A 133757-nucleotide genomic window follows, 5' to 3' on the forward strand; every position below is an offset into this window, starting at 1 on the left:
GGAAATACTTGAGATCTGTTATTGAAAGGTCCTCAGCCCCAGGATAGCTCATGATGAACACTGCCAGTGTTGTCTCCTTTTGCTACCCTTCCTAACAGGCTGCAGCTCCCCCCACCCCCGTCCCCTGCCAGGCACCTGCTAGATTAAAGCATTTCACTTGTCCAGTCCTCTCTGTCGAAGGCTTCCCCCCATCTATCCCTGATGCCTTTGCATCTCAGCTCTAAATGGAGCCTTTAACACTCTACAATCTGAATAGCTTTATTTCTGATTTTTTATTTAAAATTCTTTCCATCCAATATATTTTGATTATGTCGTCCCTTCCCCAGATTCTCACAACCTCTTTACCCAGCCAGCTTCATGCTTTTCTCTCTCTCTCTCTCTTTCTCTCTCTCTCTCTCTCTCTCTCTCTCTCTCTCTCTCTCTCTCTCTCTCTCTCTCTCTCTCTCTCTCTCCCTCCCTCCCTCCCTCCCTCCCTCCCTCCCTCCCTCCCTCTCTCTCTCTCTCTCTCTCTCTCTCTCTCTCTCTCTCTCTCTCTCTCTCTCTCTCTCCAGGCAATTTTATTTCTGCTTCTTCTGTATCTGTTCTTCTAAAACACCTCTCACTTAGTAACCAAAACCTGGTGATTGCCTTTTTTTCTTTATGAGATAGAGTTTCACTCTGTAAATGAGACTGGCACTGAACTCATGGTGATCCTCCTCCTGTCCTTTAGCCTAAAATATACCTAAGTCTATGTACATCTAACATAAATACTACCAGTTTTCCAAGATCAAATTAAATGTCACCATCTCAAAGAGACACCCTCTGGACTTTCGATTAAAATGAAAACCACCCCTGCTTTTGAAATACAACCCACGATATCAGCTTGACTTATGGGGGTGTATTTTCATCTGGGAGATTCTTACTGTCTGTTTCTTCCTAAGACATGAAGCTCCATTACAGCTGCAAAGACTAGAGGAGAGGATGTCTGCCACCACAGTATAGAAGGTACTCAGTAAGTGCTCCTGAATAAGTGAAGACTGTGACTGTATAAAATGTTTCTTCTTAAGTTTACGAGCAACAAAGAGTTGAGTGTTTAAAGTGTAAATAATTCACATTGAATTCTAATTCCTAAATGTACTGCTAACGTGATTATGGTATTCAGACTGGGAACAGGGGTTAGAGCATGTGGTTTCAGAAGATGCCAACAAACCTAGGATAGCAAAAACTCTTCTCAAGGATAAAAGAACCTCTGGTGGAATCACCATGCCGGACCTAAAGCTCTACTACAGAGCAATTGTGATAAAAACTGCATGGTACTGGTATAGTGACAGACAAATAGACCAATGGAATAGAATTGAAGACCCAGAAATGAACCCACACACCTACGGTCACTTGATCTTCGACAAGGGAGCTAAAAACATCCAGTGGAAGAAAGACAGCATTTTCAACAAATGGTGCTGGCACAACTGGTTGTTAACATGTAGAAGAATGCGAATCGATCCATTCCTATCTCCTTGTACTAAGGTCAAGTCTAAGTGGATCAAGGAACTTCACATAAAACCAGAGACACTGAAACTTATAGAGGAGAAAGTGGGGAAAAGCCTTGAAGATATGGGCACAGGGGAAAAATTCCTGAATAGAACAGTAATGGCTTGTGCTGTAAGATCGAGAATTGACAAGTGGGACCTCATGAAACTACAAAGCTTCTGCAAGGCTAAAGACACCATCAATAAGACAAAAAAACCACCAACAGATTGGGAAAGGATCTTCACCTATCCTAAATCAGATAAGGGACTAATATCCAATATATATAAAGAACTCAAGAAGGTGGACTCCAGAAAGTCAAATAACCCCATTAAAAAATGGGGCTCAGAACTGAACAAAGAATTCTCGCCTGAGGAATACCGAATGGCAGAGAAACACCTGAAAAAATGTTCAACATCCTTAATCATCAGGGAAATGCAAATCAAAACAACCCTGAGATTCCACCTCACACCAGTCAGAATGGCTAAGATCAAAAATTCAGGTGACAGCAGATGCTGGCGAGGATGTGGAGAAAGAGGAACACTCCTCCATTGTTGGTGGGATTGCAAGCTTGTACAACCACTCTGGAAATCAGTCTGGCGGTTCCTCAGAAAATTGGACATAGTACTACCGGAGGATCCAGCAATACCTCTCCTGGGCATATATCCAGAAGATGTCCCAACCGGTAAAAAGGACACATGTTCCACTATGTTCATAGCAGCCCTATTTATAATAGCCAGAAGCTGGAAAGAACCAAGATGTCCCTCAACAGAGGAATGGATACAGAAATTATGGTACATTTACACAATGGAGTACTACTCAGCTATTAAAAAGAATGAATTTATGAAATTCCTAGCCAAATGGATGGACCTGGAGGGCATCATCTTGAGTGAAGTAACACAATCACAAAAGAACTCACACAATATGTATTCACTGATAAGTGGATATTAGCCCAAAACTTAGGATACCCAAGATTTAAGATACAATTTGCTAAACGCATGAAACTCAAGAAGAATGAAGACCAAAGTGTGGACACTGTGCACCTTCTCAGAATTGGGAACAAAACACCCAGGGAAGGAGTTACAGAGACAAAGTTCGTAGCGGTGATGAAAGGATGGACCATTTAGAGACTGCCGTACCCAGGGATCCATCCCATAATCAACTTCTAAACGCTGACACCATTGCATACACTAGCAAGATTTTGCTGAAAGGACCCAAATATAGCTGTCTCTTGTGAGACGATGCTGGGGCCTAGCAAACACAGGAGTGGATGTTCACAGTCAGCTATTGGATGTATCACAGGGCTCCCAATGGAGAAGCTAGAGTAAGTACCCAAGGAGCTAAAGGGATCTGCAACCCTATTGTTGGAACAACATGATGTACTAACTAGAACCCCGGAGCTCTTGTCTCTAGCTGCATATGTATCGAAAGATGGCCTAGTCAGCCATCAATGGAAAGAGAGGCCCATTGGACTTGCAAACTTTATATGCCCCAATATAGGGGAATGCCAGGGCCAAAAAAATGGGAATGGGTGGGTAGGGGAGTGGGTGGGAGGGTATGGGGGACTTTTGGGATAGCACTGGAAATGTAATTGAGGAAAACATGTAATAAAAAATATTAAAAAAAAAAAAAAAAAAGAAGATGCCAACATGCATGAGATGACGATGTGTACGTAGAAACAGGGAGATGAAGGTAACATGATAATAGTTCGAAGGCTCTTTGGATAGTCCTAGCTTCCCACGAACCTTTTATCCCTTTTATTACCAGATTTCTGTGCTAGAGACAAACCTCCTTATTGAAATTTTTCCTGCTAAGAGCAGAATTTAAGTATTTTTATTCTACTCAATGTGTTTATGCCTCTTCTCCACACTTCTGTTCAAATCAAAAAGTATTATCCTTATCTCAGGATGCCACACTGATGGAACTTAGATTATTTTGTAATAAATCATGGACATACAAGTGATGCAGTAGACTTTTGCTAGACATGGAAAGTGACTGAGACCTCAGGAAGCCAATTTGCATGTTGTTTTAATGTTCCTAAGAAAGATACAATGGCTTAAAAATCAGCATAAATAAGAAATTTCAATTGATATATATATGTGTGTAAGTGTATGTGTATGTGTATGTGTATGTGTATGTGTATGTGTATGTGTATGTGTATGTGTATGTGTATGTGTATGTGTATGTGTATGTGTATGTGTATGTATATGTATATGTATATGTATATGTATATGTATATGTATATGTATATGTATATGTATATGTAATGGTGTTTGATTATCTACCAGAATGATTTAACAAACAGTTTAGAGTGGCAACAGGCAGCTGAATGATGGAAATGTGAATTCTTTATTCTCATCCTGTATCTCAAGCCGAGGTTCTCCAGACTTTTACACAATGGGTGCTCAGGGAACTTTAGATTTGCAGAGAACTTAATGGACACAAGACACCTGGCTGTTCATGAAGAGATTTCTTCTTTTTTTTTTAATTTTTTTCCTTTTTCCAATTTTTTTTAATTTTTAATACTTTTTATTACGTATTTTCCTCAATTACATTTCCAATGCTATCCCAAAAGTCTCCCATACCCTCCCCCCCCACACTTCCCTGCCCACCCATTCCCAATTTTTTGGCCCTGGCGTTCTGTATATGTTATATGCCTGTATATGTATATATATAACAGATATGTTATATCTGTTATATGCCCTGTACTGGGGCATATAAAGTTTGCAAGACCAATGGGCCTCTCTTTCCAGTGATGGCCGACTAGGCCATCTTTTGATACATATGCAGCTAGAGTCAAGAGCTCCAGGATACTGGTTAGTTCATAATGTTGTTCCACCTATGGGGTTGCAGATCCCTTTAACTCTGTGGGTACTTTCTCTAGCTCCTCCATTGGGGGCCCTGTGATACATCCAATAGCTGACTGTGAGCATCCACTTCTGTGTTTGCTAGGCCCCGGCATAGTCTCACTTGAGACAGCTATATCAGGGTCCTTTCAGCAAAATCTTGCTAGTGTATGCAATGGTGTCAGCATTTGGAAGCTGATTATGGGATGGATCCCTGGATATGGCAGTCTCTAGATGGTCCATCCTTTCATCACAGCTCCAAACTTTGTCTCTGTAACTCCTTCCATGGGTGTTTTGTTCCCAATTCTAAGAAGGGGCAAAGTGTCCACACTTTGGTCTTCATTCAGAGAACACGGCTAAAGAGTTTTTCCAATTTTTTATTAGGTATTTACTTCATTTACATTTCCAATGCTATCCCGAAAGTCCCCTATACCCTCCCTCTGCTCCCCTACCCACCAACTACCACTTCTTGGCCCTGGCATTCCCCTGTACTGGGGTATATAAAGTTTGCAAGACCAAGGGGCCTCTCTTCCCAATAATGGCCAACTAGGCCATCTTCTAATACATATGCAGCTAGAGACACAAGCTCTGGAGGTACTGGTTAGTTCATATTGTTGTTCCACCTACAGGGTTGCAGCTCCTTGGGTACTTTCTTTAGCTCCTCCATTGGGGGCCCTGTGTTCCATCCAATAGCTGACTGTGAGCATCCACTTCTGTATTTTCCAGGCACTGACATAGCCTCACAAGAGACAGCTATATCAGGGTCCTTCAGCAAAATCTTGCTGGTGTATGCAATAGTGTCTGTGTTTGGTGGCTGATTATGGGATGGATCCCTGGGTGCGGCAGTCTCTGGATGGTCCATCCTTTTGTCTCAACTCCAAACTTTGTCTCTGTAACTCCTTCCATGGGTATTTTGTTCCCTATTCTAAGGAGGAATGAAGTATCCACACGTTGGTTTTCCTTCTTCTTGATTTTCTTGTGTTTTGCAAATTGTATCTTGGGTATTCTAAGTTTCTGAACTAATATCCACTTATCAGTGAGTTCTTTTATGATTGGGTTACCTCACTCAGGATGATACCCTCCAGATCCATCCATTTGCCTAGGAATTTCATAAATCCATTGTTTTTAATAGCTGAGTAGTACCCCATTGTGTAAATGTGCCACAGAGGCACACTCCTCCATTGTTGGTGGGATTGCAAGCTTGTACAGCCACTCTGGAAATCAGTCTGGTGGTTCCTCAGAAAACTGGACATAGTACTACCAGAGAATCCAGCAATACCTCTCCTGGGAATATATCCAGAAGATGTTCCAACTGGTAGTAAGAACACATGCTCCACTATGTTCAGCCTTATTTGTTTTAGGCAGAAGCTGGAAAGAACCCAGATGTCCTTCAACAGAGGAATGGATACAGAAAATGAAGGGGTTTCTAATGCTTACTGAGTAATCACCTTAAGGCAGACAATCCAGAATACTTGCTGTGTCCTGGGAGCCCTAGCTTCTTTGAACAGTTTATCACTTAAAATCTACACTGCTTAGCAATGTTCACACCCATTTAAACAAGTGGACAGTTGATGGTGATGGGTCTCATTTGGTTCCAGGATTAAGTCCAGTTAGCCAGTGACGCCCAAACTGTTTTTCTTCTTGTTTGAGCATGAATCTAGTAAGAGAAAGAGAGGATGAGGTATAATTTGGCTAGATATCAGGATAAAAAGTTTCTTTTTCTTTTTTTTCCAGGGGAGAGCGAGAACGCAGTCCCGCACTACCACAAATTATGCAGTCGAGTTTCCCGCATTTGGGGAAATCACAGGGGTCAGCACATCTGGAGTGCAATGGATAAGCCTTGCCCTGGGGAAAACCACCTTCGTGATCATGGTAAAAGAGTTTCTTGAAACCCAGATGTCCCTCAACAGAGGAATGGATACAAAAAATGTGGTACATTTACACAATGGAGTACTACTCAGCTATTAAAAAGAATGAATTTATGAAATTCATAGGCAAATGGATGGACCTGGAGGGCATCATCCTGAGTGAGGTAACACAATCACAAAAGAACTCACATGATATGTACTCACTGATAAGTGGATATTAGCCCAGAAACTTAGAATACCCAAGATACAAGATACAATCTGCAAAACACATGAAACTCAAGAAGAACAAAGACCAAAATGTGGACACTTTGCCCCTTCTTAGAATTGGGAACAAAACACCCATGGAAGGAGTTACAGAGACAAAGTTTGGAGCTGTGATGAAAGGATGGACCATCTAGAGACTGCCATACCCGAGGATCTATCCAATAACCAGCCTCCAAATGCTGACATCCTTGCATACACTAGCAAGGTTTTGCTGAAAGGAACCAGATATAGCTGTCTCTTATGAGGCTATGCCGGGACCTAGCAAACACAGAAGTGAATGCTCACAGTCAGCTATTGGATGTATCACAGCGCCCCCAATGGAGGAGCTAGAGAAAGTACCCAAGGAGCTAAAGAGGTCAGCAACCCTATAGGTGGAACAACAATATGAACTAACCAGTACCCCCCAGAGCTCGTTTTTCTAGCTGCATATGTATCAGAAGATGGCCTAGTTGGCCATCATTGGAAAGAGAGGCCCATTGGTCTTGCAAACTTTATATGCCTCAGTACAGGGGAACGCCAGGGCCAAGAAGTGGGAGTCGGTGGGTAGGGGAGTGGGGGATCTGGGGGATTTTTGGGATAGCATTGGAAATGTAAATGAAGAAAATACCTAATTAAAAAAAATAATTTAAAAAAAAGAGTTTCTTGAAACGGTACAGAAATAGGAATCTGAGCTCAGAATTGTAGGAAATCAGGGTGGGCCCCAGAGATCATGCAGAGGTCATTGGACCTCCCAGGTAAAAATGGAAAAGATGCTGAGGTTGCTCAGTGAACCAATACAAACTAGATTTTTAAAGCACAAACCCAGAAAGACAAAGAGAGTAAGGAAGGACACTGTTGTAGACAATTAGCAATTTAATTTCCTCAAAGGTGAAGCTGAGGAAGCTCAGCTTAGCTGGGAGTGAGTAAGACACCATGTGGAAAACAGGGCTGTTGAACGAAAATCAACACAGGCAAAAGGAAGGACACCTGAGCCTTCCCCTCAAGCACCAAAGGTAAAGGTGGCCCCTGTTATACTGTCTTGGGGAAAAGAATGAAAAACTCCTTACTAGAGAAACGTGATCCAAATTCATGAGTTGAAACATTATCGGCTTAAAATATGATAATAAGCAGCAGCTAAAGGAGAAAAATAAGCATAAAGATACTGAGATATGAGGATTCCCAATCAGGTCACACACAGCAAGGGCACTACTGACAGTCTCCAACCAACCACACTTCATGCTTAATGAAAGAGTCACCAGTCATTGGTGAGATGCTTAAACCATGAAAATGGAAGACTAGATAAACAAACGTTTCTTTTAAACTGGGAAATGATAAGAAAATCAATTCATCATTTCAGGGCAGGAAGAAAAATATCAAGGAAACCCTTCCAAAAACACAAGAGACAGAGAGAGAGAGAGAGAGAGAGAGAGAGAGAGAGAGAGAGAGAGAGAGAGAGAGAGAGAGAGAGAGAGAGAGAGAGAGAGAGAGAGAACATACTGAGTGAGGTCATCCAGAATCCAAAGCCAGCAAAGTGGCCAGTCACCAGTTGCTAGGGGACCCACATGGAGACTGAGCTGCAAGTCTGCTACATAGTGCTGGTGGGTCTCGATCCCACCTGTGTATGCTCTTCAGTTGATGGCTCAGTCTCTGAGAGCTCCCAGGGGTCCAGGTTAGTTGACTCTGTTGGTCTTCTTGTGGCATTCCTTTCCCATTCAGGGCCTTCAATCCTTTGCCCAACCCTTCCATAAGAGTCCCCAACCTCCATCCAATGTTTGGCTGTGGGTATCTCCACCTGTTTCAGTCAGCTGCTGGCTAGAGCCTCTCAGAGGACAGTTATGCTAGGCTACTGTCTGTAAACATAAGAGAGTATCATTAATACTGTCAGAAACTGGTGCTTGCCTATGGGATATGTCTCAAATTGAGTGAGTTATTGTTTGGCCATTCCTTCTGATCTATCTTTGTCCCTGCATTTCTCTTAAATGGGACAAATGTTGAGTCAAAAGTTTTGTGGGTGAGTTGGTGTCCTTACCCTTCCACTGGGTGTCCTGCCTGGCTTCAGGAGGTAGCCTCTTCAGGTTCCATGTCCCCACTGTTAAGCATTTCTGCTAAGGTCATCCGTATTGACTCCTGGGAGCCTCCCCCATCCCAGGTCTTTGGATCTAGGGATCCCCCAAAAAAACCGTACTCCAGGAAGCTTCAGAATTCCATTCATTCTCCTGGCCCTCTGGCCCTTTCTCCTGTCTCTTCCAACACCTACTCCTGCCCCCCCCCATTCTCCTCCCTATTCCCTCTCCTACCCAGTTCCCTCCCTCCCTCCCTCCCTCCCTCTGCCTCCTATGACTATTTTATTCCCCATTCTAAGTGAGATTCAAGCATCATCTCTTGGGTCTTTCTTCTCATTTAATTTCTTTGGGTCTGTGTGGTATATCATGGGTATCCAATATTTTGTGACTAATACATTTCTCAGGGAGTACATACCATACATGTCCTTTTGGGTCTGAGTTACATTACTCAGGATGATATTCCCAAGTTCCATCCATTTGCCTGCAAAATTCATGATGTCCTTGTTTTTAATAGGTAAATAGAATTGTGTAAATAAACCACATTTTCTGTATCCATTCTTCTGTCGTGGGACATCTAGGTTGTTTCCAGCTTCTGGCTATTACAAATAAAGCTGCTATGAACATAGTGGAGCACACACATCTTTTGGGTATATGCCCAGGAGCAATATAGCTTGGTCTTCAGGTAAAACTATTTCCAATTTTCTGAGAAACCATCACAGTGATTTCCAGAGTGGTTTTACAAGTTTGCAATCCCACTAGCAATGGAGGAGTGTTCCCTGTTTTCCATACCCTCACCATCATGTGCTGTTCCTTGAGTTTTTTATCTTACCCATTCTGATGGGTGTAAGTAGAATTTCAGAGTTGTTTGGATTTGCATTTTCCTGATGACTATGGCTGATGAGCATTTCTTTAAGTGCTTCTCAGCTTCTCAGTTGTGAATTCTCTGTTTAGCTCTGTAAAAATGGGTTACTTGGTTTGTTGGAGTCTAACTTCTTGAGTTCTTTATATATTTTAAATATTAGCCCTTTGTCAGATGTAGGGTTAGTGAAGATCCTTTCCAAATATGTAGGCTGCCAATTTGTCCTATTCACAGTGTCCTTTGCCTTACAGAAGCTTTTCAGTTTCGTGGGGTCCCATTTATTAATTGTTGATCTTAGAGCCTGAGACACTGGTGTTCTGTTCAAGAAATTGTCTCCTGTGCAAATACATTTGAGGCTATTTCTCACTTTCTCTTCTATTAGATTTAGTGTATCTGGTTTTATGTCGAGGTCCTTGATCCATTTAGACTTGAGTTTTGTGCAGGGTGATAAATATGGATCTATTTCCATTCTTCTACATGCAAACATTCCGTTAGAGCAGCACCATTTGTTAAAGATGCTGTTTTTTTCCATTGTATGGTTTTGGCTTCTTTGTCAAAAACCAAGTGTCCATAGGTGAATGGGTTTATTTCTGGGTCTTCAATTCTATCCCATTGACCAACCTATCTGTTTCTGTACCAATTTCACACAATTTTTCTCACTTTTACTCTGTAGTACAGCTTGTGATCAAGGATTGTGATTCTTTCAGAAGTTTGTTTGTTTTTTGTTTTGGTTTGGTTTTTTGTTGTTGTTTTTGTGTGTGTGTGCAAGATTGTTTTTGCTATCCAGGGTTTTTTTGTTTTGTTTTGTTTTTCCACATGAAGTTGAGAATTGCTCTTTCAAGGTCTGTAAAAACTGTGTTAGTGCCAACCCCTAAAACATACTTCCTCCAATAAGGCCTCACTTCCTAATCCTTCTAATCCTTTCAAATAGTGCCACCCCCTGATGACTAAGCATTCAAAATATGAGTCTATGGGGGATTGGGAATTCTTATTCGAATTACCACACATGGGAAAGCAAGGAAGCGAGAGGACAAGGTTCTTGTTTCCTTGGAAGAATGGGGAAGAGTATAGAGCTTTAGATCAGAGAAGCCCTATAGTGAAGTGAATGTTCTGGACCATTCAGGTGTGAATTTGAAAGACCATAATGCAAAACAGAGCAAGACTGATGCTGGCTCTCAGTTTGCTTCATCGACTTCACTGAATCTGGGAGCCCAGCCTATAAGACAATATTCAAATTCACTGTGGGCTTTCTCTCTCTCTACAGCTAAACTCAGATGCACTCAGATACTCAGAGATATGTTTCTATTATGCTTCTAAGTACAGTCAAGTTACTAAGGGTGGGCTTTGAGGTTTCAAAACCTCATAGGCTTTTCCTTGTGCAGTGTGGCATGTTTGTTGGTCTCCTCCTTGTGCAGCTCACATTTGGACGGTCGTGTTGGTGAGATGTTATACTTGTAGCTTCTGACGTTAGCAAGAGACACACTCTCTGATCCTCTGGCTCTGAGAATCTTTCCACCCCCTTTTCCTGCAGTGCTCCCTGAGCCTCAGGTGTAGGAGTTTCAGTTTTTAACAGGCAGAAACTGAACACTGCAGTTACAACAAAATGAAAGAACAAATTATTATTTAGTCATGTGAAAGAATATTATAGAGCAGTGATCACAATTAGTTGTGGGTTAATCTCACACATATGATATTGAAAAAGACAAATCAGTAATAAAGAATACATATTATGATCTTCCTTTCTCGCTCTCTTCCTCTCTTTCCTCTCTGTCCCTTCTCTCCCCATTCCCTCCCCACTCTGTCTCTCTTTCTGTCTGTCTCTCTCTCTGTCTGTCTGTCTCTCTCTCTCTCTGCCTTTTTGTTTCTACTATCCCCTCAACTCCCCTCCTCATAAACTCTATTCTATACTAAAAATATACGTATTATATTATTATAAAACATACTAAATGCTTATGATTTTCAAAAACAACCAAAACTAATGTATGATAGTAAAAGACAGATAGTCTGCCAACAAGATGGCTTAGTAGGTTAATGCACCTGCCACCAAGCCTGATGACCTCAGTTTAATCCCAGAAACTACACAGTATAAGGCGAGACTCCTCAGGTTGACCTCTGACCTCCATTTGCATGGTATAGTGTACATGTACACACATGCATGTATATATACACAAAATAAATAAATAAAAGGTAAACTTTTGGAAGACAAAAAAATGTTTAGCCTTGGAGAGGTTAAAAAGGAGTGGAAAGGGGCCAAGGAGGGGTTTCTGAGAGGCCAGTGATGGGCTGTTGCCTAATACAGGTGCTGGATTCTGGGTTTTCAGTTTACAAAATCCTTCATGCTGTTTATTCATGGTGAATGCACTTCTTTTTATGTACATTGCATTGATTTTTTTAATGGGCTGGGGTTATAGTTAAGTGATAGAAAACTTACCTAGAATGTGATAAGCCCTAAGTTTGATCCCCAGAAATACCTTTTAAAATGTTAAATGAATACATTGGCCAATCTACAAATATGCGATCCTTGGTAGCTCAAAATTTGTATTTTCCTTTTTATTGTTTGTTTTGTTTTGTTTTGTTTGTTTTGTTTTGTTTTGTTTTTGGTTGGTTGGTTGGTTGGTTGGTTGGTTGGTTGGTTGGTTGGTTTTACCTAGAAGAATGTTGACAAAAGTGGTCAGAGGTTGAGGCAGTTCGAGTCTTCTCAGAAACAGATACCAGAGCAAAGATCAAGGTGTTCAAGAGACTTGTTGGGGAAACAGGTATGAAGAGCCATGGGAAAAGGAATAAATGGCAGGAAGACCATTCTAACTATGACAAAGATTTCCTATCTGTGAAAGAAGACAGGGAAGGACTGGATAAGAAGGACCATAGGGGCAGGGGAGCTATTTGAAAAGAAGAAACTAGAAGCAGGGAAAACCAGAGAGGGTAATGGGAGGTAAATATGGTCCACAAACATGATTCATTCTGTGAAATGTGATTATTCACCTTGTACCATGAATATTGCAAAGAAGACATTCTAAAGACCAGATAAATTTGAGAATATTTATTACAGACCAATCAGGAACCGCCTAACCAAAGCTGCATGGAGGAGCATGCCTGTGATGTAGCCAGAGGTGGGCTAGCTGGAGCTGTCAATCATCCCTGGACCAGCAGAAGGCTAGCAGGAGCACAGGGTCATCAATGGAAACAAGCACAAAAGTTGTTCTGTGCAACACTGTCTTACAAAATAATAAACATCTTCATTGTTGTATCAATAAAAAGACCAGGAAAACTGTACACACTGTTTATCCACAACACATAAAAGGAACCATAGGAGCTGCCTGTACCAACATGACCAGATGCTCAAGACATCACAATGAAAAGAAATACATATTACTATTCAACAAACTAAATGAATGGCTGCAGAGTTTTCTCTCCTCTATGACCACAAGAAGGTCTGGTTTAATTAAGAAAGGTACCATTCCCTCAGATGACAGATCAAAGACCTCTGGTTAAGCATTCTGTAATCACTTTTCCTTATATAGTTTTTTTTTTTATTGCTTGTATTTCAGGTGTGTGTGCCTAAGATCTTATGATTTTAGCTGCTATGAGTGAGCCTATGAATTTCCACTTTCCATAATTGTTTTTCAATTGCTACATTCTCTGCTACTGTTTGCCCTCAGACCCTGAAAATCTATTTCCTTAGACGTTTGTATCTTTCAGGGAGGAAAAATAATGGGGCATTGATGTCATTCCCTCCTACCAGCTTTGCCTTCTGTTTGTAGTTTCCACCAGTGAAATCTTCTTCCTGTTTGTCATCTCGTCTGTCCGTCTGTTTGTGTGCGTGGTATGTGTTTGTTAGTTGAGGTAGGGTATCACTATGCAGCCCTAGCTGGTCAGAAGCTCACCGTTTGCCTAAGGGACAAAATATTCATATTATTCTGGTGTCATAGAACCACAAGTTATTGCACCTTGGTTATGTATGCAGGTTTTCTGCTGGTCCCTGGAGTTTAAGTTTGCTTGATTGCTCACTTGTATTTTAGAGAATTTGGTCTGGTCGGTTCCCTTTAGCTGGTCCCAGGCACACTCATTTCTCCTGTCTCCTTCTATAACCTGCTTCACACATCTCCCAGGTGACTTCCTGATGTAAACATCCAAGAATGAGGCTTGTTTGAACTTGGAATGAATCATGACTACTAATAGCATGGGACCTGGCATCAGACCACCCAGACTCCTGCAGTGGTTTTTGCTGTTCACTGCATGGCTTCATTCATTGCATGAATTCACGCAAGCAGCTCTCACCTGGAAATAAGACCACCATCCCCCCCAAGGCTATTGTGGGAATTAGGTGAAAAACTGACAAGAAATGCTCAAAGCCTGATCAGTGAACTAGCCTGAGACGTGGTCTTTATTAAATATGTTACCGGAGGCGGGGCCCTGGTAGGAGAAGAAATTGGTGGGAGAGAAGAAATTGCTTTGCATTTATGTAAAGCAAAAAGTTTATGACGGGGCTCTGGGAACTGGTCCAGACACCTGCAAAGTGACCACATGCTAGTTGTTAGGTTTGTAGAGACCTGGACAGAGTTAAGAGAAACATGAGTCAGCAGAGGGAATCTCACACTGCCAAGTCAGAATGTCACCATGACCGAATCACAGCAGGAAACTGAATCCAGGGTGCCTGGAGTTCAGCAAATTCCAAGTCATTACAGAGCAGAGGACTGAGACTTTTAACATGATGTGTTTGTGCGTTTGTCACGAATGTGGTCAGCTGCTTATGGAGTCTGTAAACAGTCCTGTCACTTTCCAATTTCAGCTCTTACTTTTTTGTTTAAAGTTTTTTTTTTTAATCAAAACAATAAAAAAAAAGATCAGAAGATGATCTATGACAAGATGTTAGGCAACTATGAATGGCCCTCTGCCCCACACACTCACTTACTCATAGCTCTCAGATCGTCAGCCTTTCAAGTAGGAATTACAAATAATTTGTCCAACCAGTGAATTGCAAACAACCCACTTATCAAAACTGGTCAAATAAATCTGTCACTCAGTAAGGACTATAAGGCACTGTAAGGGTGGCAGACTGCCCAAAATAACAAGCCCCCAGCTCCCTTGACTGTCTCTTAGAAGAAGAAAAAAAGCAAATGATTCAACACTTGTTGGAGAGTCCAAGAAGCCAAAGATGGCTGCCTCCTCTGCCAAGGCAGCAACAGCAGCCAGGAGGCCAGCTGCAGGCTTCAAGGCTCAGCACTTGGTCACTGCACGTAGAGTCTGTTCATTCTCAGGGCCCACCTGTCAAACAGGCAGTGCAGGTGCTGCTCAGCAGGGGCCTTGCTTCTCTGGCTCTTCTAGTCTTCCTTAAAGCAGCAGTCCTCAGCCTTCCTAATGTTGTGACCCCCCCAGCCATAAAATTATTTTCATTGCTGCTTCATAACTGTAATCTTGCTACTGTTGTGAATTGTAACGTAAATATCCAGTATGTAGGACATCTGATATGTGACCTCTGTGAAAGGGTTGTTCGACGCCCCATAGGGCCGAGACCCACAGATTGAGAACCACCGCCTTAGAGGCAAAGGAAGGACCAGAAGAACACCCATACTGCCTAACTCACATTCATCACTGTTTCCATTTAACTTAGAAAATGACATCGGAAGAAGATTACCAATTAGCCTAGAATTAGCAAACACAGAAGCTAAAACAGACCCAGAATCCCCTAATCCTGCCCACTGATCAAGCGCCATTTACTGACGCACGTTTTTACAGGCCTCCTTTTTGCAGCTCCTTTGAGCACGCCTCATATTCCTCCTCCTGTGAAGTTCCATTAGCTGGTGTGTGTGTGTGTGTGTGTGTGTGTGTGTGTGTGTGTGTGTGTGTGTTTGCCATCCTCCCTCTCACAGTGGGCAGATGTGTCAACTGAAAGCAGAGGCTTAAGGATCACGCAGATCTAAATCTCCATTGTTGCATTTTTACACTTTTTAATTAACACATAGTTGCACACATTTATGGAATACAATGTGATAGTTCTGTATAGATAGATGCACAGTGAACAATGACCTCATAGAAGTAATTAGGTCTTGCATTGGGATTATTTGTCATATCTTCGTGATGGAAAACCAAAAAGAGTTAGTGAGCTCTGTTGGGTGGTGAGTATTCTCTCCTTTAGTTTTGAAATACGATCTAACTCTGTAGTCCAGGCTGCTCTGAAACTCCAGTTCACCAATCTTCCTGCCTCGGCTTCTCAAGATGGAGGATTCCAGGTATGAGTCACAGAGCCCACGAGCTTCTATTTCACTATAAAACACATGAACGATCATTGAGAACTCTAATTGCCCTACCATGTTCTAGAAGACAAGAACATTCCTCTTACCTAATGCCCATCAGCCAGACTCTCTCTATCCCCACCCTGTGTTTCTCCATCACCACCACTGACGCTACCAAAATGACTTTAGCTGCAAAATGACTTTAGGGTTTCTTTCTCCATCTTTATAAGAGGCATAATGAAAAGGTTACTCATGGCATCATTAAAGGAAAAGGTTGGCTAGATTGTCAGGACTGAATTAAAATGATGCCCCCGAGGTTTCTAGAGTTTACTGTGTGGTGGGCACTGTATACATCTACAGATCCAATAATGGTGACTGATCAAAGCCTTCACAGAGTCTCACACAACTGAGAGAGAAGCCACATCCAGCCATCCCATAAAGACAGTCGTAAAGGCAACTCACTGTCATGAAAGGCAAGGTGACCAAACAGGCGGCGTGTCACTGGGAATCCTATGATGGCACATAGCAGAGATGAGAAGTTGGTCCTCTGTATGGCTGTCTCTGGGGGAGGCTGTGTGCTGGAAAGCACCATAATCTACACCCATAGAAGAGTTTTTATTCTAGCACCTTCTAAGAAGGTGGATAGGAGTCTCCCAAAGTGGAGAGGCCGTACCTCCAAACAACATGAAGAAATGATCCCATGTTCTCAATTGAACACAAAAGAAGCTAGCTGTCCCCTAAGTGAACCAGTGAGAGCATTCTACCACTAACAGTATCTTACAAACCCTCTGCCTGGCACAGTGGAAGGGCTCTACAGCCCTCTGACAGTATGACAGCAGCCTACAGCCCAAAGTATGACCCAAAGTCAGGGTCCCACAGACAACTGTCTGATAGTAGCAGGGTCCAACAGTTACAGCATTGTATAGTCATGTCTGACACATTGAGAAGGTTCCACTGTCCTCTGTCTGAAAACTGACAGGGTCTTGCAGCATTCTGTAATGTAAATAGCGTCCTTTAACCCCCTATAAGACACAGTGCCATGGTCCTACAACCCCCTTTCTGGTTCAATGGGCATACGCTATAATCTTCTTGTCTGTTTCTAATCTTCCTGCTTTTGGAACCAGAAAATGTGACCATCTCTTTGATGGCCCTGGAGAATTCTCTGGCAGCCAACACTCAAGAGCACAGCTGTACTGCCAGCCCACAGGCATGGAGTGAAGAAAGGTCAGGCAGAGTGGTGGCCATGGCAATGTCTTGTGTTGGCATCACTCAAGTTCCTGGGAGTGTCCAGCAGAAGTGAGTGCCATGAGGCCAGATGCCGAATGAATGTTTTTTCCCAGTGATCCCTGTCAACTCCCTTTAACTGAGAGAGTGCTTGTTTCCTGTGGCCCAAGGCCAGCCAATGCTGGAGCAAAGAGAGGGTGTGGGGCGGTGAGATGGCAGCCTATGTGAGAAACCAAGTCCAAGGCTATTGTTTTGCATCAATACTATGACTATGTGTCGAGGGGCTGTGTTAAAAGGACACTGAAGCGTATAAGAGAAAGTAAATAGCCCTGAAAGCTGGTGTCTGCCCTGCCATCCCAGGACAGCTCGTCTGTCTTACCACTGACAGAGACTTTGCAAGGCTTCCCATCTGTGGAGTCTGTTTTGTTTACACATTCTGGGGCAGGTGCAGTCACTCCCATTTAACAAACAAGGGAGAAGCCGTCCCCTGAGGCAATGAACACTGAACACAAACCAGACCCAGCTCTTCTCACGTCATGTCGGTGACTCATGAGACCACCCTTGTCCTCGGAGCTAAGTGTCCAGCTGGATCTGCTCTGCAAACCTCCCTGGGCTTCAGTTTCAGACCCCACACTGGAGAGCTTGCATGACATCGTTCCTGTCTTCATAAGACAAAACTGGAAAACTGAAGGCCGTTGCATCCCTCAGACCCATCAGAGAACTGAGTTTACAGAGCCAGCCAGGAAAGATGAGGGCAAGATGCATCCAGAGGAGCCAAGGTCTATCCCTAAAGTAGAAGCCCTTGAAAGGAGAAAAAAAGGGTTTGGGGAAAGGGGTGCTGAGATGGGAATTTTGAGGAATTGCTGAAAACCAAATGTTGTTGTGGCTTGCATATAAAATGTGCCCTCAGGCTCATTTGTTTAAAAAATCCAGTTGTCCAGATGGCAGTGCTTCTAGGGAAGGTTCTAGAAACTTTAGAAGTGGAAGTTGTACTTCACTGGAGGTAAATCCTTGATTGCCCTTTTCTTCCCCCAACCCCCAAGCCTCTGATGACTCTATTCTCTCTTATTTTCTCAGCTATTTGTCATAGCAATGCAAAGCGTGCCTAATATAAGGGGTACTAGCATGGAACTAGGAAACTCCTAGGGTAGAAGTTGTGAGGGACATGTGTTTTCACAAGCTTTGCCTTCAGAAACTCACTGGGTAGCAAAGACGATGCCCCTGGCGGGTCAGGGGCAGGGTACTGAAAGCTGAGTATAGTCAGAGCTTTCCACAGCACGCCCGACCATTTCCATCCATCCACCCACCCATCCGTCCATCCATCCATCCAGGGAAAGGGGCAATTTTCAAAGCCTCATCCCAGCTAGAGGAAGAAAATTCCCTTCACTCCAGCTCCCTCCAGTTTCTATTTCAGGACTTCAAAACTAGCTTGCTGCAGCCAAAAAAGTAAAAGTACTTTAATATTAGCCTCATTGGATACATTCCAGATTTCTTTATTTATCTTTTAAGTTTTCATGCAAGTATACATTCCATATTGAGCATACCTTCCCGTGCTCCTCTACACTCCCCTTTGTCACCTCTCCCTGACCCATTAGTCCTCTTTGTTCCCCAGACAGCTTTGCATGTACTTTCATATATAGGAAATACATACATGATTTTATGTATTAATATAAAATCTAGAAAACACAAATAAGAGAAAATGTAAGGTTTTTGTTTTTTGACTGGCTTAATTCACTGTCTTAGCTAGGCTTTTATCGCTGTGAAGAGACACCATGACCACAGCAACTCCTATAAAGAAAAACACTTAATTGGGGCTGACTTATAGTTCAGAGGTTTAGGCCATTATCATCGTGGCCAGAAGCATGATGGCACACGGGCAGACATGGTACTGGTAAGGTAGCTGAGAGTTCTACATCTGGATCCACAGTAGAAGGAGTGAGCTTTTGAGACCTCAAAGCCAGCCCCTCTCCCCCCAGTAACCTATTTCCTCCAACAAAGCCACACCTACTCCAGCAAGGCTACACAGACTAATAGTGTCACCAAGACCTACAGGGGCCATTTTTATTCAAACCACCAAATTCACCTAATGAGATAATCTCCAGTTGCATCCATTTTCATGGAAACAACACACTTTATTTTTCTTTAGAGCTGAAGAAAACTAGCAATGTGTGTATGTAGCATGTTTTTATTATCTGTTCCACTGTTTTTAGACACCTATGTTGGTCCACAGCTTAGCTACTGTGACTAGTGCTGCAATGAAAACAAATGGGCAAGGCTTCCACACTCAGTGACTATTATGTTCAACACTTCTTAATGCTCCACTAGGTCCCATCATGCCTGCCATGCCTCCTGGAAACCACAGTCACTCAATCCACCCTTCTTCATACCCACAGTCGTCCGTAGCTATCCTGGATCCTGCTGATTTGGGTCAGAGGGGCCTTATGACTCAGAGGGCATCCATAGCCACAGGGATAGCCATGGTCTCAGCTGTGGGAAACACTGTGGGCAATGTTCTGACCTATATGTTCAGTCTGGAAGCTTAGAGCTTGCCCAATCTGCTACAGGACCTAGGAGGTCCTACCATACACCTCCTACAGATAGGGTCCACCTGTCCCTGTGTGAGGGCTTCGGCCAGACTCTGAAGCAGTGCAAATACAACCATGATCTGAGCTTCTGCACTAAAGAGCTCTGAGCCATGACCTTACACATACCACCAACCTCCCAATGACAGTTGGATCACAACGAGATTGTGCCTAGGCCAGAGTAAGGAGGTACTTTCTCACCACACAGGTTAGCATGAGGCATACATATAATTAAAGAGTTTATTTTGGACCACAAAAAATTAAGTTGCACAAATCTCTAATATGTTGACTGGCAGACATTTGAGTAAATACTCAGGGGTGATAATTATGAATCATGTAGATCTGTTGTTAAATTCAGAAAGACCTTAATACTGTTCCACAACCTGCTAGACTGAGGTAACAGCAACAAGAAAATAAAACACCCACACAACAAAAGCAATAACAGATAGTATAGCAAGAAACACCACAAACGTCCTAACTCCAGATCCCTAGATCCCATTGCAAAAACAGAAACGTGAACAACTAAGACAATACACCTCCTCTAGAAACAAGCAACCCTGCTTTACTATACCCTGAGAGAGTTGATTTCAGTGAAACACAAGAACTTTAAAACACCAATTCTGTATATGTACAAGGACCTTAAAGAAAACATAAGTAAACGTCCCGAGGAAGACTATAAAAAAAATACAAATCTTTGGATGAAATAAGGGAAACAACTTATGATCTGAAAATAAACTTTAACAAAGCAATAGAATCAATAAAGAAAAGTCAAAATGAAATGAAACTCAAATGAAGAACTGAGGATATTAAACACACTGAATGAAGTGGAAGGGAGAATTTCAGGTCTTGAAGATAAGGTAGAAGAAATAAACAACCAAGTCAAAGAAAATGCTAAATCTTAAAAAAAAAAAAAAAAGTAAAGCATCCAGGAAATCTGGAACACTTTGAAAAGACCACACCTATGAATAATAGATAAGGATATTATAAAATATAATGAAATAATAAGAAAAGAAGGAGAACAAAGCCAGGTCAAATGCATAATAAATATTTTTAACAAAACCATAGAAGAAAATTTCCCAAATCTAAAAATAGAGATGCCAATCAAGGTGCAAGAGGCACACAGAACACCAAATAGATAGGGCCATAAGAGAAACTTCTTGCAACACATGATAATCAATGCACTGAAAATACAGGACAAAGAAAGGATATTAAAAGCTACAAGGAAAAAAGACAAAGTCATACATAAAGCCATGCCCATTAGAATAACACCTGTCATTCAGTGGAAACTCTAAAAGCCAGAAGAACTTGATCTAATGTTCTACATACTCTGAGAGACCAAAGATGCTAACACAGACTATTATATCCAGCAAAACTATCAATAACAGTTGAAAGAGAAAGAAAAGATATTTCATTATAAAAACAAATTTAAGAAATTTCTGTTCACTAATTCTACAATAAGCACTGAAGGAAAACATTAGTCTTAAGAAAAGGCTAACTACACACAACAAGACACAAAGAATAAATAATCTCAGGAAGTAAACCAAAAGGGATTTTAAAGTAAAACTATAACCACAACAACAAAAAACAAAAATTCAGAAATGCTGCTCAATATTTCAATTCACCAATAAAAAGGCATAGGCTAAGAGATTAAAAAACAGGATCCATCTTTCTTCTGCCTCAAAGAAATATGCCACAACTATAAAGGACAGACATCATCCTAGAGCAAAAGAATGGAAAAGAGTATTCCAAGTAAACAGAACCAACAGCAAACAGAAGTTGTTTCTTAATATTTGACAAAATAGACTTTAAACCAAAACTAAAACTAGTCAGAAGAGATAATAAAGGACATTATATACACACTAAATTAAAAAAATTCAGCCAACAAGGATATTATAAGTTTAAACATTTATGCACCAAATGCAAGAGCACCCAATTTGATAAAAGAAATGCTACTACATCTCAAACTGCATACTGACTCTAACACAGCATTACTGAGTGACTTCAATACCCCAGTCTCATGGGGTATTGTGAGAGTATCAAGTCACCCAGACAAAAATAATAGAGAGACTCTGGAGTTAAATAAAATCATAAGTCAAATGGACATAACAGACATCTATAGAACACTCAATCCAAACACTAAAGAATGATACACTTTCTTCTCAGCAGCCTATGGAACTTTTCCAAAATTGACCACATATAAGGGCACTTATATGTGCTCAGATGTAAAGGCCCAAAGCAAGTCTTACATATATAGGAAAATTGAAATAACATTCTGCTTCTTATTTGACCACCATGGATTCAAGCTGAATATCAGCAACAATATGAGTAGCAGAAAGTACACAAGGTCATGGAAGCTGGACAACTCATTACTGAATAAAAACAGGTCAAAACAGAAATCAAAAAGGAAACTAAAATCATTTCAGAATTGAATGAAAATGAAAGTACAACATGCCAAAACATAACGGACACAATAAAGACAGTTGTGAAAATGAAGTTCATAGCATTAGGTGCCTACATCAAAAAACTGTTACAATACCATATCAGTAGCTTACTGACACATTTGAAATCTCTAGTAAAACAAGAAATAACAACAAAAAGGAGTACAAAGAGACAGGAAGAAATAATCAAGCTCAAAGCTAAAATCAATGAGATAGAAACAAACAACAATAACACAAGGAATCAATGAAATGAAGAGTTGGTTCTTTGAAAAAGTCAAGATTGACAAATCTTTGGCCAAACTAAAAGAAAAAGAGAAACATAACGTACAAAGCTGAAGAAATTCAGAGATTCATACGGACTTACTTTAAAATCTGTAGCCCACTAAATTGGAAAACCTAAAATAAATGGATGGATTTCTTTATAGATATGACCTATCAAAGTTAAATCAAAACGAAATAAACAAGTTAAACAAATGTACAATCCCTCATGAAGCAGAAGCAATAAGTAAAAGCCGTAACCAAGAAAAAAGCCTGGGGCCTAGTGGCTTCAGCACAGAAGTCTAACAGATTTTCAAAGAAAAACCAATGTCAATACTCCTCAGATTATTCCACAAAATGTAAACTGAAAGACCATTTCCATATTCTTTTTATGAAGTCACTATTACCCTGATGCCAAAACCACACAAGAACCCAACAAAAAGAGAAAATTATAGACTAATATCCTTTATGAACATAGATGAAATTTTTTTCAATAAAATAGTAGCAAACCAAATCCAAGAAAATATCAAAAAGATTATCCACCACAATCAAGTTGGCTTCATCTCAGAGATGCAGGGATGTTTCAACATACATAAATTGATATGTGTAACCTACCACATAAGAGATTGGAAAACAAAAACCACAAGATAATCTCATTAGATGTAGAAAAGGCCTTTGAAAAAAAGTCCAATAACCATTCATGATAAAAGTCATGGAAAGACTAGAGATATGAAGGACCCTTGTATACACATACCTCAACATAGTAACAGTGATTTACAGCTAGGTCGGGTCCATTATAAACAGAGAGAAACTCAAAGCATGGCTACTAAGATCCCAAAAAGACAATATTGTTCACTCTTTCCATACCTATGCAATTTAGTACTTGAAGTCTTAGCTAGAGGAATAAGACAACTAAAGGAGATCAAGGGGATACAAATAGGAAAGAAAAGGTCAAAATATCCTTATTTGCAGATAATGTGAATGTGTGTGTCTGTGTGGTGTGTGTGTGTGTGTGTGTGTGTGTGTGTGTACCCAAAGATTCTGCCAGAAAATTCCTACAACTGATAAATGATTTCAGCAAAGTAGCAGGATACAAAATTACACATAAAAATAAGTAGCCTTCCTATATACCAATCAGAGAAATGGTACCTTTTACAATAGCTATCAATATATATGTATACACAAATACTCTAACCAAGCAAGTAAAAGACTTATATAATAAAAAAAAAATTTAAAACACTGAAGAAATAAATTGAAGAAAACACCAGAAGATGGAAAGACCTTCCACACTCATGGGTCATGGATGTACTCCCCCATCAATATTTCAACACAAGAGAGGACACCCAGAGGCCTCTGTCCTTCGACACAAGTGCTGGTGAGGCAGAAGATACCCAGAGGTGCCCAGGCACCCAATAAACACGTATATGATGGAGAAATGGAAGAGGAAGTGAAGTGGAGCGGTTTGTACACTGTGAAGATAGATGGAACTGGAGGGTGTTGAGGAACACCCTGATGTGAGTCTGCTGTGCTGCCACTTGGAGCCATGGTGAGGTCCTAGCCATGCTGCCACTAAGGACCATGTCTAGGTCCCTGTAGCAGTGGGCATCTGTGTTGATGTCAGTGACCCATGTTACCACCAAAGGCCATGTAGCCATACCTGGTCTGGGCTGCCACCTGGGGCCAAGTTGATATCTGAGGGCTGTGAAGAGCTGGTCCTACCCCTCACTGGGGCAGCACAGGAGAGTTGGTCTCAGTGGCGTGAATTCTGGAGATCTGGTCCTGGCTCCAGCAGGCAAGAGAGCTGGCTCACCCCTCACCTGGCCAAGTGGGAGAACATGACCTAGCAGCAAGGGTGCATGAGAGCTGGCAGGCTAATCGACTCAACCCAAATTCCAAGCCCAGTCCCAGGGCCTTGGGCTGGCCCACCTTAACATCTACCTCATCTATAAACTGCTGGAGCTCTTGAAGAGACTGGTCCTACAGAACCAAAGCTGCAGGATTCTCCATGACACAGGACAACAGCAGAATATCCTGGAGGAGTCCCAGTGAGAATCCAGTATTGATAGTGTAACAGAAGCCAGAGTCCACGAAGCAGACCAGTGACCCATAGCAATGGACATTTGCAAGTAAAGATATGTGGACAAAAGGGTATACTGTGTGACATTGTGACACAATACAGCTTTCACAATGATACAGGAATTGTTTTATGTGTGTTTTGCTTTATTTGTTTTGTTTTTTCTTTTGGAGGAGGTTTCAAGGGTGGAGGGGGAGATACAAAGGGGTGGGGAGATGAGTGGAATTATAGTGCATGATGTGAAAGTTCAAAGAATCAATAAAAAGTTAAAATAAATAAATAAATAAATAAATAAATAAATAAATAAATAAATTCATCTTGTTTTCTGCCTATAAGGAATGTACGTTACCACCAAAGCAAGACACCAACTTTGGGTAAAAGGATAGAAAAGGATATGGCACAAGCAAATGTGAGTGAGAAACCAGACAGGGTAGCTGTTCTAGGATCTGACAAAACAGACTTCAAGCCAATGATAGAAGAGAGAAAGCAGGTCACTTCATAAACAGAACAACTCAACACATATGCATGCCAAACACAGATGAACCTAGCACATAAAATCTATAGTATGTACCCATACTATAGATGTAAAGTCACAGATTAATCCCAGAACAATGAGAGTGGGTGACTTCAATACCTGACTCTCAAGCACAGATAGATCATCCAGACAAGAGCTCAATAGAAAAACTTCAGAGTTACATCATAAATCAAACGAGTGTGAGAGTCATCTGCAGCACATCCTACCCAAACACTGAAGAATACACCTTCTTCTCAGAAGCCTGAGAACATTTCTTCAACATTAGTAAGCTATTAAAACACACAGCACGTCTCAACAAATATAGGAAAATTGAAATAACATCCTACGTTCTACTTGGGAACGGAAGGATAGTAATATATTAATAGCAATAGGAACTACAGGAAGTACACTACCTTTTGGAAGCTAAACAACACATATAGATATATGGAACACTATAGAGATATCTATGGAACACTATATAGATATATAGAAATGTGGAACAACACATAGATATATGGAACACTGAAGGAGAAGTTTTAAATACTAAAATTGGATGAAAATGAAGACATAACATATCACAATCTACAGGACACAATGGAGGCAGTCCTAACAGCAGGGTCTATAGCTCTAAGTGCCTACATCCAAAAAAAAAAAAAAAGTTGCTTTGTCCCTACTGGCCATCTGTGGTGGAGCCACCACCAAGATGCAGATTTTTGTGAAGGCCTTATGGGAAAGAACATCACCACGTTCAAGGTTGAACCTTCAGACACTATAGAAAATGTTAAGGCCATGATGCAGGATAAGGAGGGGATTCCTCCTGATCAGCAAAGGCTGATTGATCTTTGATGGTAATCAGATGGAATATGCCATATTTTCTCTTGACTACAACATTCAAAAGCAGTTCACCTTTCATCTTGTGTTGAGACTTTGTGGTGGTGCTAAGAAAAGAAAAAAGGGTAGGCATAATGTTTTGTACACAGTGTAAAAGCTATCCTTGTGTTATTCAAATGCTGATTTCTCTGCCCTCACACCATGCTTATGTCTAGAATCTCCTATCTAAGTTTGTGTAAGCAGTTCTTACCATTCATTCTCTGCCTTGACAATAAATGCTGATCACCCAGTGGCTGTGCAGAAGAGAGAATAGAGCAGGCCAACCAGGGGAGAATTTGGAGCCACAAGGAGAGAGAGGGAGAGGGAGATTCAGATCAGCCACAAGGAGGAGAGTCTGAAGACATTATGAGAAAAAAACATCTGAAGTTCAAAAATCCAGATCAGCAATAATATGCAAGTATCATGAGATGGAGCAGGGAGGTCACCAGATTAACATAGAAGTTATTATGGATCTTTTAACTGCCTAATAGTGAGGAGCAGCTAAAAATAAATCTTTGTTTCTCTGTATGGCTATTGGGGACGAGCAAAGGTAAAGAAATACAGCTGCCAGATTAATTCACTGTTTAAATTTATAGTAAAATAATTAATTTTACAAAGGAGTCTTACAGTACTCCCAAGAAGAATAAGCATAAGAGGAAGAAGGTTAAGTTGGCTGTAATGAAATACTATAAAGCAGATGACCATGTCAAAATCAGTTCCTTCCTGAAGCATGTCCTTCTCATGAAGATTGTGCCAGTGTTTCCATCGCTAGCCACTTTGACAGGCACTACTCTGGCATGTGTTATCAGACTTACTGCTTCAACAAACCAGAAGACAAGCAGTTGTATATGAGTTAATAAAAAGATAGAAAATGGGGGAAATGTGAGAGACCTTATTTAAATAAGTTGACGATATACCTTAAAGTCTTAGAAAAACAAGAACACACGAAATCCCAAAATAGCACACAAGAAAAAAAAAAGTCATGAAATTCTGGACAGAAATTAGTGAAATAAAAATGAAAAAAAAAAACTATGCAAAGAAGTAATGAAATAAAGGTTCTTCTTTGAAAAGATAAACATTGACAAACCCTTAGCCAAGTTAAGCAAAAGGAGAAGAGCCAGTGAATCTGATTGTAGATGAAAAGTGAGACATTACAACAGTTACTGATGAAACTGAGAAAATCAGGAGGACAGACCTGAGATAACCCCACTCCACTAAGCTGAAAATCTCAGGAGGGGTGAACTTCCAGACACATGTGGCATACGGAAATTCATTTAAACATCTATAGCCAGCAATGAGATTAAAGCAGCAATAAAAAGCCACCTACTGAAAAAAACAAAAAACCCACAGATGGCTTCACTGAAGAATTCTACTAGATCTTCCAAGATAACTCCTACCAAACCTACTCAGGTTACCTCATAAAACAGAAAAGGAGGGTTTACAAACTCTTTTTATAAAACCAGTAACTGTGATATTCAATAAATTTTCAATAAAATGCTCAAACACTGAATTCAAAATCATATCAAAATGATCACTTAGGGAACTGGAGAAATGGGTCCATGGTTAAGAGTGTTTGATGCTCTTGCACCTCTGGAGAAGAGCCTGAGCCCGCCTGTCAAATGAGGTTTGTGAGCTGTGAACGGCAGAGCCCATTCAGAGCTGCAGAAGCCCTTAGATCCCAGAAGACCATGAGGGAATCCCAGATGTAGGACTTTGAGCTTTGTCATTGTTGGACTTTAATTTTTCTTTAAGTGTTGCTGTGCCCTGATTCTTCCCTCTTGAAGTAAAAAAACATGTAAGTCTTTCAATTTGCAGGAGCCCACAATAATGTGACTTTGAAATCTTAGAAGGACTTCAGAATTTTAAAAAAGACTGGAGCTTTGAAAGAGAACTTGGATATTTTAAAGACACTAAACTGTTAAAGTGCTTGAATTTTTAAATACTGTGAAACTTTTAAACGTTGGGATCTTTTATGCTGTGGTACTAATATTGATATCTTGGGGATAAACAATTAAGTAAGGGTTATAGCTTAATAGGAATTTGTTGATGTGTCAAATCAACAAGGGGTCAGTTGGTCTAGTTGGAGTTAAAGGGAATTGTTTGTTTGTCTGTTTGTTTATCAACTCAACAGAAGCTAGAGTTATCTAAGAAGAGAAACCTCAGCTGAAAAATAAAATGCCTATAAGAAAGTCTGTAGGGAATTTTCTTTATGTGGGAGGGCCCAGCTCACTGTGGGTGGAGTTACACAAGAAAACCACAAAGAACAAATCAATAAGCAGCATTAGTCTGTGGCCTCTGCTTGGTTCCAGTTACTATGTTTCTGCCTTGAGTGTCTGCCCTAACTTCCCTCAGTTACAGAGTGTCACCTGAGAACTGTAAGATGAAATAGACCCTTTTCTCCCCAAGTTGCTTTTGGTCGTTGTATTAGTCAGGGCTCTCTACAGTCACAGAACTTATGGGTAGTCTCTATATAGTAAGGGAGTTTGTTGATGATTTACAGTCTGTAGTCCAACTCCCCAACAATGATCATATCAGCTGTGAATGGAAGTCCCAGGATCTAGCAGTTGCTCAATCCCACAAAGCAAGCAGGCAAAGAGGAAAGAGCCTTCCGTCTTCCAATGTCCTTATGTAGGTCTCCAGCAGAAGATGTGGCCCAGATTAAAGGTGTGTGCCACCATGCCTGGATCTGGGACTTACTTTGTCCCAGATGACCTGGAACTCAGAGATCCCCTTGCCTTAGTCTCCTGGAATTTATTGCCACTAGGCCTCAAGATCTCCATGCCAAGATCCAGGTCAGAAACTTGTATCTCCCAGCCTCAAGATTGGGATCATAGGTGAGCCTTCCAATTCTGGATTGTAGTTCATTCCAGATACAGTCAAGTTGACAACCAGGAATAGCCACTACAGTCATGATGTTTGATGACAATAGAAACTCTATGACAGTTACCTGTCATAGCTACTATGCTAAGACCCTATAACTGGAGATATAACACACTTTGGCTGCAGACATAGAGAAATCAATCCCAAACCAATCAGAAAACTTCCTTCTGTAGACCCTACTGGAGCCTGTTATTGTAATTTCACTAAACGTTCATGATGTCAAAATGCTTTCTAAATATTTTTTATTCTTCTCTCATTCAATGCAGCCTGACCACAGCTTCCTCTCCCTACACACCTACCAGTATCCCTCCACCTCTCATCTCCCCCAGATTCACTGCTCTTCCATTTCACTTCAGAAAAGAGCAGACATCCCAGGGATATCAACTTAACATAGCATAACACTATGCCATTAGACTAGGCTAAATCCCTCATATCAAGGCTGGACAAGACAACCCAGTAAGATGAAAATGATCCCAAGAGCCATCAAAGAAATCAGAAACATCCCCACTACCACTGCTAGGAGTCCCACTAAAATCCCAAGCTAACTAATCATAAAATATATTCAGAGGACCTGGCACAGACCCATGCAGGCTCCACAATTTCCTCTTCAATCTCTGTGACCTGCTATGTGCCATGCTTAGTTGATTCTGTGGGCCATGTTTTCTTGGTGTCCTCGACCCCTCTAGCTCATATAATCCTTCCTCCATGTCTTCTGTGGGATTCCAGAGCTCTGCTTAATATTTGGCTATAGTTCTCTGTATATGCTCCCATCAGTTGCTGGATGACACCTCTCTGATGACAACTGAGCTAGGCACCTATCTATGAGTACAGCAGATTATCATTAGGAATCATTTCATTGACTTTTCTTTTCCCAGTCATGTTTGGTTCTCTGCCCTAGGTCTCTGGGCCTTCTAGCTCTCAGATCCTGGCTATCCAGGCAAATGTCAGGCCTGGGCTCCCTCTTGTGGTGTGGGCCTCAAATTAGACAATCATTTGGTGGCCACTCCCACAAGTTCTGAGCCACCATTGCCCTAGCATATTGTGTAGTCAGGATAAGCTGTAGATGGAAGGCTTTGTGGCTGGATTGGTATCCCAGTCCCACCACTGAAAGCCTCGACTGGTACAGAAGATGGTCAGTTCAGACTCTGAATCCTCCATTAATCCTCTAGTCCTCACTAGAGTCAACCTCATAGATTCTTGGCTCAACTACAGTGGCAGCACCCTGCTGGACAGTAGGCCTTCTAAATATTTATGGTTATACCTATAGATCTGGTTGCTCTGAACTTTGGTCAGAAACCTTCTTTTCTTTTCTTTTCTTTACTTTTCCTTTGTTCTCTAAGATTTATTCATTTATTTTATATATATGAGTACACCATTGCTCTCTTCAGACACACCAGAAGAGGGCATCAGATCCCATTACAGATGGTTGTGAGCCACCATGTGGTCACTGGGAATTGAATCGAGGCCCTCCGGAAGAGCAGTCGGTGCTCTTAACCACTGAACCATCTCTCCAGCTTGAAAACCTTGTTTTTCAAAGTGGACAACAATGTTGACATGAATAATTGTTCAAAATATTGAGACTGAGTGTTCAACATTAAAGGCATCTTTATTGAATCCCACCACTACCATCCAGCCCCTCCCCCACCTGCAATACTTAAGGCACCATCCTGAAAGAAGAAATAGAAATAAGCTAACAGTCAGAGGAGGGGCTGGAGAGATGGCTCAGGGGTTAAGAGCACTGACAACTCTTCTGAAAGTCCTGAGTTCAATTCCCAGCAACCACATGGTGTCTCACAACCATCTGTAATGAGATCTGACGCCCTCTTCTGGAGTGTCTGAAGACAGCTACAGTGTACTGATATATAATAAATCTTGCGCGCGTCCGACTCGACCAGCAAGAACGACGCTGCAACAGGATCCTTCTGCACACGTTTATTGGGAGAGCTTGATTGTAGAGACGAAAAGACCCTGAGCCCAGCCCTGGTGCTGCTTTATATAGGCCTAGGAGAGGCGTGTCTCACACCCAGATTGTGTTGTGCTTGGTTGATGCTTACCACCTCATTTGCATTCCTACATCTGATTGGTTACTTTCTCTCATCTGATTGGTTAACTTCTCTCTCTTCTGATTGGTCAATTTCTCTCTCATCTGATTGGTCAATTTCTCTCTCATCTGATTGGTCAATTTTGGTTAATTCTCAAAACCTCATCTTGGCAAAAAACTTTCCTGCCTATGTATGCGTGGTGGCCAGCAGAAGCCTGTGCCACTCTGCAACGGCACATGTGGCTTCCCACATCTCCCCCTTTTTGTTTTAATAAAATGAGGCTGGACTAGGCCTGTGCAATTATGTCCATCTGCTGTGGCTCCTGTTTTAGGTCGTTCCTCCAATGTCACAGTCTTTCCAGTCGTAGGGTAACCCTATCACCACTGGGCCCCGTGTCTTAGGTTGGCCTGTGCATGAGGAAAGTTGCCCGTCTCTGGATACCCCAGTGCTGTGTGACAGTAACTGCTAAATGACCTAGGGCGAACTCTGCAAAAGAGGCCAGCCAAAAAATGAATTAGTGGGGAAATCATGATCACCCTGTCGTATGCATCAATGTGCAAGGGCTGATCAATGATTGTTGAGTCTCTCTCATGCACAAGAGCAGAGAACTCAGAGGCCAACTAATTCTTGAGCATAGATAACCAAACTTTAGGGGAGGCGCCGTTTTCAATAGCCAATAGTGCCTGAGTTATAATCACCTTGTCACGTTTTTGTTGGGTTCTAAATTTGCATACCAACCAGAGCATGAATGCCAGTCCACAGCATATGGCAGCACCAAACAAAATCACTCCCACCCATTCCTTAAAGTAAGAGAAAGCAGAGGAAAGCCAAGAGGTAAAGTCTTCAAAGGTCACAGGTTCCACTCTGGTTCCATTAAGGTTCAGGATCTGTATCTGCAGCCTCTTCTGCAGCCTGTCCAGCTCCTGCGACCAGTTCCCCTTCAGATAATTCGATAGGTCTGTACTTTTAATAAAAGAATTATTAATATACCTATTGGGAGTAATGCATACATGCGGAGTGGATGCCACACAACTCATTTGAATGACATCCATCATCTGTTCCATGTTATGCTGTAAAATATCCACTCTCTGATTCACTAACATTAATCCTGAGGCGATATGAGAATCCACCCTTTGCAGAGTGAGCAATGCCTCAGACGTTTTTTCTGCTATCTGACTTATGGTATCAGCACTATTAACTTGATTGGCCATAGCAATTCCTGCGGTAACCGCTGATGCTGCAGACACCACAATGGCAGTGACAATGGCAACTGTGATTCCAAAATCTCTCTTCTGTCTAACTAGACTCATTATTGGGAATTTCTCTGGATCTGCCTCAACAGGTACAGGGACCAAGATTGGTAGCTGTACCACTAAGGCTAAGAATTTGGTTCCATTCCAGCATTGCGTCAAAAAACAAGTGATATTTGTATAATCTAACCATTCTGTATCATTTTGAAATTCAGCCAATATAAAGAAAAATGGAGGACTAACACAAACTTCTACTGGAGAGGTAGTCATATTTCTGATAATTCTATTAGTTGTCACATTATCTAAATGAGCAGAGGTATTGGAAAGTGTGGCAGAAACATTCAGTATCTCATGAAATGTTCCAGTCAGCAGTGCAAAGGCTGACAGACTGGTACTAGCACCTGCCTCATTACTTAAAATACATTGGTAATATGGCCAAATATTTTCTTTTCCTGTAGCATCTTCTTTATCATTCATTACAGTAAAATCTAATGGAGGTGACTAAACAAAACCCTTTGCTATTTCTTTTCAAGGAGAAATTTTTGATTGACAAGGTGAAAAAACTATAGGAAATGTGAGGTCTGGATGACACCAGGGCACGCTGCGTTTAGCAGTAGCATTGCCAACAGGCCATCGTGATCTTTTGGGAATAGTCACCTTTCCCTTTATCATAATAGTGGTGATGTTTATAGGTGAAGTTATATTATTTCCAACATCACCTGAGCCTAATTGCGCTCCTTGGACGACTTGCGTTAAAGCATTAAGTAACACTCCAGAGCTCACTTTATTTTGGATAATGGGGTCTGCCCAATTAGAGATAATCTTTTTCCTTAAAAATATACAGGGTGTAAAAGGTCTATCCACATTATGCACAAAACATAGTGTATAATTTAAATGAAAACTCGTACTATTATACACCCGTGGCTCTTGAGGAGTTTGTCGTGCACAAGGCGCATCCAGAAAACATTCTGTTGCATAAAACAAAGGCAAGGTAGAAGAATTGGAATGTACCGGTAAAGGTACTGGCCATGATCTTACTATGGCCCACAAAGGTATACTTATCCTGATCTCAATCATCAGGAGCAGGAATAGCAGGATCATCTTGGGATTCATCTTGCTCTTTCACGGTCCTTGTCAGTCGCGTCGGGACCCAAAGTGGATTTTCTTCACCCTGTGGAAAAACACAAATAGCTCCCCGGGATCTGATTAAGATAGGATCCGGGCCATACCATTTATTATCAAGGACATTTTTCCATTTGACCATTTCATTGGGCGATTGAGGCCATTGTCCGTGCCTTTCGGCTGGTGATCTTCCAGCATCATCCAATTCTAAAAAATTAAGAGTGAATATTGTAAGGGATAGAGCCATCTTTGGCGTCATAGCCTCTATTCCCCCTTTCTGTTTTTGCAAATATTGTTTCAAAGTACGATGGGCTCTTTCAATGATGCCTTGGCCCTGTGGATTATAGGGCAGTCCAGTAATATGTTTCACTTGCATTTGTTTGCAAAATTGGTTAAAATTAGAAGTATACGCAGGACCATTATCTGTCTTTAGCACTAGGGGCTTACCCCATGCAGCCCAAGCCTCTAAGCAGTGAGATATGACATGAACTGCTTTTTCCCCTGACAAGGGAGAGGCATGTAGGACACCAGAACTGGTATCGATGGACACATGTACATATTGTAATTTCCCAAAAGCTGGGATATGCGTGACATCCATTTGCCAAACATCTAGGGGTCGCAATCCGCGAGGATTAACGCCCACGGAAGGTGCATTAATAAATTCTACACACCTAACACACTGTAGGACAATATCTCGAGCTTCTGTTCGTGTGAGCTTAAACTTTTGTCGCAATGTAGAAGCAGGGACATGATAAAGTTGATGAAAATTTTTTGCACTTTCTATAGAATTTTGTGATAGGAAAATCATATCTCTGGTGGCTGAATCAGCAATTGCATTCCCCTTAACCATAGGTCCAGGTAATGATGTATGTGCTCTAATATGTTGAATATAAAAGGGATGCTCACGCATCAAAATACAATTTTGTATTTTCATTAAAGTTTCAGTTACTGGACTAGACTGCTTAAAATTTCCAGCAGTCTCTAACATTAGTACAGCATTAACCACATAAACAGAATCAGAGATAATATTTATGGGCATAAGAAATCTTTTAAAGACTTCTAAAACCCCAAACATTCTACCAATTGAGGGGCTCCTGGTGTAAATTGCAACCTTACAGCCTTTTCATCAATCATATAACTTCCAATTCCTGTTTTGGATCCATCTGTATAAATATCAATGGCTCCCTTTATAGGAGTGTTAGCCGTTACCTTTGGAAATATCACTGGATGTAATAACAGAAAATGTAATAAAGGATGTTTAGGATAATGATTATCAATTAAACCAGAATAACTGCATCTAAGAATAGCCCATTCATCTATAGTCGCACACAATGTTTGCATTTGTGCAGCAGTATAGGGAACAATTATGCTATCTGGCATTTTTCCGAAGTGAGTAATTGAACTTTTTATGCCTTTATGGGCCATATTTGCCACCATGGTGGGATAATGCTCTATAGTCTTATTAGGGGATATATGTGGATGTATCCATACTAGAGGACCATCTTGCCATAATACAGCAGTTGGCAAATTTATGGTTCGTAATATGCATAGGCAAAAAGGTTTTTGCTCATTTATACGATTTAGCTGTGCTGTTTGGACTGCTTCTTCTACCTTCCTAAGAACATCAGAAGCCTCAGGTGTTAATTGTCTCAATGAGGTAATATGTGATTCTCCTTCTAGAATTTGAAATAGGCTTTAATTCCGAAGTAGGGATCCTTAAATAAGGTCAAATCCAATTTATATCTCCTAATAATTTTTGAAAATCATTTAATGTCTTTAGATGATCTTTTCTTATACTAATCTTTTGTGGGGTAACACACCGTAAAGTAATAGTGGCTCCTAAAAATTGACTAACATTAGACTGCTGTACCTTTTCGGGTGCAATAATCAAGCCATTATTTTTTAAAGTTTCATTAAGAAAGCCATAAGCTCGCTGTATACTTTCTTCTTCAGGTCCACAAATCACAATGTCGTCCATATAATGACAAATTTTTAAGGAGGGGAAACCATCTCTAACTGGTTGTAAAGCTTTTCCTACATATAATTGACATATGGTAGGGATATTTGCCATTCCTTGGGGTAACACTCGCCATTGATACCTTTTATCAGGCTCCATATGATTAACAGAAGGTAGAGTAAATGCAAATCTAGGTTTATCTTTCTCGTTTAATGGAATGGAAAAGAAACAATCCTTAATATCTACTACTATAATTTTCCAATCCTTAGGTAGAGCTGAGAGTAGGGGGAGTCCTCTTTGTACAGGACCCATAACTTGCATTTGTGCATTAATGGCTCTGAGGTCATGTAACAATCTCCATTTACCTGACTTTTTCTTTACAACAAAAATAGGGGTGTTCCAGGGTGATTGTGTGGGTTCTACATGTCCCAGGTCTAATTGTTCCTGTACTAATTCTTTAGCTGCTTTTAATTTCTCAGAGGATAAAGCTGCTTTTAACTTCTCAGAGGCACCCACAATGCATTCTCAGTACGCCACAGAATGGACAAAGGCTCCTCAGCGGCCCCTAGAAAAAACCCAGCCCTTTCTTATCTGCTTTTGCTGTGGCTTTAACTGGTGAAATTCTACCTTGTAAATTTTTTCCTAGACCTAGTCCAGGTATATATCCCATTCCTTTCATTATCTCCTTGCTTTTCTGAGAATAATCATTAGTCAGTATAAAGTTCATGGCTGACATCACATCTCTTCCCCATAAGTTTACAGGTAAAGGGAGTACATAAGGTTGAAAAAACCCTGTCCTTCCTTCTTTATCTTTCCATTGTAAGGATTTTGCACTTATAGTTTGGGTAGCCTCATATCCTAATCCTTGTAAGCTATGTGACAATTGATTAACAGGCCAAGAAGCAGGCCACCAATACTGGATATAATGCTTTTATCCGCTCCTGTATCCATTATGCCTTGAAAGGTTTTTCCTTCTATTTGTAAAGATGTGTACTTTATTTTCAAACCTACTCTTTCTACCCTTTGTACACTGCTTTTGCATATGACCTGTTTTTTTTTTATGTTGTTTAGAATAACTCCAACCTTGAGTTTCCAATTTTAAGCTAACTTTCTGTTACAAGTAAAAGGCTGCCTGCCCCTTTAAAAGCTCCATTTGCAATCGGCCCTCAGCAGGGCTTTTTCAGCTGTACTTGACTCCCAGCCACCGTGCAGCTAACTTGTCAATTTTTACTGTGCAGACTGAGACTGCTTTTTATTTTTTTTTCAACATGAAACACAGAACAACAATCATTCAATCATCCAAACATGAATTGACAAACATATAGACAATTTGGTGCACCAAAAACAGACAATAGACAGCTCAAAGGGACACAGATATCCTAACCAGAGCTAAGAATATCTCCATAGAAGTCAGAGAGAAAGCAGGACGTCTCCCGTTTTCCTTCTGTCCCTAGGAGGGCTCTGAAATAGCTTATTTTCATTTTTTCTCTTTCTTCTGGGAATTCTGCACAGTGGCTGCTTCTAATAGCTACTCCTCTTTCCCTGAGAGCTATCATTAAGCCTTTGATGAAGGCTGCCTCTTTAGTCAAAGTCCTCGAGAGGAGGGTAAATTGACTTAATTTTTGTTCTTCATTTTTTATATTATCCTTTATATCTTTATATTATCCTTTGTATCTTTATATTATCCTTTGTATCTTTATATTTTATATTATCCTTTGTATCTTTATTTTTAGCTTCCTTTCTTTTTCTCTTTTTTTTTTTTTTCTTAAGTTACTTATTTTTCTGCACGCATCTTCTTTTTCCTTTCTCTCTGTTTCTGATATGCCTTCCTGGTACTCCTACAAAATCGCTGCCCTTCCTTAACAGCTGGTCCCTCACAAACCCAGCAACAACTACCAGACCTACTGCGTAAGAAAGCATACCTCTCAGAGACTTACCTTAATTTCTTTATACTTACCGGTACCACCGTTCCTCAGCTGAAGAGTTCTGAATCCACGCAGTTGAATCCTTCTCAGCAGTCTGTTCTGCAGGAACACTTTATTAACACCACTCCCCAGCTGAAGAGTTCTGAATGCATGCCGGATCCTTCTCAGCAGCCTGTTTTACGGGAACCTTTATTAACTGCTCCTTCCCCGCGATGCAGTTCTGAATCCTCCCTGTAGCAGGGGGTCTTCACTCGTGCCTGAAGATGTTTCATCCCGGGTTTTCGGCACCACTTCTTGCGCGCGTCCGGACGCTGCAACAGGATCCTTCTGCACACGTTTATTGGGAGAGCTTGATTGTAGAGGCGAAAAGACCCTGAGCCCAGCCCTGGTGCTGCTTTATATAGGCCTAGGAGAGGCATGTCTCACACCCGGATTGTGTTGTGCTTGGTTGATGCTTACCACCTCATTTGCATTCCTACATCTGATTGGTTACTTTCTCTCTCATCTGATTGGTTAACTTCTCTCTCATCTGATTGGTTAACTTCTCTCTCTTCTGATTGGTCAATTTCTCTCTCATCTGATTGGTCAATTTCTCTCTCATCTGATTGGTCAATTTCTCTCTCATCTGATTGGTCAATTTTGGTTAATTCTCAAAACCTCATCTTGGCAAAAAACTTTCCTGCCTATGTATGTGTGGTGGCCAGCAGAAGCCTGTGCCACTCTGCAACGGCACATGTGGCTTCCCACAAATAAATAAATAAATCTTAATAAAAAAAAAACAGTCAGAGGAGATGAAGGAGTTCTGTGAAATGCTATCTCCTGGACAGGATATGGCTATCACACGCATGTGCACCCATGTGTAGAGGTAACCACACACAACAACTGCAATTACCTGTACATGGCCAGTCCAACAAATATTCCTGCAGAGATAGGAGAGGCCACCTCTGATCATTGGCCACACAAAGCTTCAAGAAATCCAGGAAATGTAGTTTAGGTGTGTGCTCAAGTGGAAGAGAAGAAATATTCAAGAAGTAACAATGAGAGCCACATACCCTGGTGAATTCCCACATCATTTAGTCTTCATTTGGACTCATGAATGTAGCTTTGGTTATGATTGTTTGTTTTGGTTTGGTTTGGTTTGGTTTGGCCTCCAGAACAGATTGAACAGTACCACCCCAAAATTCATCGTGCCCATTCAGCTCCATGAAGCCTTATTTGGAGACAGTATCATAACTGCTATGAGTGTTTAAGGCTCTCAAGGTGAGATCATCCTTGACATCTTCTCTCAGAAGATAAAGGCTAGGCAGGAATCACTAGAGGTTGAGGGGGAGAAGGTGGAGGAAGATGAAGAGAAGGGAAGGATTCTGGGACAAAGGCATGCCACATGGAGATAGGTGACTCAGAACTAGACCTGCCGCATGGAGATATAGGTGGACTAGAACTAGACCACTCTATTCTCAGGAGCATCAGAAGAGCCTGAGGCCGGAATAGGCAGAGCTGAATTCCCCCTTGAGCCCTCAGGAGGGTCACCACCTTGGCTACCCGGATCATGACAGGGTAAAAGTCTGGCATCTTAAAGTCTGACATCTGACAATTTTGTGTAATTCACTCTAACAGCTGGCATAATCCATATGGCTTCCCTCGTCATGATCTCCTGCCTGCCACCAAGGCCTGACCTTCTAACCTTCTAACATCTCCTCACACACTCAGCATGCAATCCATCATTGTCTTTGACATCCTGCACTTTGAAGGCCTCTGTTCTAGATGGTTGTGGTGGTCTGACTGAGAAATGTATCCCATGAGCTCAGCTATTTGAACACTAGGTTCCCAGTTGATGGCATGTTTGGAGAGGTGGGACAGCCTTGCTGGAGGAAATACATCACCAGAAGATGAGCTTTGAACATTCATAGCCTTATCCACATCCTAGTTCACTCTGCTTTGTGTCTGTGGTTGAAGCTGTGAGCTCTCAGTTCCCTGACCCTGCCGCCATGCCTGTTGCTTGCTGCCATGCCTCCCCATCGTGGTAGATTCTTAGCTCTCTGGCACCATAAGCTAAGATAAATTCCCTCCTCCTTACATTGTCTGGTCGTGGTGTCTTATCACAGCAATAGATAAGTAGCTAATACAGTAGTGTTCTCCAATTTGCTTCCTCGTCACATTCATTTCTACAAGCTCTAATGAGGCCAGAGCCAGTCTTGCTGAGCACACATCAGAAATCATTGTTGCCCATGAGAGAAGAGGACTGACCTCCCCATTGCAGCCTATAAACCTGGGCCAGGCTCCCCACCTCATACAGCCCTTACCACTCCAAGCTGCCAGGTTGCTTCTCAGCAGGACCAACCATCAGCTCTCTATGCCAGAGACACAGCCTCTCATTGCTTGGACCCTTACTCAGTTAATGTCTGCAGACCCATGTGGGATTCCTGCATGTACATGATCGTCATAGAACCCTGCATTGGACACAATAGCACTCCCCAGGTGCACTATGAGCCAAAAATTGTCCAAAGTGTAAACAGGCATTCATTTCTTTAATCATTATAACATTCTTCTAATGTAAACTCCATTCTATAGATGAGGAGACTACGGTGAGGGAGAAGCAGTTTGTTCAGGAGCTCCCAGCCTTCAACCTGCTGCGACAGGCAAGATTCAAGTCCAAACCAAGCAGCCTTTGTTCTCTCACCCCCACCCCCACCAAAGTATTTTGCTGCTGTTTGCAAAAATCCCTGATACTCAGAAGTAACTACAAATACATGGGGACTCCTTAACAACAAACTGTTCCATAAAGAATGGGTATTAGATCATTAGATCAAAACCAAAGACACCCAAAGACATCGCAGGCTTAAGCGACAGCCTGCAAATATTGGTTCACCAGTTAGACACTGCAACTGCTAAGAAAGTGGAAGCAAATGGAACTGGGCATGGTTATGTGGCTTCTCTGTGCTGTCTTGGAAACTGTTTTCTATACTAAAGCTATTCTAAAGTTATTAAAAAAAAAAAAAAGCTTATTTAAAGAAAAAAAATATCCTGTTCCCTGCCAAGTGCATCAGAACAGAATTGCCACAAAAGAGGGTTTCTTTTCTTCGGCTTCAGATTGGAAGTGCTGACTGACTTGCTTACCTGATGAGTTGGAGAAGGTAGATTAGGATGCGGGCTTTCTGTGTATTGCCTTCCTGGACATTTAAACTCTGTCCTAAGTGTGTGAGTTTCGTGTACATTTTGTTCTTGGAAATTTTTCATATGAAATTTGTGTTAATTATTTGAGAATTTTATACCACGTCTTTGAATCTTTGCCACTTCTCCCACTCCTCCACCTAACTCCTCCCAGATCCACCCCCACATCCCCACACCCCACAACTACTGACTTTTTTTTTAACAACTCAGTTTGTGCTGCCCATATGTTCATGGGTGTGGGGCCATCCACTGCAGTGTGGTCCACCTACTAGGAGCCGCACCCTAAAAGAAAACTGACTCTCCCTCCCCTAGAGGCCATCCACTGTCAGTGTCTCTCAGCTCAGGCTAGGGGCTCATGCTAGAATGCTGACTGATGGAAATATATTAAAGAAGCAAAGAAATGGAGGCATAGCACAGTGGTTTTAAAATATGTCAGGCTAGGGACATAGTTCAGTGGCAGAGTACTTGCCAGGTGCATACAGTGTGTAAAGTGGGTCCCATCCCCACTACTGCAAGATAAAAAATAAATAAAATCTATCTACAAACACTGGGATACTCTTCCCTTTTTTTGAGTTTTTTTTTATTGGGTATTTATTTCATTTACATTTCCAATACTATCCCAAAAGTCCCCCACACGCTCCCCCACCCACTCCCCTACCCACCCACTCCCCTACCCACCCACTCCCCTACCCACCCACTCCCCTACCCACCCACTCCCCTACCCACTCACTCCCCTACCCACCCACTCCCCTACCCACCCACTCCCCTACCCACCCACTCCCACTTCTTGGCCCTGGTGTTCCCCTGTACTGAGGCAAACAAAGTCTGCACGACCAATGGGCCTCTTTCCACTGATGGCCGACTAGGCCATCTTCTGATTCATATGCAGCTAGAGACACGAGGTCCGGGGGGAGGGGGGGTATTGGTTAGTTCATATTGTTGTTCCACCTATAGGATACCCTTCCCTTTGAAGAATTGGAGTCTTCTTCTTTCCTTGACATGGGCATCATCTCTAGAAGAGTTGAAGGTAACAGAATAACAGTCACCTCTGAAGCCACATTGGACACTATGTTTGGCTTTTTCTCTGTCCTCTCTCAGAGATAACCTGGTCTCAGTGAGATGATGCTGTGGACACTCCAGCTACCCTGCAGTGTGTCCATGGACTGGGGTCAATCTTGAGAGCAGTGCCTTCAGCCCAGTCAGCCCTTCAGATAGATGCAAGCAGCTCCAACTGATAGTCTGACTACAATCTCACAAGGCAAAGCCATCCCCAAATTCCAGGCTCACAGAAACTGAACAAAATGAAAGATTTCTAATCACTATGTTGGGGTAATTTGCATTATCTCAGTTAGCAATCCCTTAGGCCACCAGCAACCCTATTCACACCACACCCACTGCCCATGACCTTTCACCTCCATGCAGGACCTTTAAGTACCTGAACCATCCCATAAGTAGACTGGTTTCTTTCTGTTGGTATGAAAAGCTACCATAAAGTTCCTGATTTATTGAAGATAAAATTTTTATATTATGGTTCTGGAGATTAAAAAAAAATAGGTCTCACGGTACTAAAATCAAGGTGTCAATGGGACTATCTCCTTCAAGAGGCTCCAGAACAGACTCTACTTTCTTGACATCTCTGGATTCTGGAGGCTGCCCGTATTCCTTGGCTGTGACACCTTTCTACCTTTAAAGTCAGCAGTCGTCTGACTTCCTCCTCTGTTCACGTGAGTACAGCTTCATCTCTGATACAGACCCTTAAGTCTACTGCTTCCTTCATTCATTTTAAAGAAGTGGGACTCTCTGGCCTCAATTTATTTTCTTAAAATCAGCAGATTAACCACCTTAATTTATCTGCAACTTCAGTTACCCTCTGCATACGTTAATATTTTACAGACTACAGAGTTACCTACCACAGTCAGTCTGACAAATATTATGGACCCATTCTCAGAATTATGCTTTCAAATATATAAAATTTTATATACTATTACACACACATATGTATATATATGTATGTGTGTATGTATATATATACATATACATATATATATACTGTACATGCTATTGGAAATTAAAACTAATTCTCCTGGATGCCATTATTAAATTCCTCTTAAACATCTGTGATGTGGTAAAACATAATTTTCTGATAACAAATTATAAACAAGACTGTGATAATTAACCTTGATTGTCAGGTTGTTGAAATCCAGAGTCACCTGGAAGACAGGTCTCTGAGAGGCCTGTGGGGATTGTTTACATTAGGTTATTGAGGTGGGAAGACTCAGCCACTGTGGGTGGCTCCATCCCCTAGGCTGGGATCCTGCTGTGTAGAAGGAGAAGGTGAGCCAGCATTCATTACTCTCTGCTTCTTGACTGTGGATGTAACGTGGTCATTGCTGTCTTGACTTCCCACCAGGATGGATTTCTATCCAGAACTGTGACCCAAACAAACAAACAAACAAACAAACAAACAAACAAAAAGCCCTTTCTCCCTTTAGTTGATTTTATCATAGCAACAGGGAAAGTTACTATGATAAAGAGCTAAGAGCAAATCTATAGCTTCTTTAATTTCAAAATGTATGTGAATGCTAATGACATTCCAGAATTGCCTGTGATCATGTAATATAAAGAATTCCATCAATCCCAGGTGCCATGGCTGTTTGTAACCCTACATGCACAAGCCAAGACGAGACCAGCTTCCTGCCCCGTCTTCTCCCAGCAGATTCACTGAGCTGGGTTGAAGACGTGAGTGAACATCCTTGGGCGGGGGTCGAGGAGGAAGGATCAAGGCACTGTTTGACTCTTTAGCATTATATTTCATCAAGTTAAAATATAATTAAAATCTCCCTGTTCAACTCTAATCAGACTGTTGAGCACCGAGTGTGTACTGAAAACATCATGTGCCCAGCCTAGGCAGGAAAGCAACAACAGTAATGGAAAATCTGTGACTGTGTGGGAATGGAGCCAAAATTTCAGGAATTTACAGAGGAAAATCTTCCCTCAAAGTGAACATATTTGTGTTATGAATCTAATGAAATCAAACCAGGGGAGGGGACCGAATTAACAAACAGCAATAGTGACATCTAGTGGAGATCATTGGCAAAATCACACCATGGCCTTCCATGGTGCCACAGAGACAGAGCTCATGGCTATTAAACATTTGTTAAACACTAACGGAAGTTACTACCAAAGCAGGCCTGTGGACAGTGCCCCCGGGTTCCTCTGGCTCCATCCACACCATCAGTGGCTTCATCTCACACACCTCAGCCAAGACCCAGACACAAAGAAAACCATCCTAGCTATTTTTCCTTACTAAAACAGACTGGAGATTCTGTGCCAACCTAACAAGTCAAGCAGCATAAGATGACCTAACCTAGACTGGGGTGTTCGTCTAGGGAGGAAAAGAAGATCCAGTGCCCTGGAGTAGATGAAGATCCTGGAGAGCTGGGGTAGCTCTCCTAACTCCCCCATCACCCTTCTTCATTCTGTTCTCCCTCCAATGAATATGATCTGACTTACAGACAACACAGGGACTGCTAAAGGAAGAGGAAATGCAGACAGGGCTGGCAAAGACAGACTCCTGGGGTAAACACACTTCTGTGCCCATCTTGCAAATGGAAGGCACCCAGGATCTGTTCCTCTAAATCTTGTCCCTCAGAGAATGGTAAACCCAGGTGGCCAGCTCCCATTGCCATTTGAGGAGTTCCTGAGTCCCCGGATGCAATTTGAAAGCTAGAAGGGTGCCTTCCAGGTAGACACCTTGAACTCTATATAAATGGTCAGGAACCACCATGAGAAAGAGAGCCTCCTGTTGATATCTAATGTCAGTCTGCTGTTCCCTGGACTTCCTCTCCATACATCCTGGTTCTCAAGATTGACAGCAGTCACATGGGAGAAAGAATGGGTTGCCAGTAATCAACTGCACACATCAAAGTGACAGGGTTGTTTTGCTTTTTGGTTTTGTTGTTGTCATTGTCTGTTAGGTTTCATGGTTTTGTCTTGGTTTATCAGCTGTAAGTTAGAATTATCTGGGAAGAGGACTGTCGGTTGAGAAAGTGCCTCCATCAGATCTCATGGAGGCAAGCCTGTAAGATAAATTCTTGATTAACAATTGAAGTAGGAAAGCTCAGCCCACTGAGGGTGGTGCCGCCTCTAGGCTGGTGGTGCTGGGGTGTGTAAGAAAACAAGCTGAGCAAAACATGGAGAGAAAGCCAGTATGCAGCGTTCCCACGTGGTCTCTGCTTCAGTTTTCAGCTCATGCTTTCAGTTCCTGCCCTGACTTCCCTGGATGATGGACTACAAACTGTAAGATGCAAACACTCGTGAATGAAAATCCTGGCTATGAACAAAAAACTCTTGGAAGGAGTCTGTGTCTTCATTGACTAGTGGACCAACTAAAATTTCAGTACTGTGGACAGATTGGAGTTTTGTAGGTTCAGAGGTTAACTGCCTTGAGCTAGCCCCACTCTGTATCTGACCGAATACTGCATGATAATAAATGAAAACTCTGAGAAACTATTAACTTAGCAGCACACTAGCTTCTACCAATCTAAGAGCTAAGAATGTCATCAGATAGCATCTCAGACCTATAGAGTAGCTTCCCCCATCTCATTGTGCCCGCCTCTCTGCTGTACCCACCAATGTATTTTAAACCTGCCTTAATTTATTACTTTCTTTGTTCTGTAAAATTATAAAAAAAAAAAAAACCCTGTGAAACTGCTTCCATGTTAGAATGTGGAATTCGGGATCACCTAAGCCTGTGTCCCTGGGGCCATGATCACTCATAATGGCTTCAGCAAGAGGTAAGCTACCTCTTATTCTCAGTTGAGAGCTGTGATTTTTAGGTTGACAATTTCCTGAGTTGCTTTTGGTCATGGTGTTCATGACGCCAACAGAAACCCAACCCAGCAAAACAGAGATCATTCTTTCCAGAGGGTTAAATGCATCTGTCCAGGGGTAGCCCCTGCAGACAGAACAGGCCAAAGGCAGCGAGAATGGGGAGGGACACAGGGGAAGCCCAGAATCCAACCTCCAGATTTCTCAGGTGGAATCAAAAGTTCTCCCTGAGCCAGTCATAAATGGCCTCTTCCCTTGCAGTGGAAAGTCTTGATCCTTCTCTACATGATGACAGATGAGAAGAGCAACTGGTTCCTCAGTTCAGAGGCCCACCACCACCTGGTTAAGGCTCATCAACTTGACACAAATTAGAGTCATCAGAACAGAGGGACCCTCAAAAAAAGGACTGCCTCCATCAGATTACCCTGTGGGCATGTGGGGGGGGGCACTGATTTTCTTGGAAAGAGAATACCTAAAAGAGGATGCCTGAGAATGCAACTTCCCAAGTGCCTTGCTCAAACAGGACAGCCTATGGAAATGTCTGCCCAAGCCAGTTCAGTTGTGCAGGCACCGAAGGCACTGCAACTATGGCCAAAGTGGCCAGGCTCCACTGAGCTGACAGCAGAACTTGGTAATCATCCATGAGGTGCTGCTTTGCAAGTGTACAGAATGAAGGAGAAGGAGTTACAGGTCATCAATGCTTGCTCCAAAGTCCCAGCAGACCACAGTGAGGCCGATTCATGTGCATCCTGAGAAGACCATTTGTAAAGCTGTGATGGTAAAGCCTACATAGCAGTGGGGACACCAGGAGGTTAGCATTGCCAGGGACACCCAACTTTGGCCAAGGAAAGCTGCAGTCACTGAGTGGAGCTGGCTCGAGAGAGAGAGAGAGAGGCCATGTATACTGCAAGCATAGGGCATGGCTACTCAAGCCATTTGGAGTTTAGACAATGCCACCATTCGCCCTGGGTTCTGGACGTAGAGCTATATCATTTTATGTCTGGCTTTACCAGATTTGGGTCTTGCTTTGGTCCCATCTTTTGTTGCCATAACCCTCATTCCTCTATATTTGGAATGGGAAGATTCACATTGAATATTGAAAGTAAATGGTTTTGGATTTTGTAGGGGGTCATTGCTAAAAGTTTGCCTTGAATTCCAGAAGATACAACTTTCGACTTTTGACAGTGTTGGCCCTTTTGAGACTGTGACTTTCGAGGGCTTGGGAGATGGATCAGCTATTAGGATCATATGCAGCTCTTCTAGATGACTCAAATCCCATTCCCAAGCTTCCACATCCAAATTCAAGGAAATCTGAGATCCCTGGCATCTTCGGGCCAGACAGAGACACACAGAGACCCACACAGAGACACAATTAAACATAATAAAATTGAACCCCTTCTAAAAAGGCTGTTTGACTTTTGAAACTAGACTGGATATACCTTGTATTATGAGATGACCATGACCTGGGGTATTATATAATGGCTTATAGCATCATGTGTCTCAATAATCAGTCTCCAGCCAGAGGTACAGCTTTGGGGGTTGTAGAGCCATCAAGGCCCAGCTAGAAAAGTTAGGTCACTGTGGGAAAGACCTTAAAGGTTCTAGTCAAGTCCTGTCTCTTGCCCCAGCCCTCTTTGCTTCCTGTCCTGCATACATGTGAGGAATCCCATGCAAACTACTGCCACTATAAACTCCAGCACACCTTCACAGCAGTGGGGGACTATATCATCTCTAACCCTGAGCCAAAACAGACCTCTCCTCCCTTCAATCCCTTCTGTGGATATTTTGTCATAGTTACAAGAAACGTAACTGATACACTTTAGAAATGAGACACACTTATTTCTCTCTCATAGAGACCAGGAAGAAAATGATAGGATGCTGTATCTGGGGGAGAACCTGGGAAGGCAGAGGCCATGCAGCAGAAAAAGGGGTGCAATCGCCTGGTGGTGATTTCATTCCTGTGAGGTCAATAGCCCATGACTGTGGGAAGGTCATTAATCCATTCTTAAGAGCCCAGCCCCCATGACCCACACAGTTCCCAGAAAGCCTTGCCTCCCACCGTCACTGCAGTGGGAAATTCATGTTCTGGCACCAGAACTGGAGGGAAGGGGTATGTAGTTAAGCCATGAAACATGGCAGCCCGAAGCAGGAAGCCTGCCCAGTTATGTTTCAGCTGAGTCCTAAGCTTCTGACTAGAAAACACAGCATGCAGCTTGACAGAGACTCCCTCTGCTTTCTGTTGATGTCTTCTCAGTAGCAGACTGTCAAAAAGACAGGGCAACCGCTTGGGACTCACTAAGGAATTCTCCCAAAAGAAGGTCAAATCAGGTTGTCCCCTGAGAGGGGAGAACTCATTCCCTTGCAGAAGCTTTCCAGCTAAGTGTCCACATCTTCTACTACCATCCACATCTTACTAAATCGTAAATTACATGTTTACATTTTTTTTAACTCTGTGGGAATGTGCATGTGTGCACAAGTACATGCCGCAGTGTGCATGTGCGGGTCAGAGGACAACTTCCCTTGGAGAGTGTCTTCCTTTCACCACGTAGATTCCTGGAGTCAAACTCAGGTCTCAGGACTTGGCAGCAAGTGCCTTTATCTGCTAAGCCATCTTGCCAGCCCATAAAGTACATTTTAATGCAAATATTTGTCTAATAAAAACATTGATGCCTATGTTTAAGATACAGGACCAGAAGTTGTTTGAACCAGGAACAGTGGTAATGCCTGTAATCCCAGCGTTTTGGGAGACTCAGGCACAAGGGTTATGAGTTCTAGGCCAGCATAGGCTTAGAGATGTTTTCAAGAAGAAAGTGAGGCAGGGAGATTGAAGTTGTGACTGCTTAGTCCTGACAAGCTCTGAGGTATTCTGAATATTCTCTTCTAAGTGTTTTCTACAGTGTAGTATTTTCTTCAGTCTAATTGATAAATTTTATTAATTTTAAGCTATCATAGAAGGCATTGTAGCATCTTCAAACACATGTCTTTTCATTTTGATCTCATTTACCCTCTCACTCCATGCATTTCCCTACTTCTCTCCCTTCTCTGTTGTCTTCTTCCATCCTGTAAGGACCACCTACTTCTGTTTTCATCTCTTCCCCCCACCCCCCGCCCTTGAGATGTCTTCTTCCTCTCTCATGGCATCCTTTCTACTTTCTTTTTTAAATATATTCTCTACTTAACACATAATTATATCATTTCCCTCCTTTCCCCTTCTCCCTCCAACTCCTTCCATGTAACATCTACTCTCTCACTCCCAAATCCATGGCCTGTTTTCCTTTCCTTGTTATTGTTGCCTATATGTATAAATACATAAATATTTAAGTAAAACCTGCTTAGTCTATTCAGCAGCTTCTCTGTACATAATTTCAGGACTGACCAGCTGAAGTTGCATAACCAGTTAGGGGACTCATCCCTGGGATAACTAATTCTCCCCTTCTCAGCAGTCCTGGTTGCTTACAGTTCTTTGTCTTGGGGTGGATCCTGTGAGATTCCACCGCCACCCCATCCTTGTTAGCGTGTCTCATGGGGCTGTCCTTGCACAGGTTTTGTTTAAGCAGCCATATTGTTGGGATATCATTGGGATAGCTTCCCTGTCATTTCTAGGCAATACTATTTTAAAGTAGATTTCCTGGTGATTGAAGATCACTATTGCTGAAGACACCATATACTTCAGATACAGGACCAGGGGATTTGAGCTGAATCTGACCTGAAAGCTTCCTCCCTGAGAACTAGCTTGCATTGGTGCCAGAGGCTTCCAGGGAGGGAAACAAATAATGGTTCTACCCAGCTTGGACATCTATGAGGCAGCAATGATCAGCATGGCATCCCTAAAGAAGCTGTCGAGTCATGCATACATTAATGGTACCCAACTGTTGTCTAATGGACTGGGAATCTTCCTGCTGGGGATAGTGAGGTTGTGGCTCCTATAGAAGAACCTTCTGTTGCTACTTCCCTAAACCAGCACAATTCCTAACTCATTCTAAATACTACCCTTACACTCTTAAGTGTAGCTCTCTGCCCTCATCAAAGAAGTGTCTCTTTGCAGCCAATAGACATCATTACAGAAAACTACAACTGGTCAAAATGCAAGGAAGAGCTGATTTTGCAGGGCTCGGACCAAATGAATACATCTAAGGCCTCATAATTTACACATGTTTTTTACTAATGTTAGTATTTTTGGAGGATGTCTTGAAATTTACTTGATTTTTTTATTGCCTATTGTGGGGTCTTTAGTCTACATAGTTCTCATTTTCCGGTCTGATTTCTACCTCCAATAGCTAATGGACAATAGCTATAAGAATCTGTAAGAATATTACTAAAAGTCTTAATTTCTTCGTTAAATTTGTGTGTGTGCATATGGGTGTGTCTATGCATGTGTGTGCATGTGTGTTCATGCATGCATATGTATGTGCATGACACCTGTGTGTGTGTATATGTGCCACATCTGTGTATGTGTGTGTGTGTGCATTTATCTATGCCAGACTGTATTTATGTGTCCACAGAGGCCAGAAGAGGATGCCAAATGCCCTGAAGCTGGAGTTACAGGCAGCTGCAATATGGGTGCTGGGAACTGAAGTCTGGACCTCTGAAAGAGTAACAAGCATTTTTAGCCCCTGAGCAGTCTCCCAAGCCTTCTTTTTTTTAAACTAGTATTATTTCTTATTTTCTTTAAATATTCCAGTGAGCCAAAACTCAGGAAGATCGCATAAGTCTGAGCTATCCTCATACTTGGCAGATGTTATCAGGTGCCTACTTAGAGATAAGCCCTGAAGACAAATTGATAGGTTAAAAGATTGACTTGCTACCCTTCAGGAACATCCAACTCTCACGGACACCTCCCCCCATTAGCTAAAGGCATCTTCCCATGATAAACATGCTACTGGTTGTCCAGAAGAAAAGCCTTCTAGTCACACTGAAGAGAGAGGCCTCGGCATAAAGGGGATCAGGAGAGGGAGAAATTTATCTTCGGTTTGAATTTATCTTCCTAAGTATTGGTTGAACATCTGCTTTTAGATGTGCTTTACAAAGTCCATGAGGCCAGAGACCATATCTTATTTACCACTTATCTCCAATACCTAGAACAGTATCTGTATATAAAACAAATAGTTACTAAATGTTTGAACCTAATACTCCTGGCAGGTGATAGGTATAGGGAGCCTCAGAAGTCAACTCAAGCGCACCCCAAGAACAATTTCTCAGCACAAAGATTTATTTGCCCCAGAGAGACAGTGAGTCAGGAATAAGAGAAAAAGACAGGAGACAGAGGACAGGAAGAAGGGACAGGCAGAAGGGATATTTTGTCTTAGAGGACAAAGGACTGTCTCCGGATAGAAAGGAGACAGCCATGGCCCATAGGCAAATGGCAGTTTATAAAGGTAAAAGGGGAAATCCCATGTTAGGATTGGGGTGTTAAATTTTAATTGGTCCTGTTAATTATGTGAGCCAAAGGGGGATTTTGATTGCTGGATTTCAATATTTTGGTATCTGGACCTTGGTAATCAGTCTCAGGAGGAGGAATTGGCCAAGTAGGGAATAGACCTTGGTGACTAGCTTTAGGAATTTAATCTAATGGTTTTTAGCAAGGCAGTGGGAATCAGAGAGAATGGGGAGAAACATAGCCTGACAGAGCCGTGTTTAACATGCTTGGGCTGACTAGAGTCCTTCCAATAGGTGCTCGCTATAGGTGACTGGATGAACGAAAAACAGGTCACACATGAAAGGGTAAGTGTGGAGATAGGTTAATGGCGGGTGGTATACAGAAGTAGGTAGGACAATGGCTGGTGCTGTAGTGTGAATGGACTTGCTCTCCACAGACTCCTGTGTTTGAAGTCTTAGTCCCCAGCTGGCTGGCTGTTTTTGAAAATGATGGGGTTTGTGATATATGATGCTAGCTTGTGGAAGTAGGTCACAGGGGTGGACCTGGAAGATTACAGCTACCTCGGCTTCTGCTCTTCACTCTCTGCTCCCTAGTTGGCATCACAGGAAGAAGTCACCAAAGCAGCAAGTTCCCACCAGTGACTAGACTGCTCCTGTCTTTACCACCAAGGTGAACTGAAATTCTCCTGCAGCTATGAGTCATGAGCAGAAAGTCAGGGCTTCGAGTTGTACCTTCCTGATTATTGGCGCTACATCTGCTTTTACATATGCATTACAAAGTCATCAGGGCAAGGACCTGAAGCATTTTACACAGCAATACAAATAGTGCTCTCTGCTCGTGGCAAAGCAAATCAATAGGTGCTGATATCCTCAACCACACCAGCACTGAAACCAGAATTCAAATGTGTGTATGGGGTGTTTTGTTGAAGCCCTTAAAGCAGGGAGATGAGGAAAGATCACAAAAAGGAAATGTCCCAATGTGTTCATTATCAGGATGTTGCCAGAAGTACCAAAGGGCTCTAAGAAGTACCAAGTCTCTAAGAACTCTGGGAAACCTTGTAAAATCTCAGAGTTGTCTTGCCTGAAGACAAGAAATTTAAAGTATTTAATCTACCAACTCTGTCCTCCCTTGTCTTCAGACAGGTCTTAATGGTGTTAATTTCCTCTAGCATTTTGGCTTATGTTGCATTAAGCCAAGAAATCCAGCTAGAGGCCTTTTCAAAGAGCTACACACTGTGGTATTCTTCATCTATTTTTGTCATTGTGGTATAATAACTTAGAGAAATAATTTAACAAAGAAACAATCCACTGGTCTCAGAATTTGAGAGGTTTTGCTATGCAGTCAGTTGGTTCCATTGCTGTGGGCCTGTGGTAAGGCTAAAGATCATGGAGGAAGTGCATAGCAGAGGTAAGCTGCTCGTCTCATAGCAAGCAGAAAGGGAGACCAAGGAAGGCATGAACAAAAAGACACAGCGCTAGAACACATTCCCAGTGACCTACCTCCAAATGTTTCTACCACATCCAGACAATGTCATCAAATTATGAATCCATCAGTGGAATAATTCATTCATTAAGTCAGGTCCACCAGCTGGGACCAAAACAGATGAGAGTGAAGGGACACTCCATAGTCAAACCATAACATAGTGGTCATAAAGGTAATACAGTTTTCTTACTTTCTCATTGCTCTGATAAAATATTGTGATCAACTGGAACCTGAAAAAGAAAGGGTTTATTTCATCTTTCAATTCCTAGGTCACACTCTCTCACTGAAGGAAGTCATGGAAGGAACTGAAGGCAGAAATCCGGAGGTAGGAACGGACACAAGGACCATGGAAGAATGCAGCTTACTGGCTTGCTTCCCATGGCTTGCTCAATCTGCTTTCTTCTGCCATCCAGGATCACCTGCACAGAATCTGGGACCTCTGACATCAATCACTAATCAAGAAAATGCGACCCGTCAGCTACCCACGACCCCCGCCACAGGATTTTGAGACTGCTGGTGAGTGGAACACAGCTTCTGCTCCAGTCCAATCACGCGGGACCTGAGACTGCTTTGGTTGGGGAGGCAGAAATCCGGCCTGAGTAGGGCCACAAGCCTCTTCCGGTCAGAAAAGCGCCTGGGTAGCTAGGGCGCAGGGTCGGCTGACACTCGCCAGCTACCCACAACACCCACCACAGGATCTTAAGACTTCTGGTGAGTGGAACACAGCTTCTGCTCCAATCCAATTGCGCGCGGGACCTGAGACTGCATTAGTTAGGGAAGCAGAAAACCGGCCTGAGTAGGGCCACAGGCCTCTTCCAGCCGGACCAGCACCGGGGTAGCTAGAGCGCAGGGTCGGCTGACACCCGCCAGCTACCCACGACCCCCGCCACAGGATTTTGAGACTGCTGGTGAGTGGAACAAAGCTTCTGCTCCAATCTTTAAACAGTGACAACGACAACAACTAACCCCAGAGATTACCAGATGGCGAAAGGTAAACGTAATAATCTTACTAACAGAAACCAAGACCACTCACCATCATCAGAACCCAGCACTCCCACTTCGCCCAGTCCAGGGCACCCCAACACACCGGAAAAGCTAGACACGGATCTAAAAGCATATCTCATGATGATGGTAGAGGACTTCAAGAAGGACTTTAATAACACACTTAAAGAAATACAAAGGAACACTGCTAAACAGGTAGAAGACAGTAAGAGGAAGCACAAAAATCCCTTAAAGAATTGCAGGAGAACACTGCTAAAGAGGTACAAATCCTTAAAGAAAAACAGGATAACATAATCAAACAGGTAGAAGTCCTTAAAGAAAAACAGGAAAACACATCCAAACAGATGATGGAAATGAACAAAACCATACTAGACCTAAAAAGGGAAGTAGACACAAGAAAAAAAAACCAAAATGAGGCAACACTGGAGATAGAAACCCTAGGAAAGAAATCTGGAACCATAGATACAAGCATCAGCAACAGAATACAAGAGATGGAAGAGAGAATCTCAGGTGCAGAAGATTCCATAGAGAACATCGGCACAACAATCAAGGAAAATGTAAAATGCAAAAATATCCTAACTCAAAACATCCAAGAAATACAGGACACAATGAGAAGACCAAACCTACGGATAATAGGAGTGGATGAGAATGAAGATTTTCAACTCAAAGGACCAGCAAACATCTTCAACAAAATTATAGAAGAAAACTTCCCAAATCTAAAGAAAGAGATGCCCATGAACATACAAGAAGCCTACAGAACTCCAAATAGACTGGACCAGAAAAGAAATACCTCCCGACACATTATAATCAGAACAACAAATGCTCTAAATAAAGATAAAATACTAAAAGCAGTAAGAGAAAAAGGCCAAGTAACATATAAAGGCAAGCCTATCAGAATTACACCAGATTTTTCACCAGAGACTATGAAAGCCAGAAGATCCTGGACAGATGTTATACAGACACTAAAAGAACACAAATTCCAGCCCAGGCTACTATACCCAGCCAAACTCTCAATTAACATAGATGGAGAAACCAAAGTATTCCACGACAAAACCAAATTCACACGGTATCTCTCCATGAATCCAGCCCTTCAAAGGATAATAACAGAAAAAAAAACAATACAAGGACAGGAACCACGCCCTAGAAACAACAAGAAGGTAATCCCTCAACAAACCTAAAAGAAGACAGCCACAAGAACAGAATGCCAACTTTAACAACAAAAATAACAGGAAACAACAATTACTTTTCCTTAATATCTCTTAATATCAATGGACTCAACTCCCCGATAAAAAGACATAGACTAACAAACTGGCTACACAAACAAGACCCAACATTTTGCTGCTTACAGGAAACTCATCTCAGAGAAAAAGATAGACACTACCTCAGAATGAAAGGCTGGAAAACAATTTTCCAAGCAAATGGTAGGAAGAAACAAGCTGGAGTAGCCATTCTAATATCTGATAAGATTGACTTCCAACCCAAAGTCATTAAAAAAGACAGGGAGGGACACTTCATACTCATCAAAGGTAAAATCCTCCAAGAGGAACTATCAATCCTGAATATCTATGCTCCAAATACAAAGGCAGCCACATTCATTAAAGAAACTTTAGTAAATCTCAAAGCACACATTGCACCTCATACAATAATAGTGGGAGACTTCAACACACCACTTTCACCAATGGACAGATCATGGAAACAGAAACTAAACAGGGACACAGTGAAACTAACAGAAATTATGAATCAAATGAATCTGGCAGATATCTACAGAACATTCTATCCTAAAACAAAAGGATATATACCTTCTTTTCAGCACCTCATGGTACCTTCTCCAAAATTGACCACATAATTGGTCACAAAACAGGACTCAACAGATACAAAAATATTGAAATTGAAAGCATCCTAATTAACAAAATCAGAAATGAAAAAGGAGACATAACAACAGATCCTGAAGACATCCAAAACACCATCAGATCCTTCTACCAAAGGCTATACTCAACAAAACTGGAGAACCTGGATGAAATGGACAAGTTCCTAGACAGATACCAGGTACCAAAGTTGAATCAAGATCAGGTTAATGATCTAAACAGCCCTATATCCCCCAAAGAAATAGAAGCAGTCATTAATAGTCTCCCAACTAAAAAAAAAGCCCAGGACCAGATGGGTTTAGTGCAGAGTTCTATCAGACCTTCAAAGAAGATCTAATCCCAGTTCTTCACAAACTATTCCACAAAATAGAAACAGAAGGTACTCTACCCAACTCATTCTATGAAGCCACAATTACTCTGATACCTAAACCACAAAAAGACCCAACAAAGATAGAAAACTTCAGACCAATATCCCTTATGAATATTGATGCAAAAATCCTCAATAAAGTTCTTGCTAACCGAATCCAAGAACACATCAAAACAATCATCCATCCTGACCAAGTAGGTTTCATCCCAGGGATGCAGGGATGGTTCAATATACGGAAATCCATCAACGTAATCCAGTATATAAACAAACTCAAAGACAAAAACCACATGGTCATCTCGTTAGATGCGGAAAAAGCATTTGACAAGATCCAACACCCATTCATGATAAAAGTCTTGGAAAGATCAGGAATTCAAGGCCCATGCCTAAACATGATAAAAGCAATCTACAGCAAACCAGTAGCCAACATCAAAGTAAATGGTGAGAAGCTTGAAGCAATCCCTCTAAAATCAGGGACTAGACAAGGCTGTCCACTTTCTCCATACCTATTCAACATTGTACTTGAAGTCCTAGCCAGAGCAATTCGACAACAAAAGGAGATCAAAGGGATACAAATTGGAAAAGATGAAGTCAAAATATCACTTTTTGCAGATGATATGATAGTATATATAAGTGACCCTAAAAATTCCACCAGAGAACTCCTAAGCCTGATAAACAGCTTCGGTGAAGTAGCTGGATATAAAATTAACTCAAACAAATCAATGGCCTTTCTCTACACAAAGAATAAACAGGCTGAGAAAGAAATTAGGGAAACAACACCCTTCTCAATTGTCACAAATAATATAAAATATCTTGGCGTGACTCTAACTAAGGAAGTGAAATATCTGTATAATAAAAACTTCAAGTCTCTGAAGAAAGAAATTATAGAAGATCTCAGAAGATGGAAAGATCTCCCATGCTCATGGATTGGCAGGATCAACATTGTAAAAATGGTTATCTTGCCAAAAGCAATCTACAGATTCAATGCAATCCCCATCAAAATTCCAAATCAATTCTTCAACGAATTAGAAAGTGCAATCTGCAAATTCATCTGGAATAACAAAAAAACCTAGGATAGCAAAAACTCTTCTCAAGGATAAAAGAACCTCTGGTGGAATCACCATGCCGGACCTAAAGCTTTACTACAGAGCAATTGTGATAAAAACTTCATGGTACTTGTATAGTGACAGACAAATAGACCAATGGAATAGAATTGAAGACCCAGAAATGAACCCACACACCTACGGTCACTTGATCTTCGACAAGGGAGCTAAAAACATCCAGTGGAAGAAAGACAGCATTTTCAACAAATGGTGCTGGCACAACTGGTTGATAACATGTAGAAGAATGCGAATCGATCCATTCCTATCTCCTTGTACTAAGGTCAAGTCTAAGTGGATCAAGGAACTTCACATAAAACCAGAGACACTGAAACTTATAGAGGAGAAAGTGGGGAAAAGCCTTGAAGATATGGGCACAGGGGAAAAATTCTTGAATAAAACAGCAATGGCTTGTGCTGTAAGATCGAGAATTGACAAGTGGGACCTCATGAAACTGCAAAGCTTCTGCAAGGCTAAAGACACCATCAATAAGACAAAAAAACCACCAACAGATTGGGAAAGGATCTTCACCTATCCTAAATCAGATAAGGGACTAATATCCAATATATATAAAGAACTCAAGAAGGTGGACTCCAAAAAGTCAAATAACCCCATTAAAAAATGGGGCTCAGAACTGAACAAAGAATTCTCACCTGAGGAATACCGAATGGCAGAGAAGCACCTGAAAAAATGTTCAACATCCTTAATATTCAGGGAACTGCAAATCAAAACAAGCCTGAGATTCCACCTCACACCAGTCAGAATGGCTAAGATCAAAAATTCAGGTGACAGCAGATGCTGGCGAGGATGTGGAGAAAGAGGAACACTCCTCCATTGTTGGTGGGATTGCAAGCTTGTACAACCACTCTGGAAATCAGTCTGGCGGTTCCTCAGAAAATTGGACATAGTACTACCGGAAGATCCAGCAATACCTCTCCTGGGCATATATCCAGAAGATGTCCCAACCGGTAAAAAGGACACATGCTCCACTATGTTCATAGCAGCCCTATTTATAATAGCCAGAAGCTGGAAAGAACCCAGATGTCCCTCAACAGAGGAATGGATACAGAAATTATGGTACATTTACACAATGGAATACTACTCAGCTATTAAAAAGAATGAATTTATGAAATTCCTAGCCAAATGGATGGACCTGGAGGGCATCATCTTGAGTGAAGTAACACAATCACAAAAGAACTCACACAATATGTATTCACTGATAACACAATATGTATTCACGTGTCGTTCCCTGATTGGCTGCAGCCCAACGGCCGGAGTTGTCGTCACGGGAAAGGCAGAGCACATGGCGTGGAAAGCTACCCCGGCACATGCGCAGCTTGCTTGTTTACTACTTAGAACACGGGTGTCAGTGCCATCAGCGCCATCTTGTAATGGCGAATGTGAAGGCGGCTCCTTACAATGACAGGCTACATAATGTGGAGCTATGAGCTAGAATGAACCCTTTCTCCTTTAAGTTGCTTTTGTCAGAGTACTCTATCACAGCAACAGAAAAGAAATGAGACCCTTCCTACCCATATTTTGTTGAGTTGGCGATTCTTTCCCTCTACCCTTTAGTTCAAGACTTGATGTTCACCTGTTAGACCATATTGAATCTTTACCCTAAAATTACTATAGAGTTATTGTAAAAATTAAAGTAGGGGATGTATGTGAATGTTGAACATGAACCACTAAGTGTTCATAATGCTAAATTTCTTTAATTGAGGTTCAAACAGTAAATTTTTAGAATCAGAACAACACTCTGATTTATAGCCACCCCCCTTGGCATGGTTTGCTTTCCTTACTGAACATTTTTAGTCAGCTGAGAGGGACATAGAAGGCGCCTGTGACAACCCCTACCCTCACCTCTCCCAAAAAAGCAACAAAGGAAGCCATTGAAGAGAATTCTTTAAAATTGTGCTAAGGATGCTGAAGTCAGTTCTTTACAATGGTGGGCTGCGGGCAGAGGTGGGTGGGGAGGGACTCACTTTTCTTTAAGGGTCTGGCCACCGGGAGTTTGAACATGCTCCAGGGACTATGTGAACAACACAATTGGACTCAGGTTTTTTTTGTTTGTTTGTTCATTTGTTTAATCTTTTGGGGGGTGGGGAAAGGCCACAAGGGTAGGGGAGCAGACTTGGGAGGACTGAGAAGTAAGGGTAATGGGTATGTGAGAGTTCCAGATAATCAATAAGAATATTATGTTTTTCATAAGGAAGTCAATAAGTAAGTGCATAAAGAGATGAATGGGTGAAACAAGCTCCGAATATATGACAATGTTAGCATTTACTTTCATCGGTTTTGATTTCCCATCAGTGATACAAAGATAAGGTGGGAGTAGTGGCTATAAAACAGTGCTTTGTAGCAATAAGCAATAATATTTTTGGAGCTCTGACACCGTACTGGAGAGATCATGTGAACAATCTTTTGACTGAGAACTTTGGTAATGATACAAAAACCCTTTAGCATATAATCTTTGATATAATCTAGGTGTGTGGATTCATCATGTGGAAGTCCTTAAGCACATACACAAAAATTTAGCACAGAACTACATTGAAGGAAAATAAAAATTATCCAAAATAGTAGAGTCAATGAATTAAATAAATTTGGATATCCAACAATGCAAAGCTTGACAGTCACATTAAGCAACATGTTAGACAAGCAAGACTGATGTTCCATAATAAGAAAAAATATTTTTATTATTTACCCTTCTATCCTGTGGGTCTAGGGAGAAAGAGCATACTTTTCTGACCATGGATGAAAGTGAGAGGGGCTTTTGTGAGGCATATAGGCTTCATTATGTCATGCAAAGTGTACCAGAAGCAGCTGCTCTTTGAAAACAATCTGAGTTCTGTAATGTGCAGTCCAGTTCCACATAATCAAACATCAGCCTTGGAACAGTTAAAGGGTCTCCTTCCTGTTGTTGCTCAGGGTGTTGGTTCACAGAACTAAATCTTAACAGAGAGGGGTGGCAGATTAGACATGATGAAAGGCCTGAAAGGTAGAGAACATGGAAAGGACAATCTAAACAAAGGGAGAGGCCATGAAGTGCCCCTCAGTGATTTCCAGAAGCAACTCTGTCAGCAGCAGAGCCTTCCCAGCAACAAGTCTCAGACTGCCAGAAATCTGCACAGGTAGTGTAGCTTGTGGATGCGGACCGTGTGAGTGCTGGGAGATTTGTAACTTAAATAAGTGTAAGCTCAAATCATGAATTTACTCCTTAGTGACCAGGTAACCCCGGGTGAGCTGCTTATGTTTCTTAAGCTTGAATATCCTCATTTGCATAATGATGCTTTCTTGGAGTATGAGGGTTCATGACAGCTAGGCACTGTGCCTGAGGCATAAAACATTCTCCCCAAATGCTGGCTGTGCTAAAAGCTGCCCAGTGACCCAGAGCATCCTCAGCGGCCAAGCACCAGAAGCAGCTGTGCCATCAGCAATTTGTACCAAGGAACTGGGCCACCTGCCTCATCCAATGGGAGGAAGCACATTCTTCTCAGAACACTGATGCCAGAGAGGTACTCTTGGCATCTTTGGGAGCCACAGAAATGGGTTCAAAATGGTATCTGAAGAAAGAGCCTCCAAAAAAAAAAGAAAAGAAGAAAGAAAGAAAGAAAGAAAGAAAGAAAGAAAGAAAGAAAGAAAGAAAGAAAGAAAGAAAGAAAGAAAAGACCTTGACCTGTCTTACTTACAGGTCAAGGTCTGAATCCTCAGAGTCCTGTTCCTGCCACCATGCCTTCACTCTGCATTCATGGATGCTAGGCCTCTGGAAGCTTAAGGCCAAGTCAACTCTTTCTTCTGTAAATTGGTCATGTTTTTATCACAACCATAAAAAAAAAGTAGCTAAAACACCAATTTCTGCTGCTACAGGCAAGAAGTAATCAACGTGAACCAACATTCTAAATGCCACTTACCATGTTCCCTAATGTTACCGCCTCTCTCAGCTTGCAATATGCATCTCAAATATCACATATGCCACTACTCTAGCCACACTAACTAGAAAAAGGAAATCTGCCTAGATGCCTATTAATAAATAACAGATGATGAAAATATGTACCTGTTTGTAATAGAATATTATTCAGCTGTAAAAAAAAAAGTGAAATTCACAGAAAAAAATAGACATAACTGGAAAACATTACACTAAGTGTGAGGTAACCTGGCCCAGAAAAACCAGACCACGTGGTCTTTCTTACGCAGATCCTAGCTTTGAGTATTGAAATTTATGTGTCTAATTTGGAGTGTCAGGAAGTTAGAAAGGACTCACGGTGAAGTAGGGCTCCTAAGGAGGCTAGAGATAGCACAACACACATGATATAGAAAGGGGGGAGAAATACTGGGGGCTAAAGGGTTAAATGAAGACAAAGTGAAGAGAGAGAGAGAGAGAGAGAGTAGAGGGAATAGTGAGGGTAGAATGGTTTAAATCAGTTGTGTGGATGGAGGAGGAGAAAAGATAATGGTTAACCAAACGAAGAATATATATAAATCCAAAATCATATAAGCTAATTTAAAATATTTTAATGATTTTGGATTGAGGACCTTGTATGGATGAACAACGCTGCTCCTAGACACCATGTGTTATTTATTAAAAATCACTGTGGTGGATGTGGGACATCTCCCTATGTGTTACTGATCAGGGGGTTCCAGAGGTCCTCAAAATAATGCAGCTACTCCCATTCCTATGGGTTACCTACCAGAACTACAGAGACTGACCGTATTGCTAAGGACATCGTACACTTTGCTTCTCAGACATAGAAAAGCCAAGCTAGAAATCTCCTCCTGATGGCTAACTTTTATACTGTTGGAATGCACTATGCAGGTCACTGGTTGGGAAGAGTCCTCAACAGTCTTACCCATGATGGACTCCACATACCAGGCACAATGTGCCCACTGATACAAAAGAAGCTGGGAAGTTACAAGGGTACAAATCGCAGGTTGAATTTGAAGTTCACTCCCAGGAGGCAATCTATTTCTGGTGCTGTAAACATGATCAAAAAAACCACGGTTCTGGGATCACTGGCCTAGGAGGAACCTACCACTATTGCTTTGCTAACTGAACACACTGTTGAGCTACTTCCTAAATGTCTATGTTTTTATTCATCAATCAGTGCTACTCTCAGCCTTGGTCAACCAAACTCCCTTCTTCGGTGGGTAGCAGTTAATTGCAGGGATTCATAACTGACAAAGAGATAAGAGTAAGTAACGGTTGAGCATTGAGCCCTTGAAGAGAGAACCATATCAACCCCCAACCCAAGACTCAGGGAACATCATAGAAGAGGGTGTCAAAAGAATGGAAGAGCAGAGGGAGAAACACTATGAAATGCTGTCTTCTGCCACTGGCACAGCCACTTCAGTGATGAATTTATAATGCTCTGGTTCACTACACAAGCCCTGTACAGGCTCGAGAGCTGGTCAATGTTCCATCATGGATGGGAGAGGGGCACATGAAGTCATACTTCTAGCTGAGGGGCTACTGGAAGTTAATGATAGCTGGGAGCTGGAGGAATCATTTTTCGGAGGAGTATAGCAAACTGCCTATGATATAGTAAGTAACACCATACTCATACAAATATTTTATATTTATACCCATAAAAAATACACACAAACATATATAGATATAGACATAGACATAGATATAGATGTCCATTGCCATTGTCAACTCATATTGAGTCTTGTAGGTGTGTGTGTATATATATATATATATATATATATATATATATATATATATGGTTTGAGCAAGAGCATAATAGGAGTCATCACTTTCCAGTCTGAAATATTTGTCCCACCTCCCCTTATATGAAGCTCTGCCTACCACTAGCCTTATTTCTAAGTGCCACATTCTGTATCAGGTACAAATAACAGAATCCACCAGGGCTATTTGAACAGAAAAATAATTAAGCATTAAATGCAGCATCTTTGAGTACAGCAAGCAAGGGGTGGAACTAGGTATCCACCTTGTCATGCTTTAGGACTGACTGGAGGAAGACACCGTTGCATCTGACCTCGGCTTCAGTGTGCCCCCTGCTGGCACCAGTCATCACTGCAGGCACTGCACAACTACCACCAAGTTAGTCCCTGTGCCACCATCAGGAGGGCTGAAAACCCCAGCATATCCTACCTTCTCACCTTACTCTCTTTCAAATCAGAAGTCTTACCTGTTTGTGTGCAGCTGAATGACAAGGCGTTAAGTCAGCCTGGAGCATAGCTTCATGAGCAATTAGGTGATTTGAGTTCTAACTTCTAGACTGTGACAGAATCAAGGGAATTTCCACAAATACTAGATCAGATTTCTCAAAAATGGGAGGCAGCCCTGGAATTATCTGCCATTTACTACAGTCAACAAGATATTCTAAAGGGAGAAAAGCAGAAGGTATAAGGATCCTGTCATTTGCTTTAAGAAGTTTCTAGAGAACTAGGTAACTATTATCTCCAGGGAAGGAAAATTTATAGTCAAGGGTAGAGAGAAAACTTAATTATCACTGTATATTCTGACTAAGACAGATACAGTGCAAAAGGGAGTAAGAGGCGGTCCTGAGAGACAGGAAGAATGGCAGCCACGCTTCTGTGAGCGGCTGCAGCACAGCATTTGTGGAATGCCTTGTTATCCCCTTACCTTCATCCAGGGGTGCATCCAGGGATGCATGAGACATGCTCTTTCCACTACGGCAAGGGCAGCGTAGTGAGCATAAAAAGTGTTGGCCATTCCAATGGTGGAAAGGACTCCAGTGATTTAAAAAAAAAAAAAGTTTTTACAAAGAATGAAGTTTCTTTCTGTACAGCTGAACCCACTGCCTTTGTGTACATCCCCAGAACTCTGTGAAAATAAAATCTTATGTATATGCAGCATTTCTTACTTAGTTGCCAGACATTTTTGCATGTTTAAGCTAAAATCTTGATGTAGGAACTTGTACTGGGTAAGAGGCTATTCATCTTAACAAATAAAGCCATCATCCAGGAATGACAGGACATGGACACCACCGCTTTTTCTCCTCGAGCAGCTTTCTCCATCTATCCGTCACAATCAGTGTGCAGCTTAACTTCAGGGCGCAGCTAGGGAAGTGGAAGACATAGCAGGCTAATAAAAACTTTGCACAACTGAGATGGTGCTGGCCACACAAACCTGAGAACCTGAGTTTGATCCCCCACCCCTCAGAGAAAGAGAGAGAGAGAGAGAGCAAAACTTTCTTCAAAACCTATCAAGAGCTCATCTGGAGCTGGAGAGATGACTCGGTGGTTAAGAGCACTGTCTGCTCTTCCAGAGGTCCTGAGTTCAATTCCCAACAATCACATGGTGGCTCACAACCATCTGTAATGGGACCCAATGCCTTCTTCTGGTATGTCTGAAGACAGATACAGTGTATTCATATACACAAAATAAATAAACCTAAAAAAAAAAAAGAACCCTTAGAACAGATCTAAAAACCTATTGAACAGATATAGGAAACCTAAACTGCAATCAATTGTGAAACAGGAAGAAATGGGCAAATTTCCAAATACATATAAAATACTTGAATTTGTCAGTAGCAAGCAATGAAGTTGAAAGATTAATAAAAAAAAGAAATCAAGATCTTATCTGAAGCTTAAAGTTCTATCTCAAAAATCACCACCTCTTTTGAGTACCATTCATGGCTAGATGATACTCCAGAAGCCACAGGCTATTAAATGAAAATCTCAGTGCCAAGTGAGAGGTTCCCCTGTAAATGCTTCCGGGTGGATTGTTGATGATGGACTTCTGAGAATAGGAAGTCACCAAAGTGATACAATCTATTGTTGTTCTTGGCTACCCACCAGAGACTACATGGTAGAATCCCATTTCTGAAAACACCACACACTTTGGTTGCAAAACCAAGATGTCAAGTGGGAAGCAACCTAGAAACTCCTTTCTCTCTGGCTAGTCCTGGAAGGCGCAACACAGACTTTGGTGGGGAAGGACAGTCACCAACAGTCTTGTCTAGCTGTAGACTCTGCAAGGTACAGTAGCAGGAAGCCAGGCAAGATGCACACACTGGCACAGGAGTGGCATGAAAGTTAGGGGAGTAACCATCCACTTACTGATTAGATTTGAAGTCTGCTGCACAAGATGGAACTCATGTCTGATACAGTCAGCCTGATCCTAGCAAACCTCTGAAGGAGCACACCATGGCTATTTTGCTAAATAAGCTTGTTGTCAAGCTGCTTTCTAAATATTTCTGCTTATACCCATAAATGAGTGCTGTTCTCAGCCTTGGTCAAAGATGCTTCTGTTTGCAGAAACTCATATTGAGTAAAAATGATGTGAATCTGGGTTCTTTCCATCTTCTGGCTATTATAAATAAGGCTGCTATGAACATAGTGGAACATGTGTCCTTCTTACCGGTTGGGACATCTTCTGGCTATATGCCCAGGAGCGGTATTGCAGGATCCTCCAGTAGTACTATGTCCAATTTTCTGAGGAACCGCCAGACTGATTTCCAGAGTGGTTGTACCAGCTTGCAATCCCACCAACAATGGAGGAGTGTTCCTCTTTCTCCACATCCTTGCCAGCATCTGCTGTCACCTGAATTTTTGATCTTAGCAATTCTGACTGGTGTGAGGTAGAATCTCAGGGTTGTTTTGATTTGCATTTCCCTGATGATTAAGGATGCTGAACATTTTTTTCAGGTGCTTCTCAGGCATTCAATGTTCCTCAATTGAGAATTCTTTGTTTAGCTCTGTACCCCATTTTTAATAGGGTTATTTGATTTTCTGGAGTCCATCTTCTTGAGTTCTTTATATATATTGGATATTAGTCCCTTATCTGATTTAGGATTGATAAAAATCCTTTCCTAATCTGTTGGTGGCCTTTTTGTCTTATTGGCAGTGTCTTTTGCCTTACAGAAGCTTGCAATTTTATGAGGTCCCATTTGTAGATTCTCAGTCTTACAGCACAAGCCATTGGTGTTCTGTTCAGGAATTTTTCCCCTGTGCCCATATCTTCGAGGCTTTTCCCCACTTTCTCCTCTATAAGTTTCAGGAATGGATACAGAAAATGTGGTACATTTACACAGTGGAGTACTACTCAGCAATTAAAAACAATGAATTCATGAAATTCTTAGGCAAAAGGATAGATCTGGAGGATATCATCCTGAGTGAGGTAACCCAATCACAAAAGAACACACATGATATACACTTATTGATAAGAGGATATTAGCCCAGAAACTTAGAATATCCAAAATACAATTTGCAAAACACATGAAACTCAAGAAGAAGGAAGACCAAAGTGTGAACACTTTGCTCCTTCTTAGAATGGGGAACAAAATACCCATGGAAGGAGTTACAGAGACAAAGGTCAGAGCTGAGACAGAAGGAAGGACCATCCAGAGACTGCCCCACCCAGGGATCCATCCCATTTACAACCCCCAAACCCAGACACTATTGCATATGCCAGAAAGATTCTGCTGACAGGACCCTGATATAGCTGTCTCTGGTGAGGCTATGCCAGTGCCTGGCAAATACAGAAGTGGATGCTCACAGTCATATATTGGATGGAACACAGGGCCCCTAATGAAGGAGCTAGAGAAAGTACCCAAGGAGCTAATGGTGTCTGCAACCCTATAGGAGGAACAACAATATAAACTAACCAGTACCCCCTGAGCTCGTGTCTCTAGCTGCATATGTAGCAGAAGGTTGGCCTAATCGGCCATCACTGGGAGGAGAGGCCCTTGGTCTTGCGAAGATTATATGCCCCAATACAGGTGAATGCCAGGGCCAGGAATCGGGAGTGGGTGAGTTAGGGAGGAGGGTGGGGGATGGGTATAGGGGGCTTTAGAGATAGCATTTGAAATGTAAATCAAGAAAATGTCTAATAAAATTTTTTTAAATAAAAATAAACATGATGTGAATCATTTGATTGATGAGCCCTGGGAGGTACATCTATGTCCCGCCCTGCTCCAGGTATCAGGAAACAGCAGAAAGGGTATAAAAAAATGTAAGACTGGGTTGTGCAGAAAAATGCTATAAAACGCCATCTTCTGCATATGGCATAGCCATGCAGCTCATGAACTCACAGCAGCTGTGATTGTGTGCACACAAGCAACCCTGGTTAAACTCAGCATGTCACCAGGGAGAGGGAGGGAGAGGGAGAGAGAAAGAGGGAGGGAGGAGGAGGGGAGAGGAAAGAGGAGGAGGGAGAGAGAGAGAGAGAAAGAGAGAGAGAGAGAGAGAGAGAGAGAGAAGAGACAGAGAGAGAATAGATGAAAATAGTAGAGTAGCTTGCTAGGAAGAAGGGGGGGAGGTCTGATAGAAGTTGAGACGGTAATAGGAGAAGTAGCTATGACCAGAACACATTACACACATGGTGAAGTTGTTGAAGACCAGTAAGGAAATGATTCATCTCCTTTCTGAAGCCAATTCTCGAGCCACGCCTCCACTGTATACACCTGGCAGAATTAGACCTCTCTAGTTCCTACTCCTCCACACTACACGTAAAATTTGAAGATAAGTCACTGTGTGTTTTCCTTTTGTGTTACCTTGTCTAGGTCCACATCTAGCTAACACAGTGACTAAGGAAATAAATAGGCAGATTAAGTTCACCGCTGATTAATATGCATTAATTAAATAAATAAAAGACTCAGTATTGATTCTGTTGTGCTTTAAAGAGAAAAAGAGGGTAGGTGTGTATATGTGTGTAGGTGGGTGGGTGGGGGTTATAAAGGATGTGTGTGTGTGTACATGAGGATGGGTGTGTGGATGTGTGTACGTGGGCATAGGTATGTTTGTGTATATGTGGGTGTGTGTATGTGTACATGGGTGTGTGGAAGGGTGAGAAATGTTAAAGTCTAGAATACACTTTCTAATCCATCTTGTACTCATGATCTCTACCCATTTCAGAAAACTTAAAATAACCAAGTGATAAGTAAAATTTTATATCACAAGTCTAGGATACATATTATAGAAGAAAAATCACAAATATATTTAACCAAACAAGACAGACACAGAATAATACATCTATTATATTCCATTTAAATGAACTGCAATAACTGCAAAACCCTTCTGAGAATGGTGGCTGGTTTTTGTTTTTGTTTTGTTTTTGTAATCATGGTTGAAAACTCAAGGTTCAGATGCAACAAGCACTGCTTTAAGATTGGGGGCTGGAACATATTCCCTTGTTGCTGGGGACAGCAGCCTGCCAGCCACCCTATCATGAGGTGGGGGGAAAAAAACACGATTCTCTGGTAAACCTTGCTACCAACCATATTTGAAGAGTGTGTATTAAATTCATTTCTACTTCAAGATTCTGTCAACTTACAATGAGCTTTTGGAGATGTAATCCTATCTGAGTCGAGGAGCATCTGTATACATTTTTTTAAATAACAGCAAGGAGGACACCTAAACGTTGCTGAACTCTTTAGTGCAATCCAAAGGGATTCTTTAATACAATTTTCTTTAGTATAGGTTTATTGCAATTTTCAGTGGGATGGAAAGCCTGCACAGGTAGTAAAAGAGCCATTAATCTTCTAAGGTCACACTGCAGACCTTGAACCTGTACAGACTCAGTTCTGATTGTCCAGGAGCAGAGTTCTCAGAAAGCAGGTCAGTAAAGGAATGCCGGCTGCCCAAAGTCTAAGCATATTGACCTGGGAAAAGCAGAGTCAGGTGACAGCCCCATCCCTATGGCTAACTGTACTAAGAAACTTCCTCTGTTTTAGTTAGGGCTACTGTTGCTGTGATGAAACACCATTATCAAAAGCAAGTCGGGGAGGAAAGGGGTTATTTTGCTTAAACTTCCATATCTAAGTTCATAATCCGAGGAAGTCAGGTCAGGAACACTACACTACCTCCCAGCACCTCACCTGGCCACTACCCCAACACTCCATCCTATCACCCCACCCCCACTCTCGGGCAGAAACCTTAAGGAGTGAGGCTCATCCTGACTTCTTGTAGAACCCGGGACTTCTAGCCCAGGGGTGGTCCCACACACAACGGCCTGGGGTGTCCCACATCAATCATTACTTAAGGAAATGCTCTACAGGTTTGCCTACAGCCAGATCTTACAGAGGCAATCTCATTAACGTCGCTCCGATGACTCTAGCTTGCTGTCAAACTGACATAAAACTGGCCAGTATTTCCCCTAAATTCTTAATGATTTTATTAGTAAAATTTCTTCTGCGCATGCCGAGGAAGGAACTCAGGGACAGGTGCTCTGCCACGGAACCTAGCCCTCTGCCCTTAAAACCCTGCATTTGTTGATAAAGTTCAAGTGCTATCTATTTATTTAGGGATTGGGGCTAGAATGTAGGATGGTGTGTGTCCTGGAAGCTCTGTACCACCGAACTTTTAATTCAAATGTAAAATACTTGTAAGCCAAAGCAGTTCCTAAATGTTGTGATGTTCGAATAACAACAACAACAACAAAGATTTAACTATAAATTTCGGGATATTTTCGATTTAAGAAGTTAACGGCAGAGTCACCTCATTGGTACACATACTGAGTACCAATGATGCAGCATGATGCATAAAGTTTCCCAAGGAGCGGCTGCCACCCAGCCTTCTACTTACTTCCAGTTAAAGAACTATTGTTTTCTTAACCACTGTATCCCCAGGGCCCTGCCCCAGGCCTGGCACAGTAAGCATTCATCCTAATGTACGCTGTACAGGGGGAGGGGGGGAATTACCCAAAGTCTCCCACACTTCCTGGGCGGGCAGCTGTCTGGAGAATCTAACAGGAAAATAACAGATGACTGCCTGCGGTGAGCCACTCTAGGAGTGGTCCAGCCTTTGGCTTGGAGCTCAGTCTGATCAGAGGGGGCTTCCTCCTGCCAGGCCTCACCTTTTTTGGAGGACTGACATCACCCTTTTACTCAGAGGTGAATCGCCTCTGTGCATGCCACCTGTCTGGTCAGGCTTGCTCCAGAACTCTGCATAGATAGACAGTTGCAGACAGGCAGGGATTCTCCCTGGCCCCGGGTATCAGTGACGAATTTACCTAAGAGGCAGAGAAAACTGCTGGGCCTTGGGTCCTGGGCCAGTACCGGAGGGCTTCAGGGTACCCAGAACGTTGGCGGCGTCCAGGAAAAGCCATATAAAAGTGGAGGCGGGAGGGGGGGAGTGTGTTCCAGGCTGCTTGGCTCCCATCTGGAGCAGCCCTGCGGCTCCCTTCAACCCTTATTGTATCTGCAGCCTTCTCCTACTCGGAGCGAGAGCAAGACCTAGCAGGCTGGGCTGGACGTGCCTCCACCTGCCCTCTGCGCTAGCCTGCGCCGCCACGCTGTGGCCCCGAGACGCGGACCGCGCTTTGGGCGCTGGGCGGCGGACTCCAGAAGCTCTACTGGCTGTCGCGAGGTCCCCGCAACGTCACTCGACCCGCTGTACCCTGGTGCGGTCCCGCGAGACCCCTGCTCGCCCAAGGCGGCCTCTGGGGACGCAGCTGTCCACGTGCGGGCTGCAGACTGGACACCGCAGGCTCCATAGCAGGTGAGCTCTCCCGCTGCGGATTGGGATTAGCCAGGCTGGAACTCCCGCCGCGAAGACTTGGGACTCCTGCCCCCCTTCTTTTCTGCAGCTCTGTGCAGTTAAACGGTTGTTGAATTGAAATAATTTTGTCTGGAGGTGATCACCTCCGGCCCAGGAATCTGGCCGTGCACAGGAACGCTTTCGGTCGGCGCGGGCTGCTTTCATTAATGGGCAAAGGACAGGTGGCTGGGCACCTAGGACCCTGCGACACCCTGCCAAACCGAGCGTCCGTGTTATATTCCGGACTTTTTTTCTTTTTTCTTCCCCGCATTCTCTTTGAACCGGGACGGTGCGACCTTCACCAGGGAAGGTAAATCCAAGCTGCCTTGTTGCCTCCTATTTTGGTCTCCCTGGGTGAGCTTCCACCCAGCTGAAGTTTGCTCCACAAGTAACAACTTGTTGTTGAGGATGAGAACCTCAGGCCAAACTGAAGGCGCAGAGAGATAGGAAAGGAATGTGGGAAAACCAGATCGTCTTCATTTTAGAAGGAATTTTCGTTGTAAGGGATCTGTCCATTTTCTATACAAATGGGTTAATCACTCCAATCAGGAAAACTAAGGACCCTGTGTCCTTTGTTTTAAAATTGACCCTGAAGGCCCAGAAAATGAGCAAAACTAAATCATCTTTTTAAAAAAATAAAGTTAGCTTTTTATGTACAAAACATTATTTGAAACTCAGCCTCAAAAAAAAAAAAAAAGATAGATAGAAAGAAGGAAAGGAAATGAAAGGAAAGGAAAGAAGAGAAGAGAAGAGAAAAGAAAAGAAAAAAGAAAAGAAAAGAAAAGAAAAGAAAAGAAAAGAAAAGAAAAGAAAAGAAAAGAAAAGAAAAGAAAAGAAATAGCATTTTGGAGATTGCAAGGCTCTTCCGTGTCGAGTTGGCCCTGAAGAGGCTGTTTTTATTGTCTCTTCTCTGCTGATCTGTTTGTAGAAATGATAGGTGTTGTTAAAAAGCTAGAATTCATTCGCGTGTTAAGAGTTTTTTCTCTTCTGTTGTTGCAAAATCACCAAGGACGTTTCTCAGAGTGATGTAAGTTTAGAGTAAAGGCGATGGTTCCTGTTTGGGTCCCCCACGGAACTTGATATGATTTGCCGTGAGGTACCCTACCTTCCCTCAACCCCAGTTTTCTCGTTTTAAAATGGGTGTTGGTGAGAGTGAAGGAGCTAATGAGCCATGCAGAAATGCTGCAGGCTGATGAGGAGAGCAAGCATTCTGGCCAGTTCAATCAGTAACCGACCGAAATCGGTCGTTCGGTCCTCCGGAAGACCTGTGTTGACAGCCCCCCCCCCCCCCCCCGCATCCTTGTACTCGGGATACCTCTGGTTATAAAGCACTCCTGAGCTCTTGAATTCTATTCAAACACCTTAAATCTGTCCTAACCACTTTCAGATGTGCAGTAGTCGATCTTTGGATTTGTGGCAGTCAATGTATCTCATGCATTTTTTGAAATTCACTTAGGGCTTACAGATCTGAGAGGAACACGTGGTGGCATAACATTGGTGGTTTAATCATCCATTGTTATGAAGGCAGTGCCCCTCTTACACCATTACCACTCCAGCTTCAGATGGGTCTGCCCCAGCTTCAGATGGGTCTGCTAGATTGATGCAGACCCTGCATCTACTTTTTTGTCTGCCTGTTGTGACTGCAGAGTGTGAGCCACAGAAGCTGGCTGGGTCTCAGAGTACGAGACTGGGTGTCACGGTTAGGAGTGCTGTCTTGGGAATGTTAGTCCAGTTGGTCCCTCGAGATAGACCTTATGAAGCGTGGGCTTCTTCTCATAAACTCTCTTGCATAGGGACATGGAAAGGAGTCCTTACAGTCATTTAAGTGCCTCTATTTAAAATCCTTTTAAAAGCCCAACTTAGCAACATCATTTGAGCCCACATCAAGTTTTGTTGAAGTTCTATCTGCTTTGGATTCTGATTTTCCTAAAACCACCAGATCTTAACAGTCTGGGTTGTATTTGTTTTTGTTTGCTTGCTTTGCCTTTAGCACCTCCAGTTAGGAGAAAACTGGGTTTGAACTCCTAACCCTATCTTAAAATTTTGACCAGTCGCTCCTGTCTGGTTTTTGATGGTTTGTTTTTGTTTTTTGGATTTTTTTTATCTTTTGCCAACGATGTATACAAAACCTTTGTAGAGCTAAGAGTGATGGCACATACCTGCCGTGCCAGCCCTTGGGAGACTGAGGCAAGAGGATTGCAAGGTGGAGACAGTAGAGTGACCTTGTCTCCAAAAGAAATCTTATCGTGTGCTTTAAGAGTGACTTCCTTTGGATTGGAGCTATATAACTCAGTATTAAGATCATTTGACTAGAATGCACAAGGCCCTGGGTTAGACACCCTAACACTACAGAAATAAAAGAGCTTAAGTAAATCAAACACACAGACACAGTACTGATTGTCATATGCCTCTGTCATCATACACATTAAGATAAGATGATGACTGATATGCAGTTAGTTTGCTGAGTTTTTACTTTAGGGTTCTCATACGGAAGGTACCAATATTAGTAGGAGGAATATAGTAACACTGATCTACGAGAGATGCTAAAGAGAGGGTTTCAGTGGGAAATGGCTTTAGTGGGAAGCTCCTTATAATAAACAGAGTGTACTGAGGTATATTTGCATACTACAAAATGTGTTGAACTGCTACATTAAAATCTGTACATTTTATCACACACAAACTATATTTCAGTAAATATAGAAGTTACTTTAAGATCTCATGGAAGGTTGCCATGGTTTATTGTGTTTTGTCAAAATAGTTCAGAGAAATCAAAAAAAAAAAAAAAAAAAGAGTAGAAAGGAAAAACCAAAATTGATATGGGCAAGAAATGCATACCCCGGTAGAGAAAAGAAAATAACAGAACTTTAGATAGTTGCGGTTATTTTTTATAAGTCTTTTTATATATACAATTAGGATCCTAATTTAATATCTAGGTACCAGTAACCTTACAGAGTTCTTTGAACAAAAATCTAAAATAAAAATATAAAAAGGGCCGGGCATGGTGGCGCACACCTTTAATCCCAGCACTCAGGAGGCAGAGGCAGGCGGATTTCTGAGTTTGAGGCCAGCCTGGTCTACAAAGTGAGCTCCAGGACAGCCAGACAGCCAGGGCTATACAAAGAAACTCTGTCTCAAAAAAAAAACATATATATATATATATATATATATATATATATATATATATATATATATATATATATATGAAAAACAATGGATTTTCTTGGAGGGCCTGCTGGCACCTTCCACTATCCCCTGCCATTCTAATCTATGTTTGTCTTTTGTCCCTGAAGACACCTGCCGGGGCCACAATGTTGTCATCTGGTGACTTGACATCTGCATCCTGGGAGCTTGTGGTCCGAGTTGACCATGCAAATGGAGAGCAGCAGACAAAGATCACGCTGAGGGTGTCTGGGGACCTACACATCGGGGGAGTGATGCTCAAGCTCGTGGAACAGATGAGTATGTCATTCCTTCACCATGGTTTTCTGTGTTTGAACCCCTCTGTGTTACCTCCCCCTTCCATTACATTCCATGGCTGGCACTAGATTTCCTGACAGCCTGTTCCTCTTCCCCACCTCTAGTCTCTCCCAGGAAGAGAAAGAGGGAACCATGCAAGAGCTTTCAAACGAATCCAGCCACCTTTGTAAAAGCTCAAAATACAATAGTAAACTATATTAGAATGAGAGTGTGTGTGTGTGTGTGTGTGTGTGTGTGTGTGTGTGTGTGTGTGTGTGTGTGATATGTAATGCCATATTCCCATCAGACAGCACAGAGATCACAGGTGGCATGGCATTAACTACAGAGTCTATTCTTTGATAATTTCATGCTAAACTCAGCTTGCTGTTAGTGTGTCATTTCACACTTGTCCACCAACAAAAAGAAGTCTTCTTCCAGCCTTAGAGTTGGATGTTTTGTTTCTATTTCTTTGAGGCCTTGGATGCTGGCCTCTCATTTACCCTGAGACAAAGCTCTTTTCTAAGTGCATCTTGAATGGAAGGCAGTGTTCATATGGAAAAGTGCACTTTGTCCATACGGTGCAAGTTAGTGAGTGTCCATACGCACATGACCATCATCCAAATCGAGATGGAACATCACCTGCTCCCTGTCTCAGGCCCACACTGCTGCCCATTCCCCATCGCTGCTTCACGAAGGGCAACCACTGTCCTGGCCTCTCATTTTGCTGTTTTGTTTTTTTTTTTTGACTTTCATATAAATGGACTCATAAAGAATATATGCTTACATAACTGCTTCCTTTAATTTAATGTTTAAAAGAAATCCATATTGTTGTGTATGGTTTGGGTTCATTTAATTGTATTGCTAAATAATATTCGATTGTGTAAACCTGCCACAATTTATCCACTTACCCCTTGACGAACATTTGAGTTACTTCCATTTTTCACTTCATATTGGTAGTAGAATATAATATCTCTTGATAAACATGCTTTTGAGCATTGGATTAGTTCATTTCTTTGTTGCTATAACAAAAACACCTGAGGCTGGGTGACTGTAAAGAAAAGAGGGTTATTTTGGCACATGGTTCTGGCCAAAGGGCTAGGGACTACATCTGATGGCAGAAGACCGAAAGGCTCTCAAGACAGTATGAGGTATCCTATAGCAAGGGTGGATACGTGCATGAGTGCGTGTGTTCTCATGCATGTCTCTACCTGGATTCTCCTGCTTTGCTGTAAAGGCATCAGATTAAACCGGGAGGGGGGAGGGGGCTGCATTTTAGTGGTCATACCCTAATCCTACTACTTTCCAAAGGCTCCACCACCCAATACTTAAGTCAGAGGAAATCTCCACCTTCTTCCTCCCTAACAGTGTGGATCAACCCTCAACTCTTAAAGCCTTGGGGGACACTCAACCATATCCCATCCACAGCAGATATATTCTATGCCACAGAGAACAATTACTGACCCATTGCCTTCTGAAACAATCTGATGCTTCTACTAAGAGCATTGAGAGATGGGTTTTCTAATTCAAGAAGAGGCTGAGTTCCCTGAGAGAAAAATAACAAGTAAATTAAAATGTTGATGTTGCTAAAGGCCAGCCTGGTCTACAAAGTGAGCTCCAAGACACCCAGGGCTACACAGAGAAGCTCTGTCTCAAAACTCCCCTACCACCACCACAACCACCACCAAAAACCAGGGTTGATGTCTCCTAGCTTAGGAAAATGAAAGACTGAACTGACTCTGCTCTGACGAAAGGACACCTCACCTTTGATGCTAACGCAGAAGGAAAGTCTGTGTGTGGATGCCCACACTGAGGGGGAGAATGTGCAGCTCTGATGTCAGCGTGGGTGCTCTGCACACTGCAAATATAAAACTGATAGAAGGGATGGATGGACATGGCTGAGAAGAGTGAGCTGTCAGCTTTCCATGTTCTGTGTGACCTGTGAGGACCGTCACTGCTTCCTTGTGACCCAGTAGCACAAGAATTAATTTCTATAAAAGACTACCATTGATTAAGCAATCAAGATTGACATAGAGAGGGCTTGAGCATATATGTTTAGCATTCATTAGAACAAAAGTTTTGTTTTATTTTATTTTTCATGATACTTAGTGTAGAGTTCAGACACCATTTGTTCCCGGCTCCTCCTGGGAGGCTTTGGAAGGAAGCTAAGGACTGTAGAGCCTTGAACCATAACAAGAGATTGTAAGGTAAAGGTTAGTGCTTCACCCGCCTTGGATAGACTGGGGTGTCTGCAGCCCACGTGTTGGGTTTCCTCTCACAAACTGTGTTCTCCACTTTTGCAGACATAGCCCAAGACTGGTCAGACTATGCTCTGTGGTGGGAACAGAAGCGCTGCTGGCTTCTGAAAACGCATTGGACCCTGGACAAGTGTGGGGTCCAGGCTGACGCCAACCTTCTCTTCACCCCTCAGCATAAGATGCTTCGCCTTCGCCTGCCCAATGCCAAGACCGTGCGCCTGCGCGTCAGCTTTTCGGCTGTGGTGTTTAAGGCTGTCGCTGATATCTGCAAAGTGCTGAGTGAGTGCCCTGCAGGGCCCACTGTGCCCTTTAGACTCTTGGCAAAGGAAGACAGGAAAATTACTTGTGCTTTCTACCTGCCTTAAGCCTTTGCTGGAGAACCCTCCTTTACAAGGAAGTAAACTCCCATGCCCAGGCCGAGCACGGCCGCAGCCCTTCAAGTGGAATGAAAGGAAAGGAATGCTATTTGCATAAATCATTTCCACAAGCTTACAATTATTTGTTCAAATACATTTGTAAGTAGAAGTGGGCATGTTAACCATGCCACTCCAAACTCTTTCTCCAAATGCCACTCCGATATTTAAGACAAACAAAAGAATGGGAGTTTTATAATAAAAAAAAAATTTATTATGATTTACTGTGGTTTCTGTCTTTGGAGTGGTAGCACTGCGAACTTTAATTCCTTCATTAGTACTTGGCTCTTGTAAATAATGGCAAAAGTCATTTAAGAAGCTGAAACAGAAGAGCACTCTTTGGAAAGAGAGCTTCGTAAGTAGAGTGTTTGCCTTATCAATTCCCAGAAACCATGTTTTTAAAAACATGGGCGCAGTGGTACACACCTGGAAGCCCAGCAGTGAGAAGGAGGAGACAGGTGGATCCCTGGGACTTACTGGCCAGCTAGCCTGCCCTACCTGGCAAGGTCCAGGCTAGTGAAAGACCCCATCTCTATAAAAACAAGGTGGATGGCTCCTGAGAATAGCACCAAGGGTGTCTTCTAGCCTCACACATATGTGCACACAAGGGTAATATGCCTGAAAACACACAAACATCTGCATACGTGCTACACACACATACTCAAAAATACATTTATGAATAGAAGGTTAATCTTATTTGTGTTTGGTTTTTAAATATGATCTTATGCAACCTAGGCTTACCTCAATTTTGTAATCCTCCTGCCTCAGCCTAAAAAATACTAAGATTACTAGCATATGTCACCAGGTTTACCTGATGAATTGATGTCCCATGGTATAACATCACAGAGACAACACTACTATAACTATTTTTTCCTTTATGAAACACTATAGAAACAGGGACCCTTGTACTATGAGCGGTTCTTATTTCCTACATTTTTAAATGTGTGGGTGTGTTCTTTGGTACCAAGAATATTAAATATCACCCAGCAGGTGAACACAGGATGTTATATCTCACTGAGTATTCTCTCTCCCCAACTAAACTATAAGCTGCTTCATTCATTCATTCATTCATTCATTCAACAAGTACTCTTTGAGCCCTACTGTGCAGCAAGCAGGACGATGCCTGGCTGATACTGTGATGAAAATCACTGGCATCTCACCCTTTGAAAAAGGCAGAGACAGATAGTCAGCAGACTGGCAAGGAAGACTAGAGAGCATTAAAATGGGATGGGAGGTAGAGGAAATGAAGGGAGGTGCTCACAGGTTTAGGAATGTCCATGTTAGACATTAAGGGTTCTGATGGCCTGAAACAGGATTAGGAAGAAACACTAATTCCGCATATCAATATCCGGCACACACTGGCTGCCCGGTGGCTGTTTAGTGAACCATTCAATACATGGAATATTCCATTGGAGAACACAAGTTCCTAGAGTGTCCCTGGCATGTAGTAGGCAAATATGAAGCAAACGAACACATTGTTTTGGTGGTTGGTAGTATCCTAGTGAGGGTTCCAACATCAAGTAATAGATCAAATGAAGAGGCCTTTTCCACACCCTGAAGGTGACAGACACATCACAGTTGAGGGCAAGCAGTCAGCTGCTCTCCTCTCTACCTGTGGCTTTGAAGACACATTAAGAGAGAACCCTGCTCCGCATCTCTAATCACGGCTCTTACATCCATCACCACTAGCTCAGGTCGATTTAGCAGTACAGTGGTTTCCCCTGAGAAACAGAAAAGGCACAGATCTTCAGGGAAGTGTTGCTTTATTATGTTATGTTTAATGCTTACACTATAATATTTAAGTTATCAGACCTGTATAAAATAGTCCCAAGTATGCTTGTAGCCTGATGGTCAGACATCCTGGCTGATGGAGAGAGAGAGCTGCATTGCTTAGACCTCTGAGCACCACGCAGTGTGTGAACTGACTGGATCTAGGAGAGCAGGTACCAGAACGCTTAAAGCAGCACCTTCCTTGGATTATAGCTTAAAATAAGGCTGCTCAGTGGGTTGTCAGCAGCTCTGACTGCAGCTGCACTGCTGGATGGATCAAGGAAGGGTTACCAAAGCTTCAAAAGGCAAACTCTGAGATAAGGAATCTAGAACGTAAGTCCTGATGCCAGGATAGACTGTGTGGAAACAGAGAAGAGAGATTATAGACATTCAGCTTCCAGGAAGAGTGTCACACTGTGGGCAACCAGGACCTCTGAGAGGCAGTACAGACAGCCTCAGGGCTGTTCCAGGAGGGTGGAGGTACCAAAGAAGAAGCCTACCCCTGAAGTCTCTTTGTACGGAGCATGACTCCTCTCACATGGACTATTGGAGGTGTACAGTACAGAACATGGCTAGCAGGCAGCACACACTCTTGACAGACACCCAAATGCTCTCAAACTACAGGGAGTTAGGTCGGCACACATTAAAATGATGGAGACTCAGAGGCAAAACAGAACACAAGGACACCTCCAAGGGATGGCAGGAAATGATGACGATTGAAGAGTCAATGGTCCACAAATCAAAAAGGATGTTGGGGCCCTTTGTGGTTATTTACAAACCAGAGTGAGGGTGAGGAAGGAAAAGTCAGTAGTTTGTGGATAACATTAAGAGTCGCCCAGCACTGGCAGTGCTTGGAGCTGGCTGGCAAGCCTGTGGTGAAGGCATGATACCATCACCTTTGCTCTACAAGCACTTGGAATAACTTCATCACAAGTTAAAACACAAACTAGACTAGAAGTTGCACTAGTCTGAACCTCCTACCACTGTTTGCTAGCCTTATCCAACTTGCGGGGGGGGGGGTCTTTATTCCTTTTCTGCTCTTTCAAACCGGATGCAGTGGGTTCCATTTGCTGTCAAAATCTCCCCAGTCCGACAGAGACCTAACAAATACACAGAACAGTTGTGAGCCTCAGAAGGAATTCTTTTTCTTTTCAGTTGTCTTGGTTTTTTTGTTTTCGCCAGTTGTTACTTTGTTTTATTTTAGATATCAGAAGACCAGAAGAACTTTCATTGTTAAAGCCTTCTAGTGACTACTGTAAAAAGAAAAAGAAGAAAGAAAAAAATAGTAAAGAGCCAGTGATTGAAGATATCCTGAACCTGGAAAGTTCTTCAACAAGTTCAGGTTCCCCAGGTAAGGGGCTGCTGCTTCTGCTTCTGACTGTAGACCCCAAAGGAAAATCTCTCTCTCTCACACACACACACACACACACACACACACACACAGAGGACCCTAGAAGCAACACAGGGGATCTCTATGTCTCCCCCTCTTCCTTTCTCTTACCCCTCCCTCTCTCCACGTTCTCTCCAAGCAAAGAAGGATCTTCTGACAAGTTGGGGAGGGACGATCTCATTAAGTTTAAAGAGGTTTTAAACTTAGACTCTTACAAAGGTTTTCTTAGTAAGTCATGGTTTTGATTGTGTATCATATGCTATAAGATGCAAGCACATATAGCCATGAATTGCAGGTAAAAAAGTAAAACTTTAGAAAGAATGCAATTTAAATCATTTAAATATATTTCTCTTTTTCTGGTTTGTCTTTGTGTGACTCTTATGCAGTTTTCATTGGCTTGTACAGGGAAGGCAGGTAAAGATTCTGAGACTATATATCCTTTCTTCCCATATCAAAACAATGTCACTAGCTTTCTTGTAGTATCAAGGGCTTTCTTGTATAGTGTACTTCAATGCAAAAAATAAAAGGGGAATTTTAGCAGTGTTCAGAGTGAGAGTCAGGTAAGCAGTTGCTGTGTTCTTAAAAGTAGCAAACTCAGCCCTTTGCTGTCTGAGACATTTTGTATCTATGTTCTCAGTTCCCTAATGGTACCAGAAGACAAGAGGACTTTGAATGGTTAGAAAAGGCTTACTTGCCAACATTTATCTGTGTTGAGTTTTGGAAACTTCTACATGTCTGGGATCCCAGAACTGGAAAGTCCAGACAAGATCTTTACCTGTGTATAACTGACCTCCCTATCATCCTGACTCCTGACACATTTAAATCAAAATTGTTTCAGTATAACTTCTTCTAAAGATTCCTAAGATAAATCACCTATCAACTTGTCTCTCTCCTTGCCTCATAGTAAGCCCTGGCTTGTACAGTAAGACCATGACACCCACATACGACCCCATCAATGGGACACCAGCCTTATCCACTATGACTTGGTTTGGTGATAGCCCTTTGACAGAGCAAAACTGCAGTGTTCTGGCCTTCAGCCAACCTCCTCCATCACCAGATGTCCTTGCCGACATGTTCCAGCCTCGATCTTTGGTTGACAAAGCCAAGATGAATGCAGGGTAAGGATGGGGCTCCATCTTCCTCCTGTCTGAACTGATGTTCATACACTAAGAGATGTCAAAGATACGGGGACTGTCTAATTTGGGAAGTTATAGACATGAATAGTGTGATTTTTAGCAAATTCAAAAGGCTAACTTTAATAGAAAAAAAAAGATGAACCTAGACTGGGGTTGTCTCAATACCTTTAAAGGGTCACAGAACTGTTGTATTCAAATAACTTGATGTCTTCCTATCCATAACTATGACTCTTGCTGTTACATGTGTGAAAAGAGTTGGGGGTGGGGGATAGGGAGTAACTTATAAGCATGGTGCCCTTATAAACCTGTATTTTACAGAACACTGCTTCTCCCTAGTTAAAATGAAGTTGCGGGGCTGGAGAGATGTCTCAGTGGTTGAGAACACTGGCTGCTCTTTCAGAGGTCCAGAGTTCAATTCTCAGCAACCCCATGTTGCCTCATGACCATCTGTAATGGGACCTGATGCCCTCTTCTGGCATGCAGCTGTACATGCAGATAGAGCACTCATAGAATAAATAAACTAAAAAAAAAAAAAAAAAAAAAAATTAAGATGTGACATTATTTACATTTAAATGTTCAGCAGCCTCATCTGTCTAGAGGTTAATGCATTGCACAGCACATGTGATTTTTCCCATCTCTGCAAAAGGATCTGCTAGGCATGTCCAACCTGTGACCTATGGGTCACACATGCATAAGAAAGCCACAAATACAGCACAACACAAAATTACAAAGTTCCTTAAATTATGAGTTTTAAATGTTTATTTTGCTGTGCATTTGTATAGTTCTCGATTGTGAACTTTGTAGACGACAACGCTGTATTGCTTGTCAAAAGACTGCACACTCCTAATAAAAAAAAAAAAAAAGACTGCACACTGCCTAAGCTAGATCTAGCTTTAGGCTGACCATGGTGGAGCAGCAGGGCAGGCAGTTAGAGATGGGGACTTACATGCTGGCTCCACCATGGATCTATACCCTTGCATAGATCATAAGATTAACAGAAACTTGGTCACTTCATCTACTACACCGAGGTAGTGACAGACATAATAGTATTTGTCTATAATTCCAGCACTCAGGAAGCAAGAGGATCACATGTTCAAAGCCAGCTTGGAGTACATGTGAGATTCTGTCTCAAAAAAGAAAGAAAGTGAGAGAGAGAGAGAGAGAGAGAGAGAGAGAGAGAGAGAGAGAGAGAGAGAGAGAGAGAGAGAAGAAAGAAAATAAAGGAAGGAAAAAAGCAGGGGAGGGGAAGGAAATGAAGGAAAGAAAGGAAGAATGGAGGGAAAGAAGAGAAAAAAGAAAAGAAGAGAAATGCTAGATCTTAACCCCCATAGCTCTTCACTTTCATGTGTCATTAAAGATATTTTTTAACTTAAGAGCAGTAAGGTAAGGTGCAAATGTAAGTTATTATGTGATCATTAGTTTTGTTGACATTGTTTCCCCTGCCCATGCCCATGGATTTATGTAATATACAGTATGTAACTCAATGTGGTGGGTATGTATGCAAAGTGAGCTGGTTTTTAAATCCTAACCTGTCGTTTCCTAGCTGGCTGGATTCCTCACGATCCCTTATGGAGCAAAGCATTCAGGAGGATGAGCAGCTGCTGTTGAGATTTAAATACTACACCTTCTTTGACTTGAATCCTAAAGTAAGAAATGGGCCTTTTGTTTCATTTTGTTTTCCTTCTGTGATGTGCTTGGGGACACTTTCCTAAGAGCAAGCCAGGAGGACCTCAGGGTGACCCCTACAAGACGCCCCACCACAGTATAAAATGTCTTAGCGGAAAGGGATCGTCTGTCTAAGTAAAGACCACAGGCAACTCTCCACCCAACGCCTATTAGGAAAGGTAATGAGAGCTGAGATGAGTCTTTTGGACTTCCACCACTTTCCTGCTTACAGGAAAGCCGTTCTGCGGAGTTGAGCAGCAGCAGCTAACTGGCCCGTTATAGAAAACATTGAATGAAGCAGTGTGGTCTCTGCATGGCCAGGCAACCTCCCCACATCAGCCCTATGAAAGGCTTGAGTCTCCTGATCTCCTTCCTTTCTCTCTGATCATTTGTGTGAGGAGCCTGCCTCTACCTTTCTCTGCACTTTTCTCCCCTGCAGCAGCACCTCTGCCTTCTTGGTTGATCTGTAGCTATCTTTCAATGGCTAGTCTCAGTTCTCTGGCTTCCCTACTTAATTTCTTCCAAAAACAAACCAACAACAACAAAAAAAAAAGCAAAAAAAACAAAAACAAAAACAAAAAAATAAATAAAAGACCTTACTCCTTTTCAGTGTGTGTGTGTATGTGTGTGTGTGGTGTGTAAGGCAGATCACTTGGTACTAGATAATCGATTTAGGTGTTCATCCTGGAGAAGACTAATTCTCCTCTCTCAGCAGTCAACTGTGTCATGCTCTGTATCTATGGATGGGGCCCCATGAGACACCCATGACATCCATGGCAGAATGTCAGCTGTTATTAAAATTGTTCAGGTCTTATTGAGGCATCTATTTGTTGAGATTTCATGGGTGTAGCTTCCCTGTCATCTCATAGCAGACTTTCTGGTCATCTGGCTCTTGAAATCTTTCCACCCATGCTTCAGAATGGTCTGAGCCTTAGATGTTGGAATTGGGATGTATCAACTGGGGCCAGCATCTCATAGTCAGTTGTTGTCTGCATTTTGACCTGTTGGGGACTCCTGAAATGGTCTCCATTTGTAGCAAAATAACCTTCTTTGATGAGGGCTAAAAGCTACACTTATCTGTGTGTATAAGGGTAAGTATTTAAAAAGAAGTTAGGAATTATACTGGTCTAGGAAAGTGACAACAGGAGGCTATCCTAGGTTTTCAGTACCAGTATGATTTTTCTCTATTCAGTGAGACTCAAGTCTAGCTAGAGAGCTGTTGGTTACTGCCTAGATGTGAGTGCCACTGTTACACTCAAGATTATCTTGCCATGCTAGTTATTGTTGTGGTTCGTAGATATAGACAGATAAGACTTTTAATTGCTTTTCTTCCTTGGAATTTTGCATAGCACCTTCTGAGACTATAAAAGCAATAACCCAGGAAGAAGGCTTTCTAATCAGGTCTAGCTCATCATCCTCTGAGTCCTATGACTGAAATTTGTGGCGTCATCAACAGGGACTTACCTTAAACTTCTGGAAGGCAACCAAGGGTGACAGATATAACCTATATTACTTAGGAGTCTCTTAGACTCCCTTGACCAACAACCCAAAAAGAGATTTCTCATGACTGTTGCTGGGGTCTTTGTGATTTCATTTTAAGCCTACCCCTAGTTCAACTCCAGTCTTTCCTCATTTAGTTCCCAGACAAACTATGTTGTTGTGTGCTTTCTGTTCTAATAGCCTACCTGAAATGGTTCAAAAAAAACTAGATAAATATGAATAGAAAATATATTCATGCTGTTTTAATTGCTAAGCCAGTATACTGGCTCCATTTTATCTATTCAAATGTTCCCCCATGTGTTAGTTTATTTATTCACTTATTTATCAAGCAACTATTTTTAGAACTAAGCTGCATGCAGGAAATCCAAAACTGTTAGGCATTAAAGCCAACAAACTAAAATGCACAGGTCTGCCACATGAAACAATGAATTGTAGTAAGCAAATTCTTTATCAAAGGGACATAGCGTTTTATAAAAAAGAAAGAAAGAACCAGTATATGTTTGGTATAGGAGCTGTGTGGTGATGTGTGTGGGTGGGTGCTTCTGATGGCCCTTGCTGAGGCATCCCTTCCCCCTGAGGTACCAGCCCTACCATGGATATAGTATGGAATAGAGTTTATTTAGGGCATGGAGAGGGGCGTTGAGGAGAGAGTAGAGATAGAGAAAGGCAGAGAGATAGGGAAAGAAGAAGAAAGAGAAAAAAAGAGAGAGTGTGTATGCAGAGGAGAGGTCAACCAGGAACACATGGAGAGAGGAGGGAGGAGAGAAAGAACAGAGAGGGTAAGAAAGCAAGAGGGTAAAAGAGTCAGGAGAGGGCAAGCAGCCCCTTCTATAGTGAGTCAGGCAAACCTGGCTGTTGCCAGGTAACTGTGGGGTGGAGCCTAGAAGGAATGCTAACAATGTGTTCTTTTTGTTGTTGTTGTTGTTGTTGTTGTTGTTATACTGAACAAATAATAAAACCCAGTATAGATCTCACAAGTCATTGTAAGTCAAAATGCAAACTCGTCTAGCCTCTGTGGAAAGCGATATCTATCAAAATTACAACTCTACTTTGACCTGCAAATCTATTTATAGCACAGTGGTACTTATGTAACTTTATATATTACTATTATAGGCTATTACTGTGTAATTAGTTTTAAAATTAGTTTTTAGGTGGAAAACACCTAAATGTCCATCAATAGAGAATTGCTTAAGTATATTATGATACATTTATACCATACTGTTGCTAAAAAGCATGAGTCAGCTCATTTGTTTTCTTGTGAGCACTTTTAAATATGTTTAAAACATGAATTAAGAAAAGAAACTTTCTTTTCTAGCTCTGACAGTCCACACTATCTTCAAGTTTTGTAAGCAATAAGAACTTTAGAGGACCCCAGGGTAGTGACCTCCATTCCCAGCAGTCAGAGAACCTTGTGGTCAGATTAAACAGTAAACTTTCTTATGAACATGGAAACGGTGATACAGGTTTATTGCCCTGTGTATGTCATGGTTGGCGTGTGGGGAAAGCATTCGCTGAGCTAATGAGACAGACAGAAAAAGGAATGTGCATAACAGAGATGGCAGAATCCATCCATGCCCTCCAAGGTGTGAGGTTCTAGCTTTAGTCAACCAGGAGAGAGAAAAATGAAAGCTAAGCATTAACCCGGGTAGCCCATACCCAGTGTCCTGGTTGTTACTGCTGCTGTGCTGAAACACCATGACCAAAGCAACTTGGGGAGGAAAGGGTTTATTTGGCTTATTCTTCCATATCACTGTTCATCAAAGGAAGTCGGTGTGGGAACTCACATAGAGGATCATAGAGGCAAGAGATGAAACTGAAGCCATGGAGGGGCCTCATGGTATGCTCAAACTTTCTTAGAGAATCCAGGACCACCAGCCCAGGCATGGCACCACTCATAATTGACTGGGCCCTCTCCCATTAATCACTAATTAAGAAAATGCCCTACAGGCTTGCCTCCAGTCCAACAGAGGTGTTCTCTCAATAAGGCTCCTTCCTCTCTGACGACTTTAGTTTGTGTCAAGTTGACATAAAACTATCCAGCATATCCACTGATAAGAGAGTTGTTCCTAAATCAGTGGAGAAGAGATCAAAGTATTGCTGTTAATGACCTACACTTAATGCCTCAGCACTTGCATGGGAAAACCGGCCTCTGAGAGGGAAACCTCAAAGCCAGGCAGAACCAATAGTCTCTGGACAGCTCTGGGACAGGGTTTGGCCAGCACTGAGCCCTTATTCTGGATCCAATGGATCTCCTGCTGTTAACTTATAGCGCAGATGATTGTAGTTTAATGTATCTTACACACCATTATTTTATTTGGCTTGTGGAGCATGTATACATGTTCAGGCGTGGGATCTTTTATTATACTTTTAAAATCTTTATTAACTGCTCTGAAGAAAGCCTGGCTGGACAGCCTATCCCACAGAGATCCTTAAGTACTAGTGCCTAGATAGACAAGGACAAAGGGGCTGACAAACATCTAGGTTGACCTTGATGGTCAAATGTTAAGTTTTGACTGTTTTGACATCACTATTTAGATTTTGTCTATAATCTATGAATTCAAGCAGGATTTGTGTGTGTGTATGTGGTGTGTGTGTGTGTGTGTGTGTGTGTGTGTGTGTGTAGTGTGTGTGTGTGTGTGTGTGTGTTAGTGTGTGTGTGTGTGTTAGTGTGTGTGTGTGTGTGTGTGTGTGTGTGTGTGTGTGTGTGTGTGTGTGTGGTGTGGTAGTGCCCGCATGTTTTTTTTGTTTATTTTTGAGAGGAGTCTGTCTATATTGCCCAGGCTAAGTGCTATGCTCAAATGATTCTCCTGCTTCAGGCTCCCCTATATCTGAAATGATAAGCCTATGCCATCTCACCTAGATTCATGTTTACTATACATGTGAATTTCTTTTAGTTGCAAAGTCTTGATTGAACAATAATTTATGTACTATAAAACTCATTCTCTGGAAGTCAGGGGTCATGGCACATGGCTGTAATTCCAGTATGGAATGACTTGCCTACTCACCATTATCATCAGGGCTATTCACTGGTTTGGGCTTGCTTCACTTTTAGACCCTCCCTATTGCCTCTGTTCTTAACAGGCATAAGATTAATACATAAGGAAAAATAAGCCAGTGCTAACCAGCTCATAAGGAGTCTACTGAGGTCCTCTGAGTATGTTCCATTCTTCCTTCATGTTTTCTTTATTGATTTTTATTTCTTATAAGTATATAGTATAATGTATAGCTATTGTTATTGTTTTTCAAATAGGCCTGGAGACGTGGCTCAGTGATTAAGACTGCTTGCTGCACAACCCTGAGGACCTGAGTTTAGATCCTAGCACCCAAGTAGCTAACTAGGCATGGTCTCACATGGGCCTGTAACTCCAGAACTGAGGCGGGAAGAAGACACAGGGGTGAGACTGAGGCCTTCTGGATGCCAGCCAAGCTGGAAAACTATGAACTCTGTGTTCAGGGAGAAGGCTTGCCTCAAAGGAATAGGCAGAGGGTGATGGAAGAGGATACTAACACAGTCCTCTGGCCTACTTTCACATGCCTACATGAATACATGTCCATACTGCACACAAGCACACACCACATTCACACGAGCAAGAGGAGAGAGAGAGAGAGAGAGAGAGAGAGAAATTAGAAAAGTATTTCCTAAAAACAGAACAAAACTTAACATAGAAACTGTGATTTAATGAGACTAGAATCTTGGTCTTACAAGCTGAAGAGTCTGTGATGTCGTTTTACACAGTATTGTGGATGTACCTATGCCACTAAACTGTACATCTTAAATGGTCAAGATAGGTTTTGTTAAACATATTCTACGACAATTGAGATTACTTTTAAGTCAAATGCAAAGAAGAGTTATTTAGAATAAAAAATAGTGTTTAATGAATGAATAAACTCTGAGAAGTCTCGTGTGCATATATATGAATGGTGTTAAAGGAGATCTTGCCATTTGCCATAACACAGATGGGTCTGGAAGATGGGTCTGGAAGACACATATGTGCCAGGGGCCAGCCTTGGCAGTTCTTCTCTTTGTTTGGTTCTTCTTGAAGCAGTGAAGGGGGAAGAGCATTGAAGGGGTGAGACTTGGCCTTACTAGATATTTAGGGTTGCTGTATAATAATAAAACACTTACCTGCCTTAAATCTAAGTCACTTTGCTGAGGTAGCTGACCTGCCTGTCTGAGTTCCTCTGAGGCCAGAAACTGTGTAGCACCTCATCATAAAACAGCAGGGGATAAATGAAAAGGCTCCCTGCTGGTGCTCCTTTGTCTAGTGAATCTGCCAGATGTCTCTCTGGATAAACTTGTTAACCCTTTATGAACCAGAAAGGAACAAAAGAAAAAGAATTAAAATGCTATATACAGGCAAATACACACAAACACATATAACTTCAAACATTCATACACTCACACTCTTGGCCAAACCCAAACATCTGTCACAATTCCACAAGTATTCATGCATGCTTACACATATACACATTTATCTACACATAAACATATAGACAAACTGACATATACATCTGGATGGATGGGTGGATGGATGGATGGATGGATGGATGGATGGATGGATGGGGCAAAACTCCCCAAGCCAAACTGTTCAACCAACAACTTTATTTCTTTTATCTGGTCTTTTATACCTCCTTAGAGAAAAAGTTCTTTAGAAAATTGTCACAAAGATAAAATGTTTCATAGAGTGGGAGTTACAGAAAGGTGTTGATATTAAGTTCAAAGCAATGCTTCACTATAATATATCCATGAAAAGTTCAAAGCAACAGTTTTTACATGGTCTTGCCTTCTCATGGCTCACACCTGTGACTTTATCCTTGGACCTAAATGTTTTCCCTTGAACATAAAATTGTTCCAAGTCTATTTCTCTTTGAAATGTAACTTAAAAAGCTCATTATATTTCCTATTATGTCGCCTTTACTTACTATTCTGAGGAGTGGGCACATTCTATTTTTTATTCTAACTTTATTATATGTTTCTAATAACTAAGACCATCTCTAAAAACTTTCTTCCTAAAATTATTTGAATCAAATCAGGAATTCTATAGAATTATTATCTATTTGTCTATATAGCATCACTAGAAGATAGTACATCTTCGTTGCAGAGATCTACTCAAAATTGAGTGTGCTAATACCTAGTGAGAGTTATATATTTACCAATAACAAGAAAAGCATATTAATAGCAGGAGTCTTTCCTACAATGAATTTCTCCTGGTCCTTGCCAAAGCTGCAGTAACAAGGTGTGTAACAATGGTGTGCTGGTTTTGGGTAGATAGGCAATAGGGAGATATAGGTCAAAGGGTAGAAAGTGGCAGATGACAGATGAATAATTCTGGAGTGTTCATGCAGGGCATAGGGACTATGGGCAATATGCATGTGCATATTACAAATTTAACTGCTCTTTCCACACACAAATCCATATTATAATCCATATTATACCATTGTTTCTTGTTGAAAATCCTAAATACACACAAAAAATATACACATCAAACTCATTTCAAAAGAACAGAGAAGAGAATCATCTGTTGCTATGCCCTTTCTCCTAAAGGCAGCCTCAATTTCATGGTTAACCATCCTTGAAGATTCTTCACCCATGTTTATTAGCCTATATTTTATCAGATTTCCAGGGCCTTGTATTCCCTGAATAGATTGGAGATTTTCCATGCTTTGAGTTTGCTGCTTTTTGCCTTATTGGAGCTGTCTTTCATGTCAATATATAGTCTAATTTGCTCTTTTATCAACTGAAACATAATCAAAGAAAGGCTGACCCATACACTGATAAACTGTCAGGACCCAAATGTGGCAAACATTCATACCAGTGTCTCTGGTGAGTTCCTGCATTTCTGTCTAAATACTCATCAAAGTGCAATAGGATATTAAGAGGTGTGTCTAGATCGCCTTCCTAATGACCATGCCTGCCAGGAGTACCAGCTACTCTTCAATCCACACCATCAGACACCATCAAACAGGCCAGTCTGAAAGAGCAGTATCTCTGTCATCTTGTTTTAGTTAGAATTCTCTAATTGGTGATAAGGCTGGACATCTTTTCCAGTGTTTAAATGGCCATCTGGTCTTCTCTGTGAGACACCTGATTATGTTTATTCTGTATCCTTGTGGACTCTCTGATTTTTATACTCATTCATGGGAATGGTTTGTATTCATGGATATTATCTTTTTTATTTATTGAAATACATTCTTTCAGACTTTATCTTATAATGTTTAAAGGGTATTTTTCATTGTAAATGCTTAATTTTATGTGTCAAGTCTACTTTATACACCATAACTTTTAGGCATCTTGTCTTATGGAAAAATCTCCTCCCCAGGAGTGAGGTTCAATAGTAGAGAATGCTCTTAGCATGTGCCAGGTTCCAGGTTCCATCTCAAAACCAAAAAGAGAGAATAAAAACAAGAAGAAGAGGAGAAGGAGGAAAGGGGAGAAAGGAGGAGAAACAGAAGGCTCCCTCCACTCATTTAAAGACCACATAATCACCCACACAATATGTACAGTGTAGCGTTTTCTTATGTATTCACAGAATTGTTTAACCATAACCTCTGTCAACTTTCGAAACATTCCATGACCCCATAAGAAGGCCTGTACCCCATTAGCAAGCACTCCTGATCACCACGCAATCCTCCCAGCCTCAGGCAAGAACCTAATCTCTTTATGGATTTGCCTATTTTGGGTGAGGACTTCATTCCTTCAATAAGGTACTTGCCTGGCACTGACTTCTCATGCCAGCACCACAGGAAGCTTTATGTGGCGGTTCATCTCTGTGATCCCAGTTCTCACACTTGGAAGCTGAAAGCAAGAGGATCAGGAGTTCACGGTCATCCACAAACACATGGAGAGTTCCAAGCCAGCCTGAGCTACATGAGACCCTGACTCAAAAAAGGGTTTTTAAGGAACAGGTAGAATTATAGAGCATGAAGAACTTTGTGACTAATTTGTTTCACATAGTATGTTTTCAAAGTTCATCTATACTGAAGTATGTATAATTATTTCATTTTATTACCAAATAATATTCTATTATGTTATATACTATGTATATTCATTAGTTCATCAAAGAATATCTGAATTATGTCCATATTTGACTATTGTTAGTAATGGTATGATCATTTATGCACAAATTTTGAATTTTTTATTCTTTAAAGTGGACATAATATTCATTTGCCATGGTCATAAGTGGTAACTTGGTGCTACGAGCACATTTATAGTTTTGTGCAAATATTATTAATGTCCATTTCCAAAACATTCCTTATCATCCCTAACTGCTATTCATTAAATAACAGCTTTCTTCTTCTCCTCCCCTAAGCCCCTGGTAATGACAGAATCCTTTACTTCTGATTTTCTTGATGGATGAATCTGCCTAACCTAGGTGGTATGTATAACCACCATCATGCAACATTTTTCCTTAGAGCCTGTCTCAAGCATTTCATCTTTGGGAATCATCCATGTAACAACATGAATCAGAATCCCCTTCCCTTTAAAGCCAAATATCAGCAGGGCAGTGGTGGCGCACACCTTTAATCCCAGCACTTGGAAGGCAAACAGATCTCTGTGAGTTCAAGGTCAGCCTGGTCTACAAAGGAGATCCAGGACAGCCAGGGCTACACAGAAACCCTATCTCAAAAAACAAAAATAAACAAACAAAAGCCAAATATCTACTGTTTTTCAATACTTGTGACAAAACACCATGGCCAGGACATTTTATAGAAGAAAGAGATTGTTGAGGGCCTACAATTTTAAAGGATGAGTCTATGCTCATCATGTGGGGGTTCACCTGACCATCTAGCTCCACCTGTGTGGCTAGCTGTACCTTTCAAGCCTATAGTCATGTCTGTCTCCCTTCATGTCTCCCAGCAGAAATGCCTTCCTCTATCTTCTTCCCAGAGTTCTTTTCTCCCTCCCAGGAAGTCATGCCTTCCACTTCCTGCCCAGCTAACTGTCCATCAGATTTTTATTAAAGCCAATCAGAGAATTCCTTAGGTAGGTGAAAAAGGACAACTTCACACAGTGCACACCCAAAAGGCATGGTGCTGCAGAGAGAGAGAGAGAGAGAGTTATCTGGGAATGGCATAGGCTTTGAAACTTCAAATTCCACCCCCCAGTGACACACCTCCTCCAAAGAGGTTGCCCCTCCTAATCCTTCACAAACAGTTCCACCGTCTGGGGACTAAGTAGTCAAATATAAGCCCATGAGAGCCATTCTTACTCAAACGACCACACGAAATAAATAACATTCCATGATGTGCATGTACTGTCTTTGGTTCATCTTGTTCATTGATTTTCATTGACATTCATGTTGGTTCAACATTTGGGCTGCTGTGGATAATGTTTCTGTGAATAAGTCCAGTCTGAGTTCTCACTCTCAGCTTTCTAAAGGAGTCGAATTGCTGGCTCCTAGTTTCTGGTTTCTCTGTCCCACGTTAGAGCCAGCTGTAGACTCCTGTTCTGCCTGCACCACATCCTCACCACCCCGGTTCCTGCCTGGTTTTCAGATTGGATTCATTCCAGTGGTATTGGTTGAACCACACTGAGCGTCTCTATTTTAAATTCTTTAATCTATTTGTCAGATCAAGTGAAGTGGTGTTAGTTTTTTCTTGTTTGGGATTTTTGTTCCCTGGATACCCATGCACTTCCCACACTGTATATAATGTTTTTACTTCCTAGCAAATACATGTGCATTAGTAATTGCTGCCCATCATAAACCAATGCCATGCTGCTGTGGTTACTGTGTTTCGTTTCTGGTGTGTCTCTTTCAATGTGGTTCTTTCTCATGGTTGTCCTGACAATACTTAAATAATGCTTCCTCTAGTTTACTTTAACAATTGGTGTAAAGTTCCATTTAAAAATACCCTGTCATAGTCTTCTTGGGTTGGGAGAGTTTGAAGATCAGCTTCATCTTTGACTACCTATTATCTAGTGCCTGTTTTTACTGTCAATAGGAACGTGATACCTGAGCTAGATCGATTTGGCTGTTTGAAGAAGCTTTGACAAACATTTAGGGGAAGTTCCTTCTGACCTCATGCGTCAAAAGAAGCAGTGAGCAGGGGGAAGATAGTAAATTCCTTGCAGTTACTTGAGCTAGACTTTAGAGCATGTGATTCACAGATTGTCCTCAGTTATTCAAGGACGTTGGTGCTGTGGAATATAAATAGAATAAATAGCCCACACACCTCACACATATACCTCCTTTTCTTCCTCTAGTATGACGCTGTCAGAATAAACCAACTCTACGAGCAAGCCAGGTGGGCGGTTCTCTTGGAGGAAATCGACTGCACAGAAGAAGAAATGTTGATCTTCGCAGCCCTGCAGGTTATGGGATGTCTGCAGTTTTTTCTGGGATGGGGCAAGAATTTTAGTTTGTTCTGGTTAAAGCATTCTGTTTGTTTCTCTGAGGAAAGAAGTGAAAATTAGGAGAGTAAGTTTCCATGTAAAATGTTCCTTGCCATCTACTCGTGTGCACATACTGTATAAAGCAACTATTCTACAGCTCCTGTCACTAACCTCCAGGCACAGAGGCAGAACTAGGATTGACCACAACTAATGCTAAATCTCACAATTAATTAGTTTAGTTAGATGTTATTTCCCTGCACAGACAGACTTCCTTACAGGAGGCATTCAGGATTTAAGGGAAATTCTCCTCAAAAAAAGAAGAGATGACCAATGGTCCATTTGTGGCTGTAACATTTCTAAAACCTCTGTCTTGAGCAAGGTGAGGTAGAGCACACCTGTAATCCCACCATTCAGGAGAACTGAGGCAGGAGGATCATAAGTTCAAGAGCAGTTTAGGCTACCTAGAGCGTTTGAGACTAGTCTGAACAGTCTAGAACCTTTAACAAGATTCTGTCTCAAGAACATACACTAATTTAGGTAACTAAATGAAAATAAAACCTCTGTTTTTGTTTTAGTATCACATCAGCAAGCTGTCCCTGTGTGCTGAAATACAGGACTTTGCAACCAAGTCTGAGGTTGACGAGGTAGAAGCAGCATTGTCTAGTTTGGAAGTGACCCTGGAAGGCGGGAAGGCCGACAACACTTTGGTATGAATGCTTCTGTTAACTCAAAATTTGTTTTGCAAGTGCAGATTGGAGCGAAGAGAAAATGTCTTCCAAAAAGAAAAGTATGCTGCTCGTGTGACAAGCTTAAAATTAGCAAGGACTGGCTTCTCTTGGGTTAGCTCTACAAGGGACCATTAGGAGAATTTTATCACCATCAATGGAAGCTGTTGTATTGCATTTCTTCCTGGGGATCTGTTGACACTGTATGTTGTGAAATTACAATGGGCTCCACTACACTAGCAAGGGACATGGAGTTGGTCCTCTAAGTCTAGAAAGAGCCATACAGCCTATGGCTCGGGACACCTAGGAGGATGAAGAAAAGGCTTTAAGAGTCTTGGTGTCTGGTCATATGTTGCCACTGAGTACGGATGACAGAGAAGATGGCCTTTCTCTAGGACAATGGTTCTCAACCTATGGGTTGTGACCTCTGTTGGGGATTCAATGACTCTTTCACGTTTGTCACATCTCAGAGATTCTGCTTATCAGTTTTTTACATTACAATTTTACACTACAATTACATTGTAGCAGCAAAACTACAGTTAGAAAGAAACAACAAAAATAATTTTATGGCTGGGGGTCATCACAACATGAGGAAGTTTATTAAAGGGTCCCCAGCATTAAGAAGGTTTTAGGATTTCATCAAACTCTCCTAAACATTTTTTTTTTAATTTCAGAGACTAAAACCCTCCAGTTACACCTTAAAAAACTGGTTACCACTCTTGACCCTCACCCCAGTGACTGGATGAAGCCCTGCATTGGCAATGCCCCACTGGTTTGAGGCATTCTTTCACTGAGCACTCTTTTGTTTTAACTTCTTCAACCAAGGGAATAATTACTGGTTTAATCACACCAGTCTAAGCAGTGGGTCCACTGAAATTGGAGCTAACCGAGTCGCCACATTCTTATTCATTCACTGTGCATCCTCTTATCAGTAACTGCCTTAAAATGGTTTCTCAGGAGAGCAAACACTTAATACACAAAGCAGAGCCCTGCCCAACAGGGGCTGAAGCTCCTTTTGCCTGCCACCTCGATGGACTATGCAACAGGAAGTTAATCTTTCTTAGAACAAATGGGAAATTCCCTCCTTCCCTCAGTAGCTTTGTAGGCTGCAGAGAGCCAGCAACCGCCACCTCAGAGCGAACTTTGAACCAGGTGCCTTCCAGGTTTAATCAGTGACCTGGATGTTTCTTAGAGTCGCCCACTTTAACTTAAAAGTTACAAAAGATATATGTTCATACAGATCTGTTCATACATTAAAGTTATCATTTGTAACTCGTTTTTAACTTGAATGATGTGTAGGTGTAAGAACTATCAATTCTTTTTTTTTTCTCTTCATATTCTTATCCTCACAAAGTAAAAAAAAAAAAAACAAACAAACAAACAAAAAACCACATAGTTAGGATTCTGTCCAAGCTCCACCCCACAGTTACCTGGCAGTAGCCAGGTAAGCCTGGGCCACTATAAAAAAGGCTGCTTGCCCCCTCCTCCCTCTCTTCTTGCCTCTCTCTCTTGCCTCTTACCCTCTTGTTCCCCTCTCTCCCCATTCCCTTTCCCCCTCTCTCCATGACCGACCTCTACTTCTCTACTTTCTCTCTTCTCTCTTTCTCCTCTCTCCTCTCTCCTCTCTCCTCTCTCCTCTCTCCTCTCTCCTCTCTCCTCTCTCCTCTCTCCTCTCTCCTCTCTCCTCTCTCCTCTCTCCTCTCTCCTCTCTCCTCTCTCCTCTCTCCTCTCTCCTCTCTCTCTCTCTCTCTGCCTTTCTCTGCCTCTACTACCCTCCTAACTCCCCTCCCCATGCTCTGAATAAACTCTATTCTATTCTATGCCATCCTGTGGCTGGTCTTCTCAGGGGGAAGGGATGCCTTGGCATGGGCCCACTGAGGCACCCCCTTCCCTCACACCTCACCACACAACCATAGAATATATTCTCATACCTCTTTATCTTTTTATAATCACAACACATACAAATATACATATTAACAAATTAGTATTGTCAACCAAGTCACCATCCATAATTGGGAAACAGGACTTTGTCACCTGCCCAGGGGCCCCTGTATGTTTCCCACTCAGTTTCCACCCCCCCCCCAAATCCCCCAACAATAACTACTGTGGTTTGCATAACTAAGGAACCCAGTTTCTCATTTTATTTCATTTTAATTGATTCAGATTTTAAGTCTGCGGCAAGGGACTGACATGCTGGGTATCACAGGGGTGAACTAGCAGCTCCATCTGTGAAGTTCCTGCTCGTAACTCTCATATTTCTCCTTAGGAGGACATTACTGACATCCCTAAACTCGCAGATTATCTCAAATTATTTAAGTAAGTATCTTGAAAGGGCCAAAGAATGTCCTATAATAGACCCTCCCTCACAAGCGGGGTCTGGATTGGACATAATGGCACAGCAGACAGGTTTGCAGGTCAAAGGTGGGTTCTGTGTTATGGGCTTTGGCCTAAGACAATAGTGGGTTGAACCTTAACTTCCCACCCCATGCCCTGGTCACCTGGAGCGGAGTTTTTATGGCTCTGTGCTTTGGTTTCTTACACTATAAAAGTGGGAGTATCCTTTTCTTAAGCTTGTTGGGAGCATTTGATAAAATGGAGCATTTAAACAATTTAGCACAGTCCCTGGCACGGAGATGCTCACACACCAGTGGTGTAAATGTGAGCAGGTCAGCAAGAGTGAACATGTATGCTGCTCACACATGGGAGGCTCAGGGCTTGACACCCTCGGAGAGCTGTTTAGCAGTGTGAGAATCATTTGTTTCAAGTCCTTTCTTCCTGGGCTTCCAGGGAGGAGTCTCCATTCACCTTCTCGGTGTTGGCCAATCTGCTACTGTTTCTGTTTGCTTTAACGGGTGACTGCCACCTTGGTGATAGTGCCAAGGAGTGCTGGATTGAAAGAAACAATGCAGTCACTGTGTCACTTTATGGTTTATTGACTTTTCTTAATAAACCAATACTTCACTGGGGCAGCTGGCTTTTCAGGGAGCCAGGTGGGGGGAGGGGAATGCAAGTTGCATTTGACAATATAATGATGCAAAGGACTAGCAAAGAGTGAATGGCGAATGGGGTCTATAAGAGAATCAAGGGTCCAAAGACGGTATCTGTCACTGGGTGTCTAGTATTGGGTTGTTCAATTGTGATGATAGGGTGTGACCTGAGGAAACTTCTATGGCATAAGTACCTGTAACTACAATTGATCAGTCTAATAACTCAGACTTTCAGGGGAAAGAGCAATGCGATGTGACAAGTATAGCTTTATAAAACATGCGAAATTGTTTCACAAATAAATATGGTTTTCATAGTCTCTGACTAGAGTATAGCCGGCACTTCATGAAACAAATGAAGACAGCCCCTTCCTGTGTGGTTTAGTGTTTTACAAAGAGATGACATGTTGAATGTGACCTGTAACCTCTTCGGTTCTGCCGCCTGATGGCTTTAGCTGTAACTTATACCCAGAATCACTAAGAGTGTCCTGTGTCTGTTGAATGAACACTACCATTCTACCAAATGTCTCAAGACACCAAATTTATTATCCAGTAACAGTTATGTAGTGTTCCTGGATGAAAGAAATGCAGAAAGGAGAGGGAGAGGTAATGTGAGACAGAGACAGAGAAAAGGGGCAGGGCACTGGGGAGTCAGTAGAGCTGCCTTCCTAGAAGATTGTCCAGAAGGCCCTTCATCTCCCTGGCCTTCCTCTCCTTGTTGATATAAGAACAGTGGACCAATCATCTGAGGATGCCTATTTATTTACAGGGAAGCTCTCTTTTTTTTTTTTTTTTTCTTTTTTTCCTTTCCTAAACAAACTCTGTTGTGCCCACTATTACTGTTGAACAGTGAGCTCCAGGTTCTAGCAATGTGACACTGAATCTAATGCACACCCCAGTCTGCCTATAAGTACACATGAATACCATGTAAAATACTAGATTGCATACATAAAGTGAAGCTGAGAAATTTCGGCTTGAAGAGTCTTAGTTCTACAGACAAAGCCACAGCCAAACAGGAATTGGGTTCTCATGGCCTGGGGCTGGCATCGGCTGGTTTGCTTTGTTTGGTCATTTGTTTTAAGACAGGCTGTTGTATGGCTCTGGCTGACCTGGAACTCACTATGTAGACCAGGGGCTGAAACTCACAGAGATCTGCCTCCCCATGCTGGAGTAAAGGAGGTGCACCATCACCCCTGGCTAGGGCTGGTGTTTTCCTTGCTGTTGTTATTCTTGCACAGACATAATCCATGCCATCTGTGGGGAAAGAGAAAGCCTCTCTGATAGACTGTCAGAGCTTGTGCTTTTAACAGATTAAGATAAACGATAAGGGAATATAAACTGAAGCTGGTTTGGACCACAAGCCCTGGCAATTGTAGCTCTGAAAATGCTTAAAGGGAGACACCCACACACTTCATATGGAAAACAGTGTGAGTTCCCACTAACAATCACAGCTACATGAGCTGACAGGCCATTAGTAATTTTAGATGGTAAAATATTAAGAAACTATCAAGTGAACATGATTACAATCATTAAGTAAATTTAAAAGTAAAAATTATAGCAAAATAAAGTATTATTGAAAGGATCCAAATAGAAATTCTGAAGATGAATGTGTAGCATAGAAATATTAAATTGCTAGAAAAAGATGTGAAGCTGCATAGTGAGAACTTGGCCCAAAATAAAATTTGTAATTCTTTCAGAATATTGACCATCAAACTATTCAATACCATCAAAGAAATCCCAAAAAGGCGTAAATTAAAAATATGACTTGAATATACTAAGAAGAACCAACTTGTAACTACTAGGAGTTCTAGAAAAATAGTTGAAGAAAATGAAACATTCAAAAGAGAATACTTAAGGGTTTTTCATAAATGTTTAAAATAAAAATCCTTCTTCTTCTTCTTTTTGGTTTTGGTTTTTTGAGACAGGGTTTCTCTGTGTAGCCCTGGCTGTCCTGGAACTCACTCTGTAGACCAGGCTGGCCTCGAACTCAGAAATCCGCCTGCCTCTGCCTCCTAAGTGCTGGGCTTAAAGGCGTGCGCCACCATGCCTGGCTTAAAATAAAAATTCTAAATTCGTGGATCCTGGGTCTCTGGCAAGAGAAATCAATAAATCAGCAAATCCTGATAAACCCAACCATTAATAAAGGAAAGTCTTTAATACCAGAGGGAGAAAAGATTGGACTCCCTGCTGGAAGACAGCAGAGAGGTGGCAACCCAGTCATGTCACATGGGTGACCAGTACAGATGGGAAGTGGTCTAGGTAGTGCTGAGAGAGCACTCAGCCAGATCTTTCAAGTCTACTTCCTATAGAATACATATATATGAACAAACACGATCCAAGTAAATCCACCTTTGAGAAAAACAGATTTATAAGTCTTGGCACTACTAGCAAGTGACAACATGTGAACAGGAAACATGACAAAGCTGCAAGGGGCCACCGCTGCTACCAGTGGCACTTTGGAGGAGATCAAATGACTCCATGGGTAGTTAACAGGAATGATGAAGATAAAATGTGTTCACTGAGTTATGTATAGGCAAGCGACCATAGCAAGGGGCTTCAGGAATACACATAGCTACAGGGGTACCATAGCAAGGGACTTCAGTAATACACATAGCTACAGGGGTACCATAGCAAGGAGCTTCAGGAATACTCACACATAGCTATAGGGGTTACTTGATATATTTCAAGAGTCATAAAATATTCTAGGATCTTTGCAATACTTCATAGATAAATGGGGAATGATCATGAAAGCTGGGTTCCCTCCCCCAATAAGACTTCCTAGTAGCTGGAGGGGTAGTGGCACATGCCTTCAATCCCAGTACTTGGGAGGCAGTGGCAAGTGGATCTTTAATTTGAAGGCCAGCCTATTCTACAGAATGATTTCTAGGACAGCCAGAACTATACAGAGAAACTATCTCAAGAAGCCAAAAACAAAACACAACAAAAGAAAGAAAAAAAAAAAAAAAAGGCTGGCTGGCTTCATGTAGGTATTATGTAATGTAATAATGCCTATAGGTGGTATTATGACATTTTGTATTTTTAAAAAATAAGTATCTCAGCCGGGTAGTGGTGGCGCACACCTTTAATCCCAGCACTCGGGAGGCAGAGGCAGGATTTCTGAGTTCGAGGCCAGCCTGGTCTACAGAGTGAGTTCCAGGACAGCCAGGACTACACAGAGAAACCCTGTCTTGAAAAACCAAAAAAAAAGTATCTCAAATTGATGACCCTATGGGCATCGCTGTAAGCCACCACATGCCTCCAAAACAATAAACACATTGATTTCCCCTTGAAGGAACGAACAGTTATGAAATAGTGATAGTATAACTAGCTTTTGAATGATGTAATGTTGTGAAAATATCATTTTTTCTATTTTTTCATATTTTATGTATATGAGTATTTTGTCTGCATGTGTGTGTGCCATGTGTGTGCCTGGTGCCCACAGAGGCCAGGAGAGGGAATGGACCCTATGGAAATAGAGTTACAGATGGTTGTAAACTGCCATGTGGGTGCAATAAGTGCTCTCAACTCTCCAGCCCCCAAAGATAACATTTTTTTAAATATTCTGCAATGTTTCCATGGTTACCCTGTTGCCAATAATCACACATGTATTTAAAAGAGAAATGTTGTAGATCTAAACATCACATTCACAGACGTGGAGGGTAGCATGGTGGTGAGATCTAACCAAGGAGGTGAGCTGATGATGGGAGGATACAGCGATTTGGTATATAAGATTTTTCAAAAGCCCTAGAGGTCTCTGCAGCAGTAATTTGCTAAAAAAATTAACTGTTTGTGCACTAAGGAGAATAGTAATGAGGGAGGTCTGAGGAAACTTTGAGACATTTCAAACACCTATGGGGCACTCATGGCAATGATCTCACACTGGAACCCCAAATCCGTCCAGGTTGATGAGTCAGATATGCACAGGTCTGTCTATGTCAATCATACCTCAATACAGGGTTTGAATGATTTTTAACCTGGCATACAAAGTAATGCATCATGGTACCTTCCCAGTTAAGTGTCATTATACTTTCTTCTCCTTAATTCCCCTCCACTGCCCCTCCCCAGTAAAGTGGGTTTATAAAAATAGTAATGACTGAGGATGTAGTTCAATGATAAGAGTGTCTACCTAGTGTGCCAGGTCCTAGTTCAGCCCTAAAAACCATAAAGGGAGATAAAAAGTCAGAATGCTTTTGAGACATGGTAACATATATTTGTTAAAGATCATCTAATTTAAGAGCTATGGTGAGTTTGAAACCTACTGATTAAAAAAATTTTTTTAAGATTTATTTATTTATTTTATGTGAGTACACTGTTGCTTTTTTCAGACACACCAGAAGAGGGCATCTGATCCCATTACAGATGGCTGTAAGCCACTATGTGGTTGCTGGGAATTGAACTCAGGACCTCTGAGTCGGTGCTCTTAACCACTGAGCCATCTCTCCAGGACCCCTGATTTAAAAATTTTAAATCAGTATATTCTAACTTTCCTAAGTGAGTGGCTGGCTTGAGAGAAGATGAAAATTAGTAGTTCTGTCTCAACAAATACTTGTACAAGCAGGGCCACGGCATCATGGTTCAGCAATCACAGCTAGGATAAGCCTGTTGCGATTTGAGTAAGTAAAAGCTTCCTTTCTTGAAATGGGCTACATATTACATTCACTTTATGTGTTTGTGTAGGTTCAATAATGTTTTAGTAGTGCAGTGTTACTGTAATATAAATACTTACACACACATCAAGGAGTCTAGTACTCAATTTTTTTTCTTCTAAATGAGATGCGGCAGAAGAAGAACATGGACCAAAGAGGCCTGACTCCCAGCTCCTGGGCCTTTGAATTTATTTGCATTCATGTGTGCATTGCACAGCGATGGTTCATTTCTTGCTTTTATGTTAGTGGTCTGGGGATGCAGCTTGGTAGGATGGCACTTACTCAGCATGCACAGAGCCCGAGGTTTGATCCTCAGAACCATTAAAAAAAAATAGAAGTAAAACCAGAAATTTGAAAATCATTTTAAAAAACTAAAGAACATGCTATCTCAAGGCCTTGATCCACTCAAACTTTGCAATATGTTCTGCAGTTCTAACTGGCAATGAAATATTTGCTATATTGTCATTTGCAGGCCCAAGAAGCTGATGTTAAAAGCCTGCAAGCAATACTGGTTTGTCTTTAAAGACACATCTATAGCCTACTTTAAAAATAAGGAGCTTGAACAAGGAGAGCCAATAGAGAAGCTAAACATTAGAGGTAAGAGACTCTTGCACATCACTGTGGTGCAGACTGAAAACACGGTGGCAGCAGGATCCAGAAGAACCTATGAGCCTTGCTGCTTGTCAAGTGGAAGTTCCTCTCCATCACAGGGCATGGCCAGTCATTGCATGGAGTCTGTGCTGTGCTCTCCCTGCTCATCCAGCATGTGAGGCTGTCCGATTCAAAACCAGTTGTGTTCAGGAGTTCAAGAACTCTATGGTACACCATGTACTTTTGTGCAAGGCTCCTAGTTCTATCCCAAGACTACAGAAGAGGAAAAAAAAAATGCCAAGAAATTTTGTGTTTCGTTCTTAATTACATTAGTGTCCATTCTCGTGTCTGTGACTGCGAGTGTATTGGTGTCTCTGCTCCTGAGTTATTTAATCAGCAGTATACTCAGCTCTGCTGTCATTGTAGCAGAGAATCACTTGTGCTTTGATCTCTTTTAAATTTTGTATTTGTACCAGGAGTGGGGATAACAACCTGAGGCAGAAAGATTATGGATTCAAGGTCAGCCTAAGCTACACAGCAAATTCAAGGCCAGCCTGGGATACATTGAGATCTTGTGTGTGTGTGTGTGTGTGTGTATATATATATATACATACATACATATACACATAGATATACATATATACATATATACACACATATGTATGTGTGTGTATATGTGTATATGTATATGTGTGTATATATATGTATATGTGTATATGTATGTATGTATACATAATTATTCCTAACAAGATAGTCAATATCATCCTAAAAAATGAATTCAATTGATTTTTAGAGAAAATAATAAAATTGTATTTTTATCCATGCTGTTTATAAGCCTTGTTAGTCTTCCTTAAATTATTGTTATTGGTTGCTCCTCTGGCTTTCGCTTATGATCAAGTCTTTGCTGTAGCAAAGACTTTATGTTGACATTTATTACAACAGATTTCTCGGCACTCAGTTTTGCCCCTCCATTTTGTTCTCCAGGCTGTGAAATTGTGCCAGATGTGAATGTATCGGGGAGAAAATTTGGAATCAAGTTACTAATCCCCGTTGCTGATGGTATGAATGAAGTGTATTTGAGATGTGACCACGTAAGTAAAGCCTCCAAGTCCCATCACTTCCTCTGTATTCAGACTAGGAGCAAGGGCTGACGAGATGGCTCAGTGAGTAAAGGGGTGTGCTGCAAGCTAGATGATCTGAGTTCAATTTCCTGGACTCACATAGTAGAAGGAAATATCTTATCCTTGTCTTCTGACCTCCTCCACTCATGAACCAGGATACACATTGCACTTACCCATCACACACACAAAAATAAATACATCATACATACATCATGCATACATACATACATACATACATACAATTTAATACTAGAGCAAAACCTACAAATAACTTATTGATTTTCATATAATGGTTAAGTTTCATAAACACATCAAAATTAGAATTACTGTTCAGCCAAAATTGCATTTAAAACACCTAACCTACAAACATCCCAGCTTAGCCTACTTAGGGATGCTTGGAACACATACATTAGCCTACACATAGGCTGAGTCACCTAAAACAAAGCCTATATTACAGCAAAGTATTAAATACTATATGTAAGGTATTGAATTCTCCACACAAAGGGAAAAATACTGATCATTAAGCCAAGTTTTCACGTCACGGCAAAACTGAAGGCCTTTCTATAGAACTGTATAAATAGCAGCCATATAGAAACAGTATCTCAAGCTGCTGCCCTGTAACAGACATGTGTTGCACTGATGTTCCAAAACACCTGAATTTTGGCTGGAGTCGTCTGATGTTCCAGACTGCTCTTAGCTGGCTGCCTCTGACTGAACACAGGCTTAGCTAGGCTTGGCTCCTTGCTGCAGTTTGAGCTGACTTATTTTTTTTATGGGTCCCAGACTGCATAGACCAGGCTTTAAAGACTAATAGGAACTACCATTGACTGGTTCAAATTCCATGCAAAGCCCTGATTGCCTCCTTAGGGTTGGAATCTTCACCTAGGAGAGATAAGGTTACAAATAATACAGAAAGCTGGTGGGGGAGGGGTTCTTCATCATGTATGTCAGCCATGTTATGAAAATGGAAATCAGATCTATGAAGCTCTCTGGAAGTCTGAAGCTTCATTTGTCTGCATAGTTCAGGACTCCTATGTCTCCTTGCATCATGTCACAAAGTTCCCTGTGCGGAATGGCTCAAAGCATGCTGGGTGATGCATTCAATGATTAACAGCCACTCTGAGCATGTGTACCTCACATATTTCTTTGACCAGAAGGTGATATCTTTGTATCATAGCCCAAGGTCTCTATTGCTTCTCGACCTTCTGGCTATGATCAAGAGAGCCAAGCTCTGTTGTGTCTGTGGCAAAGTGGCCCTGTCACAGGTGAACCTGCTTCTAAGTTCTCTGGCTTTTGTTTCAGGAGGATCAATATGCCCGGTGGATGGCTGCCTGCATCTTGGCATCAAAGGGTAAAACCATGGCAGACAGCTCCTATCAGCCAGAGGTCGTCAGCATCCTTTCATTTCTCAAGATGAAAAACCGCAACTCATCACCTCTGGTGGCTTCCAGTCTTGAAAACATGGATATGAACCCGGAATGTTTAGTATCGCCCCGCTGTGCAAAAAAGCACAAGTCTAAACAGGTTCTCGCCTGCTTGGTTGTTTTATACAATACTTATGTGCTAAAAGAAAAGGAGGGACTGCATCCAATTAAGGCCATCACCATGAAAAATTAATAGAAGGTTAATAGAAAAAAATTGACTATGCACTGGTTAGTAGACAATGTGATAGAATCATTGTTGATTTTGTTAGAAATTATTTTACTGCTGTTTGAATATAGCAATAATCCTGGGTTGAACCTAATTAAGGATAAAGTCATTTAATCCTTACAAATTAGGAATCAAAATTATGCTTTCATAGAGTGGGTTCAAAGTTGCACAGGTAAAACTATTCCAATGGAATCAATGCTGAAGAGAAAGCCACTTGAATGAACCCTAGAAATGTGTGGGTGTTCCCTGATCTTGGCCCTCCTTCTACTTAATCAGTTTCATAACTCGGCAGAAAGTAGAAAGGGAATTAGTTCATTAGTTAATAGAATGAGCCGTCTGTGCAGAGTTCAGTGGAGCCCTGTATGTATCGTTCTCACTGGGGATCTGGATCACGAAGAGTGGTTACAAAGCAACAGCACTGTGAAGTAGAGTTTGATCTCTCATTTCTGTTTAGCTGGCAGCCCGGATCCTGGAAGCTCACCATAACGTAGCCCAGATGCCTCTGGTCGAAGCCAAACTGCAGTTCATCCAGGCCTGGCAATCCTTACCTGAGTTCGGCCTCACCTACTACCTTGTCAGGTGACTACAGGGTCCATCTTCCATCCAACCATAGGTGGCTTTCTGGAAGCCTGCTACTGTTCTCACTTAGTCTAGAATGTCAAGTTCTTCTTATTTTAGAATGTTGCCATTTTACAAATGGCCCAAGTACACTGACTGCCCTTAAGAATCTTGTATACCTTCTGCTCAGTGAGTCAACACTCCCTGAAACTCAGCTAAATCTAGGGGAAAATGTTCACATTTTACAAAGAAATTGTGTTCTTTTAGGCTAACCACCTGGACCAAACCAAAAGGAGAGTGCCAGCTGCTGAGTTGGTGCCACATGTGACTTCCCTCATGTCAAGTTTCTCTCCCTGTCTTGTATCTCACACAGTGGCCCTTGTGTGGCTTTGTAGAGTTTTGGGTTTCCAGACAAATGTCCTAAAAAACACATGAATTATGTTCCCCAGCCTTTCCAGATACAGACCCTTTTCCTGCGGATCACAGGAGATTGCTGGGTCTGAATGCCCTGTGTGTGGCTCATCTGTTATTACTTTCTTATATTTTACAAATGAGAATGTATTTTCTTCTATGGAAAAATAAGTTACATAATTCATCCAAGTTTACTCAATAGTCAAAGATACTGACACTAGTAATTTGTACCAGTATGATGGCTGTGTCTATCATTTAGAGTATGATTCTCCCAAGTGTGTCCATAGACAGGCTTATCAATTGATGCTTTCATCAAATCCAGCTTCTACTACTCCCTTCTTTCTAGAACCTTCCAGATCGCTCCAATTATTTTCCCAACTTCAAGTACTCTTTTTTTCTTAAGCCAACTGAGTCTACTTTTTTAAGTAAGGAAGAATGGTAGCAAGCAGTATGTCACAATCTCATTTCACAACGTGGCTGATGGGCTTGTGCTGTAAGATGTTATACACAAAGGTACATTTTCCCTTAGTTCTGGCCAAACATCTGGTTCCTCCTGCCTCTACTAACAAGAGAATATGTTCACAGTTCTTTATCTACTTCCTTCTCATTTAACTTTTGCTTACACATTTTGTCCCCAAAACCAATTCCTTCTGCTTTATTCACCACAACAAAAAGGTTAAGGGGAATGGCACAGGGTGACACATCCTTATCAGCCCACTAATCAAGATAAGGACAAGAGAACTTTGTGTTTAAGAGTAGCCTGAAGACCAGCCTGAGCTACATAGCCAGACACTATCTCAAAGCATCGATGACTAGGGATGTAGCACAGTGGTAGAGTGTTCAAGGCCCCAGGTTCCATCCCAAGCACAAAGAAGAAAAAAAGATGGAGAGAGGACAAAGTTGTATTGGCTACTCACATATAAGCATACACATGTGTGCATGTATAGACACATGGCTCATTCTTACCTGTAACTCAGAGGTCAGCACACAGTGGAAAGCAGGGGATACTTGAACCAACAAGGCGTACCATTCAGTCCCACATCTTCCCATGCTAACTTCTGACCCTAGGCATTTGCATTGCTCGTCCCAAGATTGAGCTTTGGAGCATGCTAGGGAGCATCTGGACTTACTCTGTTGAGCAAATCCAACAGGGAAACAGTGTGAGTCACGTGGTAATCAGTTGTAAAGTATAGACAGGCCCTGCACAGCTATCCCACGCCATGACTTCTCCTGTTGCCCGTTAGTCCTGCCAGATCCTACACCTGTAACCTCCAAAATTTGTTTATAAAGATGTTGAGGCAGAAGCCCAAGGTATAGTTTTTAAAAATCTATATTTTCCAAGGCTAGAACAGGGCTAGAAGGAAGGGCTAGAACAGACTCCATGTGTAGGATGACAGGCAGCAGCAGGGACTTGGCCATCCTCAGGAAACTGGGCCTGTGCAACACAACTTCCTGGAAGCTAGAGAGCAGCCCAAGGGGGCTTCATACACTAAAGTAAGACATGCATTAAGTTTTGATATTAAATTCTGAGGGGGCTACTGGTGTAGCTCAGTTGGTAGAGAGTTTGCTTAGCTTGCACAAAGTGCTGAGTTCAATCCCCAGTATTTCATAAAATTGTGCATGGTGGTGTACACTTGTAATCCCAGCTCTTGAGAAATGGAAGCAAGAGAGTCAGCCTGGACTACATAAGACCCTGACTCTAAAGATTTATTTATTTATTCAAAATAAAGACTTGAGGTAAAAGAACAAATAATAAAAGGTATAGAAATGATCCTAGTAAAGTAGATAGAGATAAGAAGGATGAAAAGTGGCTTGTTCAATTAGAATGGTACCCAGCTTGCTTTTCTCTCTTCCATAACATCCACACTGCTATCAGCCGCCCATCCTCACATCCTCCCTTGCTACCCCTGTGTCTGTTCCCTGTCCAGCAGAATTCCTCCAGCATGTTGAACCCACTCCAAGCATGTCTCTCCCCACTCCCAGCCTTCCACTTGTCATCAAGGTCATCTGCCGGTCACCCTTGACCTTTGCTGAATCCGGTGGCTCACTCTGAGCCCTTGTACCTCAAGACCTCTTGGCAACCTTTGTCTGTAAAGCATGCCTTTGACTACCAACACAGCAGCCCTCCCTAGTCACCCTCCTCCCTCTCTGGCCAGTTCTTTTAATCTCCTCTCCTGGTTTATTCTTGACTCCTCGGTTTCTTACAATACTGGAATGCACAAGCCCACGGAGCTTAAACCACTGCTCAAACTCTACTTACTCTTGGGGCTCAGCTATTTGTTTAGCTTCCTTTATATAAGGAGTTTGTGGCTCTGAGATGCGCATCCTGAGCCAGGAACCCTCTCTAAAACTGCAAATTTATCCATCCAACCATATCAGAGTGTCTAATGAGTTGGCATCTCATCTTACCATGTCTAAAACTCCTAATCTTTCCCCGCTAAAGCCTTTCCTTGAATTATTCTGCACCTCACTAAATGAAAACTCTTCTTATAGATGTGTTCCAACTTTTTCTTGACTCTCTGGTCTCTGTTGCATTGACATCATGTATTCTGGCAAATCCTACCAGCTCTGCCTCCAAAGTACACAGAGAATCTCACCACCACCACCACCACCACCACCACCACCACCACCACCACCTAGGCAGTACCAGGTGACATTACTTAGTCTTCCTGCTGCTAGCCTTTTCTTCCAAAATACCAGGCAGAGTGAGTCTTATAAAACCTAAGACAGCCCATGCTAAGCCTTTGCTCAAAACAACCTAGAGTCTTTCTGTGTCCCTCAAAGTCAGCTCGTTTTTGCAGCTTATGTCTCTGTGTCTATTCCTCTGCCCTACTCATGCAAGCCTGCTACCCTGGCCTCCTGGCAGTCCTTAAGTATACTCATACACATAATCAGCTGTACCCTCTGCCTGGACAACTTCGTCCAGATATCCATGTAGCTCCCTGACCCAGGCATTGACTCTGGTTCTGTCATCTCCTTTTCTGACCTCTATCTAAAATGGTACTCGCATGGTCAAAGTCCCAATCATGCTTCACTTTGTTCCTGTTATCTCATCTGGCATGTGGACTTCACTTATCCACGCTCTTTACTCCCTGCTGGTCAGGAATATTCTACCTGCTCAGCCTAGAACCCAGTGGTGCTGATTTTGTATAATGTGATTTGACTTCCTCTAATTTCACTTTCTTATGATGTCATCTTCTTTTAAAGACAATCTTCAGGAAAGTTTTAATTCCCTCCAATTCTTCATAACTTCTTTATCACCATAATAGAGCTTTCCTTTAGGAAGCAGGTTGCCCATTGCCCTTTTTTCTGAGACAATTTAGAAATGTTATGAGGTGGCCTTTAAGAAAATGTGTGTGGGGCCAGCAAGCTGGCTCAGCAGGTAAAAGCCACACAAGCCTGGTGACCTGAGTTTCCAGAACCCACACAAAGGTGGAAGGAGAGATCTGACACCATAAAGTTGTCGACTGACCTCTACATGTGCTTTGCACCCACACCTACACATCATGCATACAAACAATAATAATAAGTGATTTTAAAGAAATTGTATATGTATGACGGTTGTTCCCTTAATTTACACTATTATTTTCAGATTTAAAGGAAGCAAAAAAGATGACATCCTGGGAGTTTCATACAACAGGTTGATTAGAATCGATGCAGTCACTGGGGTACCAGTTACAACGTGGAGATTCGCCAATATGAAGCAGTGGAATGTCAACTGGGAAATCCGGCAGGTGAGGCAGAGCTTCTGACTGTCCATCTCATCTGTAAATGCACAGTCTCCAAGATTCCGCTTACTCTGATTTTTTTTTAAAGGTCCCTTTATAGTTAGAACTATGGAGCTATGGACATGCGATATTGCCTAAAATACTAGCCTGTATTTCTGGATAGTTTCCTAACAAGTCTAGACCCAGAGTTCTTCGGTTAACACTGTCAGCTGGCTTAGCATCTATGAAGATTCTCCATATAGATTATAAAACTGCTGTGCAGTTGGTTCCATTTTCATAAACTCACCATAGGATTATATGTGGTTAAGCACAGTCATTACTTAGCAGAAACTCCCTTAGATGAGCCCTATATAAAGAAAATCCATGAAAGCCTCATCTACCTGTGGAACCACAGGTTTAGTTGCCTACCCAGAGAACAGCCCAGGCCCAGGAGGAGAGTAGTGCTGGAGGCACACTAGAAATGCCCAGAGATGACCAAGGAAAGCTTGCCCTATGAGATGAGCTCTTGAGCCCACAGCTGTGGAGCTTTTCCCTTCGTTTTACAACCTATATGAGCTATATTTAGGCCAATACCAAGTGTACATCATAGAAAATTCTAGATAAAGTTAGAGGTACCTTAGTATTCTACTGATGATACCGAATAGTTTGATGCAACTGGTATAAAAATTTATTCTTGTGGGGCCTGGAGAGATGGCTCCGCAGTTAAGAGCACTGGTTGCTCTTCCAGAGATCCTAAGTTCAATTCCCAGCAACCACATAATGGCTCACAACCATCTGTAATGGGATCCGATGCCCTCTTCTGGTGTGTCAGCAACAGTGTACTCATATACACTAAACAAATCTTTTTCTTTTAAAAAAAATCTATTTTTCAGGGAGTGGGGGGATGAAGAGATAGCTTAGCAGTTAAGAGCTGATCTTCCAGAGGACCCGGGTTCAGTTCCCAGCACCCACATGGTAGTTCAAAACTGTGTGTAACTCACACCCTTACACAGACATTCATGTGGTCAAAAACACCAATGGCACATGAAATAAAAGTAAATAAATCACTTTTTAAACCTATCTTGCAGATGGCAGGATGGCTCATTGGTTGAGAGTGCACACTATGTAAGCTTGAGGGACCTAGATTTGAATCCTTAGCATCCATGTAAAACATTAGGCACAACTATAAATTCATGTAACCTCGGCATTGAAGAGTGAAGTCAGGCACATCTCAGGAGCTTGTGAGCAGCATACCGAGCTCAAACCTGGAGCTTTTGTTCAGCGGCAGACCCTGCCCTAAAGGAGTTAAGTAGAGAGTGATAGGGTAGAACATGATCATGTTCTCCGGCCTCCTCATGAATGCACATGGGTGCATGCACATACACAGCCACCCCAGCACACACACCAAATACAAACACATCTATCTTCCATCGTTCCTTTTACATTCTCGTTTTTCTACAGGAAAACCAGCACCATGAAGGAGCAGTAAGAGACCCACACTATTTTCAGAATGCTAGATTCCTCTTGGCCTTGGCCATGTTATCTGTCTGATAACACATGCATAGAATGAAGGTCAGAAAGTAGATCTAATGCCTTAATAATATAATAATATTACTATCTGGGAGTGGGAACTGAGCATCAGCCATCTTTAAAGATATGCAGGGAACTCCAGGGGAAAGGGGTGAGAACTGGCCATGCTCTAAGTCTTCTAGTGTTCTGAACTTTGTAACTCTCGTGTTGGAAGGAATAAAGGGGTGGTGGCTACTGGAAAACTAAGGCAGGCCTTTTATTCTTCATTAAACACTCTACAGCTGTCTTAGGTTTTTACTGCTGTGAACACACACCATGACCAAGGCAAGTCTTATAAAGACAACATTTAATTGGGGCTGGCTTACAGGTTCAGAGGTTCAGTTCATTATTGTCAAGGCAGAAGCAGGGCAGCATCCAGGCTGTTATGGTGCAGGCAGAGCTGAGAGTTCAGCATCTTCATCTGAAGGCTGCTAGTGGAAGACTCAGTTCCAGGCAGTTAGGATGAGGGTCTTAAGCCCACACCCACAGTGACACACCTACTCCAACAAGGCCACACCTCCTACTAGTGCCACTCCCTGGGCCGAGCATATACAAACCATCACAACAGCGCACAATGGTGTCTCACACCTGTAATCCTAGCACTCAAGAGGCTGAGACAGGAGGATCACTGCAAGTCAGGGTTTCCAGACTAGGCTACAGACAGTGAGACCTCATCTAAAGGAATCCACAAAGCTTCCTGTTCCTGCACACAAAGAGTAATTGGGACATTCTTTAAATATATATATATATCTTTTATTTCAATCATTACAGTGAAAAACTAGGGAGTTTTTAAGCAAAAACTAAAATCTTTAGTATAAAGTTGAAGTCGGAAAAGCCATGGCGTTTCATTAATAGTACTTTGTTCTGGCTGACCCCATTCCCAACTGCATTCCCTCGTGTTTCCTTAGCTCCTCTCACTCAGCTCCTTCCCTCAGATCATCCCTTTCTCTGCTTACCTGTCTAGCCTCAGTGGGAAAAGAAGTGCCTAGGCCTGCGGAGACTTGATGTGCCAGGGTCGGGGGATTCCTCCCTCTTCTCAGAGAAGAAGGGGAGGGGAGGAGGAGAAGGGGACAGTGATCAGTATGTAAAGTGGATGGATGGATGGATGGATGGATGGATGGATGGATGAATGGATGGATGGATGGGCAATCAGACAGACAGACCAACCAACCAACTGACAATTGAAAAGGGACATTCTTTTTTTGTCTTTTTTTTATTATATATTTTCTTATTTACATTTCAAATGCTATCCCAAAGGTCCCCTATACCCTCTGCCTGCCCTGCTCCCCAACCCACTCACTCCCACTTCCTGGCCCTGGTATTCCCCTGTACTGAGGCATAAAATCTTCACAAGACCAAGGGCCTCTCCTCCCAATGATGGCCGACTAGGCCATCTTCTGCTACATATGCAGCTAGAGACACGAGCTCTGGGTGTGCTGGTTTTAGTTCATATTGTTGTTCCTCCTCTAGGGTTGGAGACCTCTTCAGCTCCTTAGGTACTTTCTCTAGTTCCTCCATTGGGGGTCCTATGTTCCATCCAATAGATGACTGTGAACATCCACTTCTGTATTTGCCAGGCACTGGCATAGCCTCATACGAGACAACTATAACAGGGTCCTGTCAACAAAATCTTGTTGGCATATGCAATAGTGTCTGGGTTTGGTGGTTGTTTATGGGATGGATTCCCAGGTGGGGCAGTCTCTGGATGGTCCTTCCTTCTGTCTCAGCTCCGATCTTTGTCTCTGTAACTCCTTCCAGGGGTATTTTGTTCCCCATTCTAAGAAGGAAAAAGTATCCACACTTTGGTCTTCCTTCTTCTTGAGCTTCATGTGTTTTGCAAATTGTATCTTGGGTATTCTAAGTTTCTGGGCTAATATCCGTTTATCAGTGAGTGCATATCATGTGTGTTCTTTTGTGATTGGGTTACCTCACTCAGGATGATATCCTCCAGATCTATCCATTTGCCTAAGAATTTCATGAATTCATTGTTTTTAATTGCTGAGTAGTACTCCATTGTGTAAATGTACCACATTTTCTGTATCCATTCTTCTGTTGAGGGACATCTGGGTCTTTGCAGCTTCTGGCTATTATAAATAAGGCTGCTATGAACATAGTGGAACACGTGTCCTTATTAAAAGTTGGAACATCTTCTGGGTATATGCCCAGAAGAGGTATTGCTGGATCTTCCAGTAGTACTATGTTCAATTTTCTAAGGAACCACCAGACTGATTTCCAGAGTGGTTGTACAAGCTTGCAATCCCACCAACAATGGAGGAGTCTCCCCCTTTCTCCACATCCTTGCCAGCATCTGCTGTCACCTGAATTTTTGATCTTAGCCATTCTGACTGGTGTGAAGTGGAATCTCAGGGTTGTTTTGATTTGCAGTTCCCTGATGATTAAGGATGTTGAACATTTTTTCAGGTGCTTCTCAGCCATTCGGTATTCCTCAGGAGAGAATTCTTTGTTTATCTTTGTACCCCATTTTTAATGGGGTTATTTGATTTTCTGGAGTCCAGCTTCTTGAGTTCTTTGTATATATTGTATATTAGTCCCATATCGGATTTAGGGTTGGTAAAGATCCTTTCCCAATCTGTTGGTGGACTTTTTGTCTTATTGACAGTGTGAAAAGGGATATTCTTAACCTCTGAAAAAACAATGGAAATGCACAATGATTTGCTAGGCACGCATTAGAACTGATACCACAAGAGGGCGCAAAGAGCAAAGACATTTTCCATAAAGCCATTTTTGGTGTTGGAGCCCTTGCTAGTCCTCAGCCTTGGGCACCATCTCCAGCTGCTTTCTCATCCTTCCTTGTCAGAGTTTTTTATCCGTGGCTTACTTTTCCAGGTGGCAATCGAGTTTGACCAAAACGTCTCCATCGCATTCACCTGCCTAAGTGCAGATTGCAAGATTGTCCATGAGTACATTGGTGGCTACATCTTCCTGTCCACCCGATCCAAGGACCAAAACGAAACGCTTGATGAGGACCTCTTCCACAAACTGACTGGCGGTCAGGACTGAAGTGAAGCAGGCCCACTTGGCCTACATGGACTAGGAGTTCCTTCCTGAGTGGGTAGGGTCTGTGGCTTTCCCTGTGTGTAGCTTGCAGAGCAACACAATGTATGCTTACCATCAGATGCCCAGGTCCTGCCTCGTCTAATCGCACTAAACACATCCCTCTCCTTATTGTGCCTCAGGCTGCCAGCAGTAGACTGGGATCCTGCTTCTTTTCCTACAAAGTGGGTGAGGGGGAGAGAGGGCTGGTACCCTATGGATGCTCTAAGGCCCATCATGGCTCTCCACAACGTGGCTTTGCAGGCACAAGTAAGTGCTAACCAGCAGCTGACCTGCTTGTATGCCTCATGGTAAGTCAGCAGTGAGCAGAGATGGGTAATAGGGATGCATAGTGAGTACAAATCTCACTCAACACACTCTGGTCCTTCCTTTACAAAACTGAGTGTAGCTTACATCTTGCCAAAGTGGCAGAGGGAGTCTTGACACCTTTTTTCTTTGGAGGTCAAAGAGATGAGTGGGAAGGAGCAGGTTACAGTGGTCTTCAGCATCATCGGTTTACTGTGACTGTCACATCCGTTAAGGTGACCACTCACCATCTGGTCTAATCGTTGTTCCTCACAGTATGGCTGACATGAGAAGCTCCACTCCTAGGGAATCCTACAGACACACTGAAGTCCTTCTTAAAGACACAGGTGCTGAAGGCATAAATGGGAGCCCAGTCTCAGCCAAGATCCAAGACTCAGTCGATTTGGTTCTGGGCTGGGTCTCAAGAAAACAGGCCTGGTTCTCTGTTAACCAAAAGCACCTTCCACAGAGCTGGAAAGATATAGGTCAGCAGTTAAGAGGGCTTGCTGCTCTTACGGAGGACCTCAGCTGAGTTCCAAGTACCTAGCTTTAAGGGATGCTGATGTCTTCTTCTTCTGTGAGTACCTGCACACACACACACACACACACAAACCCAAGTCCATTCAGGTCTCCGTTCCAGCCAACCAAGCCAAGTAAGAGAAGGCAGGCAAATCTGTTTCAGAGTCCACCATGTTGAAGTTCTGTTTTCAAAGTCGTGTCTGGTCTGGGTTATAAAAAAGTGTTCTTACCACTCAGTTACATTCTGGATGTGGAGTCTGCCTCTATGATCCTTGTCATTTTTCCCTAAACATCTTCAGCTTTGTAAATCACAAGACAATAACAGACTCTCGGGGGCTGTTTTTTGCAGTATCATCCCTGTCCTGCTATAAGCATAAGCCCTTGGCAGCTGCCTGAATGTCATGTTCTGGTTTTTCAGTAGGAGGGAATGAGTGGGTTTTGAGTAAGTGGATTGCAGCCTCAGAGCTAAAGGGAGGTGTTTTCTATTGTCGATACACAGCCTTCTCCTTCCACACGAACTCAGACTGCACAGTTAGAGCAAGAGCTTTCCTTGAACTTGGCCTTGGCCTGTTTTAGGGTTTTGGATGGAGCCCAGAGACCTTCAAGCCTCAGCTGTTGCTTTGTTTCCCAACAAGGCCACCTGGGAAGGGAGAGTTCTGCAATTCTCAGAAGTCAGTCCTGGCCTGAGACCACTGATGTGAGCCAGGAGAACCTTCTGGAGGTTTCTTTTAGCCTTTCCAGATACCCACTGAATTTCTGGGGCTCAGTTTTGATTGGAAATACTTTAAGCATTTGGAAGATCTGGTTCCCATCATCAAGAACTTAATTTGGGGTGTTTTCCCACAGTCGAGTATGTTAAGTGCTGCAGGAAACATGGTGCTGTCTTTTCCTCTGCTGTCCTGGGCTCTGCTGTTTAGGGCCTAGACAGGGTGCAGTATACTCCTGGGTGCACTACACTAGGCTGGGTGGAGTATACACACAGTGTGCATGCCTTTAATCCCAGAACTCAGGAGGCAGATGCAGGCAGACATCTGTGAGTCTGAGGCCTGCCAGGGCTCCATAATTTTTCAAATGAAAAATATTTGCATGCTAGAACCTAGACAGATCTTTCAAATCCTGGTCACAATGACCTCCTTGATTACATGTCACCTTGATTACATGTTGCCCATGAGAATTCAGCTTCCCTAGTCTGCCAGACCAGCCCTTCAGGTCAGCCCCTCCATTGCTTTGTATGGTTGGCTGAGATTTCTGTGAAACTCCTGGAGGAGTTAGCTCCCAATGTTATGCTGTTTTAGGTAGCATTTCTCCCGTGGTTATACAGCTACATCTCAAAGGAATAAATTGGTATAAGAGGAAAAGGCTAAATGCCATTGTTCTAAAGAAAAGTCTGGTCCCCTTTTTTAGGAAGAGGTGGTTAACATTTGGATACAAATGGTCAGGTGACTTGTCCTTGCTGAAATTTTAATTTGTTTGTCACACACACACACACATCCCATTCGCTATATTACCTGCCATAGATGCTGAAATCTGCACTGTATTATTTATATGACTTTAAATTTGATTTTTATATGTATTTGAATATAGTTCAGTTGTGTCCTATCCTGCCTGCTGTCTTGTTTAAAGGTGACCATTCTCTCTGCTATGAAGGGAGAGCCCACTCAGGCCTGCCATGTGTCTCTGTACACCAAGATTCCAGCTCCTTCTCCAGGAAACTAGTGTGTGCTTGGCCTTGAGTTCTAAGATGTCAACTAAGACCTTTTCTTAGTCTTTGCTTTTAGCTCTTCTCTCATTGGTGGGTATCAGATACCCTGTCCTATCCTCACCGTGGCCTGTCTTGCCCCTTTCTAGATCTTGAGAAACTACCAGAAAGCAAATAACTATATAGCCAGAGAGAAAGGAAGAGTCAAGTTCCCAGCGTTTGATAGCTGAATGCTGAGGGCACCTCTTTATTTAAAGGATAATGATCCCTAATAGGTATAACACGATGGTTTATAGAAATCTCTCAACATGCAATTCTCACATTAGCCCATAGGGGGCAAAAGAGCTCTTCTACTCATTCCACTGAAGAGCCAAAACTACCCTCAGCTTTTAGGACTGAAAAGCCCGTGTGGAAAAGGATCCGAAGCCAAGTTTGTCAACCTTCTCCAGCCCTACTCAGCCTTGAGGCACTAACCACCTCCCACTCAGTGAGGCTCAGTGTCCCCAGGTTCAGTGTGACCCAATGGCTACCATTCCCAGCCTCCAAGTCAACATGCCTACATCAGGTGGGAATGTATCACCAGCTTGGGAAACTGGCTGCACCAGAGTTAGATGGGTAAGATAGAGGTAGACCAAAGAAGTCTGGGAGACCGAAAAATACCTCACCAAAAGATTTTTGTTGTCGTTTTAAATTTGGGTTTTGAATCCTAAACAGTGGGGAAACAAGGTGTCTTTCCATCTGAAAGCTAGTCCTTTCGTCCGCAGACTTAGAAGCCAAGGTGCTATGCAGTAATTATTTCCTGAAGTGATTTAAAAAATCATTTTAACTGATCTGAGGATGTATCTCGGTTGGGAGAGTATGTGCCTAGCATGCATGAAGCACGATTTCAAATCACATCCATATAACTGTGAACCTAAGTGTACATGGTAAATTCTCAGACTTCTTTGCATAGGAAAACTGTCCTGCTAAGTAAAGAACAGGATCCTGATAATTAAACCAGACCTGAGTCCAGAGTCACATGGAACCCAATCTTTAATGCCACCACATTAAAAGATATAGATTCCAGGAATGCTCCCAACATTTGTGATCACATGACATGAAAAAGCAGGCCCTAAGGGTGAGGCAAAGCCCTTTGTGAGGGAGCAGAAGACTTCTGGGAAGGGAGGCCCCAAAGCCTATGTGGTGTGATCCAAGCAATGCATCCCCCTGACAGGCCTTGGGGATCCATAGGGCCTGTAATGGGGAAGGCAGGGTGCTGGCAGTGGGGCAAGTAGTTCGAATACAGCACCTGGCCGGATTGTCCACTGGCCTGTTAGGAGAGAGCGAGGACACTGTTCCTGGCAGCCTGGCATTGTAATGGTCAGATATTCTGGGAACTGGAGATGACTAGAGTACTTACAGAAGGGGCTAGGTCCCTATGCTGTCACTCAAGTTTCAGCCTGTCCTCAAAGAACCAGGACTGAACGCCAAGCTAACCTCTGAGAACCACTACCACTTTTTGCTTTTTAAAGTAAAACCAGTGTTTTCTTTCCCCAAAGATACACACATCAAATGTGAATTTCCTCATTGCTGTTGAAGGCCAGGTGCCATATGTTAAACCCACATTGGTTTCAACCTGAGGCCTCGCTACTCCAAGTGTAGCTACTCCAGAGTCGGCAAGGCTCTGTAAGGCATATGGAAGGAGGCCTGTGCAAATGCCAATCCAACCTTGTAATCCCCAGCTCCTCCGACTATGTCATTTACATTTCATGCTAAAAAGACAGGCTGCACCATTATCACCGAGGCCCCAGGGCAAGAGAGATCCCAGGAGATGAAATAGCTATGCAAAGTTAGGAGGCAGTGGGTGAAACCAGCTGCTACCTTCCCCAAAGGGCAGTTTCAACAATATAGCTCATAGGTTGTGGCAGAGAGAGATTGGTTTTAAGAGAGGCGTGGAGTGATGCTGTCACTTGTGCTCCGTGCCTCCCTCAAGCTCTCTCCTCAGTCAGGCATGGACTATAAACTTCATGGCACAACGTTAGAAGTGAAGTGCTGGGGAGTGTTTACAAACTCTGTGGCCAGGGGGAATGCTGATTTGCCAAGTCCTAGGATGTAAAGACTCATGCATGCCACAGGTACTGTGACAGTAGTGGGCAGAGGCTTGGAAAGAGATGTGGAAATCAGGTGACCCCACTGAGATAATCCAGCCCCAGCACACAGTGTAATTGTGCATGAAGTCACGAAGCTCGCCAAGGTCATGAGCTAGTGCGAAGGAAGCAAGGCTTTGAGTCCTGATCTTCTGAACTCAAGTACACTCTTCAGCACTGCCCTTGACTTTTCAGTGTGAATTCAAACTTCTAAGCCAGGAATCCTGGAGTGTAGTTATTATTCATGATAGCATCCTTTGTGAGGCAGGGAAGTGTAGAGAACAGTTTGGTTTCCCAAAACTCTACCTCCCTCTCTCCTTTCTCTGTTCTTTGTCTCTGTGTCTGTCTGTCCATCTGCCTGTCTCTCTCCCCCTCTCTCTCTGTCTCTCTCTCTCTGTCTCTCTCTCTCTCTCTCTCTCTGTCTCTCTCTCTCTTACAGAGAAAATGCCTCCATAAGATCTACTGTTGTAGGTGGTGCCATCCCTGGTATGGTGGTCCTGGGTTCTACAAGAAAGTGGCCTCGGCAAGCCATGAGGGAAAAGCCATTAAACAGCACCCCTCTATGGCCTCTTCATTAGCTCCTGCCTCAAGGTTCCTGCCCTGTTTGTGCTCATCTTCTGACTTCCTTCAATGATGAACAATGATGTGGAAGCAGAAGCCAATTAAAACCCTTTCCTCCTCAAGTTGCTTTCGGTCATGGTGTTTCAACACAGCAATCATAACCCTAACTTGGAAAGTCATGTTCTTTGTCACCTGAAAACACTTAGCTCAGACCCAACCACCAACAGGTAATACCTGAGTTGGTTTTTCACAGAAGATATTTAAGTGAAATTCATAAGATCATGGAATTTCCCTCTCCGATTACTTTATATTAGATTCCAAATGCCACATTTTCTACTAAACAGCTCCTCAGATGCCAAGTGTCACACAGCTCCTCAGATGCCAAGTGTCACTGTACTTTTCCAATGGGTCGCTCATTTGCAAGTCTGGGTCAGCAGTGGGCTCAAGAGGGAAGATAAGGCTATCAAACCCCAACCAGAGATCTGCAGCAAACACTCATCCCAAACCTCCCTGCTGCTCACAAGTGGTTGATGCCAAATCACACCAGAGAGCAATGACTCTCCCTGGGGGACCAAGCCTCATTTGGGGAAGCCAAGTGAGATGTTGTCCTGACCTTTTCCTCCCATTGCAGCTGACTCTGGAAGCCATTGCTCTCATCAGGAGAGCAAATGACCAGCAAAGGCTTGGAAAACAGTTGCTAAATAGCTCCTTCCTTATAACCTGTAGAACGGAGTGTCACAAACACAAAATCACCGAGGCAGGAAATAAACAGGCATGTGGTATAAGGTCATTGTGCAAGCCATACACACCGTGCCTCCTATTTGTAGAGGAGAAGAGAGACTGAAGGTGACACATTTGTATTCGGTGTGTTAAAAAGATGCTCTCGTACTGCACATCATAGAGAAAAATTGCGTTGTCCATGATCCTAGCAGCTTAGCACATGCCCACTGTTAATGGCACATGTCTTTTGAGTTAACAGCCACCCCTAGTCCAGATGACCTTGGAAGAGTAAAAGTGGATACAGCAGACACTAAATTTACTGCACTCATCATTTTGAGAAGTCCCTGGGTCAAAACATCCACAGGAGGAGGGAAAGAAGGCAAGGACAGTAATGAAAGCTAGGCATCAAAACTCCCAAAATCCAAGCCAGCCACCTGACCAGAGGGGCAAGCCTGAGCTCCGGGGTGAGCGGACACCTTTGTCCTCACCTAGTCCCTACAGGTAATCTGCAATGATGATGCAGATCTCTAGATGCTAATCCACTATCTTCTCAGCTCTCTGAATAAAATGCAGCATTAAAGACTCAATTCCTGTCTCTGCTCTGTGGCCTCTGAAGGTGTCAGGCAGCAGTGAGGGCAGGTATTCCGATTTCAGTACTCCCACATGACACAGCTGCTCACCTGGCTCAGTGGTGAAGACTGCATATTGCTCTTGCAGAGGACCCAAGTTCTATTCCCAGCACCTCCGTTGGATAACTCACCGGTGCTTGTGACTCCAGCCCCAGGGTAACCCAGTGCCTTGCATCTGAGCTTACATGTGCATACCCACATACAGAGACACCTACAAATACATAATTAAAAATTAAAAGTAATGTTTTTTCAAAATGCCACATGGCACAATGTATATGGGAGCCTAATAGACCTACCACCAATCATTTTCAACCTGTGGTACAGCTCAGGTATTGTAATTCAGCCAAATCAACGTTTGCCCCTTGTAGCACTGGGCTTTGCGTGCGGAGGCAAAAACTCTCATCACTGAGCCGCATCCCCATCTCAGCCTCCCTGATCTTTTATTTTATTTTTTTTCTCCTGCTCTTCCACCCGAGCTGGTCTTAAACTCAAGGTTTTTCTGCCTTAACCTCCTGACTGTCTGGGTAACTGACATGTGACACCATGTCTAGACGATGTCAATTTCTTTTAAAGCATACATATATTTTTTTGCTACTGGAAAATTTTTCTCTATTGAGTCACTACTTGGGGAAATTGCCTCTTCTCCCACCTAAACTTCCTCATGTAGGCAATGCTAGACTACAGATCCATACACAAGCCAGCAGTCCACATGCTTTCATCTTCTTGCCTCACCACGTATAGCGTACAGCGTCCCAACGTCATTCCTTGGCCCAACTAGGCAGCTATGGCTCCAGGTGTGTCACATGGTGTTAACTCTCCTCAAGGACATTTAAAGTATTTGCTCTTTGGTCAAAGTAGCCACAGACTCAGCTAGAAGTGATGAAATGAGGAGAATGGATATTGGGAGATAAGTGACTGCTTCTTCCATAGGCATGGGAGATGTGCCAGGAACAACTGCATGAACAAGTGAAAGACAGGGTTGGGGTCAGGATCAGGGTCAGGGTTAGAGGGCTAAAGGGTTAGAGTTATTGTTAGAGAGTTAGAGTCAGGATTAGGGTTAGGGTCAAGATCAGGGTCAGGGTTAAAAGGTTAAAGGGTTTGAATTAGGGTTAGGATTGGGGTCAAGATCAGGCTCAGGGTTAGAGGGTTAAAGGGTTAGAATTAGGGTTAGGGCTAGGGGTTAGGGTTTGTGTTAGAGGTAAGGCTTAGGGTTAGGGCTAGGGATTAGGGTTTGTGTTAGAGGTAAGGCTTAGGGTTAGGGCTAGGGATTAGGGTTTGTGTTAGAGGTAAGGCTTAGGGTTAGGGCTAGAGGGTTAGTTAGTGTTAGGAAGTTAGGATTAGGGTTACGGTTAGTGTAGTGGCTATTCTTGGTTGTCAACTTGACTATATTTGGAATGAACTACAATCCAGAATTGGAAGGCTCACCAGTGACCCTTATCTGGAGGCTTGGAGATCCTTATCTGGATCTTGGTATGGAGATCTTGAGACATAGTGGCTCTGGATTCCAGAAGATTAAATCTCCGAGTTTAAGGAGATTTAATCTGGGCTACACCTTTCATCTGGGATTAAAGGTGTGGTGGAACACACCTTTAATCTGGGCTACACCTTCTGCTGGAGACAATATAAGGACATTGGAAGAAGGGAGTCTAGCTCTTGCTCCTTCGCCTGCTGGCCGTGTGAGACTGAGTAACTGCTAGATCCTTGAACTTCCATTCACAGCCGCGACTGAACCATTGTTGGGAATTGGGCTGCCGACTGTAAGTCATCAATAAATTCTTTTACTATATAGAGACTATCCATAAGTTCTGTGACTCTAGAGAACCCTGACTAAGACAAATTGGTACCAGGAGTGAGGTGGAAAAGGGAATAGTTCCACTTACTATCACTCCTAGTGACCCTCTAGGAAAATTTTTGCTTCCTGTCCCCATAACTCTAGGTTCTGCTGGTCTAGAAGTTTTGGCTCCAGAGAGGGGAGTGCTCCTACCAGGAGCTACAACAAACATTCCATTGAATTGGAAGCTCAGACTTCCCCCTGGTCATTTTGGGCTTCTAATGCCCTTAAACCAACAGGCTAAAAAAGGAATAACCGTGTTAGGAGGAGTGATAGATCCAGATTACCATGGGGAAATTGGATTACCTCTTCACAATGGAGGTAAGCAAGATTATGTCTGGAGTGTAGGAGATCCCTTAGGGCGTCTCCTAGTACTACCATGTCCTGTGATTAAAGTCAATGGGAAACTACAACAGCCTAATCCAAGCAGGATGACAAAGGACGCAGACCCATCAGGAATGAAGGTATGGGTCAATCCTCCAGGAAAAGAGCCAAGACCTGCTGAGGTGCTGGCCGAAGGTGAAGGAAATACAGAATGGGTAGTAGAGGAAGGTAGTTATAAATACCAATTAAGGCCACGTAACCAGTTGCAGAAACGAGGATTATAAAGTAATATGAATGCCCCATTGTAAATTTACAAATGCGTTTGCGATTGTACGAGGGATAGTTATATCATGTTAGGCGTATTCACAACCTTGTTATTGTTTCATGTAAACATGGGATATTATTTGTGTCAAGTTGACAAGGGGTGGATTGTAGTGGCTATTCTTGGTTGTCAACTTGACTATATTTGGAATGAACTACAATCCAGAATTGGAAGGCTCACCAGTGACCCTTATCTGGAGGCTTGGAGATCCTTATCTGGATCTTGGTATGGAGATCTTGAGACATAGTGGCTCTGGATTCCAGAAGATTAAATCTCCAAGTTTAAGGAGATTTAATCTGGGCTACACCTTTCATCTGGGATTAAAGGTGTGGTGGAACACACCTTTAATCTGGGCTACACCTTCTGCTGGAGACAATATAAGGACATTGGAAGAAGGGAGTCTAGCTCTTGCTCCTTCGCCTGCTGGCCGTGTGAGACTGAGTAACTGCTAGATCCTTGAACTTCCATTCACAGCTGCGACTGAACCATTGTTGGGAATTGGGCTGCCGACTGTAAGTCATCAATAAATTCTTTTACTATATAGAGACTATCCATAAGTTCTGTGACTCTAGAGAACCCTAAGACAGTTAGGGTTAGGGTTAGGATTATGGCAGAGCAAACATAATAAGTAAACACAAGAAACCAAGCAGTTGAGGCTAGTTTGTGATAGTAGAGTCAAGAGCACATCAGGAAAGTTTTCTCAGAGGGACTATTTTAGACTCAGCCTTGAAGGTCAACAACAGATTTGCCAAGTAGAGAGAGAGGCAAGGAATTCAGTCAAGCTTGGCAGACATCATCAGTGGAGAAAGCCAGGCATTTCTTTTCTCCATAATGGCCCATGATCAGCTTGGCATGCAGAAACACAAGTGTGGGGACTAATAGGGAAGTCAGGCCACACTGGAAGGTTCAGGGGCAGTTCAAAGACTATTGTAATCTATGGATGGCCAGAGACCCAACCAGATGTAATAAGTGGGGTAGGAGAACACTGGCAAGCCATCTCAGAGCCAAAAAGAGTTTGCTGACATGGCTAAGACTATTATCTACATGCAAAAACCATTCTCCTGGGCTGGTGAGATGGCTCAGTGGTTAAAAGCTCCGACTACTCTTCTGAAGGTCATGAGCTCAAATCCCAGCAACCACATGATGGCTCACAACCATCCATAGTGAGATCTGATGCTCTCTTGTGGTGTGTCTAAAGACAGCTACAGTGTACTTATATATAATCAGTAAATCTTTTTTTAAAAAATTCTCCTTTATTCCTCCATAACAGAACTTGATTTTTGATGGAGTCAATGTGTCTAGCCCCAGCGCTGGAGGCATACTGCTCTACACCAATCATGAGAATCCCACTTTCCAAGCTCCTGTTGTCTTTGTGGATAAGGGTGGACACATGACCTAGTTCTGACCAGTGGGGCCTGAGGTATGCTATGGAGACTCATGTGACCATCTGTCATCTTCATGAGAAGGCAACGCTGTTAGTTTAGACTTCACCTTTCTAGTCCACCCTGCCCTGAATGCAGACGCAGTACTTGGAGGCACTGCAATCCTCTTGTGGCCAGAGGCAATAAGCCCAACACTGAGAGGAGCAGAGATAGCACACCTCTCGCACAGAATACTTGTGAGCCAACATGGGGCAGCTGAAGGGAAAGTGATAGCTTGCACCTGCTTGCACACTTGTACTTTTCATTTCTGTCCATTTTGACTGACAAGGGTCAGAGGGTATCTCTGGGTGTGTCACTGAACCCCAGTGCATTTACACCATTATTAAGTAGTTTTTCTGGAACCTACAAATGAGCACATTCCTCATTGTCCCAACACTGAATTTGCACCATGAGGGAACAGAGGCAAACTTAAACCTAAAATGTCTAGCTCAGCAAGCTGAGTAGTTGAGAATGAGCATGCCCAGTGTAGAGGCATGAAGTATACCGTATATAGTAAGGAGGGCATAGAGGGGAGAGTCAGTGGGCCCCAGCATGTACCTGGGGAGGAGACAAGAGACCAGTCATGCTCAATGTGTTGTGTGTAACTTTTGGTTTTTTTTTTCCAAACCCTATTTTTTAATGATGGTTCTTAAATGCTTTAACTTTCCCTGTAGCCCACCATCCACCCGAGGTAGTGAGAAAGAAAGGATATGGGGAAGTGGACCTGTTTAGAAAGCAGTTAAGTCCACAGTTTAACAGGCAGTGGCAGCTCAATCCACTCACAAACACCTCACAGATACACCAGCAATCCAGTTCAGGAGTGTCAGATTAGCAACAGCAGTGACTTGCCTTAGCAGAGACAGCCAGGCCTTAGCCCTGGCTTGAGTCAGCAGGATGGACCAACAGGAACACCAGGAGTTCTCAGCTGTGCCTCTCTCAGGGAAGCAAAGATCAGGGAAGCCAGGAGAGCCACAAGCGTTGCACAGCTAGCTGTACCAGCAAGCCAAGTTCTCTCTCCCTCACTCCTATTTATATCCTCCAAATATCACGTGTCCTCCATGAGACTTGCTTAAGCACATCTTGCTTTAGCACGGGTCTGGCCTCAGCAGGTGCATCCAATCAGCCTATGTCCTTGGAAGAAGCAACAAACTGCAGCACACCACCAGGTTTTTGGTGTGTTTCTCTCTATGTCGTCCCAACAAATTCAGCTCAACTACACAAGGTAAGACAGACCAATACATGTGTGCTGTTGGCAAAGAATCCTTCATCACCTGTCCTTTCACAGGCTTGCTTTAGCAGAACATACTCTCTCCTGTGTCTGCTTCAGCAAAATGTTCCTTCACAAGTCTGCCTTAGCCTTTCACACCTGTGTTCACTTCAGCTAAACGTTCCTTCACCATCCAACCAACTTTCCAAAGAATCCCTTAAGTTTCCACTTCAGATGTGACTCTATGAACCCTGTGAACTTTTACACGGATATTGCCCAAAACATTCTTTTAATTCCCCTTGGAAATTCTCAGCAAGGTCTTGTCTACATTAGAGTGTCCTCTCTTCATTACCAACATAACTGTATTTTCCTATGACGATCCAGTCTTGGGAAATATCCAAGACTAAGGTGAGATTATGATAAAGTAATTTTAGTGAATGATTTCAAAAAACTTAACTCTGTCTGATGATGATGATGACTACAAAGACGATGTCAACCAATGATGTGTGTATGTGTGTGTACCATAAATTCCTGAAAGAAATTTCAGAACAACAGCAGGATGTCTTTGGGTGCGGGAGCATGCCACTAAGCCTGATAACCTAAGTTTGATCCCCAAAAGTTGTCCTCTGACTCTCACCTACCTGCCACAGCATGTGCCCTGCTCCCCACTTCGCACAAATAAATGTATCAAAAAATCGCAAACATATTTGCCCATCATTTACAAAAATGTATTGCCTATCAATTAGATTTCTAGGGACTAATTCTTGTCATATTTTTTTTAAATAATTTTTATTGTGGATAGAGAGATGTCTCGGTGGTTAAGAGCATTTGATGCTATTGTAGATAGAAGACCTGGGTTTGGTTCCTGGCACCCACATGTTGATTGACAACTGTCTATAATTCTAGTTCCAGGAGATCTGAAACCATCTTCTAACCTCTGCACACACTAGCAATACATACAGTACATATATATACATCAGGTAAAAGTCTCATAATACACATAAAACAAATAAGTATTTAAAAATTTGTAAGATTTGTAATTTTTAAAAACCATGTGCATGTGTGTATGTCTTTGTGTGTGTGTGCCACAGGCCAATCTAATGGAGTCAGCTCCTCAGTTGAGGGTCCCTAGTTTGTGACTCTGGCTTGTGTCAAGTTAACAAAACTAACCAGCATACCCAACAACTCTTGAAATATGGACCATTCCCTTCCAGATTCGGCAAAATATTTCAGAAAACTACTAATTACCAATATTTTCAGTAATGACCGAATGCCATTCCTATTAAATCTGCTTTAAAACAAGCAAGCAAACAAACAAAACAACAAAACCCTAGTGTCCCAGCCCTGAGGCTGTTGTGTCCAGCCATTTGAGGGCTCTTCTGAGCCCTCGCCATTTGACCCTGGCCAGTACGTTCATTTGGGCATTGTTGAACCATGTAGCATCAGACTGCCACTGTCTGCCCTCACTATGGCTTCCTTCCCTCCTGTCTTGGTAAGAAGAGAACTCATCTCCAATCCTCTGGGTATCTCCTTGAGGTTTCTGAAGGGCTTCACTCCTACAATTGCCCCTTTCTTAAGTATTTTTCCCAGATTCCTGTTAGCATTTCCATTCAGCCTGTAAATGTATTCTGCAGGGGTGTCAATCTCGGCTATGAATTATTAGGTAACAACAAACTGTGTGCTATGTCTAACGGGTCAAACATTCTCCTTAGGAGCCCTTGCCAACTGAACTGGCTCAATAAAATGGATCTTCTAGCCATCCTCAGAACAGCAGCAACCATTGAATGAAATCAAGTTCTTAAATCCAGCCCAAACAAAGCTGATTCTTACCTACAACTTCATCCAGTGCTACTGGAAGTAAGTGAGCCACAGAGCCAAGCTCTGACAAATTCCTAACAAGAAAATCATGGAATAGGCTACAGGAACTTAGTTAAAGACACTAAGGCTTGGGTTCTTGTTAGATAACCAGAACTATCCATAGTATCTTTCATTTCAAATGGTTTCAAAACTGTCTCTTGTCCCCTTTTCTTTTGCACCTGACAGCAAAACTTGCCCCAGTGGGGCTAAGGAGTTGGCTCAGTGGTTCATTAAGAACACTGACTGTTCTTCTAAAGGATTTGAATTTGAGTTCCAGCACACACATTTTGGCTCCACACATCCATCAGTAACTCCAGTCCCAGAAGAACCAACGCCCTCTGGCCTCTGAGGACACAAGACACACATGTGTTGCATAGACATACATGTAGGCAAAACACACATACACATAAACTTTGGAATCTATTTAAATCTTGTGCCAGTGTTTTATCACCACGGCGCTAGGAAGAAGCACTAAGAATGCTAACACACATTGTCTCCTGTCTTTAGCCCACACCTTACTTGCTTATGCCTGCACAGCACACCCCTCGTATTCAAATCATAAGTATCTCTCCCTTGCCTGTTGGCTCAGAACCCAACTGGCCATGCTTTTCTAGGAAAAACCATTCTCAATCTCCTGAGCCAAGTTTCCCTGAGCTTTCTGCCAGCCCTCTGCCCACTCCCGCCCAGCTGCCCTGGCTTCCTCTGCTGCACCTTTCAATGCTGGGTTGACCATGCCGCTTCTTCCTTGGTGTAGACACATTCCTTGGGTGAGTACAGCCCATCCATTTTCCTCAGAAATCATCTGTGTGCTGCTGCCTCCCAAGGCTGCAACTCCCCAGCACTTGGGGAGAATTCCAGAGAAACATAGCCAACCGTCTCCTCAGCATGTCGTTTGAAGACAGAACAGCCATCTCCAATTAAACATGGCCCAGAACAGAGCCTGCACCTAATCTGTTGCATTTGTAGATTCCTGCCTTGGTCCACCCAACTCTCAGCCAAACGCCTAGGAGTCACCTTGACATCTTTTTCTCTATCATCACATAAATTAGTTTCCCATGGCAACCATAACAAATCACACAAGTTTGGTTGCTTAAAATAACAAGCACTGCTATTCACTCACAAAAGGGAATGAAATTTAATATAGAATATAATATGGGTGGGCCTTGAAAATATGTTTAATGAAATAATCCAGGAACAAAGGACAGATGCATTTGATTCCATTTACATGTAGTACTTTAAGTAGGCAAATGAAGGAAAATAAAATACAGCAGAAGTTACTGGGAGCTAAGTAGGTAGGCAGAGGGAGCTGTCATTTAGTGGGTACAGTTTGTTGGAACTGATGAAAGTGCTTTGGGTGTTTGTTGGTTTTATGTCAGCTGAACACAATCTAGAGTCATTTGGAAAGAGGGACTCTTAGTTGAGAAAATGCCTCCATAAGACTTACTAGGAGGCTGGGCGGTGGTAGCGCACGCCTTTAATCCCAGCACTCACTCGGGAGGCAGAGGCAGGCGGATTTCTGAGTTCGAGGCCAGCCTGGTCTACAGAGAGAGCTCCAGGACAGCCAGGGCTCCACAGAGAAAGTTATGGGGATAGTTATGTTTCTTTATTTGGAATGTTTTGGAGATGGACAATCAGGTAATCAGGTTTAAGTGTATTTAGATTTCTAATATATTTAGGAAAATCTTTACAAAATAAAAGTGCTCAGGTTACACAACCCTAACAATGATTTCTAATCCTAAGAAACTTGGGTATTATTTGTTATCATTTTTCTACAGCAACTTGCATGTGCAATGTGCATGTTAAACCATGCTTTGCTGAATAAGGTGCAGTAACCTGCATGGTTTAGGGATTGGCCTAACTGGGGTGACAGGAAATGAAAGAAGGACATCCATGCAGAAAAGCTGGGATGGGGTGGGCTGTGTGCTCTGATGGAGATGAGCCTCCTCTGGGAGGAGGAAGCTGCTGTGTTTGCTAGTTTCTGTACACAATTTCAACATTCCAGGAGGATGAGAATGCTGCAGTTGATACTTTCTGCACTTTTCGTCTGTTTCATCTAAAGGTCAATTAATTGCTCATCAACATTTGCACTGGAATGGGAATCAGAAATAGAAAGGCACAAAATAATCAATAAACATGCATTCAGCAAATATCAGTTAAACAAGGGTGTTGTTAGCTTTCTGTTCCTGTAACAAAAACGCAAGGTAGTCAACCATCTCACAAGGAGGAAAGACTTGTTTTAGCACACAGGTTCAGAAGTTTCAGTCCATGGCAGAGTGCCCATCATTTGGGGGCTATGTATGGCAGTACAATCTGGTGGTAGAAGATAGTGGGACAACCCTGCTCACTTCCTGGTGGGCAAGAAGCAAAGAAAGATGAAGGGCTGGGTTCTAATATCTCCTTCAAGAGTACATTTCTGATAAGATAGCTTCCTACCGGTAATCCCTACCTCTAAGTTTCCAAAAGACCTCTCAGCAGTGCCAGGGACAAGAAACCACACCTTGGTGGGGCCTCTGAGGCCATTTCACGTCCAACACCCAGCACACGAATCCTGGATGAGTACTGCAAGATACAGGGATGAGCACAGAATGAGCTGAAAACAGCTCATGGCTCAGCTCCTCGTGATAGCGTGCTCACACTAAGATATAAGTGGCGTCGTCTGTCTTCTGCTGGAGGCCAGGGTCCAAGTCTGATTCAGCTTCAGGACTTCATTTTATATACAAGCTCCCAACACATATGCCAGCATCTGCACGCACACTGTGTTGCTAATCCAGCTGATCTGCTTGACAACTGCCACATGTAATAGGTAGGGTTTACAGCCATTGTCCTCAGAAAGGTAAAGGAGCTCTAAGATGACAATCCACATCCCGTGTCCCTCTCTAAGGCTCTTTGCTCTCTGGTGCATCCCTAGCTGTGGAGAACTCCAGATTCAGTTTATGAGCACAGCCTATGCCTGCTTCATCTCACCTCCTACATCTACATGCAAAAGAAAGTGACACATGTGTGCCTGGCTCCTCAGTTCAGTTTGAATCTCCTCAATGATGGATTTAAAAAAAAAAAAAAAAACACACACATGGTGTGCTCTTCCATTCTAAACATCCCTATGTTACACATTCCACAGATACCTATGTTGAAGTCTTACTGACACTGAGAGGTAGAGCCTGTGTCTCAGTTGTCACCATCTTACTCCTTAAGACCCCTTCCTCACTGGCAGGTTGTCGCTTTTGAAGCCTTTGTGCCGTCGCATACCACTCCAAGAGCAGAGACTTGACAGCCTGGTACCGTGTCCTCCCACAATCACACTCCCATTTCGCCAGCTTATCTCAAGTGTCAGAGAAGAATGAAGCTTTATTCATGCACATTCCGACTCCAGCAGCTGGAGGGGAAGCCTTCACCAGAGCCAGCTGGCATCTGAAAGACCGGGCTGATGATGCATTGACTGGGCAGTCATCTGGCCAACCCCTGTCACCCTACTCCAGGTTCACAGAGAGATGTGGACACAGCCAGACAAGACCCCCTTGGAAGATCCCTGGGGCATCCTGTATCTGGGGTATATATTCTGAAAGTCTCAAACTGGGGCATAACAGCACAGCTCAAAAGTCCTAGAGTTCTCACTAATGCTTAGCATTCAAGAAGTGAGTGACTTAACAGTTCATGTAGGTCAGCTCTACTCCTACCCCAGGCCAGGAGAGACCTGGGACTGTGAAGAAATGGCCTGGAAGGATTTATGAGGGGGAGGTCAGCCTTTTCCTCACTAGCTAGAAACTCACAACTATGTGACTTCAGGCAAGCCACCATCTTCTCTGGAACTCAGTTTTCTATCTCCAAAATGGACAGGGTGGAGGCAGGACCAGACAAATGATCAAGACCTTACTAAAAGCAAGGATTTTTGACCCTGCTTTTTACACACACCCAGAGAAGAAGTGTAATTACTGACTGTCTGTTTCCCTGGGGGCCATGTTTCTAACATTCTAACCATGTGATCTTCCAGGAGAAATCCCCTGCCCCACAGCCCTGTTGGGAACCTGTGATTGCAAAAATCCTTGATGATTTGCATTTCTTTAAAGATATTTATTTTATTTATATGTATATGTGTGCCTAGTGTGTGTATGTGCTCCCTGTGCTTACAGAAACCCAAAAAAGGTCAGAAGGAGCCATTGAATCCCATGGACCCAGAGTCATAGTTTTGGGGTATCCTGTGGGTACTAGAAACCAAACCTAGGTATGCTGTGATGATAAGTGCTCTAAACCACTGAGCACACTCTCTAGACTCATGGTGATTCAATTTTCTGTTTCTACTTAAGTCCTCCCCATCTCCACTTTCTCCTTAACCATCTCAACACTAGGGCCAACCATGACCCCATCATGCCTTTCTCCATTCAATCGTCATTTTCCCCAGGTGCCAGGCACACCCAGCACTTACCCATAGCCAGTGGGCCTCCTTGGAGTGACTCCCTCCATGTCAGAAGAAGCCAGCTATGTCTGGGAGCTGCAGCACGAAGAACCCCAGGACCAACAGAATACAGAAGCAAAGGGTGAATGCTATACTCCTCAACAGTAGATAGATACATTCCCCAGGAGAGTTTACCACATAACTAAGTCTTTTTTTTTTTTTTTTTTTTTTTTTTGGTTTTTCGACACAGGGTTTCTCTGTATAGCCCTGGCTGTCCTGGAACTCACTCTGTAGACCAGGCTGGCCTCGAACTCAGAAATCCGCCTGCCTCTGCCTCCCGAGTGCTGGGATTAAAGGCGTGCGCCATCACGCCCGGCTTAACTAAGTATTTCTTTTCACAGCAGCACCAGCTCATTACTATCAGACTCTCTGAGCTTTCTCAGATCATCCCCCAAATAAACTCCCTGCACTTGAGCCCTTAGTTAAAGGTTTCCTTCTGAGGAAAACATTAAGTAGAGAGGAGGCTGAGTAAGAGACTAGTTGCTCAAAGGCGAGACACTCCAGCAGGGAAGAGTTCCCGCTCCACATCAGGGGAAGGATGTGGTAGATATTGGAAAAAAACACATACTTCGTGGTCCCAGGACTTTGTCATAGGACTTTAGCATCCTCCTGTGGATTGCTGTCTATAGGAGGGCAGGTGAAAGATAAGGCTAGAGCCTGTGATTGGGCAATGAAAAAGGATGGCAGGGCTAAGAGTTTGGGGGGTGGAGCAACAAGGGACAGACAGAGGAAGGACAGAGAAGGCTAGAGGAAGAGGATAAACAGGTTCCATGTGGCTTGAAAGAGCCACAGATATTTAATAGAATAATATAGGACAATTTGTCCGATCTAGCTGGACAGCTTGTGTCATTGTCAACTGAGTGTTTTGAGTTCTTTGAGTGGGCGTTCTATGAGTTAAGAATTTAGTTATAAATCTGACTGATAAATTACAGACCTCTGGAATTTTGATTTTACTGGGTTACAGGGATTTGTGACAGGTAGGTGGCTGGGAAGATAGAGCAGTTCGGAGGCAGGGAAACAAGGAAGACAGAAGCTTGTAGCTCCCCTTGGGGGAGGGGAGACCACAGTACTGGAGCATAGCTGGCATTAGCATGGATTGTTTGTTTGTTGGGGTTTTTTTAATCTTTTTTTAAAAATGTATTTATTGTATATGTAAGTACACTGTAGCTGTTTTCAGGCACACCAGAAAAGGGCATCCAATCTCATTATAGATGGTTGTGAGCCAACCTGTGGTTGCTGGGATTTGAACTCAGGACCTTTGGAAGAGCAGTCAGTGCTCTTAACTGCTGAGCCATCTCTCCACCCCCACCCCCTCCCCCCGGATTGATTTTTAATCATTACCTGCAACATCCTCCTATGGTAAAACACTTATGTCACCTTTTCCTATGCTCCTGCAGTGCTACAAGAGAAAGGACTACAACAGAGCTCTTCCGTGTCCCTGAAAAGCTCCCAAGTGCCATACAGTGGCACTTCCTCATCCTACTATGCCCAAGAAGTCAGCTCATAGACAAAAGGAAACTTCCTATATATTTTAGTATCTTAAGTGATATGGATTTATCTGAGTAGCTAAGAACGGTTATCTTACAAGGAAATGCACTGGGTCCACTGAAAGCAACTGAACACCTTTTGGTTCAGAATACCCAGAGGGCTCACCCATCATCTGCTCCAGAGCCCAGTCAACCTCGGGACTTTGGGATTGTGGGCAGTACCTTGAGAAGATTCGATGAGAGAATGCTTATGAACCTGGGATCTAGCGGTGACAAGTACTTTAATTGTAAAATGGGAGATGGTGATGAACATCAGAAAGTACTATACAAAGGCAAGGCTAACCCAATGCATAAAAAAGGAATCCTAAAGGAACCCATACAGGGACTGACATCAGTTTCCCCAGCACAGGGGCCCAATTGGATAGCACCAGGAACCTATCTGTTGAAGCAATAGAGCAACCCAGAGGACCCTGCTTAAACAGCGTATCAGCCTAGATGGGCCAGCTTTGGCTAGCAGGCAGCAAGAAACACAACAGGAAGCTGGTTAAGAGGGTGTGAGCTCTAGGAGAGTACAAGGTGATGATCTCAGGGCCAGGAGCTCTCCCTACCCCTCACCATTAGTACACAGAGGAGTATCCCCAACATGGTTTTTCAAGTCCTATTTTGTAGACCTTCCAGGTCTATGAACATCTTTTCCTCCTTGTGGTCTATCTAAACAGGGTACTTATATTTTAATGGGTTCTGGTCCTTCTTATCTGGTGTCTCCAACTGAAATCAGCTGCCCATGCTGACTTCAGTGGAAGTAATGGCTTGACCAGGATGAACAGAGCATATTTAATATTGAGAGAAGTCTGAGGCTTTGATTCTTGGGTATGCAATTCTGCCCAAAGCATTGAGGATTTCATGGCTGGGCCACAGGAGCCAATCTCCATCCCCTTCCCTTTCCCATCTTTTCCT

At 42.5% G+C, this 133757-nt stretch overlaps 1 protein-coding gene and 2 pseudogenes across 3 annotated transcripts; 2 read left to right on the plus strand and 1 right to left on the minus strand.

Annotated features, from left to right (window-relative positions):
* Nucleotides 1–6080: 6080 nt before the first annotated feature.
* Nucleotides 6081–6233, minus strand: LOC147005806 (U1 spliceosomal RNA; annotated as a pseudogene).
* A 19175-nt stretch (nt 6234–25408) lies between these two features.
* LOC110307109 (ubiquitin-ribosomal protein eS31 fusion protein-like) lies at nt 25409–70636 on the plus strand (annotated as a pseudogene).
* Fermt1 (FERM domain containing kindlin 1) lies at nt 68673–115706 on the plus strand. Of its 3 annotated transcripts, XM_021150110.3 has the most exons (15): nt 68674–69367; nt 72697–72865; nt 75163–75396; nt 78505–78651; nt 79595–79808; nt 81370–81472; nt 92197–92304; nt 92901–93032; nt 95317–95366; nt 101153–101277; nt 102256–102362; nt 103695–103916; nt 104497–104621; nt 108604–108745; nt 113135–115706. In XM_021150110.3, exons 2-15 carry the CDS (start codon nt 72715–72717, stop codon nt 113306–113308), a joined length of 2034 nt encoding a protein of 677 aa, XP_021005769.1. In that variant the 5' UTR covers nt 68674–69367; nt 72697–72714; the 3' UTR covers nt 113309–115706. The 3 variants fall into 3 exon arrangements, with proteins under 3 accessions (XP_085690028.1, XP_021005769.1, XP_021005776.1); XM_085833902.1 differs by lacking the exon at nt 75163–75396 and having other exon boundaries at nt 68673–69367; XM_021150117.3 differs by lacking the exon at nt 68674–69367 and having other exon boundaries at nt 72803–72865; nt 75291–75396.
* The last annotated feature ends 18051 nt before the right edge of the window (nt 115707–133757 follow it).

The sequence above is a fragment of the Mus caroli genome, unplaced genomic scaffold (genome assembly GCF_978045245.1).
Source record: "Mus caroli unplaced genomic scaffold, Mus_caroli_1 scaffold_2, whole genome shotgun sequence".
NCBI classification, from domain to species: domain Eukaryota; kingdom Metazoa; phylum Chordata; class Mammalia; order Rodentia; family Muridae; genus Mus; species Mus caroli.

Coding starts and splice junctions, on each gene's coding strand:
- Fermt1 (XM_021150110.3), top strand. CDS start 72,715: ATGTTGTCATCTGGTGACTTGACATCTGCATCCTGGGAGCTTGTGGTC. Junction 95,367..101,152: donor GATTATCTCAAATTATTTAA/GTAAGTATCTTG, acceptor TGTCATTTGCAG/GCCCAAGAAGCTGATGTTAA. Junction 102,363..103,694: donor TGTATTTGAGATGTGACCAC/GTAAGTAAAGCC, acceptor CTTTTGTTTCAG/GAGGATCAATATGCCCGGTG.